This window comes from Carassius carassius, chromosome 25 (assembly GCF_963082965.1).
Source record: "Carassius carassius chromosome 25, fCarCar2.1, whole genome shotgun sequence".
In the NCBI taxonomy this organism is placed as follows: Eukaryota; Metazoa; Chordata; class Actinopteri; order Cypriniformes; family Cyprinidae; genus Carassius; species Carassius carassius.
In genome coordinates, this window is record NC_081779.1 from 10,881,576 (window position 1) to 11,003,471 (window position 121,896).

Consider the following 121,896-nt stretch of genomic DNA (forward strand, 5'->3'; position numbering starts at 1 on the left):
ATCCATAATGTTGCAATCAATTTGGAAACATCTCACACCACAGACGTATATTTAGAGTTCAACAGGAAGTATTATTTTCATTCGTTTGTGTTAAAAAGTGATAATATAGCACTGCAATGTCTTGTTTTTAAAGAAAAAAAAGAAAATAGACTGATCTATCTGTTTATTTACACACACACACACACACACACACACACACACACACACACACACACATATATATATATATAGTGACCTGCACCCTGAATGACCTTGAAGGAATTTGAAAGAAAAAAGGGATTGTGGGGAGTTTTAAAGGGGAAAACAATGTAATCAATTAAATAAAACTTACTACAATTTGTGTGTGTGAGTTGGGTCTCATTTCTTGAACGTTTCTTCCGGGATTTAAAACCGGGACCGCACACATCCCAAGCGAGAATCATGCCCCTAGACCAACGAGACTCTTTGATGGCTTTATGGAACAATTTTGTTTCAGCACAAACCTGCCACATTTAAAGTAGAATCTGTATTTACGTGTATCTATGAGACTCTGAGTGTGCCGTGTGCTTGTTACTGCCACCCAGCGGTCACACACTAAACTGCGACAATTGGAAGCTTTTCTACCACCTCTAGTTATTATATATGATCAGCACAAAGCACAAAACAAATTGTTGCTATAGTACGTTATTTACAATAACACAGGATTTTCCGAAATAATAAGCCTATATATGTTTACTCGTATGATTTGTTCGTAACCATATTATTATTAAATGCAATTCAGACATTTCGATCAAACTTAATTTTCAAATCAGGATGAAATTACTCTGATAAGCTTACATTTCACTTTATTTATAGTTGTCACTTCTAACTGCATCCTTATTTCTCATAGTGTGCATTTGGATCTGTGTGATTCATTAAATTTTTCTTGTTTAAGGAACAAAACATAGGCTAAGCATTCATATTTGTACAGACTATAGATTTGTTTTATAAACATAAATATAAATATAATATAATATAAATTTTATAAACACTTTTTTCTCACTTCCACTGACTTTCATACGTGCAAGCCTAATTTTGTGCTTCTACTTCGTGAAGTTGTATTGATGTCTCTCCTCTGCTCTTCCGTGTTCGTCACTAATCACCAGTGCATGCATGACCCCTATGTCCTACTTCATCCATCCGGATTGGCTCTCACGGAAATGAGAAAAAAGTGTTTATAACATTTTAAATATGGAAAATATTTTTCTTACAAAAACACATGGATTCGCCACAGGAGGCCTGTATTCACCCCCCAGAGCCGTGTGAGGTACTTTTTTTTATCATGGACGGATGCGCTTTATTTGACTATTTTTGGACTGTTGAAAAAAAAACCACCCACATATTGCCAGCTTGGAAAAGCAAGGATCATTTTTTATATAATCCGATTGGATTCCTTTGAAACAAGAAAGTCATACACAACTACAATGCCATGAAGGTGAGAAAAACATGCATTTTTTTGGTTAACTAAAGTTTCTATGCCGCAAACTTTAAATATTTCACATACTTTTGTAACTTCTGTGTTTAATTGATCCTGGTAAATGCTTATCATCACTACACAAACACTACAGCTTTCTTTTTTCATGATGGGGTTTGGCATCATGGCATTATTGTTTCCAAGTGGAACATTAAAGAATGTAACCCACACGTCTCCTGGAAATCCTGTAGAATTCAACCAATCTGATGACGACTTTGACACTCCTGAAATATTTACACTTTTGTGTCCCATATGCATCAGACGTTTAGCCAACGTAGGCATGACGTCTGAGGCTGAGACTATTCTCCCTCTTCCACAATGTTGACAATGTGCCTCTGAAGGAAAGTCATTGTCTTTTTCAGGTGTGGTGGATATGCAATGTTAAATGCAAAATACATTCAGAAGGCTGTTATGAAGGCTTCATCAAGGATGGTGCACTGGCACACATCTATTCCATCTACTTTCTCCACACTGAGCTATCCTCGTATGATTGCCATTTTCCAGTCAGTATCCATCAGTTGTTTGGTTGGAAAGGGTGTAGCAGGGTCCCCCTGCATTAAATAAATTAAGAAAATTCATCAAATGTTATTACAACCTCTTTGGCTCAGAGAGTACTGCTAGATACAATGCAGAATTGCAAAAACAATTAGAAGGCTAATGTATAAGGTTCACAATATATGATGCATTTCATGTTCTTGTATAGACTGATAAATTTTACAATGTTTTCTAAAACCATTTTTTAAAGATTTTTAACAGATGTGCTAAAAGTGTACATAAGGTGTTAATGATTTTTCTTTTTACTATACTCACTCCAGCAGGTGTTTTTAAGTATGGGTATTTTTTTTGAGTACATTTGAGTACATCCTCCACAGACTTCAATGCTTTCTTAACGTCTCCAGGAGAATCTTTGTGCCATGTGGTCTTTGACAGTTTTTTTTCCGATATTCACTTTGTAGCTCATTCACATGGGCCTCAACAGACTTTGAATCCTGCCCCACACAAGTTTCCTTCATCAGAACAACAGAAAAAGATCATGCTTAGACCGTGATAGATCATGACAGCAAAGACAGATATGTGAAACATCTAAACACTTATTGAACAATAAGGTGCTTTATATATATATATATATATATATATATATATATATATATATATATATATATATATATATATATATATATATATATATATATATATATATATATATATATATATATATATATATATATATAAACACCCATTAAACTGCATAAAAATTAAGATGATGGTCCGAGACTGAAAAAGTGGAGTACATACAATAAAGATTTAAATGTCAGTTGTATCTTCCTTACATTGTCCTGCACAAAGTAATTACATTGTAAGGTAACAAATGTAAAAGTGATTAACAGCATTAAGGAACATGTGTCAGGTGTGTTAAATACATTTTCCAGCAAGTAAAGATTACAAGATATTGTTACTACAATACTGTGTGTGATTATGCTGATAGAAATAAATCAATGAATTAAAAACAATATAACTTACATAATCATTTCCTTCCATATTTACATATTTATCAGGAAAGGTTACGTCACAATCAGTGTGTTGGCAACTTGAATATAATCTGGAAATAAAATAAATAAAGGAAATAAATGATTATCATATTGTAACATACCGTAATATATATATTTGTGGTACATAACGCTTAGATAAACGTATGATGAATTACACCAGGTCTTAGCCGCCACCTTCTCTTGTCTATTCTAATAGTAATACATTTGCCTGCAGTGTGAACCAAGCCACAAACTTCAGATAACAGAGATAATAGCGCATGCTCCAACATCACAAGCCAATGATTTTGGTTTCGCTTTCTACAGGATAACACTGCAACCAGAGTTTTTGAAAATCTTCACCCTGGCAGGTGTTTTCAAAAATGTTTTGAAAATTAGACTTTTGTATGGACAGGGCCTTAGTCTGCCTAGAACCAGAATCAACGCCACAATTGATGTTTGATCATTCTAATTTAAAAAATGGCTTAATTGTTATAGAGAAGAAGAAAGTCAACAGTTATGTGGTTTCTAGACCATTTGGGATAATCACATCCTGAGCAAATGGTGACCAATTGTAGAATGGAAGCAGGTGTGGGACACAGAGAACCATCACAAAGGAGCAACTTCATTTACATTAAGGGTAGTAAACTGTAACTCTATAAAAGGTTTGAACTTAGGATGTTCCGAATCCATTGAACCCAAGGTACTACATGTACTTTGTCACTGCTATGCTACAATAAACATCTTCATCCAGATCTTCAACATCCTCATCACTTTTTCTTTCACTCTCTTGACACCAAAACGGCAGTGAGGTAAACTGCAATTCATTGACTGACCGCTATGGACTGGCTCCAAAAGGAAGTCAATCCCATAAACCCCCCATGTCAAAACTTTTCAGCGGATGAAAATATGTTTACAGCCTGGCATACAAAAAGAGATGGCATGGCCACTTAAGTGACAGGTGGATTGCTGCTGCTTTCACTACTGTCAAGCTAGGTGGGTGTGGTTTCAGCAACCAATCAACTCAGCTCAACTCATGCCTCGTCTCTTTGTCCATTTTCGATTATCTGGGAGTGACGCGCTGCCAAGATGGTGACCCGGTGTGTAGTGCAAAAATTTACCCCCTGCCAGATTATGCACCCCTTAGTATTGATAGGTTTAGGAGTAGTTGTGTGTGTGTGTGTGTGTGTGTGTGTGTGTGTGTGTGTGTGTGTGTGTGAATTATTTCTCTAAGTACTTCTCGGAAAAATACCGAAGTCTGGACCGCGGTGACCTCATAGCTGACTACAGTCATGCAGGCTATGTGTTTTCCTCTGTTCTGTAAATGTTTTTACATGTGGAAGATGTGTTGCAAAATCAGATAAAGTATTTCAGATTACTCACTTCTGTTCTATGTTGGCAAATAACACTTTTATTTCATCAAATGTGGTCAAAATTAAACATAATTTTGCAACTGAACTGTCTCAGTTGAAGAAAATATCTGTAACATTTATTTTTCTTATCTGTACAAGCGGTATTGTTTCACCAAAACAGTGACATGCACAAACATTGCTAAATGTTGTAGCATCCTAAACATATTCTCAGAGACTGTTCCATCTAATGCACTGAACTAAAACACAAATTAGCAATGCTTTATACTTTCTATATTTCATGTTTGCTGTATTGATATGAGACATGACAAAAAATGAGGGATGTCAATTTAATGTGTTAATTTGGGGCAACCAATTATGGCAAAATAGCATGTCAAAAATAACTCATTTAACATTCCCTGCCCCAGGGTTCAGAACAGCAATGCTGCAAGACGACGATGTGACTGTGTGATGTTGCCTATTGGAATGCACATGTCCCTAAAATTAAATTGGCGAGGGTACAAAAAAGTCAGTTTTGTTTTATATTTATATATGATATAGGGTGAAGTTAGTTAAAATGTGCTATCAGGTAAAATGTAGCCTCGTATCTCTTAAAATTTGTATAGTCAGTCATAATAACTGATCTTGCATTGTTGCTTCAACACTTGTTGACATGTAAACAAAAAATTTGATTCGTCTGAGTTTCTTAAGGAAGGCAGGGCAGGGTGTTACATTGAGCTTGTCAGTGAAATTGTAAGGTAAGTGAGCCTGACATAGTAAAATTTAATTAATCACCGATAAGGGTACTAAAGCAATAATATGCTTACCAACAAAGCAAGGGTTTACGAAAAATGTTTTGACATCCTCTTTCAAACTTCGGGTTTTTGTGAAAACCATCATTTTAGGTAGAAATGGCTGGTTAAGCTAAAATGGGCTGCAGAAACACACATTTTTACACAGAAATTAAGGGTGAAAATAGGTTTATAGGCCTATATGTTTGCATACAAAATCTATTCTTAAAAAAAAAATAAATACATACACACATACAGTACCAGTTAAAAGTTTTTGAACATTGAGATTTTTAAATTTATTTAATGTTGAAATATTTTTTTGCCATTTAAAATAACTGTTTGCTATTTGAATATATTCTAAAATGTAATTCATTAACACATTCAAACTTGACAACAAAATAAAAAATAATAACCAAGTAAATATTGGAAAACTGGAACTGGAAAACAATAAATAAAATCTGGACCTTATGAAGTATTCATGTTCTAGTCTATGCAGGGGACACTATCATAAAGTTACTTGTTGGGTGCTCCCCTTGGAATCAGTACTTTTAAACTGACAATATATATATATATATATATATATATATATATATATATATATATAGTTTTTTTTATTATTATTATTCCTACATGCTCTAAATAGGCTAAGTACAAATGATTGTTTAAAAAAGGGTGTGAAACCTTAGAAAGGTATGTACACTAAGAAAAAAAAACCTGCTGTGGGCGTTACCCTTTCAATATGTACACTTTTGTTACTAAAATTTACTTTTAAAGTACTAATATGTTACTTTAAGATTCTAATAATATGTAATATTTACGGGTGAATACCAAAGATTAGCTTTTGTATAGTGTACAGCTCCATTTACAGTTTGTGGTTTTGTGCTTTTTTCTGAGAGTGTAGCATACCCTGGTTATACCTTGTGGTGTGAGTGCAGGACCAGAGCATGTAATGTTATTGCCACTATTGCAATCTCTATTGCATGCTGTCAACTAGGGCTGCAACAGCTAATCGATAAAAACTATAATAATCTATAATAAAAATAATCGACAACAAATGTCATTATTGATTAGTCGCGTCTGCCCATCGTGCCCACAGTAAAAAGTAGGAAATGAGACACTGCATCCTCTAGGGGTCGCTATGGGGAACGCCTTGTCGTGACCCGTGTCTGAAGCATATATTGAAAATACAACAATATGTTGGCCGGCGACAGCCCATGATGTCATTACCAGTGCGACTATAGATAAATAGGTGCTGGGAGAACACGTCATTCACTTCTTCATCTGTCTGAATCATGGCAGGAAGCTAGAAGATGCAGTGTCTCATTCCCTACTCAGGGTACCATGGTTCCATTCGTAACCTGAGATGTTCCCTTTCAAGGGAACTTCGTACTGTGTCCTCTAGGGGTCGCTATGGGGAACAGTATACCCACACCGCCATGCTGAGGGGAGTGAAGGCCAGAATTATGGCGAGCACTTAGTACCAACTCTACCATTTCCATGGGAGTTGCCCCTGGGACGTTAGACGGCTGTCTGTGATATTATCCCTTATGGCCAAAGGCCTAGGCTACATACCCAACTTACCTGTAGGGCCTTGGCCCAGGGTAGAGCTCAAGTCTTGGAATCAAGAAAGATTCCTTTAAAGGGATATGGCAAAGAGCTCAAGGCTTGGAATCAAGAAAGATTTTTTTAAAGCATTGGTTCTCAAAGTGCGGCATTGGCCCGCGGAAACATTTCTGGCGGCCCGCGATAACATCTGATAACATTTGTAAAACTGTTAAAACTGTACATTGCTTTGAAAAAAATAATCTCTGTTTAGTGGTGTTTAGCGGCATAGGCATAAGCGGTAATTACAGGTGTGGTCCGACCGATCGCACTTGACCTCACTCCCAGAAGGCCTCAACGGAATGGTTGTCTGTAACGTTAGATGGAGATGATGGAGCGAGAGCCAGGCCCTTCGAGAAAAAAACGTCATGTTAGCGAGGAGAAAAGGCAGTTTCAAGATAAATGGACAAACGATTACTTTGTCGAACCTCACGGGTCGGATAAAGTCGTTTGCCTGATCTGCAAGAAGGTAATTGCAATGCGCAAGGACTTCAATATAAAACGCCATTATGATACCAATCATAAAACCTACGATAAATTCAGTGGCAAGGAGCGCACCACTAAGCTTGAACAACTTAAAAGAGGCTACATTGCACAGCAGTCAGTTTTCACAAATTTGGCTAAAACCGGTGAAGCTGTAACACAGGCTAGCTATATGGTAGCTCAAGACATAGCTAAACGGAGCAAGCCGTTAAGTGACGGAGAATTTGTGCGAGACTGCATGTTGAAAGTAGCCGACATTTTATGTCCATAGCAAAAAACAAAGTTCCGTGACATTAGTTTGTCGAATGACACAGTCACACGACGAATCGAAGATCTGGCCAGTGATCTGAAAGAGCAACTGGAAAAACGTGTGGAGGGGCTAGGAAAGGGAGCTTTTTCCATTGCACTGGATGAAAGCCGGATATTTCCGACACAGCGCAATTGCTGATTTTCATCCGTACAGTCACTGAGAACTTTGACATCGGCGAGGAGCTGCTAAGCGTGGAGAGTATGAAAGACACAACAAAGGGAGTCGACACTTGTGATGCTGTGTGTCGCAGTCTCGATGCATACAAAGTGAACCTAGCATCTATGGTCGGTGTGACAACAGATGGAGCACCAGCAATGGTTGGGAGTAGAGCAGGTGCCGTGTCGCTGCTCTCTGAGAAAGTGGTCAACAACGGAGGTGAGAAACTAGTCAGATACCACTGTATAATACACCAAGAAGCCCTCGCTGCTCAGACGCTTGAAATGAAACATGTCATGGACATAGTTGTAAAGACTGTTAATTTCCTGAAGTCCAGAGGTCTGAATCACCGCCAATTTAAGGCTTTTTTGGCGCAGTCAGAGGCAGATTTTGGGGACGTCATATACTTCACTGCCGTCAGGTGGCTGAGCAGAGGTGCCACACTGAAACATTTTTTTTAACTTGAGAAAAGAAATAAAAGAGTTCATGGAGTCAAAAGGACAATATGTGACAGAGTTAAGTGACACTAAATGGCTATGTGACCTAGCGTTCCTTGCTGACATGAATAATTGTCTCAGCGATCTTAATCTGAAGCTGCAAGGCCATGGGAAGCTCATTTCCACACTATTTGACAACGTCAAAGCTTTCCAGCGAAAACTTGAACTGCTGCAGGGACAGCTCCGAAAGGGAGATCTCACTCATTTTCCTGCCTGTAAGTCGCTCGTAGATAAGTCAGACACAGATGGGAGCCAAGTTTTACGTCAGCTGCGTTCAGAAAAGAACCATAACCTCATAAAAAAACTCCGAGAGGAATTCGACCACCGCTTCTCCGATTTCAGAGACCACGAGAAGGCATTCAACCTTTTCCAAAATCCTTTCTCATGTGTGCCTGAGGACGAGCCAGCAGAAATGCAGTTTGAGCTCATCGACCTGCAGGAGAGCGCAGAGGCCAGAGCAGCATATCGTGACAAGAATGTCATTGAGTTCTACAAAGGACTTTCCCCATCCACATACCCTGCACTTCGCCAGCATGCTGTCAGAATGGTATCTTTATTCGGAAGCACATACATCTGTGAGAAGACCTTCTCCACCATGGCCATCAACAAATCCAAGCTGAGATCCAGGCTGACAGATGCCCATCTACATGCTGTCCTTCGTATCACAACGACGGAGATGGAGCCGGACATCAGAGGAATCGTGGCCAACCGAAAACAGCACCACAAATCCTATTGCAATTTAAAAGGGTATGTTGACCAAGTAATCAATATTCAGTGTGATTTAATGACAAGCTTATTAATAGCCTCGTTTCCATTACCTTCAAATTTTTATCTCATTTCTGGTCATACAGAAAATAATAATACATTATTCGCAACTACTTTTATTTATGTGAACTCATAATAACAATAAAACGTTGTGCTTTTGTCAAATAAAATAAAACAATCAATGTTTAAAAAAGTGGCAAAAAGTCATAAACAGAAATCTGAAAATTCGTCGATATTTACTTTTTTTGCGCAGCAGTTGGTGTTTCAAATTTTGGTGTTCAAAAAGACGTTTTGAGAAGTGTTTCGTTTCAAAAAGACAACAACCGTTCATTTTTCGTTTTTCAATTACGGATTAAAATAGATAATAATAAAGGATCTATTAAATCTTAAATAATAATTAAATCTCTCTCTCTCTCTCTCTCTCAGGTTTTCCTGTGGTGCTTTGGTAGCTGGAACTGCCCCTGAATAAGGCCTATGCTGATAAGAAGCAAGGCACACTGAGACTGTTTGTTCTAAATAAGTTTGTACTTGAAATGGACTGCACACAGGACTGTTATATCCCAAATTTGTCTGTTGAGGGCAGAAAACGCCAGGGATTTTGTTTGAATTGCAATTTTTCAAGATTTTCACAAGTTTTGCCAGGTTAAGCCTCAGTTATAAATTAAAATGTGTTTATTGCAATAAATTTAAACTGTAGAGATGCAACCTGGTCATTAAAATTATTTCAAATGGGATTTTCTCTTCAGTTTTTTTTTCTCTTTCTCCCCCGCCCCTTTGGCGGCCCTCAGTTCAATGTTGGGTTCCTAAATTGGCCCTCACCTATCAAAACTTAGAGAACCCCTGCTTTAAAGGGATATGGCAAAGAGCTCAAGGCTTGGAATCAAGAAAGATTCCTTTAAAGGGATATGGCAAAGAGCCTAGCATTTTATACTAAGTCTACTATTGCTCGCTCTTGCATAAGCTTGCTGAAGGAACTGTCTCAACTGTCTCAACAGGAAATTCCTTGCAGTGCCATGCCGGGCCTGATGATCAAGAAGGCTCCCACAGAAACCTATGATACGACGGCCTGATACTGGAAGCATGAAGCCGGAATCAGTGCTATCATACTGGCTGGACATAATGCCGACGAGTTTTTAGTAAACACTGTGATTGAGGACTGCAAAGAAAACTAACACATAACAACCAGTAATTTAATAAATATATAAGTATATATAGAATGGATCATACTCACCCACCTTGGTTCCCGCGCTGGACCTCCGCTCAACAGGAGACTGTAATTCAGGAAGTTCCCACCTAACCTCGGTTTAGGTGGAGAGCTGGTTGTAATATGGGAATTAGGCAGATGTAAAACCCCCAAAGAGAGCGAGCAGATACTCAAGTATCACTCTGATCCGAAGTGATGACACCTTGTCTGGATCACCTCCCTTTGCTTATCTTCCTTTGACCCGCGATTCCTCCTACACCTGCCCGCAGGTGGGGGAGGAGTGCGAGCCGCAACACTAGCCTTCTGTGCCAGTCTCTGATCCTCAGACCGAGACAGACCAGGACCCCTATGTTGTTCAGGCTCAGACCTGGTTGTTCATGAAGGATTGTAGGCCAGTGAGCTTGCTTTCACTTCACTGAACGTCTTGACCACCGTCTCAATGAAGGTACTGAAAAAATTGTAAATTATATGCACGTCAAAATGCTAAAGGAATCCCTACAACATAATGCCCAAACGATCATACATGATCCTAAGCATAGGCTACACTTTATAGACTTACCACTTTAAGGGTTTGTTCATCAAAAAATGAAAATTATGTCATTAATGACTCACCCTCATGTCGTTCCAAACCTGTGAGACCTTCAGAACACTGTTTAAGATATTTTAGATTTAGTCCGAGAGCTTTCTGTCCCTCCATTGAAAGTGTGTGTACGGCAGGGGTTCTCTAAGTTTTGATAGGTGAGGGCCAATTTAGGAACCCAACATTGAACTGAGGGCTGCCAAAGGGGCGGGGGAGAAAAAGAAAAAAAAACTGAAGAGAAAATCCCATTTGAAATAATTTTAATGACCAGGTTGCATCTCTACAGTTTAAATTTATTGCAATAAACACATTTTAATTTATAACTGAGGCTAAACCTGGCAAAAAATCTTGAAAAATTGCAATTCAAACAAAATCCCTGGCGTTTTCTACCCTCAACAGACAAATTTGGGATATAACAGTCCTGTGTGCAGTCCATTTCAAGTACAAACTTATTTAGAACAAACAGTCTCAGTGTGCCTTGCTTCTTATCAGCATAGGCCTTATTCAGGGGCAGTTCCAGCTACCAAAGCACCACAGGAAAACCTGAGAGAGAGAGAGAGAGAGAGATTTAATTATTATTTAAGATTTAATAGATCCTTTATTATTATCTATTTTAATCTGTAATTGAAAAATGAAAAATGAACGGTTGTTGTCTTTTTGAAACGAAACACTTCTCAAAACGTCTTTTTGAACACCAAAATTTGAAACACCAACTGCTGCGCAAAAAAAGTAAATATCGACGAATTTTCAGATTTCTGTTTATGACTTTTTGCCACTTTTTTAAACATTGATTGTTTTATTTTATTTGACAAAAGCACAACGTTTTATTGTTATTATGAGTTCACATAAATAAAAGTAGTTGCGAATAATGTATTATTATTTTCTGTATGACCAGAAATTAGATAAAAATTTGAAGGTAATGGAAACGAGGCTATTAATAAGCTTGTCATTAAATCACACTGAATATTGATTACTTGGTCAACATACCCTTTTAAATTGCAATAGGATTTGTGGTGCTGTTTTCGGTTGGCCACGATTCCTCTGATGTCCGGCTCCATCTCCGTCGTTGTGATACGAAGGACAGCATGTAGATGGGCATCTGTCAGCCTGGATCTCAGCTTGGATTTGTTGATGGCCATGGTGGAGAAGGTCTTCTCACAGATGTATGTGCTTCCGAATAAAGATACCATTCTGACAGCATGCTGGCGAAGTGCAGGGTATGTGGATGGGGAAAGTCCTTTGTAGAACTCAATGACATTCTTGTCACGATATGCTGCTCTGGCCTCTGCGCTCTCCTGCAGGTCGATGAGCTCAAACTGCATTTCTGCTGGCTCGTCCTCAGGCACACATGAGAAAGGATTTTGGAAAAGGTTGAATGCCTTCTCGTGGTCTCTGAAATCGGAGAAGCGGTGGTCGAATTCCTCTCGGAGTTTTTTTATGAGGTTATGGTTCTTTTCTGAACGCAGCTGACGTAAAACTTGGCTCCCATCTGTGTCTGACTTATCTACGAGCGACTTACAGGCAGGAAAATGAGTGAGATCTCCCTTTCGGAGCTGTCCCTGCAGCAGTTCAAGTTTTCGCTGGAAAGCTTTGACGTTGTCAAATAGTGTGGAAATGAGCTTCTCATGGCCTTGCAGCTTCAGATTAAGATCGCTGAGACAATTATTCATGTCAGCAAGGAACGCTAGGTCACATAGCCATTTAGTGTCACTTAACTCTGTCACATATTGTCCTTTTGACTCCATGAACTCTTTTATTTCTTTTCTCAAGTTAAAAAAACGTTTCAGTGTGGCACCTCTGCTCAGCCACCTGACGGCTGTGAAGTATATGACGTCCCCAAAATCTGCCTCTGACTGCGCCAAAAAAGCCTTAAATTGGCGGTGATTCAGACCTCTGGACTTCAGGAAATTAACGGTCTTTACAACTATGTCCATGACATGTTTCATTTCAAGCGTCTGAGCAGCGAGGGCTTCTTGGTGTATTATACAGTGGTATCTGACTAGTTTCTCACCTCCGTTGTTGACCACTTTCTCAGAGAGCAGCGACACGGCACCTGCTCTACTCCCAACCATTGCCGGTGCTCCATCTGTTGTCACACCGACCATAGATGCTAGGTTCACTTTGTATGCATCGAGACTGCGACACACAGCATCACAAATGTCGACTCCCTTTGTTGTGTCTTTCATACTCTCCACGCTTAGCAGCTCCTCGCCGATGTCAAAGTTCTCAGTGACTGTACGGATGAAAATCAGCAATTGCGCTGTGTCGGAAATATCCGTGCTTTCATCCAGTGCAATGGAAAAAGCTCCCTTTCCTAGCCCCTCCACACGTTTTTCCAGTTGCTCTTTCAGATCACTGGCCAGATCTTCGATTCGTCGTATGACTGTGTCAATCGACAAACTAATGTCACGGAACTTTGTTTTTTGCTCTGGACATAAAATGTCGGCTACTTTCAACATGCAGTCTCGCACAAATTCTCCGTCACTAAACGGCTTGCTCCGTTTAGCTATTTCTTGAGCTACCATATAGCTAGCCTGTGTTACAGCTTCACCGGTTTTAGCCAAATTTGTGAAAACTGACTGCTGTGCAATGTAGCCTCTTTTAAGTTGTTCAAGCTTAGTGGTGCGCTCCTTGCCACTGAATTTATCGTAGGTTTTATGATTGGTATCATAATGGCGTTTTATATTGAAGTCCTTGCGCATTGCAATTACCTTCTTGCAGATCAGGCAAACGACTTTATCCGACCCGTGAGGTTTGACAAAGTAATCGTTTGTCCATTTATCTTGAAACTGCCTTTTCTCCTCGCTAACATGACGTTTTTTTCTCGAAGGGCCTGGCTCTCGCTCCATCATCTCCATCTAACGTTACAGACAACCATTCCGTTGAGGCCTTCTGGGAGTGAGGTCAAGTGCGATCGGTCGGACCACACCTGTAATTACCGCTTATGCCTATAGATGCCGCTAAACACCACTAAACAGAGATTATTTTTTTCAAAGCAATGTACAGTTTTAACAGTTTTACAAATGTTATCAGATGTTATCGCGGGCCGCCAGAAATGTTTCCGCGGGCCGCACTTTGAGAACCAATGGTGTACGGTATACTGTCCATGGTTAGAAAAGTAATAAAAACATCTTCAAAGTAGTCCATGTGACATCAGAGGGTCCGTTAGAATTTTTTGAAGCATCGAAAAATCCATTTTGGTCCAAAAATAGCAAAAACTATGACTTTATTCAGCATTGTCTTCTCTTCTGTGTGTGTTGTGAGCGAGTTCAAAACTGAAACGGCTGAAACGGCTCGTGTCTCCAATAAGCATTAATCCGCAAATGACTTAAGCTGTTAACTTTTTTAATGTGGCTGACACATTAATTTACTCAAACAGTACACTGACTGAACTGCTGTGAAGAGAGAACTGAAGATGAACACTGAGCCGAGCCAGATAACAAACAAAAGATTGACTCATTCTTGAGTCAAGATCCGGTTGCATCGGTTTTCGGATCACCAGTAGTGATGGGAAGTTTGGTTCTTTTCCGGGAACCGGTTCTTCCGGACAGTTTGATTCAATAAACCGGTTGAAGAAAACGTTTCACCGGTTCTTTTGCACTCGATGATTGCTCTTGATTCAAGCCTTCGGTTTACCTGGGCTCATAACATTAGCACAGAATCAGATCACAATCAATTTTAAAAGAATCAGTTCGGTTCAGATGCGCTGTGTGTCAGTCTGCTTCACGTTGAATCACACATGCGCAGTATCGTCAGAAAAAATATCTTAAACTGTGTTCCGAAGATGAACGGAGGTCTTACAGGTTTGGAACGACATAAGGATGAGTCATTAATGACATCATTTTAATTTTTCGATGAACTAACCCTTTAAGAGAAGATGCCTCCCCCATGGAGAGATAGCATGGCAGCTTCTCCTTAACAGGTGGTATTTTCTCATAACCATTCTCTCGCATCCCCTCGATGTTGGCATAACTAGTATGCTGGAATCTGTGGATGCGGATGATAATGATTTTTTATATTTTATTTTAAACTTTTTTTAAGCCAGAGTGCAGCATAAACAAAAAGGAAATTACTGATAGGGAGACATTTCCCGTCAGATCCTTTCCATGTTCTCAGCGCATTCAGCATTCAGCTCCCCCGAGAGCTAAACATGCTCCGCCCAATCGCTAGATTACCACAGAAATCAAGCACGAGCAAAAACTGCTGTATGCATCACTATTCTGGCGAGAGGAAAACGCACTCATGCAAATTTTGCTACAAACTCGGGTAAATGGTGAAATACTCACATCCCCTCAGAGTCTTGCGAATGCACCACAATGAACGCAGCAGAGCGCATCCAACTCCCTCGAGAGCTGAACGCTTGCTCTTCACCACACACACACACGCGCACACACACATCACATCACAGTATGCGAGCCGTGTGACCTGCAGGTATCAGAGCAAAGCTTCTGTTGAGAAACATGTAGGCTACTCCAAAAAATAGCGGATGAAACTGAGTGATCTGCTGTGGGAAAGATGCTTGATCCAAGCTGTCTGAACATGAGAATACTTTATTTTAAACTTTAAACTAATGCATTGTGAGAGAGATGTTTCCTCAGTGCTTAAATAGCATTTTACATAATATAATTTTCTGTAAATGTTTCAGTTTAGCATAATGGCTCATCCTGACAGTCTGCGTTAAACTTCAGACTTCACTGAACAGCACCGGAGTAACACGGCAAAGAGGGATAAAAAAAATTCAGCGCAAAAAAATATTAATTTTCTTGCTAATATCTGTTATTGGACGTTAAATTTAGGTTTAAAAGTCAACATGTACAATTCAAGTAGGCTATTTTATGAAAGTAACTCTGTTAACACTTAGTTTGTGTTTTTCTTTACTATCTTTATCATTATTATTCCATTTTATGGGGAATTAAACAGTCCTTTGTCGATTTGTCTGTTAAAACTGTGTATGGCAGAGTGGGTAAATTCCCTCTCCTGTATTTAGAATGACAGCCTATCAGAGCATGGTACTTTCTGTCATTATTCCCGGGTAGGTTTAGTTTGATGTAATTGTTTGCTTGGAGTAACTTGCATGCTCTCATTCCAGCTGGGTTTGAGTCCATTCATCTTAGAGTAAACTTCTGAGAATTGTGCTGTGAGCAAATGTATAACCTATGTGTTCCTATTGACCAATGGTATGTATAGTTACAATTTTTTTTATTTTATTTTATTTTTTTCCCCTCTTCTCCCCATTCTTGGTTGTAGCTGTCCCAACTAACTCAACACTGTATGTCTTGGGCTGTGTGTTTTACCTGATTATTGTGAACTTAAACGTTTTGTATTCTGACGCCCATGGCTCTTCCCTCCATTGTAACGAATGTGTGTCAGTGTTTAGTTCCCCTCACTTGAAAGTGGTGGCGTAGTCAGCATTAATAAATTGTTGTTTTAGTACTCAGTGTAATTTACTCTGTAGCTACCCTACATGTGCTTTGTTACTCTTTTACACATAGTAGATCATAGAGCTATGTATGTTTTCATAGCATTCAGTTGGCACGTTTGTTTGAAGGACAGCATTGGGCAGAATGTGAAAAAGTGTTTTGTCAATTATAAAAAGAGGCTTTTTATCAGATTAATCGAAAATAATTGTCCAGATAATAGATTATCGTTAGTTGCAGCTCTACTCTCAATCTCAAAAATCGGCTACATGAGTACATTTCCTACAAATACCTCATCTTCATTGTAAATTTCCAAATGGGCCGTTTTGACTCATGAAAACAACATTTAATGCTTTAGCCATTTTTTATTCATGTAGAAAGCAAAGATGGAAGAGCTGTGTTTAGGGTATTATTCTGCAACAAGTAGCCCAACAAAAGCGTAATGGATAACAGTTCAAAATCACCAGTTCTGTATAACCATTGGTCAGTTGCATAAACGGCCATTAAGACTGTGTCTTAAGAACTAGTTGACCAACTAGCATTTAGCAAATTAGATGACAAAATTAAGGCTAGTCTAGGCAGTTTATTCAACCGGCCCCATGTAAAAACATGTTTAGTTACTCAGCATAATGTAAAAATTTTCACTTACAGCACATTTTGTCAAGGCATTAAAAAAAAAACTTTTACTTTAAGTTGCATTGAATCAGCTCTTAAGGATAAAATATGCATTTAAAAAGTAGAAGAATGAAATAAGTGCAATATTAGTATAGTTTAGAAATTATTGTCCCTTTTTTTCCTTCAGGAATGAGGGGACTGAGGTGTAACTTCATCTTGGTGCACTTAATCTGCCAATGAAATCAGAACATCATTAAGGCACATTAATATTGACACATACAGTACACATGCAGAAACAAACCACTTTCTCTCTCTCTCTCTCTCTCTCTCTCTCTCTCTCTCTCTCTCTCTCTTTCTCACCTGCAAACACCTCGACCTCACTCAGAGTGAGGTATTTATTGATCCCAGGTAGATAAAATGTTGACATATCTCCCCTTAACAGTCTTAAAATGTTTCAATTCTATCAACAGCTTCAAACAATATTTATGTGCTACTGACAGCAAATTTCAAGCAATAAAGTACACTCACTTGAAACACAAGAGCACTCTGGTGTCTCCTTTACTGTTTAAAAAAAATAGTTATGCACAAAATGAATAAGCATGTCAACTATTTTTTTGTAAATAAATAAAAAACAAAGTACATGAACACATTTTTATCTCAGAGTCGTTCCCTTACCTGCAAATACATTAACTTCACACAAAGTGAGGTATTTTCCTTGCCCAGGTAGAAAAATGTTGACAAATCTCCCCTTAACAGGCTTAAAATCAAATGTTTTTGTTTCTCCAGATTGGATAAAATCAAAAATTGCAGTCCTGTTAATACACATGGAGAAAGAGAAATGCAGAGCAACATAGCAATCAAAAAAGCATTTAGCAAATTAAATATTTGTGTAAGTATTAAAGAGGGAGAAACCACTTACAGCTCATTGCTGTTGCCATTATTTGCCAGGCTGTTGCCGATGCGGATCTGAGCACCAATTATCCTCTCTGCACAACAGTCTCCTCGATTAGTGATACTAACCCTGATTACCTTGTGCACTTCCTTCAAGGCAAGTCTCCACCAGGGATTGTCCCCTGCAGTGTGCGTGCAGGACCCCAGCATGTAATTTGACTCACTATTCCCATCGACAGCATTTTGAGCAGCTCCTAAAAAAATTGTATGTGGAAGACTGGACAGCTGCAGCTCCAAAAGCGAGATTCTCTGTACAGCGTAAAATAAAGAACATCTTGTGATAAGATATATTCCCATAATGGAACATTATAAGTCATGTGATCTAAATATTGGATTATAGGTTTTGAAATGTTTCAATTCTATGAACAGCTTCAAACACTATTTATGTGCAATGAAGAACACTCACTTGAAACACAAGAGCAATCTGATGTCTCCTTTACTGTTTAAAAAAAATAGTTATGCACAGATTAATAAACACATAAACAATTTTTGTACATAAAAGTACATGAACAGATTTTATCTCAGAGTCGTTCCCTTAGCTGCAAATACATTAACTTCACACAAAGTGAGGTATTTTCCTTGCCCAGGCAGAAAAATGTTGACAAATCTCCCCTTAACAGGCTTAAAATCAAATGTTTTTGTTTCTCCAGACTGGATGAAATCAACAATTGCAGCCCTGTTAATACACACAGATAAAGAGAAATGCAGAGCAACATAGCAATCAAAAAGGCATGTAACAAATTAAATATTTGTGTAAGTATTAAAGAGGGAGAAAACACTTACAGCTGGTTGCTGTTGCCATTATTTGCCAGGCTGTAGCCGATGCGGATCTGAGCACCAATTATCCTCTCTGCACAACAGTCTCCTCGATTAGTGATACTAACCCTAATTACCTTGTGCACTTCCTTCAAGTCAACTTTCCACCAGGGATTGTCCCCTGCAGTGTGCGTGCAGGACCCCAGCATGTAATTTGATTCACTATTGCCATCGACAGCATTTTGAGCAGCTCCTAAATAATTGTATGTGGAAGACTGGACCGCTACAGCTCCAACAGCGAGATTCTCTGTTCAACATAAAGTACATCTTGTGCTTCAACATAATCCCATAATGGGACATTATAAATCATGTAATCGGAATAATGGTTTATAGGTTTTCAAATGTTTAAATTCTATCAAAAGCATCAAACAATATTTATGTGCTACTGACAGCAAATTTCAAGCAATGAAGAACACTCACCCGAAAGACAAAAGCACTCAGATGTCGCCTTCACTGTTGAAAAAAAAATTGTTATGCACAAATTAAGAAGCACATAAACTTTTTTTTTTACATAAACATAAAAAAAAACACTAAATAATTTTATTTCACATTTCTATTAGTCTTAACTTACCTGTCCCAGGAAAAAGTGTGAGCAACAAAATCACCCATTTTTGGTCACCCATCCTCACCTATGATATAATAGAACACATTGATTGTTTATGCCTACAATTGTTTTTTATCTTATCAAATTATTTAAGTCATCACATGTCATAAAGTCGGTGCAGTGTCTTTTTGCTTTGACGCTAAAATACAACAGCTTAACCTGCAAGTGATTAATTTTTTGTGTGTTCCGCTGATGGTGGGAAAAGAGTTACATCATGATCCTTACCTGTCTGTCTTCAGTGTAAATGTGTGTGAACCAGATCAACATGGATGAGTGCATTGATATTTATGTGGGTTGCTCCTTGCCCTTTTATGCATGTGCAAGTGTTTGTGGAAGATGTGTTGCAAAATCAGATAAACTATTTCAAATTACTCTCTGTTCTCTGTTCTCTGTACTCTGTTCTAAATAAGTAAATTACACCCACTTCTGTTTCAAAAAAATGAATGTCAAATTCTCTTTTTTAATTTAGCAAAGAACTTTAAAGGAAATAAGTAAAGTAATTTTAAGCAGTATCAGATCAACAATCTTTCAAGTAACCCACCTATGTTTGTAGTCTGTTTGATGAATATAGCTGCAAGATTTAAGGAAAACCATAAATTAAACAAATGTTACAATTAAATTAGAAAAGTTAGGTAATCTGGTTGCAAGGAACAAGGTACAGAGGTTTGGGATTAAATGCTGGTTTGTAGTTGTTAAACTTGTATTTCCCATGCATTAAAGAAAAATATTTGTTGGAACATTATTTTGTACAATAATGGATACAGGCAATCAGGTTGACATATTTTTCCACTAAGTGCACTCTAAATTTACACTATATAAAACATAACTGAATTGGACAGCAAATGCAGTAACAGCAAAACAGTAATTTTCTTTATTTATCTGAGCTACAGCACATAATGCTGAAGCTCTACCCTGGAGCTGCAGGAAAATATTGAATTTAGTTCACCATAATATTGTCAAGTAACCAATATATATTTATATATACAATACACAGCAACATCCTCAAATCCAACCAGTTTGCATTTACTCAAATATCCTTCCGAGGTGGGTGCTTCAGTTTCAAAAACTAAAGGTTTTGCGTGTAAATTTGAATGTTGTGATTTCTTTTGCAGAGGAGTCAACTACAACACTGACAATTTTAGGCAAGCATTACCTTACATGTGCACTGGGTAAAAACATCAAGATTAAGGATGTCAAAGGATGTTAAAGATTTAAACATGAGTTGGGCTCATATCCTCTCTCCACCATGCAATTTTTTTTGTTCATTTTTCTCTCTCTTAATATTATTTTTATTTTAATGTTTTCATTTAATTTTAGTTTTAAAACAATTGGTAATCTTGTTATGTGCTTTTTCATTTGTAATAGTTTAAATATTTTTACTTTTTACTTTTTTAAATATCAGTTTTAGTAGTTTTAGATTATCAACTTACTTTTTTTCAGTTAGTTGACACAGCAAAGTTTTAGTTTTTCATTTAATATTTATGTTTTACTTTATTTAAGCTTTATTTTGTTTCCCCAAAATGATTTGTAATAGTTTCAGTTAATTATAATAACACTGTTGCATATCCAGCGGGACTGCCAGCCTAAGCAGACCAAGAGGGTTAAATGGATTCATTCCTGCCCCAAATACTTTAATCCAGATGGGAACTCAATGCTCCTTGACATTTGGTCTTGCTGCAAAAAACCATGGCTCCAACACCAAGTGCTTCAATCTGTGACAATATTATTTACAAAAAAATCATTAGCAGACATTAAAAACATCCTTGAATGATTCAGTATTGTTAAAATGTTATTATAATTCCAAACACACACATGTACACCCACAGACCTGTGAAGATATTTCAGGGCATAGGCGTTAGATACATATGCTCCAAAATCATGGCCCAGAAGAATCACATGTTCCAACCCTTCTGCTTTTTTCTCCAGTCCTCCAGGGCTTGTACAAACTTCTCCTCTGCATCCTTGGCATCCCTGCCGAAGGTTGGTCGACTGCTGCATCCAAAACCCAGCATGTCCAGTGCGAAGACGGAAATCAGAGGTGTAAAATACTTGAGTAATTTTACTTGATTACTGTACTTACGGTAAGTATTATTTTGGGGGATTTGTACTTTACTCAACTACAACTTAAACTGACTACTTGTACTTTTACGTGATTACATTTCTTAAGAAAAAGCAGTACTCTTTACTCCTTACAATTTTATTTCATCTTGAAAAGTACATTATATTTTTATTTTATCTTATGCACATTAAATATGGTAAACAGAAACTCAAACGTGCGCCTACGTGAGAACTAATGATCAGTGTTTTCATGCATCAAACGCATTTCTACTTCAGTTATGACTTTCATCAGGTAAATGTCTGGCTTCAAAAGTTCACCATCAAATCGGAGGAAGCATATTGAGGTAGCAAAGTTGCGTTTTCCCGCCCAAAAAAGTTTATTCATTATTTGTTCTGTTTTGATAGAGCCATTAGCTGATTAGCTATGTAATATATTTGCTGAATGCACAAAATTTAATGAAAAATTAAATCAGTGTTGAGAATTTAAATACAATTAATATTTTTGTGGGATTTTTTTTTATTAAATGTTACGTTACAAATCTATATAAAATAGTGTTTAAATAAACATTACATGCTAAAAAAAACCTCTAAATGCCCCAAATAAACATTTAAAAGATTAATTTTCCTTTTAGACAGTGACATTAAATAGACAACACAAATAAAGTGGCCTTTAAAAACGTTTGTATTTTTCTTACATATGAAGTTAAGTTTCACTTAAGAAGACGATGAGGTGAATGTGATTCATCAACAGGGGTTGCATGAGTTACTGTTATATTCTTTTTTTGTATAGTTTTAAAAGTTTCATTTTTGGATGTCCCATACACTTGCATTATATAAAGATATTTTTTTTATTAAACTCTTAGTTTGTGTTCATCTGATAAATGAAAGTCATATAGGATGGCATGAGGGTGAAAATGGTGGAGTTTCCTTTTAATCCCTTTCCCTGTATTTATTATTATTATAATTAAAAAAAAAATGTTTTGGGTGTTCCGCTGAGTTTCATTTTAATTTAACTATATAGATGCTTGACCTGTGCCATTGCATTTTTTTTCATTCTCTCCCTTTAACCATTCTTCTGTATGTCTGTAAGAAAAAAAAGTACTTCTACTTTTAAAATACTTGAGTACACTTTAAAGTTGTACTTTTACTTTACTTTTACTCAAGTATGATTTTGACCAGATAAGATTAGTAAAATTTTCATTGAGTACTTGTGCTTTCACTTGAGTAAAATTTTTGAGTACTTTTTACACCTCTATTGAAAATACAATAGAGATGTTGAATAGTTTGTATAGGGATCTTTTAAGAGTTACCCTTACACGTACACTTACATTTCAGGATTCTGTCTTCTGCTTTTATAAGATGGGAGATTGAGGTGGGACACCAGGATGGCAATCAACTGGAGATCCATTCAGAACTGTGAACCCCCGCCATACAAATATATCTTGTATATCTTTATTTAATAAACACACACATATAGAGATGTATACATGCGCAGCTTACCTCCTTTTGTGTAATTAAGAATAAAGGAACAACATATACTAACACATGTAACATGATCATCTGACATGAAACAGCATCAAAACTGTAACATTATGGAATAAAATGACGGATGAAGAGGTAATAATTAGTCAAGCTTTTAGGTGTTGATCGACTCCATCTAAGTTTTGATTATTCTGAATCCAATTCTTAGTATTTTTTCAGCTTTTTGTTCAAAATGTTATTTCTTTACTTTTTATTAAACTTAACCACATTAAAGTGTTTAAAAAAGAATGCATGAAGCTAAAATATAAATATTTTTTTTGTTTACAAGCAGATACCCTGTTCTTTCTTTGGATGTTTTGTATGTTCAGATATTCATATAACAATATATATACTAATTCAAACCTAAATAGTAGTATACTTAAAGTATGATGTAAAGTTCACTTAAATAAAATTTATGACTATACTTACAGTATAAAACTACTAGTACTTTACTTAGACAATACTTCAAAGAATATTAAACTCTCAGTGTACCTATAAGTTCACTTTTAGAATAATTGCAGTACAAACTACAAACATAGAGGTAAACTAGTTAGCCTATGTACTCAAAGTTTGCTACTGTTAAACTTAAAATAAACTTAAAAGTATACTTTTATATACTAGACAGTTGGCCAATTATTTTTTATACTTAAAATATACTTGAACTAAGTATACTTAGTAAAATAAACTTGAAGTATAATACTTTTTGGTAAGGGTGGTCAGATAATTAACATCTCTGTGTTTTATTGTTTTGTTTTTCTGAATTTAGCAGTGGGAAATAACTCATTCAGGGTTTATATATATATTTATTTTATATATTTATATATATATAATTTATTTATCTATTTTATTGAGAACATAATGTTTTTATCATTTAATAAATTAACAAGGTAGTGTTAATAAATTATTATTTAATATTGCCATTTTTGTGACACTAATGAGCATTTGAAGCATCTGAAAAGGAAGGGCTCGTCCGGGATTTGAACCCGGGACCTCTCGCACCCTAAGCGAGAATCATACCCCTAGACCAACGAGCCTCCTGTACAGATTTCTGGAACAGTTTTGTTTCAGCACAAACCTGCCACGTTTAAAGTAGAATCTGTATTTACGTGTATCTGTGAGTCTGCCTTGCGCTTGTCACTGCCACCCAGCGGTGACACGCTAAACTGTGACAATAGGAAGCGTTACTAGCTATGACCAGTACAAAGCACAAAACAAATTGTGTTGATACAGTGCATTATTTACAAGAACACGGGATTTTCCAAAAGAATAAGCCTTTGTATGTTTACTCGTATGATTTCTTCGTAACCATATTATAAATAATGCAATTCGGATATTTCGATTTTTTTTAACAGTTCGTATCAAACTACTTAAACAATTTGGACCATTCATAAATTACATTCATAATGTACATTCTTAGATAAACTTTAAAAAATAAAAAATAAACTACTACCCCCCACCCGTTTCTAGACGCCGCGCGTGCGCAGTACTCAAACGGGAAGGCTCTTCATTCCAGAGCGGAAGTGCTTTAATTCTTTTCCTACCAGGGTCTGCCATCATGGTGAGTGAGCTCACTTGCGCGGAGTGTAAAATCAAGCAAATCTGGTGGTTTTTTTAAACATCACAGACCAAGGGAACATCGGAAACGTATTTTAATAACACAATGACCTCACACATTATATGACAGTTGTATAAGTTAACCTTTTAGCGCTATCGGTGAGAAAATGAGCTTCAGATATGTCTCGAAACAACGTGGTGGAGAGGGTTAGGCCGGAGTTACCTCAGAATTAGACATATCACATTGTTAACGTGTGTTTCATATGTAATTACCACTAAATTATGTTAACGTTACGAAAACCCGAATATGAATGAGTTTTAAATCTAGAATGCCGTGCAGCGTTCGGTCTCATCCTTCTGAAGGCATGTGTGATAATTTAGCAGGACAGATGTAACTGTATATAAAGCTAGAGACTTCTGGAAAGGGAGAAACTGGCTAAAATATACTTAAACTCAGATATGTGCTCGGGAAACAAATAATTGGATTTGCCCAAAGGAATGCCATTCGTTAACTCTTAATTCGTGCTTTTATTTCTTGCCGTCTTGACTATTGTAATGACTTGTCTTCTTCTTTCAGTCATCGTAATATATCGCGCTTACAATTAGTGCAGAATGCTGTATTTAGATTATTGACACAAAATTTGTCATATTACACGTTTTGGATTCTTTGCATTGGCTACCTGTTTCTTTTATTGACATATAAATCTTTAAAACGGCCTGGCACCTTTGTATTTAGCTGAGCTTCTAAGACCGTATGAAACTGGGAGATAATGAATTGTTGGCAGTTCCAAGAACTAACTTTAGGTATAAAATAAAAGGTGATGGGGCATTTGAAGTGAGGTGCTCCAAAACTATAAAATCCATTGCCAATGGATATTGGATCATCTGAATGTGTGTCTGTTTTTAAATGTCACTTGAAAACATACCTGTATAGATCTGCTTTTAATATTTTGTGATGTTTTCGTGCATTTTTGGGTTTTATCTTTTTTTGCTTTATCATATATTATGTATAGCTCTTCATAAATGTTTCTTTTATGATTGTGTTTTTATATTGTGTAAAGCACTTTGTGCATTGTAGCTTTAAAAGTGCTGTATAAATAAAATGTTGCTTGCTTACTCTTCTTGTATTTTGACTTTCAGGTGTTTAAGCGCTTTGTTGAGATCGGCCGCGTTGCCTTCATTGGTTTCGGTCCTCACGAGGGCAAACTGGTGGCAATTGTAGATGTCATTGACCAAAACAGGGTGAGTTTTGAATACTGCTATACTTTATAATGTGAAGCGTACAACCTTCAATTCACAATAAAAAGTTTCATGAAAGCACGTCATGGTTAAATCACTCATGGCAGATGTGTAGAGTCGTAACTTGAGGTTGTTTTCAATTCTCTGTAGGCACTGGTAGATGGCCCATGCACTGGAGTGAAGAGACAGGCGATGCCTTTCAAGTGCTTGCAGCTCACTGACTATGTCATCAAAGTACCTCACAGGTAAGCTTAAGCGTTTATTTAATTTTTTATGAGTACATGTATTCTGCTAGTCTCATTGTAGTAATATTTGATTATCAGTGGTTCTTGTATATCGCAAAATGTTGCTCTGCTGTCAAATGCCAAATTGATTTCTTGTCTTCTGTAAACTGAGCGCTAACATTTTACACCAATTTTTTAGTTAAAGTAAATAAAGTATTTTAAATGCACTGTCTTTGGTTTTTGTTACTTTTTCCACTTGGAGGTGCCTTTTAGCATAAAGTCGCTTTAAATATATTTGTGCTTCCATATTTGTTTAAAAAAAAAGAAAGATCTGATGCCTTCAGGTCACTTTAATGCCTATGCATTCAACAATCTGTTAGCTAGATGAATCCACATTTTAATTATTTTTTTAATGAAACATTTTTTGTCACTTTTGGTGGTACATTTGGCCTGAGCCCTTGTTAATTTGTGCCTATTTCATCCATCACCTCTGTTTTGGTGTGCTTCAGTGCCCGACAGAAGTACGTGAGGCGAGCCTGGGAAAAGGCAGAGATCAACAAGAAGTGGGAAGAAAGCAGCTGGGCCAAGAAAATTGAGGCCAGAAAGAAGGTATGTTATAAAGCCGGTTGAGATCTCTTACACTCATGCATAGTTGTTAGTTGGGTAAAGATTGTTTGTGTTGTGAATGAAAGGCATCTTTTAGCCTGATCTAGCAATTTTGAGGTTGCATCTTAGGACTTTTGTAGCACGCTTCATAATTTCTTTTTTTCTTACCATGCTAATTTTCTTTTAACAGAGGGCCACAATGTCTGACTTTGATCGCTTCAAGGTGATGAAGGCCAAGAAAATGGTATGTTTTGTTGGACTGTAGTACAAAAATAATTTGTGGTGTGTATGATGCTGCGGTGTCGAAAGAAATTACATATCACCGTTTTTTTTTTCTTTCTCTCTGCAGAGGAACAAGATCATCAAGCATGAGATGAAGAAGCTGCAGAAAGCTGCATCACAAAAGAAAGCATAAACTATCTTAAATAAATGTGTTTGACTTGTAAACTCGTAAATGTGTGTTGTTTTGTCCATTGACTTATGGATGAATTTGAAGCTGGTTCTGTGCTGGTGGGAAAAAGGGAACATTTGTGTACACTTGTGCCTTTTTGGTGAGTTTACACTTTTGTTCTTGATTTCATGTGAAGAAATGGAGAATATGTATGATTGTGCAACATGAATACAGTGGTAACATGCATGCATTAGTTAGGAATGAATACCTTACACTAAGGTCTCAGTTGTTAACATTACTTAATGGATCAGCTAACAATGAACTATTTGTATACAAGTATTAATCTTGATGCTAATAAAATCAGTGTTGGGAAGGTTACTTTGGAAATGTAATAGGTTACAGATTACAAGTTACCCTATTTAAAATGTAATAGTAGTGTAACTTTTTTAATTACTTTAATAAAGTAATGTAACTAATTACTTTTGAGTACATTTTGATTACTTTTATAAATTTCTAATGAATGTTAATTTGCAACTGTTAAACATCTTCAACCATTTTACACCATGCAGGTTTAACCTTAAAGTAGTGCTCAATACTGTCAGACTTTCATCATTCTTCATCACCTGAATTAAGATGATCAGATTTGAACACATCCACCACACAATCAGACTTTAGTACTGCCTTTTACTTAGAGATTGATCTGAAGTTCAATGCAGATTTAAAATCAAAAGAAACAGTTTATAGATACTGTTTTTGAAACCAAATCTTTGCATAACTACCGGCATCTAACTGCTTCTAACAATGGTTTGGGGAAAAATAGTTAATAAAAAAATAAAAGCATATACATCAACTCAAATACGGTTATCTAATAAGCATGTGTCCTATTCTGTGTACTAAACTCCTGAAACATTGGTGTCTTTTTGAAACACTGCTGTCTCTTTGTATATGATATGATGATAGTTTCTCAAAATAAGTAAAAAATGCTCATGAAGTGACTGTTCTAGAGATTAATTTCCATGAGAAATGGGGAAGAAAAAATAGGCTGGGAAATCTCACACTCATACACCCACAACACATTCTGAAACATGGACAACCCTATTTTTTTTTTGGACCTGACATGAAAAAGATTTGAATCCTTAGGTTGGGGGACTTGCAACGTAATTAAGAGTTCTCTCCTGAACTGCACCTTCACTTCCATTATCCATCCATCTCTCTCATGACTTTAATACTGAAGATTTTTATTTGACTTTTACAATGTTTTGTAAGTGCAATTTTGTTTTTTTGGCAAATGAATTACCACTTGTATTTATTTTTACTACAAATTCCATGGTTAAACCACTGTTAGTGCCATACCATGGGCTATATAAATTTTCCTCAGGGTTGTGTTTTTGTATGCACTAGCTCCCCCTAAATCTATGATAAAATATGATGATTTGTCTGCTAACTTACTACTGTAACATTACAAAAGATAATAATGACGTCGTTTATACAGTATTTTGAGTGATTGCGAGCAATGTGCTGCTGCTGCTTGACTAAGTAAACAAAGACAAAACTACATTAGCATATTTACAGATGAAACTGACCTGCACCTGAAACCCTGAACAGAAGTGTCGCTTCTCTGCTCCAGCTGTGCGCTTACACAGTTCAATCCGGTCTCTCTCTCTCGCATTGATTACTCGGAGTCTGATCCAAACCGTTCGGCGGAGGCGCGGAGAGCGCGCGAGCCCACCATTGCCAGTCACGACTAACCGATTCATGATTTATTAGAGATTTAATTATCGAATCGCGGATTCGGATATAATCGCTTTAGTATATTCGGCCTGCAATTATACAATAACAATATAAAAGTAGAAGTCCAAATCGTCTGCCAGGCCACCGGGAATAGTCCCGGTTCTCCCGATGTCCAGTCAGCGCCTGATTTCCACAGACACGCAGAACGTGCAGGATTCATATTCAGTCTTTTTGCGGCTTAATATTCACAGACATCAGTCCATATCGGGTTTTGATTCAAGTGTACTGACCTACTTTTGATTTATTCGTCCAAAATTTGGCATATTGCGTCCGCGTTTGGCTGAATTCCATTTTTATGACTGGATTCTACTAATGTGTTTTCCGCGTCTCGGAGATTATGGGCCATATGTCTTAGTGCAATTTGGGAAAGAAATAAGCTGTATGTGGATGTGTGTAAATATTCAAATGTAATCCTCTTTGTAATCGTTACAATTTTCATAAGTAACTGTAATTTAATTACTCATTTTTTCTTAGTAACTGTAACTGATTACTGTTACATTTATTTTGTAATTAAATTATGTAACGCCGTTACATGTAACTAGTTACTCCCCAACACTGAATAAAATAGATGCTCATGTTAGTTTACAGTGCATTGAGTAATGATAATGTAATTAATGTAAATATAAAAGTTAAGTGAAATATTGTTAGTTCATGAGGCAACCATAAGATGAGTACATTTAAGGATTCATTTAATTATATTAGCTTAACAGTAAATGCTAATGCATCTAAATGTATTAGTTCACTTATCTGTTAACTTTTTCTTTATATATATATATATATATTTTTTTTTATCAAACATTGTCACTTTTGCCCTTGTTAATTTGTGCCTAATTCATATATCAGCTCTGTTTTGGGGTGCTTCAGCACCAATCAGAATTACATGAGGTGCGCCTGGGAAAAGTGCATATTACCAAAAACTGAGAAAACATTTAGTTCTGCAAGTGAATGTCGCTTGAGTCCTTAGCCATCTTCAAGAATCAGCTAAAAACACATCTCTTCCAATTTTATTTGACCCTCTAACTCTAGAACTCTATTCTAATTCTACTCTTAAAACACAACAACACTTGTCCCTTTTATACTTGCGCACTTAATTTTTTGCTTGTTTTCTATAAGCTTTCTAATCTTTTTGTATTCTACCTGTTTTCTTTTCATTTATTATACAATTAAGAAAAGCAAAAAAGACTTGCTCTATTATTTTTCTATTCAATGTTTTTTCTTTTTACTTATATTATTAAAAAAACCCTTGCTTTGTTTACTGCGTTTAAGCTATGACTTGTTATAGCGCTTGTTACATCATTGCTCTTTTGTTGATTTTGATTGCTTTCATTTTCCTCATTTGTAAGTCGCTTTGGATAAAAGCATCTGCTAAATGTAAATGTTACTGTTCATATCAACTTTTTTTTTGTGTTCCAATCTAGGTTAAATTAAGTTCTTTTCATAATTCATAGATGCAATACAACTGTTCATTGTTAATGCATTAAGATTTCTTAATGTTAACCAGTTCTTCTTTATTGTAAAGCATTGCTAAAACAATTAAGTAGTTCATCAGACCAGCATCTTTATAGTATTCAAGCTAATGTCAGCTATATACTTCCATCGCAAAAGTTTCATTCTTTTTATCCTGACTGGATATACAGTAACTGCTTAATCACAATTGTAACTTCGGCTTGAGCATCATGTAAAGCATCTATACACAGGAGAAACAGTTTCAGCTGTTTTACTTTGTTATTGCCACGTATCTTAAACAGACATGACTACAATCAGCTATTTAGTTGCTATATTTTATATATAGTCTATGTCACCTATGAAAGTCTTTAAAATGATCATACTTTGACTTAAGTATCTTGGAACTTTATAGAAACTCACAAAATGGCCTTGACACTTTCACACAATTTAATTAAATTAAACTCCTTATTTTCTGAAAAGAAAACTAATCTGTTAAAATGCTTCCAGTTGTAAGTTTAATAAAAATGATTTATTTTTAGTGTGTGTGTTAATGGGCTCCTAGTTGTAAATGAAAACAATCCTTCTGACTGTTAAAAGGCAAACTTTATTAATATTCACAATTAATGAGATTTAAAATCACTTATGTAACGGTTAAAAATAATGAAGGTTCAAGCTGGGCAGAAATCATGCTACAAAAGCCTAATAAGTCACATCAGTTATTCAGCGACATCCCACAAAAGATTCATTATATAATTCCATCTTTTTTAGTGAACTTCGACGGGAAGTGGGTTTCTGCTTGAAGATGGGGGACCGTAGGAAACGGGTGTCTGTAAATTTGTCTCCACGTCGAAGTTTCCTGACCAATAAAAAGTGTACGAAAACAAAGATAATGCCATAAGCTTGAAAATATTACAATATCAGAAAGAAGAATACCAGGCTCTTTAAACTATTTAAAGTTTCAAAAGAACTTACGTGTTGATTGAGGGCTCCTTGTAGTTGACCGTACTCGTACAGCGGCGCTTACGAGTGGAACTTTGAGGGCTGTTTTGAGCAGACATGGGCTTCTGATAGGCTGCGGGGGAGAGATTTGTCACATCACTCAAACCCAAGCCGAAAAAGGAGCGAACAACCAGCCCACCTGCAAAAACACAAGTGCATGTGTGTGACATTTTCCTTCTACCACTCCTGGAAAAAGGGACCTCAAGAAATGTGACCCCAAGAAATGTGACATTGGTGGAGTGAATACACACATGCAGTGAGAAACGAGATTGATACAAGAGCTCCTCCAGCACATTTCGGTGGTAATGCTCCCAGATCAACAGATGTAACCAATCTAAAGTCAAATAGAAAGACAAGCAACAAGAATAAACTGTAAAGGATTTTACCTTTTCTTCTGCCTCTATTCACCAAAGCCATTTCATTTTCCTGGTTGGGTGAGTTACTAAAGCGCTTTGGAAATTCAAATATTGGGCAGTCGATCATCATAAGCTCTGCCTCTCCACCAGGAGTAATCGGGATCAGAGACTCCACTGAAACAGCAGAAGGTGGCGCTGTGGGAATATATTTGCATTGTTAAAACAAGAGTTTTAGTAGATTTAATAAAGATACATTTAAGACTTTATAAGAACAAGTAAAGAAAATTAAAAAAAAAAAATTTAAGAAATATTTCCATTGTTGAAAGGGGGTTTATAGAGATAAATGTAAGACCAAATAAAGAGAATTTAGGGAATACCTTGAATGGACTACAATATGTCAATATTAGGGATGTAATGATTCACTCGACTCATGATTCGATTCGTCATTTTGATTTCATGATTCGATTTTCTCACAACTTTTTTAACCAAATGAGATTGAAGACATAGGCTAATCCAGTAAATGAAAAGGTGTTGTTTAATTAGGCTCTTTGATAAACTGAAATATAACAAAACGAAATTGAAAATTTTAAACAACCCCCAAATCAAACACGTTACACAAATAAAAGAATTCACTTAATATGAACAACCTAAGGCCTTTTAAAATTAGAGGCAACCAATGGATTTTAATCATAATGCAAACAAAGATGCAGCATGAGTATTTTGTAAGTCATTACAAATATTGTAATATACTGTCATCTCATTTGTAAGTCACTTTGGATAAAAGCATCTGCTAAATGAAATGTAAATGTAGTTTTAAAATCTAAATTAGACTATATTATTTTGAAATTTAAAGCACAACAAAATGGTCTGACTTTAGTTTTGTGAAACTACTATATAAAACATCTGAACGAAACGGCAGACGAGTTGAAAGAGATGCAGATTAACTGTGACAGCAGGTGGCGCTTATAAACAACAATGATACAGTGTTTCTTGGGTTACTGCTGTAAACAAACCAGAACTGTGCTTATGAACACAGCATAATGTGCATTGTTCAGAGGCAAGATGAAAAGAAAATACCACGTAAACATGTAAACAATGTAAGTAAGTTCCTCTAAAAGAAACATTCATATAAACTCCTACTCAAATTGTATCGTGATTTGTTTGTAATCTCAACCGATTTGAATTGTCACATATTTTAATTGATTTTGAACCAGCTCGCGGTTAATCGTTACATCCCTAGCCAATATGGTCTCTAAATGTAAATATATTGTATTAGCAATGCTTCAACATTTGAAAATGCAATTTCCAACAGATCTCCATTACTTTTTCATTCATTTTGCAAAAAACTTTTACTCTGCCTTCTGACCACACTGAAAAAAATGTTCTTCATCAGTATTTTTGTCTTGTTTTCAATTGCAATTCAATTGTCCACAGATTTTAAAATCAAGTTAGGGATGTAACGATTAACCGCGAGCCAGTTAAGAATCGATTCAAATATGTGACGATTCAAATTGGTTGAGATGCTAAACAAATCGCGATTCATTTAGGGGTAGGAGTTTATATGACTGCATGTCTGAGGGGAACTTACCATCTTTAGAAAAGTTTAGATGGTATTTTGTATTTTCATCTTGCCTATAATGCATATTAAAGTTCATAAGTGCAGGGTTGCTTTGTTCACAGCAGAAACCAAGGAAAGGCTTTAAGTGCCACCTGCTGGCAGAGAGTGAATCTGCATCTCGTTTAGCTCTGCCTGTTTCATGCAGATATTTTTATGCATAGTCTCACAAAACTGAAGCCAAACCATTCTGTTTTTGCTTCAAATTTCAAAATTGCATGCATAAATACTTCATGCATACTGAGGAAGATATAAAGATGTGTGTGTGTGTATGTATACATGTATGTATATATATATATATATATATATATATATACACACACACCATTAGATACTATTAAGAATTAAAAATGTAAAAAGAAAAGAAAAGAAAAGAAAAGAAAAAGAAATGAGTGTTTCCACACAAAGTTACCTAGGCAGATCTCTTTGCTTGGTTCTGATTGGCAAGGATTTTCAGGAGGAACACAAACTGTTGAATGTGGGCGCAGAAGACCATTGCTGAGGTGCAGGTCAACTTCCTTAGTTTCAGGGATACCTTTTTCTGTAGAATATTAAATGGATTAAAACAATTTATTTAGACATCAGAAAATGTAAAAGTTTCAACTATTTAAAAAAATACCTTTGTATACTTACCTCTGTGCTGTATTTCAACATTGTCCTGCTTTTGGGAAGTATTTTCTTTACCTCTATTTTCTCTGGCCGCTTGAACAGACCGCCTTTTAGAGCGAGCCCGTCTGGGTGCTGGACTACGAGCTCTTTTGGATCTCCTCTTTGGTACATAAGGGGAATCATCTGCATCCTGTTCATTTTCTGAGAGGCTGTTGTTGGTCTCCATGTCAACAGGACTGGGCAAGACCTTGTCCTCTTTATCCGGAGCAGCAGGTGATGGTTTCTCCACAACTTTGGTTCCTGCCCTGAAAGGCGTTAGATGGACGGCCTCTTCACAGTCAAAATCAAAGGTGTCATTGCCACCCAATGAGGAGTTAAGGCGATCAGCAGGTGGAAGTGCCACTCTTGCATGACTCTGACATCGGTCCCGGCTCTTGGAGCGGGCACGGGGTTTGGGGTTTTCCCATGGTTTCTTCAATGGGACTCGGTCTGGTTTGCGCCCCCGCTCTGGTTTGGGGCGGGGAACAGCTTGGGTAGGTTTCTTCTTTGGTTGTCTAGTAGTCCGCTGGGGGGGCTCAGGCGTCGAGTGCTGAACAGCTGGGAGTTCAGAAATCTCTAGGTTGAACTCACAGTTCGGCCCTGTTTTTTGACCAGCTTGATCCTCATTAAGCTCTTCCTGTTCATTGCACACCTCCTCCAATGGTGTTTTTAGCCCCACCTCTTGTCTGTTATCAATAGTCTCTTCTCTTCTCCTATCCATCATGTCACATTTCTTGACAGTGCCAGAGTCAAAACGTGAGCCTTGTCGCCTCTCAATCTCAGAGTGTCTCTTTCGCCTTGTTCCTACTGTGGGGGGCAATGAAACCAGTCTGTCACTGTAGCAAACCGAAGCAGCCTCTGCAAACAAAGCAGTAAAGAATAAAACTACAAACATATAGACTGTTTATAGTATTCAGCATTTAAGGTGATAACTACATACGGTCCAGTACCTGCAGTAAAAGGCGGTTCTGCTGAGTGATGATCATGGATAGTCTCAACCACAATAACTGGTCTGTGCCACAAATGACAATAACAATATTATTATTGGTATTCATAACTATTTTCAACAGATAGTAAGAAATGTTCTTTGAACAACATATTAGACTGACTCTAAAGACTGGAGTAATGTCTTCTCAGAATACAGCTTCACCACAAATGGTTTTATTCCAGGCCTGTAGTTTTGTGCTGTTGTTAAAACAGCCAACCACACAACACGCTCTTGCCGGCATCACTAGACAGCATACGTACTAAAAAAACGAAATAAAAATAACCTTTCATACAGCTTGAGCTAACATCTGCTACAGCCGCCTATGGGACCAACGCTACTTCTGCTACTTCCTTAGCAGCAAGGCACGCAGTAATAGCGGCGCTGCTTTACTTCCGTGTTTCGCCGGATTTGTCTATAGGCTAATTCAGAAATTTTGTTCTTGAATCAAGTGTTTCGAAGGAATTGCTAATGATCGAATCGATTTGATGACTCACTCACGAAGAGAGCAACACATCTACGGGCACATTGATGTAACTTTGAGAAATCCACTAATAAATAAATAAATGTGTGTGTGTATATATATATATATACATATATACACACAATAACATTTCTATTTACTTCATTCGAGCATGTCAGTCAAGATTAATGCATAATAATGAATTTTTTTTTTTTTACCTCCTAGAACATTTAATCATGGTTCACTTTAAAGCCACTAAAAGCCCAGCAGGAATTCCAGAACACACTGTACATTGCTTCTTTTACGTGCCCCTCTTCAGTACAGAGCTGGCTGTTTGTCACTTAAATACACTCACACAGCTTTAACGTCTCTATCCTCTTTGAATGAACTGAACGTTTATAGAGCAGAATTTGGACTTCGAGAGATGACATACTCCCGGAGAGACTGGTTCAAGCCCCACTACACTTTGTTTGTTCACACTTGCTCCCGATCAGAATTAATTTCCCAAATCCGATTTGAGGCCTGGCACTCTAACTGCTTGGATCAAACTTTTGTATTTGGAAACTGTCCCCTTCACACTGGCTTAGTGGTGGACCCTCCTTGCTTCTTACAGAAGAGTCTTTTAATCTGAACACAAAAACATTTATACACTCCCTAAGAACACACACACACACACACTTGTGCCTTGCTTTCTCACTGCTGGGAGTTGAAGTATTACCTGGTGTACTTTTTTTAATCCCACAAAGCATTGCTTCCTTTTCACACTTTTAGTTCTCCCCCATTATTATCTCCAAGGGTTTTTTTAGTACTAAGAAATGTGAGAGTATTGAAACCCTTTAAATTATTATTGATATGAGCACTTGGATCCACTAAAGCACATAGTCCATCACAGGAGTAAATTACAATTTATAATATATTAGAATACAAAATGATTATTTTAAATTGTACTAAAATTTAAATTGTACAAAATTTCACAATATTGCTGTATTTTCTTTTATCAATAAATCAAGCCTAGGTGAGCATAACAGATTTCTTTTAAAAACATTAAACAAATGTTACTGACCCCAAATGTTATAGTATTTTTTATTAAAAGCTTTAGAGCTACAGATTTGCTTGCTTACTTGGGACTGATGGGCTGCGGTGGACTTGGTGGATTTGTCTCAACAGGAGAAGAAACCTACAAAAACAAGCAAGAAAATGAAACCAGCAGAGCCTTGAATAAATTGAATAACTATATACACTTTATACACATCAGTCTATATGGCCATTCAAAGAAAAATAAGTACATGGATGAAAAATCCTTTATTCCATGTCTCAATCCATGAATACTTTACATATCAGCACCATGTGAAACAAGTACTCAGCATCTGCATGACACCTTGTGTACACCTCTCACCTGGGCACTTTCAGCAGCTCCCCGATCTTTAAGCATCCTCTTCAGCATCAGCAAGTGAAAGATGAGCGCTTGCCTTTCTTTCTTGAGCTGAAGGATGACCCCCTGCGCTTGCCGTACCTTCTCCCTCTCTGTCTGCAGGGCAACTGCAAGAGCTTTGTTATTCACCTGGACGCTCTTCAGCACAAATGGCTTCACTGTAGCTGTGGAAGGATGGAAAAATGAAACAATGTTGAGATTTACAGTCCCTTAATTTTCTTCCAAACCTGTATGACCTTCTGTGCAACACAAAAGGAGATGTTAAGGTTAATGGAAATAAAAAATGCTATTAAAATGAATGGGGACTGAGGCTGTCAGTCCTTATGATTCCAATTTGTTTGTCACAGAAGCAAACCAGTCATATTGGTTTGGAACAACGCGAGGGTGCGTAAATGACACTATTTACTACTGACGGCATCATTAAAGACAAACTGGAAGTTATAAACACAAAGACACATCAAAATGTTACATCTAAAGTCACAAATATAGCAATATATCGGCCACTGGAATGCGACGCAAAGCCAGACCCTCGTTTAATCTTACCTGTGTTTTTGTTTTTCAGCTTTGACAGGCCGCGGCTGGCAGCTAAAGCGTTGGAGAGACGTTTGTTTCTCTTTTCCTTCATTTTGTCCTTGATGTCGTCCAGACTCTGCTGGAAGGACTTCTTCTGCACCACCCGTTCTCGAACCATGGCTGGGATGCGCAGGATCAGTCACACATCCACAACGTCCAATGGAAAGTCTATCAGCTGATTAAGGGTTAACGTTTTTCTCCATTCTACGCCGAGCTTCACCAAAACACAGCGTACGTCTTACCTACTTATTTACAACTATTATAAGATGAACCAGCAGCTACTTCAGGTCAGACAGGGGGCATGTGGCGTATTTTGTGTGAGTTGCTTCTCTGGCGTATCTTCCGTCGGGATCGTTCAGGGATCGTTGATGTTCGAAATCATGCGCTGCGAATTCTGATTGGAGGAACAAACGAAGATTTACGTCACTTCCGCGAGTAGTTCAGACAACGTTCTGTAAATTTCATCGGCAGGCAGTCGACTTCTTAAAATGGAACATCTACAATTTTAACACACGAAATGAATAATTTGCTCAACTGGTAAAAGTTTATTTATAAATGTATGGAAATAATAGTTTAGAAAGGAAATTGCAAATGTTTAATTATGTGTGGAAAATACAATATAGGCTACACAAACAAAAAATCAAAACAAAACAAAATCATACTGTTTAAAACTAAACAAATCTACTGAGACTGAAAATGAATGAGCGTACAAACAAACAAATAAATAGATAAACAAAAAAAGGCAAATCGAAAGTATAGAATACTTGAAACCTTTTCTTTGACAATTTAGTTAATTGTTTTCTGTTTATGTCCTTTGATGATACTATGATGATACAATGAGTACATTGTATAAATACTTTTTATGTATATGCAAATGTTCTTGTTCTACATAAAAGTCTACTTTCTACTGTTCTAAATAAAGTCTACTTCTTAATAAGTTATATGTATATGCAAAAATATGCTATTAGTGTATTTATGTACATTTTTTAAATATAATATTGATATATAGGCCTGAGTGAAGCAGCACATTTTATCTCCTTAATTATACTCCTTTATTTATTTTTAATTATTTATATATAAATTGAACAAGTTAAGATTTGTAAAATGTTGTTCATTTAATATTCTGAATTAACATTTCTCATGGTTTTGTAAGTGTATAAGAAGAGTCTCATGATCATTAGTTCCTCATTCAATTATTTACAAACATGTGAATTGCCAGTAAATACACTTACAGTATGGAAAGGCTGAACTGCTGTCAAACTTCCCTGCTAAACAAATCATAATTTATCCAGAATGAGAAGTACTAGACCCCTTTTCAGACTTCCAGACTTCCAAAATGCTTTAGTCTCTGACACTGTGATGCAACATATTGAAACAATTATTTACTCCTCATTTGTTGTATTGTAACCTGAACCCTTCCCCTCTAATATAAATAGATAATTTATTGAAGTGAATCTGCAAAAACATGCAGCTTCTGTAATTCTACAGGATCACATGACCATCCACATACACAACCTTCTGTATGATTTGCAAAAAACAAACAAACAACAACAACAACAAAAAATCTCAGGATAAATAAAAACGGTCTAGTTAGGTTTATTTCTTTAGATCCAAACAGGACATGTTTCAACAACACACCCCATGGCAGTGTGACGCCATGCATGTTTAATGAAAATTTGAAATTGCGTTTGTTTATATGCAAACCTTTTTATTAGTTGCAAAACATTTCCTCAAGTTGGGGATTAATTTAGAATAATAAGTGTAAGAATAAAAAGTATTCCAGAAGTGACCATTTAATTTGTGAGGATGATTTATGAACAATTTTTTTGTCAGTGCAACAGATCAGCACAAAAAAAAAAAAAAAAAAAACCTTTTAAATCAGGGCATGGGTTGTAAAACCTGAGGGAAAAGTAGTTATGTAGAAAGTAAAAACAGCAAATATCCATTAGACACTCAGAAACAACATGCTGGAAAAAGGGAGGGTTTTCTGCAAATCAATAATAAAAGCATTAAATTGTCTCCCACTGTGCAATGAATGAGAACTAATGAAGGAGGATAAGGGACCAACAAAAGCTTCTGAACAGGGGCGTAGATTACACGGGGGACATGTCCCCCCCACTTTTAATATCATGGAAATACGTCCCCCGTACCTGTCAGTCAAATGTGTTCACATAGAGGTTTTCAAGAGCTGGTGTGAATAAATAAAGATTTAAACTCAAAGAGACAGGATAGTCTGCGCATGACCTGATATTTTATTCAGACCCAGAAGGCGAGATGAACTTCACGTAGCGTTAAACACTCGTGCAGTGTGTGTTTCATTCATCCTCGAAGCCGGAGCGCGCTCTTGCGCAGAAAGTCATAACAGGAAACTCCTAATATGGGCAACAGCGTCCAGCAATCGCTGTATGAAACCGTCTCAGGTTACGAATGTAACCATTTTTCCCTGAGAGGGAACGAGACACTGCGTCCTCTTAGGGGACACTATGGGGAACACCTCGTCGTGACCCGTGTCGGAAGCATACTTTGAAAAACGCCAACGTGTTGGTGACAGCCTCTGACATCACTACCAGCGCGACTATAAAAACGCGCCCGTAGGACCCGTCACTTATCTTCTTCGTGAAGCTTGCGTCCGAAGCATGGCAGGGAGCTAGAGGACGCAGTGTCTCATTCCCTCTCAGGGAACCATGGTTAAATTTGTAACCTGAGACATTCCATGTCAAGGGAACTTCGAACTGCGTCCTCTGAGGGGACACTATGGGGAACAGTATACCCACGCCGCCATGCTGAGGGGAGTGCAGGCCAGAACCATGGCAAACACTAAGTACCAACTCTACCATTTCACCGGGAGTCGCCCCTGGGACGGTTCGACGGCTGTCTATGACATTATCCCTTATGGCCAAAGGCCTAAGCTACATACCCAACTTACCTGTAGGGCCCTGGCCCGGGGTAGAGCTGAAGGCTTGGAATCACAAAAGATTCCTTTAAAGGGATACGGCTAAGAACCTAGCACTTTCTTCTACCAAGTCTTGCCTGTCACTCAGGGGCTACTGCTTGCTTTCGCAAAAACTTGCCGAAAGAGCTGTCCCAACAGTACTCTAGTAGCACCCTGTTCTAGATAGGTATCAGAGGATACCTGGGTGGAGTGGTGCCCAAGATGAACGGGGCTTTAACTGACTCAAGAAAGGGCACGAAGCAGCCGCGCAAAGCCCTCACCATATAGGATTTTAGAAAGAACGCAGAGTACTAGCGTGCGAACTTACCACAGTGTGGATTTTCAGAAAGTGTGCAAAGTCTTCACGTGCACACTTACCATAACATGGATTTAAAAATATTGTTTTAAGGAGGGGCTCTCGTGGAACTCTGATAGAGCAGCTCGTAGATGGAATGGCCTGGGAGCGCTGCCTTTGGAAAAGGGGAGCGCTGCTAAACTACCACTATATGTGGGAGTTCACCTACAGAGAGGCCTAGAGAGGCCTACTACCTTTTACCAGAAAACCACCTTAAGTGGAAACTGAAAGTAATCTGGAACTCAACTCCAGGGAGGCCTGGTGAGGCCTACTACCTGACAACCACAAAACATGGGAGCTCGCTTAGAAAGGGGCCTGGAGGGGCCTACTACCTGAAAAACCATGCTATTTAGTGGAAACGCACAGTATGTGGGAGCTAAACCTCCAGGGAGGCCTGGTGAGGCCTACTACCTGACAACCACAGTATGTGGGAGCTCACCTTCAGAGAGGCCTGGTGAAGCCTACTACCTGATAACCACGATATGTGGGAGTTCACCTACAGAGAGGCCTAGAGAGGCCTACTACCTGTTACCAGATAACCACCTTAAGTGGAAACTGAAAGTAATTTGGAACTCAACTCCAGGGAGGCCTGGTGAGGCCTGCTAGCTGATAACCACAGTACATCCACACAGCCCCTCGTGTTGAGGGAAGCGATGCTTGAGGTGTATAACAAATACACACTGGTTGAATGAAGCCCATGGAACCCAGGGCTAATCATCTTAAGAAAGGGAACGAAGCGGAGCGCGTAACCCCTACCATACAGGATTTCAGAAAGTGCGCAAAATCTTGCGCGCACACTTACCACTTACGTGGATTTCAGAAAGTGCGCAGAATCTTGCGTGCACATTTACCACTTACGTGGATTTCAGATCACATAACACTGTGACCACACTGACCACCATGTGGTTTTGAGAAAGTACACAGGCTTAGCGTGTGTACAGAAAGGTTCCTAAGCATCGCAGAGGCGCTGGATCACACGGGAGAGGCAAGCTCCAACCCTCAAGCGAGGGGAGCATCACCTGAGGCAGTACATACAGAAGACTTCCGTAACTACCACCTCCCTGGATGCGCCAAGCGGCCAGGCGGCCCCTCAGGGTGACCTGGCCGGACATCCATGAAATTCCCTGCAGGGCTGTGCCAGTTCGGACGATCAGCCAGGCTCCTCGGGAGGGGGTGTGGGATGGAAAACCGCAGAGCGCTTGATTCCCACGCGCGGGTCTCACTCTGCGGTGGGTGTCGGGCCCCGGGGGGCCGGAACCCACGCGGCGCAGCCGCCTGCTGAAAGCCTGTGATCTTGGCCACCTAATATCCAGAGCACTGTAAAGGAAACTCACAGAGTTTGTTAGTAGACATATAACCACCAGCAACATAACACCCATAAGCAGATAAAGAAAGGGGTTACATACTCACCCACCCTCCTGTACTGGAGTCCCGCTTACGGGGCACCCTCTTTTGGTCCGGACCGTCAGTAAGGTGTTAACTATGAATATAGAACCACCAAAAACATCATACGTCCAGGATAGGAGACTGTTATGTGAGATACTTTCCACCTAACCTCAATCAGGTGGAGAGCTGGTGGCTACAGGGGAATTAGGCAGGGGAGAATAAAAACAGAAGTTAAAAACATCCAAAGGAAGTGAATAACTCCTAGGTATCGCTCCGATCCGGACAAGGACGCTGCCTCGTCTGAATCACATCCCTCAGACCCTGCTTACCTCTTCGTGACCCGCGATTCCTCTTGCCCCTGCCCTTAGGCGGGGGAGAAGCGAGCCGCGACACTAGCCTTCTGCGCCCATCTTCGATCCTCAGATTGAGATGGGCCAGGACCCCTTTGTTGGGGCTCGGACCTGGACCTTCGTGGAATGAAGGATTTAAAGGCAGCTAATCGCGCCCTTGCCTCCCTGAACTTTCCAACCACCATCTCGACGGAGGTACCGAAAAGCTCAGAAGGTGAGACCGGAGCATCGAGAAGAAACCCCCTTTCTTCCCTCCCGATGTCTGCCAGGTTCACCCACAGATGTCTCTCCGTTACCACCATGGCCGCCATAGACCTAAGGTCTGTGGTGCGGCGCAGCTCGGCTACCTGGTCAGCTGAAAGGCCCTCGCCTGTATCCAGGTCCTTTAGCAGGTCAGCCTGGTAAGCCTGAAGCACTGCCATTGTATGCAACGAGGCCACAGCCTGACCTGCTGCTGCGTATGATTTACCATTTAAGCGGGATGTATCCTGGAGGGGCTTAGATGGCAAAGAGGGAGATTTAAGAGAGGATGTTTCCCCCACAGAGAGATAGCTTGCCAGGGTCTCTTCTACAGGGGGCATCCTCTCATAGCCGTTTTCGTGCATGCCCTCGATATTAGCATAACTCGTATGCTGAAACCGATGGATGCGAGAGGAAAACGGCCTCTTCCATTCCTTTTCGACTTCAGCATGTAAGTCAGGCAAGAATGGAAGGCTCACCTGGGCTGGAGGGCTATGGTCAGACAAATAACGCTCATCAAGGCAAACCTCGCGACGTTACCTTTCTGGCTCGCTTCCATGGCAAGTCTAATTTTGCCGTGGCGCGATCCATAACCTCTAACAGCTCCTCATACGCAGGGCAGGAGGATTGAGAAGGCTCAGCCTCAGCTTCTGGGTAGAACCCAGAACTTCAGTATCAGAATAGGTTAATGACAATGCATCTTCCTCCTGAAGTTCACTCTGGTTTGCCGCCGGAGAGTGTGAAAGGAAAAGTCCCTCTCTACACTCCTCAGTGCGATCCACCTGTGATCCCCACGAGCTCATCCTCCTCCGTGCCTCGGCAACTAAGCCACGGGAACCAGATGGCTGTCCCCCTTTCCTCGAAAAGAGAGACAAACGAGAGCGGAGCTTTTTCACAGAAAAACTCAAGGACATCGCGCGCGTGCTCTTCACCCAAACAAAAGACGCAAAGAGTGTGTGTGTCATCAGGTGTCAAATAACGCTGACATGGATGCACACACTGTTTAAACTCCTTGCTAGTGGATGATAACAATAATAGATCGCTCTTACCGTTTCGGTCGTTTCTCGGATGCACTCTTCAAACAAAACGGTCAATGAAGACGAAGAAGATAAGTGACGGGTCCTACGGGCGCGTATTTATAGTCGCGCTGGTAGTGACGTCAGAGGCTGTCGCCGGCCAACACGTTGGCGTTTTTCAAAGTATGCTTCAGACACAAAGTATGCTTCAGGACGCAGTTCGAAGATCCCTTGACAGGGAACAGTTGTTTTGACAGAAGAACTTATGGAAACACAAAGACATTAATATACGATTGCGACAATATATGGTTTTCAAGTCATCTCCAGCAGGTGATAAATACAGTATATCAACAAAACAGTGGTAATTGATATATATTTATTACAGTATAGAAACTATTCTGCCTTATTATGGGATAAGTGTTTGTAGTATATCTAAAAAAAACATTATTATTTGTTATTGTCCAGCAGTTATAGATTTCTAAGCCAATTAAAAGCTAGAAATTAGAGAATAATTAAAGTTGCCTATAATACCAGTCAAGTCTCTTCTGTTCACCAAGCCTGCATTTATTTGATCCAAAGTACAGCAAAACAGTAAACAGAAATATTTTTACTAGACTATTTAAAATAACTGTTTTCTATGAGAATATATTTCAAAATGTAATTTATTGAGATTTTAAAGCTTGCTAAATAAAAATATTAATTTATTTTCCAATTTTTTTTAATGATATACTGTATAATGTTGCAAAAGCTTTTTATTTCACATAAATGCTGATCTTTGGATCCTTCTATTCATCAAAGAAGGGTGAAAAAAATGTAGTCATGTTTTAAATAATGATAATCAGCAAATCAGCATATTAGAAAGATTTGATTTCTTAAGGATGTGACACTAAAGACTGGAGTAATGATGCTGAAAATTCACCTTTGGTCACAGGAATAAATCACATTTTAAAATATATTCAAATAGAAAATAGTTATTTTAAATAGACACACACACACACACACACACACACACACACACACACACACACACACACACATATATATATATATTTCTGTCCCTGCTTCTGAAGACATTATGAAGATTGAATTATAGTTTTGAGTAAATGTGAGATGGTTTGTCAGGGACTATGATGATGATGATGATGATGATGAAATATTACATATTTAAATGTGGTACTTTTCAGCCATATTTTTTAAAAGGTGGATGAAGGTGGGCACTGCTACAGATCTAAATAACTGATAAGCTACTTAAAAATATTAACTTTGGGTTGAACATGTGAAAAGCGTTCATTTATGTCCACATTTACATTTATTAATTTTCTAGGTCCCTTTATCCAAATTGACTTCTGAAATTCTTTGAACAATAAAGGAAGTGGTTAAAAGTGTTTCTAGCTGTAGGAAAATGTTTGTCCCTGCTGTTGCAATAATTCTACAGCATTAGTCTTAGTTAATGATCAACAGTTATTAATAGATTTTTAAAATGAAATTGCATTATATTTGTTAACATTAGTTAATGCACTGTGAACAGACATGAACAAAGAACAACTCTAGTTTTATTAACCAATGTTGAAACAGATCAGTGTTAGTTTATGTCAGTTTACGTTAGCTAATAATTAATGTTAACAAATGAGACTTTAATGTGTTTCCTTTCCTTTATTTATTTATTTTTTTTTAAAAATGAGTCTATTCAGGACATTTCCTGTAAGCAGAAAGGAAAATTTTCATTCAAATCTGCAACATCTAATTTTGCAGTTCACTTTCATTTTCTTTCCAAAGACACAATGAAGTGATTCTTCAAGTCTAACACGGAGTCATTCAAGGTTGTCATACTATTGCTTAACACAGCATTTTTTCTTCATTTTATTATTTTTCCAATAAGCTGAAAAAATAAGAAGAGAAAGCATGACATAAATTTTGTTTGGATGGATGGATGGATGGATGGAGAGAGATCTTGATCTTGTCACTTCATTACATAGCTGTACAAACTCCTCTTTGTCAAATGCCAAATTTAAAAAATAAAAAAAAATTAAGGAAGGAAGAGGACTCTGTATGTATTTGTCTTGTGAACTAGGGTAACACTGGAAATTGGAAGTTGTTTTTGCTGGGTTGTGTTTGTAATAAAATCCCATTAGAAGTGATACAATATCACAAATCGCAAAAGTTGAAAATAAAAATGAATAGGATTATACTTAATGCACCACATGTGGTCTGTCAAAGCAATCTTATAGCCCACCCAAAAAACAAACAAATAAACAAACAACAACAAAAATAAAGAAGATTATGTGCGGTACAGTTGTACGATTCATGATTCATTTCATGTCTCGTTAAATGCAAATACTTCAACTTTGCAAATTAACTTTGCAACTGATAAGGTAGGTATGCAGGAACCAGACCTCTCAGGAAATTTCCTGCAAGCAAAAAGGGGACATTTTCATTTTAAATTCATTGGTCGGATGCCAATATGTTTGTCACGAACACCAGTAAAACTGCATCTAAACATTATAGCATAAAACATGTTGGAAACAAATATGTATTAAAAATCAGCAACATCTAATATTGCAGTTCACTTTATTTTTCTTTCCAAAGATGATCATCTTATGAGAAATATTTTTAACACACCTCAGTTTAATGTTCTTCTAAGTCTAACACAAAGTGATAATAATGTTTGAGCATTCCAGTCATACCACTGCTACTGTTTGTGTCCTACTTTCATACAGTATCACTGATTTGGACTAGCTTTATCAATCTATATATATATATATTATCTGAATGTTTGTTAGTAGAATAAATAGCTCAACGTCATTTAAACAAGATACATCTACTTGAGAAACAAAACTGCTTAAGATTTGTTGATTAAATTAAGACCTGTTCTTTTTTTTTTTCTTTAAAGTTTGTTAAAATAAGAATTTTACAATGGGAAAAAAATCAACTATATTCACTGCCAAGAACATACACTCTTAAAAATAAAGGTGTTTCACAATGCAATAAAAGAACCTATTTGTCAAAATGGTTCCATAAAGAACCTTTAACATCTGAAGAACTTTTCTGTTTCACAAAATGTTCTGTTTCACAAAATGTTCTTTGTTGGGTTAAAGAAGGTTCTTCAGATTATAAAAATGTAAGGAAAACATGGTTCTTTAAAAAACATTTGACTGAATGGTTCTTTGTGGAACCAAAATGGTTCTTTTGTGGCATCACTTGAAGAACCTTTCGAAGAGTGTTATCTTTATCAATTTTTCTTTATTCGGATAAAAGGATGTTTGTATATTTGCACTGGAAAACAAGACCGTTTTTGGCAACACTTTCTATGAAACCTGCATTTACAATACATTATAAGGGTATTCTTAAGGCATTATAATGAATATATAATGCATTATAAAAAACCTTATAATATGTTGCATCATCTCATAAATGATCACAACATAAAATATAACACATTTGTGCTTATAGCATTTAAGAGTATGATTATTTATAACACACAATGAATACAATATTAAATCCACTTAATTTATAATGGATTGTTTCATATCTTGACATTGTTTATAGTTGAGTGTTTCCTGTGAGGTTAATGTTAATTTTACTGTGAGCTAGATTAAGCTCAGTTGTGATTCCTTCAAATTAAAAAAATACAATGTGTGTGTATGTATATATATATATATATATATATATTAGTGCTGTCAATCGATTAAAAACTTTAACTAGATTAATCACACATTTTTTCTGTGATTAATCGCAATTAATCGCAATAAAAAAGAAATGTTTTTGTACGTTTTTAATATATTTTTTAATGTAATAATTTCACAGTTAATCAAATTAATGTAGAAACAACATAAAGACAGTATATTTTAAATACTTGTTTAAATGGCATCTTTTTATGAATGAAGGCCAGTATTCATGATATTAATACAGCTACTGATTTTTTTAAAAAAAATTTTACATTTATTATTAGGCTTCAAAAATATAACAGTTTTTAATTTAAGTAAACTTAAAACAATGCTAACATAAACCCATAATCAATGTCATGTTTACTCCTGCCCTTCCTGTCTTAACAGTTAGGAAATATACAGAAATTTAATAAAGTTATCAAAGTTATATGCAGTCTGCACTGCATAAACTATAAATTAAATAGTTAATCCTTATTAAAGCTACAAAAGTTATTTAGTCAAGAGCAGCGAGTCATTTTCTCTGTTCCCTTTGTTCTTTAACTTTACTGACAGGAAGCTTTATTGGCTGCTGTCCCTTTAAGAGCAGACAGACACGCGGATCTCACCGTTTATATACTGTCTATGGATCTCGCCTCATTCTCTCACAACTCTTTTTGTTCTTGCTTACAGTTGCTTACAGTCAGAATGTCTGTTGGGGAACCTTCAAAATAAAGTGTTAGTATAGATATTTAGCAGAGGTACTACTAACACTCCAATGACTGATAGATGACATGTATTTGCATAGTTATTTATCAGCAGTTGTCTAAAGGGTACCATCAAAATAACCATACTAATATTAAAATAAAAATAGTTAAAAACAAATGTAAACACATTCATCTGATCTGATATCTGAACATATGGCTGTTTGAGATTTTTTTAAATGTATTATCATTAGCATTAGCATTAGTATTACTTATAAGTGGTCCTTGTCTGCTTTAAGTAAAGTGAAGTTACTTTACTTAAAGCAGACAAAGACCACTTATAAATAAAGTCATTTGGATGATTTCATGAAGACTTTGTATTTGTCAATTTACAGTAAAATCACTTAAGATGTACTAAGTTATTGTGCAGATCTTAATCAATGGCAAGACATGAGACTTATAATGCATTACAACTGTGGGAAATAGAATTAATTGTAACTTACGTGGATGCACATGTTCAATTGTGTGTAATAATAAATAATCATACACTTAAAAGCTATAACCACAAATAAGTAGGTATTATAATACATTAAAACTGTTCTCATGATTATTTATGAGATGATACAACATATTTAATTTTTTAAATAATGTAATATTTATTCATTATAATGCCTTATGAATTCACTTAAAATGTACTATAAGGGCTTCATAGAAATTGATACCGATTTTTTTTCTTTTCTTTTAGAAACAGAAAGACTGTACAAATATCATTTTGTGTGCAATGAGTGAGAGGCCAGCTGATTGGCTGTTTGCCATCCTGTTAGTTGTTGTTATTTACGGGAGAGAGGAGTAGCCTATAAAAGCTTGTTCATAAGGGTTGTTAATCACAAACAAGATCTAAGAACCCACACATTAGCACCTGCACCAGGACCTCTCGTCTTTGATCACATCATGTTCAAGATTTTGGTTTTTGCATTGCCCATGGCAGCTCTGCTGTTATTTACACCTGCACAGGTAATTTATTTAATCTTTTGTCTAGATTAAATAAAAGTGCATTTAAATTAAGGACATTGATCTAAGATCCACATAAATAATGAGTGTAACTGGTTTTAAAATCAAACAGTTTACTATTAATGAAAATGTATGTCAAACAGTGCTTTTTAAATTAAACGAGTAGAGGTTATTTTAAATGATGGCAGTTTTGTTCTTTGTGTGGCTTTTAAAATACTTAATTTGATAATAGTTTAGCAAACACAAAATTAGACAACATTATATTATTGTATATGCATTTAAAAAAAATTATAATTTTTAAGCATTGAAGTGAAAAAAAGCCTGATGTCATATTCAAAGTCTATGATTTGAATATTTGATATTCAAGATCACATAAAGAGGAGGGGATGAATGATGTAACACATGGGTGTGTCTGTGTTCACTGACTGTAGCATCTTGTAATGTGTTTCTATAAGCAAAAATATTTTTAATGGTAATCATCCCATTATTTCACATTTCAGAGCACTGCAGAAGATCCATCTTCAACCTCTGCAACCACAAAAGAAACAACAGCATCAGCAGCAACAGCAACAACAGCTACAGCATCAGCAGCAACAACAGCATCAGCAGCAACAACAGCTACAGCATCAGCAGCAACAACAACAGCATCAGCAGCAACAGCAACAACAGCTACAGCAGCAACAACAGCTACAGCATCAGCAGCAACAACAGCATCAGCAGCAACAGCAACAACAGCTACAGCAGCAACTACAGCTACAGCATCAGCAGCAACAACAACAACAACAACAGCAAAAACAGCAACAACAGCATCAGCAGCAACAGCAACAACAGCTACAGCAGCAACAGCAGCAACTACAGCTACAGCATCAGCAGCAACAGCAACAACAACAGCAGCAACATCAGCAGCAACAACAACAACAACAACAACAGCAAAAACAGCAACAACAGCAGCATCAGCAACAACAACAACAAATGCAACAACAACAATCTCAACTAGTAGTAAGACAACCAAAAATCGAGTTCCCAAACTTAGTGCTTCATTCGGTCTACTGTTTCTGCCAGTGTCCTTGTACCTGTGGTGGCAATGAGCAGCTGGCAATCTCTGGTGGTCTGGAAATATGATGAGTAGCTATCTGAAATCAAGAGCCACTGCAATCAGGAAGAATCATTCAGCTTGTTCATTTCCACTGTTATATATGTATGATAAAACATGGTATTTTCTTTCTTTTATTTTTAACTATGTTTTCACATAAACAATAAAATGAATAAAGAGTTCTTGAAATTCAGAAATATATATATATATATATATATATATATATATATATATATATATATATATATATATATATATATTATTTTATAAGGACATAACATAACTTATTTCAATAAATAAATAAACAACTGTATGTAAACTCTTTTCACATAGATTTATTTTGATTTGATTTTTATATGGTGCTGGTTTCATTCTCAAATCTTCTGCTAAGTGGAGTTATAAACACACGTTAATGACTTGAGTCATATGCTGTAAATCTATTTGTCTCACAAATTGATAAAAACTGTAAGCTTCCATAACAGACATTTTCATGAAAGATGTATTATCTACATAATAGTTCAACTTCCTTGTGGTGAAGGTCAGCATGGTCACAGTACAGATTGGTTGGCAAAGGTAGAATTACATGACATGCTTCAAAAGAACAATTTAATGATACAGCAATTGTTTTTTATGCACAGTAACTATACTATCGGATACCAAAATGGACAGATTTACAGCACAAATGTAATGTTTTATTAAAAGCATTTGTTAAGGAACTTATTAATAAACTGAATGTCTTGGATTTCTTTTCTTTGTTTTTGTTTTACTTGATGAACCAGAAAGTCAGTTTTCAAGACGTTGAAATATATTATTTCCTGTTTGGCACTTCATATAAAAAAAAAAAGAAAAGATAAAATCAAAAAATTAAAATTAAAATTAAAAAAATAAAATATAACATATTATGGACTCTAGCCCTAAAATGGACATATTTCCAGCAAAATGTATAACGTATGTTATGGGACTTATAATGAATGTGTAATATTTAACTTATGTAAGTATGTGTACATTGTATTCATTTTACAGAATAAGTAGATCCCCTTTTATACATGAATTAAAGTATCAGCATATATTTCATAAATTGACTGGTTAAATAGTAAACATATTAATAATGTGTTAAAAGATTTGGTTACATTTTACTTGAATGGTCCACTTAGACATTCTTACGCAGCTACAGTAAATATATAATACATGACATTCAGGCTTTACATGTGAAATAAATAAACAATTATGAATTTCACGTTATAGCATGAAATTTGATTACCATTTTAAGCAATTACTGACAAAAACCTAATATGGTGTTTGTATAACAAAATAAAACATAATAAAGCAAATTTTAAAATGTTCTATGTTCAGAAGCCCTTCAGACATAAGAGTGTACAAAAGCCTGTTGAGGAGCATTCATACACATTAACCTTTATTATAATAAATAAGTCACTCTTCAGATCAATGTGACCTACATTGGCAACAGAGGAAACAATCAGTTTTGATGAGTAAAAAAAAACTGTGAAGAAGAAAAGCAGAAGCTGCTCTAAATCAACTGAACAGCATGTGATGCCAGGTAATATAAATTGTTACAAGTCAGTCAAACTTTCCACATGAGCTGTGAGTTTAATTGATGCATTGATTATACAAGTGTATATCTTTATTGAGAGTATTATAGGATCCAGAGGTCACATAATCCAGAGGAACAAGGAAGCAAAAGGATATTTCCAAGAAATATTATTACACCCTTAAATCTGCTCTTTGTTATAAGGTATAACTGGAAAATAGGGAGGAAAAAATAAAAAAATGGGTTAAATAATGAGAAAATTGGGAAACCACACTAAATAATCTTCTAACACAGTGAATATAAATAAAAAGATATGTTACCATGCAATATGAGAGGGGAATAAGACAATCGTTTGATTTCGGTTTACAGGAAAAGATTAACCAGTAGAAATCCATAAAATAGTAACATCATAAAATCAATAAAATCTGGACACACATCCCAGAACAAAGACAACCTTCATCCTAGGCCAGGGATTGGCTAATCCACACCTGTATACGACCATGAGAACATGACATAATTACAGAACCTTATATAAGAGCGGAGGAAGGACACGGCCTCATTGTGCGCACCTGTTGGCTTGGTCACAGTTTGAAGCAAATTTCATTCTCTGTGGTATCATTTCTGATTACAGTTTTCTCTCCATCATGAAGTTGACCATCATAAGATTCTGCATGTTGGCTTTGCTGGTCTCCCAGGCTCAGGTAAATACATAAACATCTATCAATAACTTGTAACTTATTTTATATTCACACTCCACACAATGCTGATGTCTTACAATATTATCATAAGCTATTGAAATATGTGTGGGCAGGTAGTCTTGAATAGGCTAAGAAGAGGTCAGATTCTGATAAGCTCTTTTCAAAGCTATATGATAATGCAAATATTGAACTTTTTGGGATATAATAATAAAATGTAATATACAGAAAAATATTTTGCATGGTTTCCCAGTATATATATATATATATATATATAAGTCTAAACATCTTAGAAAAAACCTGTTTTCAGATAATCTAACTTGACTTATTTGTATTTCTTGTTTTAAGCAAAAACAAACAAAACATAGTGAGATTTATGGTTGAAATAATGGCGTTAAGTTGATGAAGCAATAAAAAGGCTTCTGTTCTGCTTCTCAAGTAAATGTATAATTTTTCAAATATATTCAGATGTTTTTACTGGATGACAAGAAAAAAAAAAATAAGGAAATGATTTCCCAAGTTATATTTACAACAATTATACTACAATAGGGAGAACAATAATAGGGAAGGGGAAGTTTCACACCAATGAAATCTGAGGAACAAACTCTGCATTGTGTTTCATTTTTAACATCTAATATTGGCAGTGGTTAATAGCTTTTAACTGTTTAATTTAATTAAGCTTTTTAATTGTTTCCTAAAAGACTAACGTGACAACGACTGTGACAACTGACTTGGCAACATCTCATAATACTTCAGTTGCATGGACAAATTCAACAACTGTCAAGATTTCAACTACAACTCAACCAGCTGTTCCAACAATCAATATTACTTTACCAGCAATAACGAGCAAGAATACTCCAGATTCAACTCAAGCCAATGGGACGACTTTGCAGCAAAATGTGACAACTCCATCAGATCAGCCAAACACAATGTCTCCATCTCCAAAGCCTACCATGAGTCAAACAACTGATTTTTCAAGCAGAAAGACCGATACGACCACATTGACAAATTCCTCAACGCCAATGAATGCCACCATGACAACAGTAGGACAGACCACAATTGGGACAACTACGTCGTCCCGTGACTCACTGACAGTAACCATCATCAACTATATTCTACCCGTCCTGCTGTACATGATGTTGAATTGAGCATTATTTGATTCAGTCCTGGATTAAAGCTAATTTGGAATGTTTTGTAAAGTAATGTAGAATAATAGAATATAAGTAATATATAAAAGTACAGACTATATGTATCTAGTGAGCATATAACTGACTATTACATTTATAGTAGCATAAGCCAAAACTGAATAACAGATAATAGTTTTATTGATTGAATGTTTGTTATGATTGCACACACCTGCTTGATACATCACAAATGAGGACTTCCTTAAAAAGCACATAAGATTTCAAATGAAAAATGCATAGTTTAAAATAATGTCTGAAATAAAGAAGAAGAAAAAATGATCTGTTGATTGTATGTGTGTCTTTCATAGTTAAGACTAGTGTAGATTTTCATTTTAATGTGACGGTAATGTATTTACTGTTTAGTAAGTGGGTCTTTTTTGCTAAAATAGTACAAATCAATAATTTCCTTTTACTCAGTTTATGATCTTATGGCATACTGGAAAATCAAATGAGTCAAAGAACAGTCCATCTCCCATCAGTGGTTCAACCGTAACATTATGAAGTGACAAGAATACTTTTTGTGCCCAAAGAAAAAAAAGATAACTACTTTATTCAACTATTTTTCTCCTCGGTGTCTCTCCACATCACTGTAGCACAATTTTAGACAATATCTGCTGAATACAGGCAGCGTACGCTCTTCTGTGTCACCTGTAACACAAGGATGTTTTCTTTCAGATCAAAACGTAAATACACGTAGAAAACATATCCTTGTGGGGCAGCTGACACAGAAGATTGTAAGCTGCCTCTTAAAAAAATGCATTCATTACTTAAAAAAAAAAACTTTCTTATTAATTAATTTAAAAAAAGATCACAGGTCACAGGCTGAAAATTCAGCTTTGATCAAACAAATTATATTTTAAAGTATATTAAAACAGAAAACCATTATTTTAAATTGCAATAATTTCACAATATTACTGTTTTTGTTTTCTCTATTTCTGATCTAAAAATAATAATAATAATAATAATAAAATACAGCCATAATGAGCAGAAGAGAGATCTGTAAAAAAACATTACAAATCTTCCTGATCCCAAAATTTTTAATATCAGTATATGTATATATAATTTACTAATGTATATAACTCCCCTCAAAATATCCCCTCAAACAAAAGTGAAAATTGTAAAATTAAAATTAAAGAGATGTTCACTGAATTAAGGCCTACAACAACTGTTTGTTATGCTTAATCTTAAAAACTCTTATGGGCAATAATATAAATAAATAAACCAGAGATTTAAGGTGAAAGCTATGAAAGACCATTTCTGCCACATAAAAAAGCATGCTTTTGTCAATCATAATTATGATATAGAAGTCAAACTTTTGACATAAAAAGTCATGAAAATTATGAGAAAAAAGTCAACTGACAATAAAAGTTGAAAATTGTATTTAAAAAATGCAAAATTGTATTATTAAAACTCTATTGCCTTCCACGGGGATTTGTAAAGAACAGTACTACAATTCTCAGTAACAAAGTTTTTTTTATTAAAATGAATGGAATGTGCTTTCACTGTGTGCACGTAAATGTAAAAATGCTTATTTGCATCATATACAGCACTTCTTCTAATCTTCTGCACGGCATATAGCCAACAAACCCTGCTGGAGTTCACCTTTGTACTGCTTCTATTGAGAAAACAAGAAAAACAAAAAAACAAACAAAAACATTATTTAGCTGGAATTAACAATGATAGTAAAGCCTGGTTTAAAGATGTGTGTGTGTGGAGACCTGTAAGGCCGTGTACAGAGAAGTCCCCGTTGACTGAAGGTATGCCACTCTAACTCTCAGTAGATCCTCCTCACTGTGAGCCACCATCACACCCTGGACCACCGATGACTGTAGAGTACAGGACACATATGTCAACACATATTTTTAGACAAGGAAAGGAAAGGAAAGGCAAGGCAAGGCAAGGCAATTTCATACACAATGGTAACTCAAAGTGCTTTACAAAAAAGAAAGTAAAACAATCATATAAAATAAAACAAGGAATTTAAAAATTTTGAAAATTATTTAAACATGTATTTAAAATGAATTTAAGATTGTGCAATCATTTTGAGGTAGGCCTACATAATATACAGTGCAATTCATGAAATACAATTCAGACGTAGCGCAGTGCTCATTCAATAAATGCACAGCTAAACAGAAAAAGCAGATTCCCCTTGTTTTGTGTGAACCCTTGGTATTTCTAACTGACTCAATCCTAATGATCTGAGTGGTCTGTTAGGTTTATATTCAGTCCTAGGTTATTGAAATTGTCATTAAAAAAAAAAGTCTGTGGGCCATTGAGCATTATACAGTGTATAAACAAGCAGTGATCTCAGTATTTGTATAAAGTTGTATATTTGTTTTAAAGAACTTCCCGTTTTGTATTTGCATGGATTTAGCAAGTTGTATTTCAGGAAATATTTTTTTCATTGATACATAGCTGCCAATATTTAGCCCATCATATAGGTGGTTTTAGGTTTTATTTTACTCTTTGGCGCCCGAAATGCTGGCAAAAGTTTTAAACTAAATAATTTAGAAATGGCATTAATTAACATATGCCTTTTAGACAACATTTATAAAGATATAGATAGTTCTAAAATAATAAAAAAAAAAAAAAAAAAAAAAAAAACCTTACTTTCATAGTTTGGATCCGTTGTGCCAAGAATAGATATTGGTTATGTATACATTGCACTGAAGAGAAGAAGAAAGAGGTGAACTGCAAATGCTGTGTGGATTTACAATTATTGATCACACACACATTAATACATCCTCAAACAAAAAACAGTTTTACCTAGTGTCTTTAAGCCCTTTTTGAAGTCTCCAGAGAGGACTCCTTTAAAATGTCCCTCTAAAGTGTCCTTCACTGTCTGGCCTATCTCAAACTCCAGTTCTTCCAGCACTGAAGTAGAAATGTTCACACACATTTGAAATATTTGTTGTTTGTTGCTATACAAGAAGGCTTAAATTGTACATATGGTCATGTTTCAAGGATTTGCATGAGTCAAATTTGTCAAAAACGTTACATAAGTAATTACTTGTACCAAGGATACAGGAAACGACAGCCTTTCCAAACACTAGGTCTGCCAATAATGGCAGATATTAATCAGTAATAATGAAATGTTCTGACACATCTCATGCACAACAATTTCAGTAGTATAAGTATAAGCTGTCAAATTTGAAAATACCTTAAAATATAAAATCCCTAGATTAAATTAAATGTTAATTAAATGTTCTTAAGGAACAGTTTCCCACATTTATCTTCTGAATTTCCAACAATTTTGTCCCTGAAATAATAACTAGATCAGAACTCACCAGTTCTAAGATGGTCTGGGTTTCTTGTGGTGAGTAATCTGATCCAAATGTCAGCTGCAGGTTTCTTGTTTTTCAGCTCCTCAGATAAAGACTGTAAAACAAAATGAAAATATACTGATTTCAATCACACAATTCAATCAAGTATATGACATATGCAACTTATCTGAGTGGACTTCTTAGAAATCTTTGAATACCTGTCATCCAATATGGATATCCAAAACAGATATCTGTGATCTAACTGAGCCGAAATATCCACAATCGGAATACTATTTAAGGGGTCAGCTAGAGGTCACTGAACAATCACTGGCCGTTGCAGTGCAACAGATCAAACAGAGCAAAGTCAACATAGGTTTTAATGGTTAAATCTTTATCAGCTACATTTCTTGATATGACATGAAAGCAGTCCTTTGAGAGAGAGAGACAGAAATCTTTTTGAATATATATGGACTCACTGCTATATCCTGGTCAATAATCCCTGGCCCATTCTCTTTCTGATAAAGGAGAGAGAGAGAGAAACAGAGAGATTGAACACGATTACTCGCATAAGAGATACTGACATGGTGGTGACGTATCAACATAATAAAAAAACGGTTTTGATGGTAAATATTAAACTGTGAGATTTAGGACAGGATGAAACACACGTTACCTTCAACAATGCCACAACGAGCTTTGCAAAATCTCCACTGGTTTCACTTATCAAGTCTTTCTCCAAATCCCGCTCATACTCTGTTAAAGTGACAATTTTGAAACATTTAAACACAGACTGATAGAAAATGTATGCAATTTTCACTGTTATATTCAATTCTTATAGCATATATAACGTATGCACTAGCGTTTAAACATTTGGGGGTCAGTAAGCTTTATTTTTTAAACAAATTAACACTTTTATTCAAAAAAGGATGCATTAAATTGATTGAAACATGACAGGAAAGTCTTTTACACTGCTATCTAAAAAGTGAATTTCAAATAAATGCTGTTTTTTATTCATAACAAAAATATATAATAATTATGAACAGACCCCAAACTTTTCCCACAAATGCCAATGTAATTTACAGCATTTTTGTGTTGCCAAACTATTATTATTACTATTATTATTTTTTTTTATCAGTATGCAATGGTTTAATTTAATAAGAGCAGGGTTAAAAGTGAGATGTTCCCAAAAAAAAAAAAAAAAAAAAACCCAAGAGGTTTTTAATTGCATTAATTACATTTAAAGGTTCAACATTGTTACATATTGTAAAATAATTCCTAAAGCACCTTGACTATATGCAGCCCTGATGTCAGAGAGCTGCTGTGGTGTCCTTGTGCACAAAATCTCTAAAAGAGTTTCTTCATCTGTACCAGCCCCCTGAACACACAAAAAAGGAATACAGTCTGAGTGGATGTCGATCTATAGTTAAATGTATGCTGATAATCTCTCTCTCTCTCTCTCTCTCTCTCTCACACACACACACACACACACACACACGTAACTGCATACTGTAAGACTAGCCCTATATAAGGGATTAACGCCAAACCTCCATGGCTTTGCGTAAGCGATGGGCCTCAAACTTCTCTGGTATCATCATCAGTCCAAGTATCAGAGACTGCAGATCACCGGAAAGAACCTTCTTCAGACTTGCGTCTAATTCCTGTAGCACACACATACACACAAACACACATTTGAGATGAGATGATGAGAATTATTCATTGACTTCTATTGATTGAGTTCATTATATTTTATATCCTCTAAAACCTAAGCCAAACCCTCACAAACCTTTCTTTATTTTTAGATGTTAGAAATTGTATTACCCTTGTAGGACATTTAGTCACTATATAATGTATTATATTACTTAGTCACTTCTTATAGTATTTGGCGATTTGTTTCTGACTTGCCTTTTGTGAGAAATTCTTGTAGACCTGGGCAAGAGATCGTCTCTGAGCATTACTGCGATTGGTTAGTATTTTCACAATGGTGCTCACATCTTTAACAAAAAGTTTTGGTAGTTTGAAATGAAAATAATTAAATATGATAGAATACTAGAAGATTGACTTTTACTACCACAATCATGCCTCATGAGCATTGATATAAGTGTACCTTTCTTCTCCAGTGCAGTGTGAAGGACTGTAGCATCTCTCTCGGGACGGAAATTTGGGAAAGGCCGAACAGACCCCAGGGTGCCCCACCACATGGCTGCAGACTGTGGGATGACAAAAATATAGGCAATGTAAAGAGGAAGATGGAGATTGTAAAGAAAGAAAAGAATCCTGATGTAAAAGAAAAATGGTATTGAGAAGATGATTCGAAAAAGAAACAGGAGATTTAGTGACAAACAATGAGTACTACACAAAAAGTGATACAGAGAAGAAGGTACAGATGCAAACATTTTACCGTGAGTGGAGAAGTTTCCTGTGAGTTAGCCTCTGGCTCCATGTCACCCCTTGTCAATGTAAAAAAAAAGTTATGCACAAAAAAATGGTGTGGAAACAATTTTCCACAATTGATTTTAAAGAAATGGCAAGTAAAAACGAATTATACATAATATTTTAAGTAGAAAAAAACTGAAAAGTATTTTGATGTAAAACATAGTCCAATAATCCTTGTTTAATTTACGACTCATTTAATGAGAAATAATTCTTAAAGTGTATATGGGGAAAAAAACAATAAAGAAAACAAAAAAACAAAACAAAAAACAAGCACAAAACCTCAGAAAGACCACTGTTCTTCAAAAATATTGTAAATAAATATTTTTGTTAAGCAAAAATTGTGAAAAATAATAAACAAAGAAATTAACTTCATTCTCACTTAACATAGGGCCTATGTGTTCAAATTAAATTCAAATATGCTTCGAGCTATCCTTCTGACAAAAGGAGTAAAGCAAATGAAAATGAAATTAGTTTAAAAAGTTTTACCTAACTTAAAAAAAAAGATTACTGAGACAGCGATGATTATTTAAGTTGGTTTACCTATGCTGAAGACTCAGAATGAGTGTCTGTGAGATGTCAGTCTCAGGTGAGATCGAGTTTCAGCTTTTTTTAGTAACTCCTGATCTGTCCTCTCTCAAACTTAATAACACAAAATGAAAACCGTACCCCACTCGTCTGCTGCAAGAAGCACAAAATGCCTCAAACTGAAAAACCTATAAATGCCTTAGATCAGATCAGATCAGATATCCCATGGGTGTAACCTTGAGACTTTAAAAAAACTGGAAGACTCAGTTGACCAGATTCCTCCCAAAAACAACATTTCTGAATTAAAGATTGTTCGAAAAAGAATTCTCGAACACATTTTGATGTACATTTATACAGAGTTCAATGTCAGTTATTTGCTACAAGCTGTATAAAACAGGTTGTAATTTGAGAAATGTGTGAACGTGTTGTTAAAGTCAACAAAGAAGTTACTGGAGCTGAACATGCATGTAACTGCATGTGTACATAAACGTGTAAAAATGTTGAAAATATCACGAGAATTTACTTCCACCTGCAAGAGCAACATCATCAGGTGTGGCTTTTGATTTGTAGACCTGAACAAACAAAATGGCACCAGCACACGCATCTGCATACTTGTCATTCATCAGCAGCCGTTATCAGACATCTTTACACACGTAGTAAACACGCCGCTCTTGACCTCACCACTCCAGTCCTGTCACTGTTCGAGTGTCACTGATCGTATCTGATCTCAGGCTAACACAAGTCATCCAGTCTGGCAGCATGTTTCCAAAACCAAGTTAAACTGATTAAAACGAATAAACATACACTGCTGGATATGTATGCCAATACTGTACAAGTTGTTCTTGAAGAACCGTTCTAAATGAACACAAATAGCAAAACATCAATAGCCAACATTTGATGAATTAAGACATGATTTTTTTTTCACAGTTTTATTACAAAATTAAAACCACTCCCTGTTACATAATATTTTTACATTGTACTATGAAAATAACATTTATACATAATAAAGTTTTCCAAATCATGGTGACTTTATATTGACTGACATGAGCACACTTTTTGGTATTTAAAACAACAGGACAGACATAAATCTGGTAGAATTCACTCTGGTAGCATTTGCAATGACTATAAACTAATTGCAGACACTGCTATTAAAGTATACCCAATATGTCAAATAAAAGTTGAGACAAAACAACATAAGCTTGTAAACAAATAAAATGAGCAGAAATGAAAAATCCTTGGAAAGTTGCCGGAAACATATACAATGATGACATTCTCATGTGACGTATAGGGAAACAGAAAAAAAAGTTTCTAAGTGACTTAACCACCAGCACCATCAACAGTTTGTAAATAACCATAGGTAATATGGTTTATTCAAACTATGTGCAAATAAGACACGTCACAGACGAGAGCTTTATGTTTCACAATCCAGAAAACTAGCATGCTGAATGATATTTGACCTCTGCTTCATTTTTTTTTTTAAATGGCAATACATTACCTATGATTCATTTTACCTATTAAATAACAGGAAAAATTTCCCCCACCTAGCATCTTCTGATTGTATGTAAGGATGATTCACTGGTGCCCTCAAAGTGTCATATGTCAGTTCACAGGTAGAGTTTGTATTGTTGGGGCAGGACAGATGGGTGGATTCAAAAGGAGAGGGGGATCAGATAAAGAAGAGAGTGGTGCGATTAAACAAATTCCAGCTCCCACTGTTGACTGGCATGTTCCCCGTTCTCTTCTCGAATCACTAAATGTTGTTTGTCGTATGTCTTACCCCCTGTAAAAAAAAAAGAAAAAAAAAAAGACAAATTAGATTGCATGAAGAACATTTTTAGTGTTGCCAACATCTAGATTTTAGGTAGAAACACATATATTTATAAAGAAATGTAAATATTTTATATTTATAAGACAAAGTATACACTACCATACAAAAATGTAGGGCCGGTAAGAACACAGAAGCTGCATTTATTCATAATATAGATTTATAATAAACAATTCAATTTTTTCAAGAAAAATGTGTTATACTGCAGTATACTTAATAATAATAAATTTAAATATTTCTCGAAGTTTCTTAACCAATCAAGATCAGCAAAGGTTGTTTGATAAATTTGGATGAAGTATGGCACGGCACTGCTTTATTGATGTCAACTACCCTTACTTTTTTTTTAATTCTAAACAAGAATGTAATCTTTAATACATTAATAGGAATAGGAATACAATAATATTTTTCATAATTAATAGTAAATAAATTGCCATTTAATAAATAATAAAATAAATAGGTACAATATACAGTAATAAATCTTGTACTTTGTACAAAAAGCATCAAACTATAGTTTACCTTTGATATCCAGCACCATTCCAGGGAAGGTGACACTGGAAATTGTGCCGCTGACCTGAGCGCTCCACGTCTGCACTGGCACACGTGTTTCTGTCCACAGCACCACCTTAGCACCTGACTCGACATTACCCATCACCTGCAGACTCATGGTTCGAGCCAGCTGACAAAAAGAGAGCATACGTTTAAAAAATCTGAGAAGGGGTGACTTGAAGAAGTTGTAAACAATGAATAACCATACATGCATTATTCATCAACATCATGGTGTGCAAAGCACCTTGTTTTTGATCAGCCCGTCCTGATAAAGCCAAATATCACTCATTCCCTCCACCTGCTCTGTGACGACCACGCGGCCTGTCTTCATGTCCTCAACACCACCCTGCACTGATATGTAGTGGCCCGTCTCTTTATTTTTGATGCGGAACAGTCTTTGTTTCTATAGGGATATAAACAAACAATTAAAAAATGGACATACAAATGATAGGAAATACATAAGAAATACTCTGTGATACTAACTTGTCTGACTGGATACAAGGAGCCGATACAGGACAGAGAGCTGAATTTACTCCAGTTTTGGATTTCAATTGTCTCCAAAAGGTACTGGCGCCCCCTGTAGTTACTATGTTCACATAACACCCAACTGCAAAGAGATTGATGTGGTTTTAACATACATATGTTAAAAATCTCATACAAAATAGACATGAAAGCTCAAATGTACTACTAATAAGCAGCCCTGCAAACCTACCAGCCACTGTTGACCCTAACAGAGAGGAAATGTGGATTAAATCCTTCCTCCCACATGTTGTAAATCTGTGTGCCAATTGTGACCTCCCGACCTTCAAAGCACTCCAGTCCAAAGAGTGAGATTGACGGCACCGAAAATGTCTAAAGGGGGAACAGATAGGCAAACAAAGAGAGCTACATGTAGTTAAATGAATCGTCTACAGATTTCTCAATGGATCATGGCTCAGATCATTTGACCACTTCCTTTTCCAGAAACATATTAAGAAAGCAGAGTTTCTGCTCACCATTGGAATTGCTTTGACCGAGCGAATGCTGTAGTCAGTTGGGACGCCCATGCTGGTCAGGTTGGGATAATCTCCTTCAGACAAAACATACATGTTTCCTGTGAACTTCTCTCCTCCATATAACACCCAACTGAAATGAACAGAGACATACATACTCAGAGTGTCACAATCTGAAGAGACATCTGATCATGAATATAGTGAAAGTAATGCATGTTGAATCTAATGATTACAGTTATATGTGTCTACATGCATTATGGAGCAACTGTATACATGTAAATGTATACATTTTCTCACTAACCTTCCTCCCACCACTCTGCAGGACTTGACACTGAGACTTTCAGGCAAACAGCCCTGGTTCTGATGACACACCCTACATGTGCCCTGGAAATCCAGCTCGGAGTAGAGCAGCACCTGCAGCAAAGGAAAAGAGAGGACAAATGTTTCATTAAATGCAGTGTGTTAATGATAAAGATTTCCTTTACATACTGCTGTTCAAAAGTTTTAACACTTTTAAATACGATTTCTGTTTCAAATAAATGCAGTTCTACACTGTTTCCACAAAAATATTCAGCAGGACAACTGTTCATCATTAATAATTATGTTTCTTGAGCACCAAATCAGCATATTAGAATAATTTGAAAAAAAAATGTGATTACTCCAAGACTGGAGTAATGATGTTGAATGATGCATTCAGCTTTTCCACCAATGGAATAAATTACATTTAGAAAAAAGTTGTAATAATATTTCACAATCTTACTGTTTTTACTGTATTTTTGATCAAAAAAACACAGCCTTAGTGAGCATAAGAGACTCATAAGAGCTTACCTCATTTCTGAAGCTGGGTCCTTCACTAGGTGCCTGAAATACACAAGAACAACCTTATTAATGAAATCAAGCACATAATATAAAAAAAATTAGATTCATAGGGGAATTCATGGCTGTGAAATAATTAATATCAGTGAAATACTTAAATACTATTTCAGCACATTTAACATCTGGTTGAAGTGAATTGCAGATGGTTATGAAATAATACACAAGAATTTACAATGAATTACCAGATAAAAAAGTGATTACGCCTCTCAAAGTTCTCTGATATCTACTCCTTATGCAAAGCATATTCAACCACACACAATTTGAGTGAATAGTCCTCACACAAAGTGTTTGGATTTGATAAATGAATAAAACCTCTGACTTACTGCGAGGATGGGCTGTATGGAGCAGATGCGGTTGTCTACAGAGCCCCAGTCTTCACAGCTGTTGTAGAAGCCTTTTTCCAAGACATATTGGTTACCTGAGAAATCCACATGAGAGTAGGCCACCCATCTGAGGAAAGAAAGAAAAATCAGTTCACATACTTATTAAAACATGGCTCGGTCTACCAGACCGGAATAAGACAATAACTATCAGATAATGTATGCGGAATAGTTTTAGTCACTCAAACATTGCTACATCAAAAGATGGAGGCATCAGAACATACGCTCCACTCAGCACGTGGATAGAGTGGGTGTTGATGCCAAACCCAAACAGCTCCACATCTGGGACAGCTTCTGCCACCTCAAATGTAGGCTCTTCATTCTCCTCTTTATCCTCTTCAGGTATCCCATATAACACCAGCAGGGGCTCAGATAGATCCTACAGGAAGCAGATTTTACAGTCCAAAAACACTTATTGTCACAAATCCAGTCTAACTTCCGTTCACTTACCACCCTGGACTACATTTCCCATCATCCACTGCACTGATTGCACACAGCTGTAACCAATCACATGCTATGGATGATGTGATATGTAGTCCAGTGTAAAGTGGAACAATCTTTGTAGTTTGAGAGTCCATGTAGTGAGAGGGTGTATAGGACAGGATGAGTGAACGGACGTTAGTAGACCGGATTCATGACACTTATAACTTTGAACATTTATTAATTTAGTTTACAATAACTTTTAATGATGAAGTGCACTAAACACCAAAATGTTGTGCAAGCTTAACTTCATTGTCACCAAGACAATAACTTGTGTGTGTGTGTGTGTAAGCAAACATGGCAATAAAGCTCTTTCTAATTCAGAAGTTAATAAATATGTATATTATTTTTTATTTATTGTATTAATGTAATAACATTTTTTATATTTCCATTTCAAAAAATTTACATTTATAAATAGCTAGTCACAGAAATTCTACTAAAAACTTTTAAAATACATATTATATAATTGTTATTATTAGTAGTAGTTATATTTTGTATATTTGTAAAAATATTTTTAGTACATATATTTGAAAGTGGCATGACATTCAGCCAAGTATAGTGACCCATACTCAGAGTTCGTGCTCTGCATTTAACCCATCCAAAGTGCACACACACAGAGCAGTGAACACACACACACACTGTGAACACACACCCGGAGCAGTGGGCAGCCATTTATGCTGCGGTGCCGAGGGAGCAGTTGGGGGTTCGGTGCGTTGCTCAAGGGCACTTAAGTCATGGTATTGAGGGTGGAGAGAGCACTGTACATGCACTCCCCCCACCCACAATTCCTGCCGGCCCGGGACTCGAACTCACAACCCTTCGATTGTGAGTCCGACTCTCTAACCATTAGGCCACGACTCCCCCATTTACATACCTTTATAGTTTTCACTGAAATTCTACTTAAAATATTTTAAAACATGTATTGTTTTACTGATATTATTATTATTAGTAGTAGGATATTAACATAATAATATATATAAAAAATTTCCATAATTTTCAGTATAAATATTTATATGCATTTATAGCTACTCATGGAAATTAATTTAATATATTTAAACATCTATTATATTATTTTTATCATTAATATTATTATTTGTAGTAGTAGCAGTGCTACATTAAAATAATGTTACGATCGGAGACGAGAGATCCAAATGCAGTGTGGGTTTATTTGGGTAATCCAACATGCAGAGGTCAAAACCAAAAATCCATCCAAACAAACAAACAAATAAATAAACAGGAATAGGAACAGGAACGGGAACAGGAACTCGGAAGACGAGGAACTCGGAAGGCGAGGAAACTGGGTGACGGAAAGAAAGGACTCCATGCAGACAAACAGAAAAGGACTGGTTAATATAGGGAGAATAATGACTAACAAGTGAAGACATCTGAGTGCAATTAACAGGAGCGCAATTACTGTGATGAAGGGACAAGGCTTTGTGGGAATTGTAGTGCCTACGGTGAGGTGCCTATGGGGAAGTGAGACCACTAGTGGAAACTCGGGGAAACAGAGACCAGACAGCGTGACATTACCTCCTCCTCCACGGAGCAGCTACCAGATGCTCCACCCGAACCCAAGAAGAGACCAAGGAACACAGAGACCAGGAGGGAGGTGGAGCGGCGGAGGACCAGGGGGAGGGACGGAGGGCCAGGTAAAATGGGGAAACAGAGACAAGAAATGCAGAAAACAAAAACAAGGAGCCCAGGAGGGAGGTGGACCTGCGGAGGATCAGGGGGAGGGACGGAGGGCCAAGTCCATAGAGGGAAACAGAGAGAAAAACAAAGGCTAGGAGCCCAGGAGGGAGGTGGACCGGCGGAGGATCAGGGGGAGGGACGGAGGGCCAGGTCCATAGATGGAAACAGAAAGAAAAACAAAAACAAGGAGCCCAGGAGGGAGGTGGACCGGCAGAGGTTAAGGGGGAGGGATGGAGGGCCAGGTCCATAGATGGAAACAGAGAGAAGAGGAGCAAAAACAAAAAACAAAAACAAAACAACAACAAAACACAAGTCCAGGAAGGACATAACGTTCAGTCCCCAGGGCCGAGCCGGCAGGGCAGGAATCCAGAGAGGAGCAAGGTGGAATTGGAGCCCTGCGGTCGAGATAGAAGCCCACCAGGGTGGCGCAGAAGACCACCCCATCCGTGCGGTCGAAACAGAAGCCCATCAGGGCGGCGCAGAACACCACCACATCCGTGCGGTCGAGACAGAAGCCCACCAGGGTGGCGCAGAAGACCACCACATCCGTGCAGTCGAGACAGAAGCCCACCAGGGCGGCGCTGAAGACCACCACATCCGTGCGGTCGAGGCAGAAACCCACCAAGGCGGCGCAGAAGACCACCACATCCGTGCGGTCGAGACAGAAGCCCACCAGGGCGGCGCAGAAGACCACCACATCCGTGCGGTCAAGACAGAAGCCCACCAGGGCGGCGCAGAAGACCACCATATCTGTGCGGTCGAGGCAGAGGGCCACCCGTGTGGCGCAGAAGACCACCACAGTGGGATCGATGACACAGGAGAGCCAGTCTGGTTAGGCAAGTCTGAAGCAGAGAACATGAACAAGTTAAGGGTGGCCTCCGTGGCCACGACAGGATCAGTCGAGCACTCAGAGAGTTCAGCTGAGACGTGACGAGGCTCTGGAAGTTCAACAGAGACGAGGAGAGGCTCTGGTAATTCAGCAGAGACGTGGAGAGACTCTGGTAGTTCCGCAGAGACTCTGGTAGTTCCGTGATGTTTAGACTGGATTCAGGAAGATCAATGATGACTTGACTCTGCTCATGAAGATCATTCGTGACATGACTCTGCTCATGAAGATCAATGGTGACTTGCAATTGTTCATGAAGATCAATGGTGACTTGCCTTTTCCCATGAAGAACACTGGTGACTGGACCTTGCCCAAGAAGATCATTGGTGACTTGCCCTTGCCCATGAAGATCAATGGTGAGGTGCCTTTGCCCATGAAGAGCACCGGTGATTGACTTTGCCCATGAAGATCACCGGTGACTTGACTTGACTCTGGAGTGTCAACGGTGACTAGGCTTGACTCTGGAGTGTCAACGGTGACTAGGCCTGACTCGACTCTGGAGGGTCAACGGGAACCTGACTCGACTCTGGAGGGTCAACTGTGGCTATCATCCTGTGCAGAGGCGCTGGACAAGCAGCCATCTTGTGCCATGACTCTGGACCGGCGGCCATCTTGGGCAGTGGCGCTGGGCCGGCGGCCATCTTGTGCTGTGGCGCTGGGCTGGCGGCCATCTTGCGCCATGACGCTGGACTGGCGACCACCTTGTGCTGTGGCGCTGGGCCGGTGGCCATCTTGTGCTGTGGCGCTGGGCTGGAGGCCATCTTGTGCAGTGGTGCTGGGCTGGCGGTCCTCCTGTTTGTAGCCCCCGGTCTAGAATCGACCATCCCACCGGGAGAGACAGGTGTGGCTGGGGTATTCCACGGAGACCGATGTTGTAAATAGAATACGAACTCCCAGAAATTATAAGCAAAGGGATGACCGGGCTTTTTCTGTAGCTGGGCCAAGCCTCTGGAACAAGCTACCTGCTGATTTACGTACAATCACTGACTTGGGCCTCTTTAAGGCTAAGCTTAAGACTTATTTATTTAGACTGGCTTTTAATTTATAGCAGTTGTTGTGGTATTTTGTGTTTTCTTTGTGGCATACAATTTTTTTTTTATATATACTTTGTTTTGTGGCATTATATATTTTGTTATTATTTTTATTTTATATTTCCTGAAAAGCACTTTGGTTCACTTTGAGTGTTGTAAAGGGCTGTATAAATAAAGGTTGATTGATTGATTGATTGATAAGCGTCCAACTGCTCCATTTCGATTCGAGGAACCGGGTCATCCAGCCCGGTGTTGAAAGTGTCCTTTAGGGCTGCATCATTATATCCCATCCTCTCAGCTAGGGACCAGAACATTTGTGCCATAGCACCCACCTCATTGCCCTCTTGGCGGAGGGTGGTTAATTTAAAATATTTCACCCTTCGCTCCACCATACTGGCTGGGGAATGGGAATGAAGTCCCACACCGCTGGGTCTCGACATTGATGGAGTCCTTCTGTTACGATCGGAGACCCAGTGAAACGCAGAAGACAAGAGATCCAAACGCAGTGTGGGTTTATTTGGGTAATCCAACTCAGAATCCAACATGCAGAGGTCAAAATCAAAAATCCATCCAAACAAACAAACAAACAAACAGGAATAGGAACAGGAACGGGAACAGGAACGGGAACTTGGAAGAAGAGGAACTCGGAAGGCGAGGAAACTGGGTGACGGAAAGAAAGGACTCCATGCAGACAAACAGAAAAGGACTGGTTAATATAGGGAGAATAATGACTAACAAGTGAAGACACCTGAGTGCAATTAACAGGAGCGCAATTACTGTGATGAAGGGACAAGGCTTTGTGGGAATTGTAGTGCCTACGCTAAGGTGCCTATGGGGAAGTGAGACCACTAGTGGAAACTCAGGGAAACAGAGACCAGACAGCGTAACAAATAATATATTAATCTTTTCAAAATTTGTATTATATTATTGTTATTCCTAATTGTGTTATTATTATTAACACTAGATTTTTTTATATAAATAGCATTTTAATGAAACTAAATGGTATCAAATTTTATCATATACAAAAAATACAAAATATTAAAATCTATTTTGTGTATGTCTTACAGCTTGGATGACTCGGACCGAGCGCAGCTCTGAGTTCACTCCTCCCCACACCCGCCAGTCATGGTACTCTCCCTCTTCTAGAAGATACTGGTGACCCCGGAAACCCTCCTTCTCATAGCCCACCCAGCTACAAAACAGATGGAGTAAGTCAAGCACAAGAAAGAGAGAAATACAACAAAATAAGTCAGATACTGTCCTGCATACTGTGCAGTAAATATTTCAGTTCTTGCACTCTTCCCCACTTCATTCTCAATTACAAATACTTTTAACACTCACCAGCCTCCAATAACCTTAATGGATCCTGCACTGAACATAAACAGTGATTGTTGCTTGTCCACTTTTGACAGGAAATCTCTCATGGTGGTGTAGATTTCTCTGCTTTTGCCAGTGAAATATGGCTTTTCATAGAGCACAATCTGTTAAAAACAAATGATATCAAACATGAATCATCTGTAATCCTATAAACAACACAAATAAAATTACTGCTTAAGTACATGGTAGCTGATGAACTCAACACTTACTTTTGGCTCAAAGAGGTTCTCCACTTTAGGTTCCCCCTACGAAAAACATTTATGTTAATATACATCATTTAATTACTGGTATGCTGTGGAATCATTGATCAAAAAGGACAGTAGACTGAGGAGGAGACACTTACTATTTTAAGCGGATGTAGGGAGCCCACGTAAGGATGTGTGACGCCCCAGGAGGCTGGGGTGGGGAATCCCCCGACTTCAAGCACTCGTGGGACACCCTGAAAAAAGGGCTCTGCAAACACCAACCATCTGGAGGAAATCAAACATGTGATGTTTACAAACAAACTCTATGATCAAGCCCAAATGGAATATATGCAAGCAAAAAAGTATTCTGCAGATTTTCACACAAAATCAACACATTCTCACTCCATTCTCACTTTAAATTGCCAATTTAAAACACAGTATATAACAGGCAGAAACTTCAGTCACAATATATTCAAAATTATTAATATTCCAAATCTTCTGAGGCAAAACAATTGATTTGTGAAAGGAATTGACACAATCACCATCTCCATCTGCTGTAAAGTTCAGATGCTGTGTTGCAGTCTGTGAACAAACTCAAAAATTGCCAACAGAAAAAGCGTTAAGTCAGCTTTGGTTGTGAGATGCCATTGGCTCTTGTGTGTTTTGTGACTGATTGCATTGTGCTAATGTTCAGGAGTATCTTTTTAAATGAGAAGTGAGCGCTTTAAGGGAGTGGGATCATTTTAAGCTATTTAAGCCTTATGATTTACTCTGTTCTCTGCATAAAAAAAGAGAAAGTGACGTGACATACAGCCAAGTATGCTGACCCATACTCAGATTTCATGCTCTGCTTTTAACCCATCCAAAGTGCACACACACAGCAGTGAACAAACACACTGTGAAAAGCCATTTATGCCACGGCACCCAGGGAGCATTTGGGGGTTCAGTGCCTTGCTCAAAGGCACCTCAGTCGTGGCCAGCTGACACTCAAACCCACAACCTTAGGGTTAGGAGACAAACTCTCTTACCACTAGGCCATGAATTCCTCTTTTTTATAACCAGTTTTTGCAATAAATATCTGTGACTATGCTTTTTTTTGCCTGTAACGTGTTTTATAATGTTCAGAAGTGGGTAGATTTAGGGTATGAGTGGGGTTAGGTGCTTCAAAATATCTATAAAAGTATAGATTCATATAAAATGATTTCTTTTTTACAAATGCATGCAAACCATTAAATGTGTCTTGATCTGGCAGATAAGGCAAACAGCTGAAAGCAATGGAGTACCCTGCACATCGAAAAGTGATGCTAAAGGGGTACCCTGAGCATCAAAGGTGATGCCAACGGGTCCTGACCAAGTGTCAATATGTGACGACTTGAGTTTGGAGTGAGAACATGTTGCCAAAATCTTTGTAGAAAATGTCAGGAAGATTTTTGGAATAAGCTGCACTGATCACTCACAGTCCAGCGTTGATGATGATGGAGTTTGCTTTGACTGGGAAGCCAAAAATCCTGGCGTCTTCTGAGGTGTCTCTGAATGTGACCTTCTTGCCTTCTGCATTTTCTTCTGGGAAAAGACTGATTTCAGGAACGCTGTAATCCTACAAAGGTTAAAAAAAAAAAAGTTAAGTTAAACATATTGAGCATTAAGAAAAAGAAAAAAAAAACTTCTGCAAGTGTGAGTTCCTAAAAAGTCAAAATACTGGCACAGTTTTGCTTCAGGACACAAGGTGGCGCACCAATACATCTTCTATTATGGTCTTTGCTTAGTCTTCTAAGGGTTTATATTTTGTTTCTCTTGTGTTATTATTATATTTACGTCTTTTATTATTAGGGCGAGACCCTGTTTTAATTGTTTAGTTGTGCTGATTTTTATATTCTCTAACTATTTTTGAATCTTTGGTCAGCCATGTGGCTGTTTTATATGTGCTTTATAAATAAATTGAAACTTGACTTGAACCTTTTAATAAGATAGCTATGATGTGTGAAACCAAAACATGATCCTATCCATCTGAGACACATTTACAAAACAAATCTAAAACAATGGCGCCTCTTATTATAAGAATGTCTATGATCTTGAATTTCAGCTAACAAAGGGATGAAACTACAGCAAACACAAGTCTGACGTACTCTCACTGCTCGCCGTATTGATCCGATGATGAGCGTCCTCTTTAGCCGAGGCTTGGGCTCATGGTCTTCTTCCCCATGATCCTGCAGTGTTCCATTCTGCTGCTCAAGCACTTCTTCATCTGGTGGTCCAAATGGATTTGTCAGCTCGATGTCCCCCTCATCCAGAGCAAACTTTTCCCCCTTGAATTCTGGCTTCTCATACAACACCCAACTTTGGAAGACAAAAGTGAAGACATAATATGAGGAACAGAACATACAACTTTCTATTCATCACAGAATCCTGAAAAAAAGTGTCAAGGTTCCCCCAAATGATTAAGCAGTACAGCGGTTTTCAACATTGATTGTATTAATAAATATTTCTTGGGCACCAAATCAGCATATTATAATGATTTCTGAAGGATCGTATGGCACCAAAGATTGTAGTAAAGACTGGTAAAAATTTAGCTTTGCCATAATAGAAATTAATTACATTTTAAAATATATTACAATAAAAAATAGATATTTTAAACTGTAATATATCACAAGATATAAAAAAATCTTAGCAACCCACACATACCACAATACAATTTTTTGAAATACATAGCCTAGTTGCTATAACCCTGCTACACTTCTACTTGACGCACACTGATGCAAGGGTTTGACACAAAGTCATTAGAAAAAGCACATGACGTGTATGTTATGACATCTTTGGCAAACTACAGAACAGCTGACTTTGCTCGATCGCTCAGATAAATTACGAGGGCAAACATGAAGTTGCTTACGCATAAACATAAATCAGCCAACTCTCTTTGAGCTGAGGGAGTGACAAAGGTAGATAATACATTTTAGATGTTCCTATTAGTATAAAATGTATAACTCAAAAACAGCAATTAGAAAAAGCTACATTCATGTGTTTCTGCAGTTAATTATATTTTGCAGTGGTTGAGAGATGTTTCATTGCTGGGAGGCAGGGTGAGGCTGCATGTTAAGACTGATGTGGAATGTGTCTGATTCGCCTTCTCTAACCAATCTGACTACACTATTTAGTGTGCATTAATATTTACTCCTAGATTTTTACTGTCCTGTGTCAGTTAATATTTTGCATAATCCTGAACAGCATTATAATTTTACTACACCTATGTTTAATAAACAAGTATGATCTGAACCATTAATGAGTTTTTTTCATGTTAATTACTTAAAGTAATTAATATTAATTTTAGCCAATTGCTCTGTAGTTGCGGGATAATGATATAAAGGAAAAAAACAACTTTGATTAAAAGACAGTAAGACTTTAACAGTGTTACAGAAGATTTCTATTTCAGATAAATGCTGTTCTCCAGAAAAAAAAGGTATCACAATTTCCACAAAAATATTAAGCAGCACAACTGTTTTCAGCACTGATAATAAGAAATGTTTCTTCAGCAACAAATCAGCTTATTAAAATGATTTCTTAAGGATCATGTGAGACTGAAGACTGGAGTAATTGCTGCTGAAAATCAAGCTTTGCCATCACAGAAATAAATTACATTTTGAAATATTTCAAAAACATGAAAAACTGTTGAAAGGTATGTCACCTGCAAACATGCATCTTCAAAACTCAAGTCCTCTTAAGTGCACACTTAAAATGATTTACAAAATATAGATCACAAGTAAGAGAAATTATATGTGTATGTTTATGTCAGCTCAGCAAGGTGGTGCACAGTTTGTGTTTGCCACTCACCCTCCTCTGATCACTCTGATTGAAATAGTGTCTGTAAACTCCCATGATGTGGCATCCACAACATCACCACGCACTTCAATTCTCCCACCGGTCATTCCAGGCTTGTCATAGATTAACATCTAACAGAAAAAAGAAACTGCTTAAAAAGTCCCATCTTTTTTTCTTTTTTTACAAAGACTGCATTTTTTTATATTTAACCAGCTCCACCACTAGGGGCAGCATCTGCGCTAATATTGGACAAGGGACAATCTTCCTTTGTCCTGCACTGACAGTGAAACATGTCCATTTGCACTGTCCTACTTTTGAAGCACATATTTATTGTCTCAAAACCTTAAGGCTGCAATATTACACTGTTGACTATAGTCAATGTCAGAGAAGGAAAGGGCAAGAATATGCAAGAATAAGCTTGACAAGCCAGTTTCGATGACCTTTTCTAAATCTTTTACTTTGCTTCTGATAAAGAACACAGGTATGTCAGCCAAAACTAATTAAGCAGAGATGTATAATGCACAGTTAAATCTATGAATTGTGAAATATATAAAATAAAGGGTTAGTAAATGTCAACAGAGGCAAGTTGAATCATGCGTACTGGAAAAGCGGTATTGTGGTTTAATGTTCCCACCAGACAGCAATCCCGAATGGACGAATGATAATACATGGTATTTTATAATAATATAATAACAATTAAATGTTATATATTATATACTGTATACATTTTAGCAGTTAATTTACCAGAAGGGCTGTATTTTCCTCAAGTGTCCTTCACCGGCGTTCATTTTGACATTACAGAATTTCAGATCTACGAAATCTTACATGAATGTTCTAGAAGCATGTTTCTGCCTCAGAGTTAAAAAAAAATGAATTAAAAATATACTGTAAACAAACAACAACAACAAAAATAAATAGTCACACTCTGAGATATAAAGTCGCCATCAGGACATATAGTCACAGTCACAAAACTTCACAAAATCTAATTTAATTTTCAAACCTCCAAATACAATAAATAAATAAATAATTGATGTGTGTCAGTATTAACAATTCATAACCCATCATTTCTTTTAGAAATCATTTGACAAAGGACATCATGTCATTTTTTATCTCTTTTTATACTGTAATCCTTGACTGTCCAAACGTGTATTTGGCAGATGAAGTGCGTCTAAATCTGCACTGTGCACTGTGTGCTTGTTACACACCCACTAATCTCTCTAATCTGTTCTTTAATACCAGCCTCAGGCTTTCCTCACAAGTGAAAACCAACCACATTCTGTCACTTTTTAACAAAATGAGCACATGCAGCAGAGCGAACATATGCAGGGCTTGGTTTTGCCTCATCAGTTCATTCGATTCATTAAATATCAGTGAGAAAAGAATGGACATTTGTGTCAAATATCTCACCTTCCCAGGCCGAGGATTGAGCTTGCCATGCTCCTTTTCTTTTGTGAGCTAAAGAAAAAAAGAAGAAATATTTAAATGAGATGAAGCCTCATTCAAATAAACGTAAATATAAACAAAACAGTGAGTACCTTCTATTTTAAGAAAGTATTACAATTAAATTATTCAAAGTATGTTTGCACTGGTAGATCAGTAAAATATTATGCTATTATGATAAGATCAGTCAGAAACCACAGAGTTACAACATTTTCAGACATTCCTTTACATAGTGAATTTGAATACACGAATACATGAATTTAGGATAACTAAATGAATAAATCATATTCAGAAGAAGAAACTAATACTGAAACCTAGATCCCTTGGTTAAAATCCCCCAAGTAAATTTTAAGGTTAATTTTTTTTTTTTTTTTTTTATCTACACCCTTGTTACTAATTTTCTCATCTTCCATCCCCTCTGTACTGGTGATGGTGGTAAAGTTTGGCATTTCAGCATACAAACAGATCACTGTTGGTTTTTAATGGAAACACTACACTCCGAAATCTAACCTTTGACAACAGAAGAACAAGTACTTTACACAACACTTGATGTTTCTACCTCTCAAAGTCACATGCAGTAAGGTTTGAGAGGTTCACGGGCTTAATATCAACAAGACTCTTGCAAACAGCACTGGAATGCAGCAAAAACTTACTGAATGCCTGTGTTTAAGACAAGCTGTTTGAAATGTTTATTGTACTTAAGAGATCCTCAGAGAAACTACATACTATACATGGAGGGAAACAAACTGAGAATGACATCTGCAGATCTGCTGTTAGCATCTCTGCTACAAAAAAAAAAAAAAATTCCTCTCTGCTAAAATAAACAGTTGGCTTTTTAAATGGAAATCAAGAGGTGAAAAATAAGGTTTAAGAAGTTCTCGTGTGGATTAATGGCTTTTGATGAATGCAATGTTTTTATATTACATGTCAAGATCTCATTGTTTGTTTGTAAATGGCACATATTTATGTAGGAGGTGATGAAAAGCCCTTCCCAGAATTTGGCGAGTGACTAGGGTTGCCACCCGTCCCTTAGAATACGGAATCGTCCCTTATTTAAAGGTCAAATGATGCATCCCCTATCAAATCCCGTGACGCGATTTGTCCCGTATTTTTCAAAGGCCAACACTTATTTGAATAAACAAATAAGAATTTTGGACTGTTTCTAATACGAATATTATAATTTGTTATTTGTGTATAACAGAAGAAAGAACTTCTTGCAGGTTTAGAACTACCTGGGTAAATTACAACAAAATGTTAATGTTTGGGCAAATCATACCTTTAAAGTGACAGACACATACTTGCTTCTAAAGGTAGAGGCCTATTGATTTTTATAAAAAAAAATTCTTAAATCTCTTAAGTCTCTTAATATAATATTCCATACATTATCAGAGCTTGGTAGACATAATTGTTATATTTTAGACATTATTAGACAAATAAATTAATATATATTATATTATTTAGATGAAAAAGGGACAAATAATTACATAATAATGTAGTCCTATTTTAAGCAAATGAATATAACAAAATAAATAAGAATAAAAAAATCCAAGTAACAGCTGCAGAACAGTTTAACTGACTAATAATAATTAAGAATGGTTGTCCCTTATTATTGGCAACCCTACGAGCGACATGCCTTTACACTTGCAATGAGACATGGAAAGGTTAAAAGAGAGACAACATCACACAAGAGTCCAAGTCAAATTCCTCTGTTTGCATATGGGGATGCTCTTAAAGAAAAGTCAAATACATGAGTTACATAATGCAGATGCTATAAAACTACCACTATAAACCTACCTCTATATGTCACCTAAAATATGTTTTCCAGAACGTCAGAATATTTAAAATATGCATAATGAAAAAGGGTGTGGGATGCAGTCGGTTTCTCCACAGTCGATTTATCAACTCAATGGAACAGTGAATGTGACATCTAGATATTTAGCCAAATTATGCATGACTGCTTAAAATGTACCTACTTTTGTTTTGGGGTGTGTCTTACTTTTAACTTCTCGCCACAACTAAACCTTTAAAAACTGACCTTTAAGAGACCCTTTTGTTGGTGGCTACATCATTAAAGGGGTCATATGATGTGATTTAATCTTTTCCTTTTTCTTTGGAGTGTTACAAGCTCTTGGTGCATAAAGAAGATCTATAAAATTGCAAAGACTAAAGTCTCAAATCCAAAAGATATTCTTTATAAAAGTTCAAACTTGTCCACGCCCTCCTAAAATGGCTTGTTTAAACACACCCCCAAGTCTACGTCACTTTGTGGGAAGATTTGCATAACACCGTCCAGATGTTTACGCAAAGAAAGAAGGCGTAACTTTTGTTCTCGTGTAGTATTGCTGTTGCTGCCATCTTGCGGAGACGCTGTGTTTCATTGTGAAAGCAAAACTATTTTGTTTGGCCTTACAAAAGAGGAAGATTCGTTCGTCATGCCTAGAGCTGATCCGTGCTGGTCGCTGAGGAAATATGCTGTGGGTCGCGGGATCAGCTTTCACCGTGGACGAATCGGAGTCCAGCCCGGTGTCTTGACGTGTGTCCTTCGTCGAATCTACTGACCACGCCATTCTCTAACACACGGCCATTCCTTACTCAAGCCCTCAGTGTGTTACGCATTTTATGGAGGACTGTTTCCTGAACCTGCAGATTAGCCTACAATGGGTCAGTGCTCAAAGGCTGTTCTATAAAGTGAGGCAGTTCCAACTCTGCAAGGACAGTCTGGCACTTCTGACTCACAGACTGTAAGTACATGTTTTATATTTTAAAAAAAAAGAATTTGCCACTGATGATTCAAATGTGAGTTTTGAGCAGTGTAGTGTAGTCCATGCAGACATGGTTTTATGTTTACGCGGCACAAAATGCAACACAACGCGTAAAAACGCAGTATAAGCCAATATAATCAGTAATAATGTCCACACTGGATCAAGGTTATAATCGTTAATGAAAACGAATGAAAAAACGAAAACTAGGTGGGAAAAAACATTGTCGTTAACTGAAGTAAAGATAAAAATGAGACATTACAAAAAAAACGATAACTAACCAAAACTGTAATGTGTGTTTGGCAAAACTAACTAAAATTAAATAAAATGATAGATTAAATGTCCTTAGTTTTCGTCTTTGTCAGTGTCTTTCACAGAGCAAATAACGTTCAGCTGCATTTCCTTTCCCTGGGTCTCTCACTCATGCATCTCTCTCACATACACGCGCGTGCACACACACACACATCCCCTCCCCTCCGTGCACACCGCGTCTCAATGAGAACGAGTGTTCGACATTGAAAGCAAGTTTGCGAAAGGTTGGTATCTCGTGAACACCTTTACACAATCACACATTAAAAAGTGGTATAAAAATATTTTTAATTCTGAATATAATTTTGTCAGTGTTTTTAATGTCGACCCGAGAAGTGATGGAACAAATGCATCATTTGTGATGGTTTTTTTTGGTTTTGTCTGGTCGTCCTGGGAGATGGCATCAAAGTATGTTAAGGGGTGTAACATTTCTGTCACACGCTTGAGGTATTCAGCAAATCACAACACACTGGATAGCTGGCCAATCAGCTAAGACCTCACTTTTCAGAATGATGAGCTCTGTAAAAATCAATGCGTTTCAGAAAGGTGAGGCGTAGAGGAGCAACAATAATGTACATTATGTGGAAAATAATGTGTTTTTGAACCTTAAACCACGTAAACACATTGCATTACACCAAATACACAACATAATGTTCTTTTTAGCAACATCATATGATACCTTTAATATGATAATAAGGTGCTGTTTACACCTAGGATCCAGAAGGAAACTGAAAATCAGTCTATATAGCCTTTGAGGAGGGTCTCCGCAAACTGATATTTGATGAGCATGAAGGTGACATTTCCTCTGTCTTTTCCAACTGATTGGAGCTCCCTCGGACAAACAAACAGAGTTGCTCACTCTCTTACAATGACAGCTGTCAGTGTGAAAACCTTGTCCCTCTATGTTTTTGCACAATTTTGGACATAGAAGGGCCACCATTCAAGTGTTAATTAAATATTCCATTGAGGGATATATACAGCATTTTAAAATAAATATGATGGGTAACTAGAAGCTTGTTTACAGATCACAAAGCAAGCAGGGGAAAGTCTCATATTATGGTCATCATGATCGCGCATGACAACATGCAAGATCAACACTGTTCATGTACCGCAGAGTATGATTAAATTAATGTACATTTAACCAGTTTAATGTGAAGACGCACTAAAACGTAGACCTTCGTTTATGTGCTTTTGATTTACACTGTACACAATGTGAGAACAGTTTGCTATTTAGGTTTGTAATAGCATTGACACATTGACTTTAACGTTAGTTACAGTAGTTTCAGCCAGAGATACGTTGCTGGAACACAAGATGGCATTAAAGTTCTGCTTGAGCAGATGAAAAACTTAATAAGTGTATGACAACCAGAAAATAAACGTTTTTGTCTTCATTGGGATTGGGGTTGAATGCTTAGAGACATTTTGCAGTTTTGTTTGGGTTTAGGAAATATAATAAAATAAGTTCTGTTGCCCATCCTCTCAGGATACCTGGAATAAGTGTTACAAGCACTCCAGGCACATCGGTTTTCCATTTTCGTAGCATAAACACCATCAAACTGATGAAAGCATCAGATCTTCCATTGTTTCTCCATGGCGCTGAAACCTAAAGATGTCCGAGTTCCGCTCCCCGTGCAACTGATACTCGACTCAACTGCATTCGAGGGGAGGGGCTTACCGATAGGTCAACTGGCAAATTTACAGTAAGCCATTGCTAACCCAAAGAAGGGTGTGTATGAGCAGGACATGACCTAGCCTGTCTAGAGAAATTATCACCTCCCCGTGCAACTGATACTCGACTGCCATTGGCTCATCTGCATTCGAGGGGAGGGGCTTACCGATAGATCAACTGGCAAATTTACAGTAAGCCATTGCTAACCCAAAGAAGGCTGTGTCTGAGCAGGACATGACCTAGCCTGTCTAGAGAAATTATCAAAGCTAATTAGAGGAGACAAAGCAAATGCAGTAATATAATAAATAGCGACACATTCCATCAGCCTCTCCTTCTTTCTTTGCCTATTTACAAGAGCCCAAGGGACGACCGGTTCTACTGATACCATTTCTGACCTGTCCTCAGAAAGTGGCAATTCAGCTTGATTATTCCCAGTGTTTTTTTTTCAATGGGAAAAATATGCTGATTTTGTCTTACATGATCATGCACTGAGAAATGCATTCAAAAAGAAACCAGCCTAATTATATAGATTATATGATTACATAAATTTTCATTTTGGTATTATGAACAGATGTAACTTCAAAAAGGGCATTGCTCTATGCATAATTACAGGAAACCAAAGTCTTTAATTGAAACCAGAACTATCATTATTTAGGGGGTTCGCATATTATGATACCATTACTTGTGGGACAGGAAGTAGAATGCTCCTGTAAATGGGTTTATGTGGCATCAAGTGGCAAATAGAAAAAAATATGGATATTTAATTTTAATATAAAGTTGGATGTGGTTTGAACTGTCAGATAACTCAACAACAACTCAACACAGAGCAAGAGCAGTATGACGTGAATGATAGAGGTCAAATTGTGTTTTATAGTGGATGTGCTATCATTTGAAGTCACTCCCTAGTGACAAACCACTTCATATATCTAAATCATAAAAGTCTTTCCCACAGTAACATTAATAGTCCTTTTTCACATGATCAAACTTGTGAGACATTTTAAAGCCTTATATGCTGAACATCAATGTGCTCCAAATAGATAGAATGCCTAGGGAATGAAAGTGAGTATGATTTTAACTGCTGAAGGTTGCACCTAGTAACTATACAAACTAACCAAACTACAGTTTTGGTGAAGCTACTTTGGTTAAAATCTAAATTTGACTTGCAAACTCAGGCTCTGTACAGTAAAGCAGTAATAAAAAAGAAGACTCTACAGAACTGCTCAGTGTCTGTTTTGGAGGACAAGAGGAAATGTGAATATTGCATGAGGACTGCGGTAATGTATACTTCCATCAATCTCTATTGTAAACCTTTCATGGTGAGGTGACATAACACACCTTCTAGCCTTCCATTCACTGAGGTTTAAGGCTGAGGTGCTCAGTCCAGCTCTTGCAGAGTTTAGTTCCAACTCTAATGATACAGACAAAATTCTAACCAGGTCTGTAGGTAAAATGAAGGAGGGTTGGAGCGAAGCTCTGCAAGATATCCAGGTACAGGGCTGAGTAGTCTAGGTTTAGTGCATCCTACACCTGAGCAGGTCTAAAACACAATGCTTGGTGTAAGTGGTTTCATATCAGGTTACACTAACAGGCTGACTAGGACTAGGAAAAACAGAGTAGTGACACAATACAAAAAAACAACACTCTCATTGATTCCATGCCCTCGTTCTCAGAGTGGTAAACTTCACCATGGCACCCTTTTGCTTTGCATTTTAAAAATACTTTAATGTTGTAGTGCCTAAGTGTTTAATGTAAATGAAGATACAGACAATGCCAACATGTATTGTAGCAAAGCAATACTCACATATGCATCAGGGAAGGCTCTGTATTTGAGGAGTACGTTCCGCTCTGGTTCTGGCTTTTGATTCACTTGGAAGCTCTTTGTGTCATTCATTAGAAGACCTCCGTCAAGGCTACTGCTGCGCTGAAGGCTCAAAGGTTGAGAGTTCTTGAGGAGAGTTTCAGAGGTCAGAGAGCGATAAAGTTCTACAGTGGACTTGGGGTCGAAACTGGAGGTATCTTGCGAGTTTTGTTGGACAGATGGAGCCACACTTATTCGAGAAGTTTCAGTGATCCCACTGAGGGAATTTGATGGAGATGTGAGGTATGAGAAGCGCTCTATACGTGAACTGAGCAAGGCATCAGATCCCTTCATGGCAGAGCTTATTCGCTCTTGACTAGGGCTGATTTCAGGGAGAGATGCTGCACGGAAGATGGAGCGGTTTGAGGACTTGCCGTTTTCAATTGGCTGGAAGAAGAAGCTGTTCTCCAGGCGAGATGAGCCTGCATTTGTGTGTCCTTTTTTAGAATTTTCTTCGGTACTCAGATCGTTGAGTGAGCCCCTGCGCATGACGATGCTGTTGAGGGCCGAAGCTCTCAGGGGCAGGGAGAGCCCCCAATTCGGGGTCTCTCCGAGCTGCTGTTCCTTCATCATGGTCAATGGAGAGCGCATGTCCTTGGGGGAACTCCAGTGAAGGCCAATGTCTGGAGGTAAACTAGAAACTCCATTCAACAACTTTGGCTCAGTAATTGATGAGATTGGAGTACGAGGAGAGAGTGGAGTAGGGGATGAGATTGGTGCATCCTCTTCAATAGGTGGCAGTGAAGAGAAGGGAGTGTTGGATGGGGTGCGTTGAAGCCTTTGCCGGACCGGTCGCTCCATGCTCTTGAGAGTGTCTACCAGGTTATCCATTTCTGAGAAAGATGTGGAAGAAAGAGTGTCAGGTTCAGGGCCAGTGGGTGAGGGAATCAGCTCTACTCGCGTAGCTTGGAAAACATCAGGGGAGTAGTCATCTGCCTCCGCGATCATCAAGCGAGAATCGAAATGTGCCTGTGAGTCAAAGACTGTTCTTCTTATCTCCTGCTCTCCCTCTCCCTCTCTCGCTACAGGTAAACTAAGCTCCACCCTGCTCCTCCCACTCTCACTCCTTTGATGAACTTCGCTCTCCACAACTTTCCAGTTACTGTTGCCAAGGCTACCTTTAGTCTCTGAGGAGAAAGTAGTAGGGTGGGTCTCGGGAGAATGAAAATGAGACGTGTAGCTGGGGGAAAGTTGAGAGGAACGCAGGTATGTGCTATCTGTAAATGTGTAGTCTGAACTCTCTGTGAAGCTGGACTGCTTTTCTTCAGAGTTGGAATGGAGACTTTTCCACCTCCTCTCAAGCTCAGGACTGGCTCTGCTTGGTTCTGACTGATCTCTTAGCCTGATGCTGTCCAATGGACTTTCATGGTTACCAAAGTTTCCCTCTTTGTCAGTGCTGACCAGGGACACTTTGCGGACCACCATGGTATCCTCTCTGCCTTCTCGAGAAGATGATGGCCGACTGAGCTTCGTACTTAGCACCGAAACACCAGAGTTCATGTCTGTATCAGGTCCAGTCTCAGTTTCCACTTGGTTTACTGTTTCTGACTTGTCAATCACTGTACTGAGAACAGTGGATGCATGTAAGAACCTAGAACAAAAGGATAAATGTGAAATAGTAAAAAATAAATAAAAAATAAATAAATAAATAAAATCCTTTAATCATCTTTTATAATGATACTCAGCACATATTTCAAAGCTACTGTGTTGCAAGTGAAACATTAAAATGTAATTAGAAGGCACTACAAAGTTGCTGTGACAGTATTTGACTATAATAAAATGAGGTCTATGCCCAATAAATATGGAGAACCTTGTCATCTGTACTTTTTAGACCAAACTCTGTTCATGTGAAAAGGAATTGGACACTTGTTTGATTCATGAATCCCTGAATTAATACATTCATATTTGAAGTAGAAGCATAAAAAAGCACAAATGGCAGCCAGATCATGCAGGGTATAATTGTCCCTTTCTTATATGGGAGTGTATTACAATGTGGGTAGGTAAGTTTCTCGAGAAACAACGTGTTAAAAGGGCAATTCAAAATGAATCACAGCTTTAAAAGCTTTAATCACACGCCATACAATAGTAAAACGATGAGTGGAACTTCAGAATCTATACCATAGTACATTTTACTAATGGAAAAGACTACGTATGCAATCACTTTACAACACTGAGCATGTAACAACAACAGTAAATATAATCAATAAATGTGTAAATGTGTCAATTGCTTCAGTAATCAGGGCATTGCCTTCTGGGTACACAGAAAATGGCATTTGCGATGTTGCCTTTTTCAGCATGATGTATGAAGATAGAGTTCATTACAAACTTAACCGAAAAATAAAAATAATAATAATTAATAAATAAAACATATTGCATTGTGATTTATCACTATCCTCAAAAGCAATGTCTCTTCATCAACTTTGTAGTAATGCATTTTTACCTGACATAGCAAATATTATCAGTTGATTTGGCATTATAATGGCACTATTAAAAACAAGAGAGATATAGTGTATATATTATCTGGCTTTGATTTACAGACACAAGATAGAACTAATTCCCAAAATGTTTGTCTCTGCTAGTTACAGAATACTAGTTAAATATTATCTAAACAGGAAGACCCTTGGCTTGAGATTAACAGACATTCCACACATAATCAGACTGAAAACAGAAAGAGTATAAACTGAATGCTCGCATGTTATATGCTCACATTAATATACACACATCAAATCACACAGGTACACACATTTTAAAATAATAACATTAGTAGGTTTAGTTTACTTTCACTTTATGATAAATATATGTTTAATTTATTTTAAAGAAACAATTACTTATAATTTGACTAAAGGCAAGACACAGAGACAAGATAAAGAGGATGTATCACTTCATATGATGAAGAACAGAGAACAGAGAGAGAGAAAAAAAAACAGAACACTACTATGTCATGTAGTTTATTTTTTCACTACATTTAGCCCTGAGACAATTAAAGGGAGAAGTACAGTATCAAGTTATAGGTTGGCAGAACTAGTCACTCTGGATAATCTACAGTGAATCACACCCCCTGGTGGTAAAGCTGAGCCTCACATTCCATCTTTGGTCCCCTGCAATTTGAAATATAATCAACAGATTTTAATAAAATGTCTTTGAAATTCACACTCACTAGCTGTACTGCACCACTTTTCACACTTGTGTATTATGTTCTTTGCCAACATATTCACACATTAGTTCAGGCGAATTTCCAGAGCATTTTGTCTACATTCTGAGAATTGTTGTGGCTCTGATATTGGGTGGTGGCCAAGCTCTGTTCTGTGGTTATTTGCATGTGTTCACCACACACGCTTCACTGGAGAGATAAAATTACTTAAAACAAAACATTATTGCCTAAATAATAAAAAAGTGTTTTTTCAAGCTGTCCGTTCTAGTTACATTGATTCTCTTACAGCCTTTGCTTTAGAGGTCAGGCGCATTAGGAATGTAGATGTTTGTGTGTTTAGCCAATTCACATGCTATGTGACACACCACAGAGATCTGTAATTGTCCCTGTCAGTTTAGGTGTAGCTTAAAGTCTCCATTTCACTTGAATAGAAATGACATCCATAATTGCTGACTGGTCCCTAACAAGCATTTCTGAGTATTTACACAAACACTCATGACCATTATAGACTGATGGAGATCTGCCTAATGAACTGAAAGATTGTTACAAAGCATGTATGTTTGTTAAAAATCATGATCAATTCAAAGGTGTGTGTTCCAGATATGATACAATACCTCCCCCTATGGGTATCATTCAATTTTAGATCTATCAGAATATTACTTCAAATGCAATACTATAATAATACAATATAATTCTTCAAATCTTGTATATATAGTATAAGCACGACTTGTGCTAAGTGCATGCTAAGGATTAGACTATTTGTCAGCACTCATTCCCAAATGAACATGCATAACACATTTGCTCAAAGGTAAAGTAATATTAACTTCACATCATTTAATTTACATTTCTTGAAAGACAGATTAAAAAATTGCATACGCCCATGTAAGAATAATGTCCATTTTTACAACTTCATGAGCACATTCTACAGACAATCATATTGTTCACAGAAATCTCTGGTTCACTCTGATGGAATGTTCCATAAAGCTTGTCTGAGTCAGTAATCAAAAGAGGGCGGAGCTTAGCGAAGGGTCAACTGTAGTAAATACTTCATCAGACACATTTCTGACAGTTTACTATAGTAATTGTAGGGATTATTTCAGCTTTTTCAGACCAAAATAAAAACATTGGAATTTTCATAAAATTGCCTATATAAACCAGGAAATTAATTTTAAATAAGGGTCATCATTATTATTTTTTCATTTTTTGCTAAATGTCAAAAACCAAAGTTAAATAGCACATTATTACACAATTACACTTCCAGGCAAAAACATTTAACATTCTATTCACAAAATATCTGATGAGACATGTTAGGAGACAGACAGCACTGATAACAAGGTTGAAGCTAAGAATATACAAATAAGAACGAGGCAATGGGGACAAGTCTTTCGTAATGTCTGTCTGTCACATGCATCCCTGCAATCATTCTAGACATCCACATACTAGGCATCACTCAGAACTACAACAAGAAAGTGCACTGATTTTTGCATTGAAGCACATTCCCAGTGTTGTTGTTAAAAATGTACTAGCATCTGTACAAATGGACATCATGTTAGAAACTGCATTTAACTCAAACACATGCATAAAATAAGCTTTGATAAACCAGTCCCTTATTGGGATAAGAATTTCAACCTCACGTACAAAATAATTTGAATTTCATCTTAACTCATCTAAAAGAGACAGAATAATAATTCTGTATATATACTCCATAAAAAACAAAAACAAAAAAAAAAAACAATGAAACTGGCAGGGAGAGAGAAACAGAAGCCAACATAGTTGCTGAACACGTGGAATAAGAAGGGTGCTGTACATAAACACTTTTATGCCCATATCTATCTCCCATAATTTGACTTCATCTCATATATCACTTTAATCATAAAAATGAACAACCATAAACAAAGTCACTTCATATAATAACCCCTTTTTTTTAATATCTTTTTCTATATTTTTCTTCATTTCACTTATGTTCTAGCTTGAGCACACACTCACACTTAAAACCTGGCATGGTGTACAGCAAATATTGATGGCCATCATGAGAAACTGCTGGCGCTGTTCCTCATTCGTAAGCCCCTTTGGATAGTTGCGTCAGCCAAATGAAATAATATATATGTGATGTAAATCACATGCGATCAGAATTGAGGGGTTACATTTTTCTGTTCCCCATGCGAAAAGTGTGTAATTCAAGCAAGATAAGCTGAATTGATTTAGCATCTTCTATTAACCTATTCATGAATGAATGCATGAATAAAATAATTTTTACAAATATATATTTTTTTTATTTATAAACACACACACACACACACACACACACACACACACACACACACACACACACACACACATATATATATATAATTTTAGTTATACATTTATACATAAAAATATATCTAAGTATTCACATCAGGTTTTCAGATCAATACATTATATTTCAAACAGTACACAAATTGCCTGTAAAAAATGTAAAAATCGTGTATCTCACCTTTCATCTTTTATTAAACTTCTTGAAAGTAGCTGATCAGGAACAGCGTTAACTTCTGCTAGATTTTCCTTTTCCCTTTTGTTGTCTGGTGTACTTTCGCTGATTTCTACCCAATTCCTGTGAGTGATATTATCTCTGGCTATCTTTACCTTTGTCACTGTCACCTCTCCCTGTTTGTGGCTTGTGTCTCTGGTGTGTCTGAAGGTCTCCTCTGTGGTGTGTGCAGTGGAGATCTTCTCACTGTTATGTTCTTGACTTTCACTGCCCTGTGATCTTGGGAGAAATGTGGCTACATCCACAGTCTCTTCACCGGTGGTGTGTTCCTCCTCCTCAGCGTAGTGGTTATCAGTGCTTGTTTGGTATTTGCACCTTGCCGTGTCCTCCAGTATTGTTATCTCTCCGCCTGACTGGTGTGGGGCCAAGGGGTGGAGACAAATCTCCAGGTGACTGTGTGTGTCCATGCTTGAATCTGCAAGCGATACCTTCACTGGCTCAGAGAAGGGAGGGGCAGAAGTGCATTCTTCAGGGCTACATTCTTGATTGACTGGTAGGGCTGGTTTCAGTGGAGCAAGATGGTGAATCTGCTGCTCTGCTTGACCTGTCAACACCTCAATGCCTCCAAATACCTCTGCTTCCATTGCACCTTGCGTTGCAGATGCTTCTCTTGTGCTTTGGACCATTTTCAATTCATTTCTCTTTACTTCAACTAACTCATATGTTTCAGAAACCTTGTAAAATAACATTTGCTCTTGTGATAAAACATCCATGATTTGCTCTGATCCGGTGTCTTTTTCTAGATTCGATGGAACTACATACTTCTCATCATAAATGTCCCCTAATTCACTTTGTTCCTCAACTTCTTGGGCATATTTCTCCTTTCTAGACATGTGAAAGTCATTTCCAGTGTCCATACTCTCAGCTGTGGTTTCAGCCTGGCCTTCTATTATCTGCTCTGATTCAGGGTCTTGAACAAATGTAATGTCTTGATTTTCATTATAAATATCATCTAATCTACTTCCTTCCTCCACTTCTGGTCCACTTTTGTTCTTCAGGTCATTTCTAGTAGTCAGAACTGCTGTGGTTTCAACCTGGTCAATCAACTCATGACTTACTTGAGTAGATGCATCCTGAACTTCTTCCTCAGGATCTTCATACTCTTCAAATGTTTTCTGTTGTGTGTCCACATCTGTCTTTGGGGTTTGAGAGCTGAACACCTGGTCTGAAACATCTAAGTGAGGGGGAGGATGAATTATGAAGGCAGGTATGACTTCGGAGGGCAAAGTGCAGGAGATATCACTGTCTGGAAAATCCGAGGAAGTTTCTGAAGAGATGATCGATTTAGCTTGGTAATTCTCCTGACTTATTCGGTGTTGTTCTGATATTTCAGTTAGGGATTCCACATCTGAATAAGACATATTGTTAGAGAGACCTCTCTGGGAATGATCAGGGCTGATAAGGTCTGAGGAACCTGAAAGGTCAAAGGTGACAGTTGACTTGATGGTGTAGGTTCTTGAAACAGCTGACTGAGGTAAAGAGATATTTGACTCATTCTCAAGAAGGACAGGTTCAGCAGGGCTAGGTTCCACTGAACAATAGGAAAAATCATCGTTTGTTTCATAAGAATCCATTGAAATAGTCTCACAATTAATCTTAGGGTGAGTTTCTTTCAGTAATTTTGAATCTAAATTGGAATGTACAGTGATTGTGGGTAAACTTTGAGGTACTGAACTTAAATCACTTTCAGAATCATCAGTGTTGGACAGAGATAAAATTGGCTTTTTATCAGTATCAGCATCCAAACTGTTCTCTTTGGTTATGGAGGAGGATAAAGTGCTAGATACAATCACATCTGGCATAGATGAAACCATATCGGCAATGAAGGGGTCAGTGTTGACGGCATTACCATTGCTGGCAGATGTGTTTCTGTTATTTGCAGCGCTGGTTTGAGAATCTTCTGCCTCAGTTGATATAATGTAATGTGGAAGACTGGAGGAATGTTCTGGAAGGGTATCGGCAGTATATGAGTTTAAGCTGGAACTCTGGGTCACAGTATTGTTTGATGTGGAATCATCAAGGATGGTAGAGGGGGTACTGGGGGGGGGTGGAAGAGTCAAAACTTTGGGGGGTGGAAGGGATGGAACTTTGGGGAATGGAAGGGATGGAACTCTCGTGGATGGAGAGGATAGCAGAGGTTACATCTTTTGATTCTTTACGTTCCAGGTGTGACTCTTTTTGAAAAATAATTTCGTCATTGTTAGGAGTAATGTCTGTGGTGAAGGTGTTGACCTCAACATCTGCTGAAATTCCTGATTCAGGTGTTTCAAAATCAGAGAAAGGCTGATCATCCCTAAAAGAAACACCAATCGGGTTCAGATCAATGTTTGATTTATGGACTATGCATGTGACTGTACTTGCTGCAGTTTCCATATTCAGAGGAGGCCTGAATGAGTCAGTTATTTTAGACTCAGGGTTGGAGTACAGAACAGATTTATCTTCAGATGGGCTATCTGGGGGGGTCTGGTCAGCATCGCTCTCAGACAGTGAAGAGTCAATATATGGTATCGATGTACTGTCCAGATTTGAAGGCACAAAACCTGCATCCTCCTCATTAAGCTTAGACATGTCACTCAGGATATTCTGGGATTGGGATTGGTCAGAAGTACAGGAGGGTTCTGGTGTAGGCACTGCTGTCTTCAAACCAACCTGGTTTTGTTCGGTTTCTTCCTGGATGTCAAATTCTTCCTGTTCACTGATGCGATCCTTGAGCACTGGGGCTTCACTACTGCTTGAAAGTCCCTGGGGTAGATCACTTTTCTTCTTCTTCTTCCAGGATAAGGATACAGCAAAGCCCTTAGATTTACGGAGGTCACTCTCCGAGTAACTGTGCTGCACTTTCTAAAAAAAAGAAAGAAAGGAATATTAAGTCAGAAGTTAAAGTATAGAAGTAAAAAAAAAAAAAGAAAGGAGGTGAAGGGGAGAATGAATTGGAAAAAAGAGGACAAAGATTAAAGATTTACATAAAATTAATAAAGTTATATAATATAAAGATGCGTTCATATTCATCTGTATTTTGTTGATATTTGATATAACAAATATATATACAGTATATACACAAGTCCTCGCATGTTGACTCAAGAAACATTATGTCTCATAATAACCTGCCTGATTGGTATTGTCTAATGAATTCCTTGGGCACGAGAGGTATGAGACGACGATTCAATGGAAAGAGCTTTTGTTACTAAAGTATTCATGAAACACCCTACTGTTTTATTTTCTGAATGTGATTTAACCACTTTCATTAATGACAAACAAGAGCACAGACTACAACAGAGTAGAAGCACAAATAAAACTGTATTTGTTGTTAAACATCAAATTTAATAATAAATGAAACCTGAAACTGCAAATAGCTATAATGGGATTTTTATATAAACAGTAACAAGGAAGATGAAGAAGAATAAAAAATAAGAAAATCATATTAAAAAAATAAATAATCGACAGATTAATAGATGCTCAAAACAGCTGTTAGTTGCATATCTAGTAATTTAGTCACAACTAGGGATGGGACGATAACCGGTTTTATTGATAACCGTGATAAAATGTGCTGAAGGTTAGTAATATCGTTTAAAAATGAATTATCATTAAAACCGTGTTTGATTATCGCGGTTTTAATAACTCACTATTAAATCATGTCCAGCCAGCAACAGTCTGACGCAAGCGCAGCGCACAATGTTTTTTTTGTTTTTTTTCGAGAAGGAATGGCGAAAGTCAGTGACTTTTCTATGCTTTTCTATGCTTCTACACTTTTCATTGTAAGGAAGGAAATGCCACAGAATTTAATCTTTCTTTAAATTAAGTGCATAGAGTTGCTTGTTTTATTAGTTGTTTGTTGATTATTAAATATAAAACTTGCTGAAATGTTTTCAGTGTGAGCATCAACTATTTTTGAACACTTTCATCTCGTTTCAACAAAACCGTGATAATATTGATAATCGTGATAATTTTAGTCACTATAATCGTGATATTAAATTTTCATACCGTCCCATCCCTAGTCACAACCATGTGTTATCACAGTAATTCATATTTATCTCATTGGGAAATTAAATCTTGTTCTGCTGTCTGGTGAAAAATGATAGGTCTGCTGCTAAAGTGAATTCAGTGTTCCATCTGATAACATTAGAGGATGAAATGACATGAAGTGAGATAAAGAGAGATGTGTAACTGTCTGTCAGTCTGGGTGGAGGCCCTTGTATTCCTAGAACTGCGGGTGGTACAGTAGTTCAAAATGGCCATATCTGCAGGTCATCATCAGTCAACCTGTCATATAACTTAACCAATCAATATTGTTGTGAAAGGCACAACTCAGTCTCAGTTTTTTAATATGACACACACACACACACACACACACAAACGCATATATATATACATATATATACATACATATATATATATATATATGCTGAGCATCTTTGATTACGAACACAACACATTTTTGTGATACTGAATCTGATGTAAAACATCTGAAGCCAAACCTTAATTACATGAAAAGCGATATACACTATCCATGAAGCACATCAAGTCAACTTTTATTAACTTACTGAAATCTTTATTTTGAAGTCATTGTGGATTGTTCAGCCAGCCACAATAAACACTCACACATTCATGTACATTCACATGCAAACAGCTCCACCTGCTGGTCAAGTAAAAAAAGGAATTATAACCAAAATATATGAACCTTTGTGCAACCAAAAACAAAACTAAAGTGCCCAGTTCCTGATTTTACTCTGGAAAATAAACACACACACACACACACACACACACACACACACACACACACACATTTTTACAGTTTTTTTTCGATTGCTAAACGACAGTGAGCACAACTGGAGCTACATGTGCAAAACTCTAACTACAGTCTGCACTAGCAACAGTCACCTGAGCTAAACAGTTCACATCACCTGCAAAACTCATTCCAAGCAACACAACTCTTAACACACGGCTCAAAACAGACTCAGTGCAGCCAAACACTACACACAACCCTCACTGAGATAACACACACTGTCACTCAGAACACACTGAGAGGAAAATTAGCAGTTTGCTTCAGTAGTCTGCAGTAATTTACGGAATTACAGTAATGAGAAAAAAAGGTAGAAACTAAAAGTACATACTGTAATTCGAACAAATAATTGTGGGTCTAATCCTGAAATTACAATCAGCAGTGTTTGAAATCTCTTCAGTTTTGAATGTGTTCTTCACAGTTTTGACAGTAGTGTGTTAGCATTTGAACAAAGTGCTGTAAATCCACAGTGTTGTGCAGGTTGTGGTTAAAGTCGTGGGATAAGTGTGTAGAGTTTTGAAAACTGTGTTCAAGCAATGAAAAACGAACTAGAGTTTGGTCCACATGAACTGCTGCTGTGCAGACTGTAGTTAGAGTTTTGCACATGTGACTCCAGTTGTGCCCACTGTCGTTTAGCAATCGAAAAAAACTGTAATGTAAAATAAGAATTTGTTATAAAATTGCTTGGTTTCGATCAGTGTTTTGGAGTATACTAGCTTATAAATGGCCTTAAAGGCTTATAGACAGACTCATGAGTCTTTTAAAAAAACAGGACAGGACAGAAGCAAGAACAAGAAATATATACAGCACCATTCAAAATGAGGCCCCCTCATGTTTTCCACACAACTCAGTGCTCCTAAAATGACATTTAGCAAAATTCGCCTTAATCATCTGTATCCCTCATCATGTCTGTGCATGTCTTCCGTGCAAAAAAAACAAAACAAATATGCATATTATTTTCTGTACTACTGAACACAAGCATGACAGGAGAGACTAAATCATTTTTCATTACATCCTCATCAATAAATAACTGTTTATTTATTCATTCATTTAAATTTAAAAATATGGATGTAAATATATGAGATTGACTGTAGCAATTAACAATTCTGAAACAAGTATAATTGATATTTGGGATCAGTGTGCACTTAAAACCATCCAGTTTCAAGATAGGATTCATCTGCAAATATTTTATGCTAAATTGGTATTAATTTGATAATCAAATTGAAGTTTAAGCAGGAATTGAAAAAGATGGTGCTGTTAGATCATTTACCAGCAGGGGGTAATGGAGACACGCTAACCAGCCAAACCTTGACTCCTTCCTTGGTAATAAATGTATTGTTTATTTTTATTATTTTGTGAATATACTGGACCTTACAGGCTTTGCCTTCATTTTCAAGATCTGTGTTTAAATATTAGTAATATTTTAACTCTTTTTTTTACATTGCAAAATATTACCACCATATACTGAAAGTTTTTGCAAATTAAAGTTTTTTTCGATTGCTAAACGACAGTGAGCACAACTGGAGCAACATGTGCAAAACTCTAACTACAGTCTGCACTAGCAACAGTCACCTGAGCTAAACAGTTCACATCACCTGCAAAACTCATTCCAAGCAACACAACTCTTAACACACGGCTCAAAACAGACTCAGAGCATCCAAACACAACACACAACCCTCGCTGAGATAACACACACTGTCACTCAGAACACACTGAGAGGAAAAACACTAGTATCAAACACCAATACAGAAAATACTCACTTTTCATCTGCACAGTTTGAACAATTTCAGTGACTTCATACAAAGTCATATTTTCTTCAAAGAAAAGAGAGACATTCTTTCACATGATTTATTCAAATTTTTAGAACATAACAATTATTTGAGGTAAATGAAAATTAGCAGTTTGCTTCAATAGTCTGTAGTAATTTACAGTAATGAGAAAAAAAAGGTAGAAACTAAAAGTACATACTGTAATTCAAACAAATAATTGTGGGTCTAATCCTGAAATTACAATCAGCAGTGTTTGAAATCTCTTCTGTTTTGAATGTGTGCTTCACAGTTTTGACAGTAGTGTGTTAGCATTTGAACAAAGTGCTGTAAATCCACAGTGTTGTGCAGGTTGTGGTTAAAGTCGTGGGATAAGTGTGTAGAGTTTTGAAAACTGTGTTCAAGCAATGAAAAACGAACTAGAGTTTGGTCCACATGAACTGCTGCTGTGCAGACTGTAGTTAGAGTTTTGCACATGTGACTCCAGTTGTGCCCACTGTCGTTTAGCAATCGAAAAAAACTGTAACTCTAAAATCAAAAGATAAGTGTTCCTAGGTACTGCATAGCCATACACTTGTATGTATACTGAAGTACAAGTGAGGTACTCTCTGACCTTTGACCTGAAGACAGTGCCAAAGAAAGATGTCTTGCGTTTAGCCCCCCTCTCATCATCCTGAGTTTCACTGTCTCCCAACGTCCCAGCTCCCAACGTCCCAGACTCAGTTCTGTGGAAGACGACATTCAGTTAGAGATCTGGAGATTGAGGATTCGGTTTAAAGTTCAGATAAATGCACAAAGAGCAAACAAAGCAAACTCAAAGTGGCCTTGAGTTTGTTGTGTGGCGCCAACACTCGAGTCAGCCAGCGAAAATGACGAGAATGTGAAACATTCAATCATCAGTCTTTCCTAAGCTCATCCAAATACAATGTGTAAACAGGTTATTGATTCTCTTAAAAAATATATACATTCAGTGGAAACCTGCTGCATGCTTTCAGACAACAAGATGTGGACACACAGTGCTCTCTAAAACAAGTGCACTAATACAAAGACACCCAGTGTGGCCCATTGTACAGCACCACCTAAAATAAGTTAAATGGGTGCAAATCACAGTGAAAACAGTCATGCAGTCAGGAATACAAGCATCAGTGCATCATGACTCTTATTCACTTTCTTAATGAAAACAATGGCCTAACTCAGAAGCTAGATTGTTAACTGTATTTATTGAATACATACAGCGTATTCAATACGCTGTGCGATATGGCCAAAAAAAAAAACTATTGCGATTTCTTTGATCAATTTAGAGATTTCGATTTTAAATCACAATTTTGACACACACAGATATGCTTTACAGTCATAAATGCATTCAGGATTATTTTGAAACATATTTCCATAAGAAAACCAATTAGAGCTTTATCAAAAAGTTGTGAGGTCTCTAGAACAGACATAAGTCAAAATAATCGATATAGTAAAGGTGTAAGAAAATAGACTTATGGCAAAAATTTTATAAATAAATAAATCCAGTGTCCAGGGACTTTTTTCTTTTTGCCATGATTTGGCCAGCATTAAACAGAAAATAGTAAGGTGGAACAGGTGCATCCAAAAGTCCCTGTCATGAAAGAAGCAATCACATTTTTTGAAAGTTAATCATGTCATTCACTTAAACCTATTTTAAACAAAGAGCAACTGTTACTTGAGTAACTTGAATGACTGATGAATTGAAGTAACTTATGCTTTGCGTTATGTGAAAGAATCCTTCAAAAAATATCATGTAGACAGCTGAGACTGATTCTACAGCTTCAAAGTTTTTGCAGTGATGATCTAGGAACCTAAACATAGCATGAGAGCAATCAGAAGGGAGTTGTTTGAGGCCTAAAGATTGCAGGGTCTTTTGTTAAATATCCTGCTTCACATTCCAAACCAACTCTTAAAAACCCTCAGGCACATGACTCTGAACATGTGTTGGTTCAAAGATGCATAAACAAATTAAAGCTGAACCCGAGCGTAATCACTGAAGTGATATTTGTTTAACCTGTAACTGTAAAAATATTTATATTCTTTAAAGGTCTCACCTTTACAGGTTATCACTGTAATGCCAACAGCATCAGGTGAAAACAAGCTGAAACTTTTACTCTTCACTATCTTGGTTTTTTGATCAAGCTTCTCCCCAGAGGGGAGAACAGCAAAAGTATGAGTGTCACTCTGTGTGATGGAAGACATTAAGCAAGCAGTGTAGCCAGTTCCTTTAGGTATAACCATATAATTTGCTGGTAGCACAGAAAACTAACTCAACAGAAAAAAATACTTGTTATCATTAACTTAAATTAGTTAAATTAATTTTCTTTATGTAGTGAGGCAAGAAATAGATTTCAAGTCCTGTGCCTTTCCAGAGCACAGGAAACCAGACAGGTAATTTACATAAAAAAATACAAATAAAATAAAAAATACATTTTTACAACAGCTCTTCTATAATTATTTTCATAAACTTCTATAACATTCTATAACATATGGCCGTAAACATGGGCAGTCAATGTGCAACAAAGGTTTGTGAATTTCACAAACGGTTTTATTCCAGGCCTGTAGTTTGTGCTGTTGTTAAAACAGCCAACCACACAACACGCTCTTCCCGGCATCACTGGACAGCATACTGAAAACTAAAAAAACAAAATAAAAATAACCTTTCATACAGCTTGAGCTAACATCTGCTACAGCCGCCTATGGGACCAACGCTACTTCTGCTACTTCCTTAGCAGCAAGGCACGCAGTAATGGCGGCGCTTATTTATATATATATATATATATATATATATATATATATATATATATATATATATATAAATATATATACACACATATACATCACACACACTTAAGTGTCTAAAGTGTCAATTTTTCAAAACTGAGATTTATACATAATCATAAAAGCTGAATAAATAAGCTTTGCATTGATGTATGGTTTATTAAGATCGGACAAGATTTGGTCGAGATGCAACTATTTGAAAATCTATAGATATAGAATATTAAGAATATCGCCTTTAAAGTCATCCAAATGAAGTCCTTAACAATGCATATTACTAATCAAAAATTACATTTTTATATATTTAAGGTGGAACATTCACAAAATATCTTCATGGAACATGATCTTTACATAATATCCTAATAATTTTTGGCATATAAAAAATCTATAATTTTGACACATTCATTGTATTTTGAGCTATTGCTACAAATATACCCCAACGACTTAAGACTGGTTTTGTGGTCCAGGGTCACATATTGTCGAACAAAATTGCGTGTTATGACAAAGACTCCCAGCAGAGTGTAAATCTTCTCATAGGCCACTCAGAAATGTTTCACTCTGGTTGCAAGCGACATTTGCAGTTGGATTCTCAACTTACAAACACTTTGTGAGACCTTTCTGTTGACCCATATAGCACAGACTACACAATGTTACTATCAAGTCTACTATCCAAGACAATTATAAACTATGTTAAGTCTGTCTACACAAGCAACAGGATTGAGGATTTGAAATGTACGCCTGTCACAGACCTCACTGTTAGTGCACAGTTTGTTTGCCTTTGAGTCACAGTTTATTTGGGAATGGAGACACATGGCGAACAGTGTTTGAATAAGCATCTCAACGTATTGTGCCAAGTAAACACAGGGGACAGATCCTGTCTACAACAGACAGGTTCTGAAGAACAGTCACATGCCAAGGTGTTTTTATAAGATTACAGCAGTTTGCTTACCTGAGGGAGGAGCTTTTGTGGCCGTATAACCTATATAGTCACGTACAAAAGCTGGTTGTTGAGGTTTTAACTAAGGGTTGGGTTGTGTGAATATGCAAATCCAAACATCCAAACAAACATGCTCTTCACACAATATTGGGTCCTTTTGGGTAGGAATTACAGTGACTGATTATTATACATGATTAAACTCAACTCACTCATTAACCTACATTCACAGCTGAAACAAATATCTGGTATCACCATCATTGCAGCCTATAAATCACCAGCGTTCTACCGCCCTTGAAATTACGGAACAATTGTAATGATTATATGAATATGACTATGAGTTACACTTATATGACTGAAAGGGACCATAAAGCAACACTGCAACTACTGACTTCTTTCTAAGCACATTCACCATCTGACTACTGTAGGTGAAGCTGATGAGCATATTCAAACAGAAAGGGGTGGACAGAGCCAAGACTAACACCAAAGTCCACTGCATAACAGGTCTGCAATGTTTTAAGGCACATGCGTACCATTTAATCTCACAGATAAGCATCCCAACAGGACAGGACATTTATCTTGCGACGCAAAAAGCTTATTAAACATTTTTTTACTTAAAGTAAAACAAACCGAGCCACTGAGCTCGTTAAAGCCGCATTTGACAGCCACAGTCTAATAGATTACACCTTTATATTCAATATGAAACTGTTATTAAACAAAAACAGTGCTTGTTATGATGCTGAGGATGTGTAGTTTGAAAATTGTGGCATTTATGTTGGTGCATGGTATCGGTGTTATCTCTTATACTCGTCAGTGCTGTTTGTCTAACTGTTTCTTCTCCTAATCTCATCTATATCGCTATAATTCAAATGGATGCGTTTTGTGGTCTGATCTGCACTGTGTGAACCGGAGCAGACTGTGTGCGTGCGCTGTGGCAGTTCACGTGACAAAAGGCCAAACCAGACCTCTTTTCCAATGGAAAGCATATTTACGCTGTCTGAATCGTTCCATATCCCCTATATCGTGCGCTGCACCATACAGAAAATACTAATTTTGTAAACAAGAAACCGATGGCATCTGAGGATTCAGCATCTAATGGCAGAATGCTTTGGTTTCTAGAGAGCATTTGATTGGACAGAAAGTTTTTTTTCTTTTCCTTTTTTAATTGGACAGACAGTTTGATGAGAATCTGAAGTGCGGGATATTTCATCAAAATTGTTGATCCATATTGTTGTTAGAGACTGTACATTTTGAATGCTTATATCTCCTAAATGCGAATTTGTCATTGTTTTGGAGCACAGTAACTTATAGATAACCTTAAGGCTAACATATTCATATTAAAAACAAAAAACATCAATTTTGACTTCATGGGGATGTTAACTTTGCGGTGTCCATCTCTTTATGATCATCACCCATGCAATGGGTAAAGTTAGACCAGAGCTAGAGATATACATCTATATATCTATTCTGACATTGCTTTTACATAATAGCTGTTTAAACAATTAGTATTGATAAACTTACAGGGGGGTACGATTGTTTTTTTTTTTGGGGGGGGGGGGGGGGGTCAACCCGCAAATATGTGTTTTTTTGGGTGGGGTGGGGTGGGGGGGATTCAACCCGCAAACATGAAAAACAATACGCAGCAACAGTGTTACAGTAGCTCAATTCCGCGGGAAAACCGCCTACCTGGCAACACTGGGAGCGGAGCAGCTGAATCAAATTAAAGCAAACTATACTTTGACTACAGAATATAGCTAGTTTTTAAATACTTACAGAATAAAACGTTGCATTTTATTTATTAACATAATAATTGTCAAAATTTTTACCAATGCTCAGTCTTAGCAGCTACAGTACTGGATTACAAATGTAGTGTGGCTGTCATACAGAACGTTGTCCCAATTAACTCAAGAACATTAAGATAAATATAGGCTTCAAATATAAGTAAAATCACAGTAACAAACATTCATTGGTCTCGTGATTCTTTTATTTTTATTATTATTGTTTTAGCTTGTGGTTTTACATATCGGTTAATTGGATATTGGTTTTAGACTATCTGACACGTAGGCTAGGCTACATGGACAAAAATAAGCATGGATCATTCAGAAGCCTATTAGTTATATCGGCAAACAGAATGAAATGGTTTTACCTTGGAGCCTTTAGGCTCTCCTGTAAACTGTCCGATTTCATTGTCTTCCATTTAATTAATTTGAGAGTTCCTTTGCTGCTGTCATCTTTCTCCACGGACTCTTTGAGATTTGCTTCACTTTTAGAAAACAAATTCCTCAAAGATTTTTTGGTGGAAAAACTCTTTTTCGCCATGGCGAAACTTCTGAACGATCACTGCAGAACCACGCGAATGACTTAATTAAAAGTTGATTACGGTGTCGAGGCACGTTGAGGAACCTACTGCTCTCTAGAACACAGTCAAACCTTACGCTCTCCCACGAACAGATGCTCTGGCTGTACATGTCAAAGATAGTGAGACACCTATCGAGTGTTTCTTGTATAGGCGCGCTCGGACCCAGCGCCTGATGAGTCTCTAGGTTATGAGACACAGCCATAGACTCTACTTTATTAGTGTTAGGGTTATGCTATTACTGACTCACCGTAGTGAATCAAATCTTTTGAATCAGATTAATTCACTAATTTGATCAGCGTCCATTTGTGTAGGTTAGTGTGAGTAGGCTAAATGAATCATTCATTCGACCATTTCCCAAAACAAAGTCCTTTATTAAAATTAGGTTGTACTATATAAATTATAATAAAAAAACATTCTTCCATTCAGTCAACTGATCATGTTGTGGCAACAAATAACAGCCTAAATAAATTAAGTGTTTCAATAAAGTTAATGTATTAATTAATGCCATAATCTCCTGTTCGAAAACGATTCGTTTATAATCATCGTCATCATCATCATCATCATCATCATCATCATCATTATTATTATTATTATTATTATTATTATTATTATTATGCTCTTCGCCAACGATTCATTCGTTTTCATCTGATTTTCAAGATCCATAAATCTGAATAAACCATATGTGTAAAATTCACACATAGGCCGACAGGATCATAGCAAGAGGTCAGTATTGCCAGTGCCTATAGCTACGAAATAGCAAGTTTGGCGTCTGAACAGACGCAATAAAGACAGTAAAGAAGATAATGTATATAAATAGAGGGTTTGGTTCAGTTCAGTGAAGCTCAGATAACCGATCTGTAACATTAGCCTATAATGTCGGTTCACTGTATAAATATTTAGTTATTTCATCACCCTAACGTCTGATTCAAGAGGAGATACTAAATAGGCTACTGGTTATATTCTAGCTTTGTTATATTTTATGTTGGGTAAATTCAGGTAATGTGGGCCGCTTAAGCTTTATTGTACTGTGGGTTTACATTTTCAGAGCATAACAATGGTCTTTAATTTGCCTTCATGGACAGCATTTCTTTAAATCATAAGTTTTTATATGTAATGTACGGTTGCTCACTAAATGTAATTTTATTATTATTATTATTATTATTGCGACAGGTCCTATTTTGTTTGATACTGCAGGGAATAAAATTCAAAGAATAATAAAAGTGCATGATCACAAAAAGTTTAGTTGTCTGCTATATAGTTCTACGTAGGCAATGACTCAAACGTGGACAGCAGCAGTACCTTTTTTAAGCAACACTTTGAAAAACAAGTGTGTTGTGGCCATATTTGAAAATACAACAGAAATAGGCCTAATTATTCAAACAAATATAACCGCACCTATTACTGGTAGCCTACTTGTGCTTCTTTTACCACAAGACGTAATGACATTTATTGGTCAGTAGATGGCGCCACTGAACAATCTTTTTTTTTTTGCATGGCCATATGCACAATTGTAGAGGTATTATATATATATATATATATATATATATAAATATATATATGTGTATATATATATATATATATATATATATATATATATATATATATATATATATATATATATATATTATTTGTAGTCTTATTTTTTTTATGAAACAAATTTCAATCAATCTCAAGCGCTGAATAGTGACAGATGATATTTGATCAGGTTGCCAGACATTTGTACAAAATAAATAAGGTTAAAATGTAAGGTTATTTTGAATCAAACATGCGACGTAATGAGGTCATGTGAAGTTCAATGCCGTTTGAAACATTTATCGTTGCATACTATGTGCTTGCTACATTAAAATAATCATCCTGTGCAATGTAGCCTTCTGTAGGCCTGGGTGTTCAACGCAACACAACTAAAACCATATTACATAGCGATACCATCCTCTGACCTGTAGTTGGCGCTAATTCACCAAAAATGGGAAAGCCTTGTAGTTACAGTTTTTCTCAATTGCTTTGGCTCAGTTTTCAAATGATTTTTTTATTTCCCAAAACATTAAGTTCAGATCTCTGAAAAATTCGCTTCTTTTTCACATCAGATTGGAATGTCTTATTGATTTGAGCAAAGTGCAAATGCTTTGGCACATGTGTGCAAAGAGTACATACAACTGTCTGCAGTTTGGACAACAAATAATTGCATATGGCTTGTTGATCAAAACTGATGACTCGATTCTCACTTACACTGTCAAACACTTGAGAACTTCTCAGACATTTTTTATTGTGTAAGCCAACACATTCAAAACGATCTATTCAATTATCATAATTAGTATACATGAATGTATATTCTAAAATATATCTGACATTGACATTATTTGTAATGTCTGCTAAATTGGCACATGACCTCTAATTGCATTGGCAATCTAATTGCAAATTACCTCTAATATGAATCAACCATTTAACCATTTAACCAATCAACTTTGGGAGTATATATACTGTATATATGTATATATACAGTATATGTAGATTGCCCACAGCACAATCACTGCTGTAGAAGAATGGAGGACGTTCACAACCCTGAACTGCAGCAACATGCTCGTGGAAGAGCAATTGGAAGGCGTGTAAGAATACGTGGTGGTGGTAGAGGAAGAAATAATCGAGGAAGAGGTGGAAATAGAAGAGTCAGAGTCTCTGATGAAATCAGAGCCACACTTGTGGATCATGTCATAAATCATGGTTTTACAATGGAAGAGGCTGGTCGAAGAGTACAGCCTAATGTAAACAGGTCCACAGTGTCATCAATTGTGCAAACCTTTCGTAGGGAAAACAGGTAAATATGTTTTTTTTTTGTTTTACAGTATGTAAAGTATTTTTACAGTATAAACAACAATATTGTAAAGGTAAATGCAAGTCTATTTGTTTATTCTATAGAACTGCACGACAACCTCGCGCTGTTGGCAGAGCAGCAGTATTTAACCAACTGCAAGAACAAGAAATTTGCAACATGGTCATAGCCAACAATTCCATCAGGCTAAGAGAGATCCAAAGTGCAATCATAAATGAAAATTTCTTTGCAAATATAAATTCTGTCAGCATTTCCACCATAGACAGTTTTAAAAAGACATCAGATGACTATGAAACAGCTCTATAAGGTGCCATTTGAGAGGAACCGTGAAAGAGTCAAGGCGTTGAGAGTCAATGTTCATAGACTTTTTTTTCTACATACTATTGACTTTTTATCAACAAATATGAGATTTTTGTTTAAACCCTTAATTTTCATGGTTGACTGTTGTGGTGAAAAAACAACTAAACATTTTGACCAGTGTGGGTCACACAATGACAAAAATACTTTAGATTTTGGTGGCCATGGCCAAATTATTGATACAATAACTAGGTTTTGAAGCATGAATTAAATGTTTTGAGTGAGTAACTACATTTTGCAGACATGCTATAAAGTTTTGAAGTTCCTGCAAACAGTTGTGACATTTGCACTCATAGTTTAGAGAATGTTAAGACTGTTTCGAAAAATGTGCCAAAGCAATTGAGAAAAACTGTAAAGGTGCTCTAAGTGATGTCACATTTTTTTAGGCCAAAACATTTTTTGTCACATCCAGCAAACATCTCCTCACTATCCGCTAGCTGCTTGTCCCCTGAACACACTGTAAAAAAAAACGGGGTCTCTCTAGACACCACAGGCTCCACAAACAACAAGAAAAACTAACTGGGCTCACCCGCACCACAAAACATAACAAACTGTTCCAGCCAATAACCGACAAGAAAGATTTGGGGGTGGGGTTTGGGGGGTTAGTGCACGGATGAGGAGGAGGAAGGGTCTATCTAGCCTCCGTTTTGTTTGACAACAATTTGAACGTCAACAAGAAGTTACAACTCCCGGCATCGCTTAGAGCACCTTTAAAGCTCTGAACTGAATTTGTAGTTTTTCAACGATCTACGCTGTCAAGTGGATTTCTTAAGAAACCAATCCTGGACCAGAAAAAATATCATCAATCATTGATATTATATTCATGTATCAAACAGGAACAACTAGCGTATAGCCTTATTATATAATATGCATGTATAATTATACAACATACAATGCATATAATTTGGAAGGGATTATACAAGCAGCAGTCAAGGACAATAATCTTACTCACACCTATGGTTACTCATATGTACTCAAACACAGAGTTGGTGTGGTACTTTTTCAGCAGTTATAGACTGAATTCAGGCTCTGGTTTCAGGTGTAACTGAAACACATTCTATAGTACTGACAGGGCTTGTTTGCAGAATAACGCCTATCGATATGAACCACAAAAGAAGAACATTTAAACAACAATAATGTTGAAAACATTTACTAATTAAATGATAATATCTGCAAGTGCACCTGAATTTGGTATTGCTCTGACTAGCAATACCAAGACAGAGGGGAAATCAAAGCAATGCCTCTCATGCCAGATCAAAGTTGGCCGAGTTCAACTTTCTTATTTGATATTACATTCATTTGATAAGGATTGTAATATCAAGGAAGGAAGTTGCTCTAAATTAACTTTGTTTTGGCACAAGAGGTGCTGCTTTGAGTCTGAATGTATTATTTTAGGCTGACACTTTTCCTCTACGGCACTTACTTGTATTATAAGTACTGTAAGTCTGTCTAAAATGCTAAAAGTAGAAATAAACACTTGATGTGTTTAAATATGAGTCGTGTTTTTCCGTAGACCATATGCTGTAGTTCACTCCATCATCATCTGCTCACTTGAAACTCTCATGACTTTGAGATATGATGGAAAATGCCCTGCTCTTTTCCATTTAATAAAGTGCACTGTGATCACTGGCTGTTAAACTCAATAACAAAAAACAAAACACAAGTTACTTTTTAAATAATATAATTTAAAAAAATAAATACATGCATACATAAATTTCTATTTTCTAAAACATTTTAGCACATAGGTAAAACTATCTTGTGAGCCAGGACTACCACTGGCATCCCTTAATTAACAGGTGCATGATGCCCCGAAACAGAAATGGAAAACTGAAATTTGAAAATGGCTTGTTTGTTACTGTCATACTTGCAATCAGTTACTTTAAATTTCTTGCCCTCTTCAAAAGAGCAGGCTACTTCCTATTTTGCTGTTGTGCCACACAGATTTCAGTCAAAAAAGCCCATGTTTTCTCCAAGATCTATTAAAAAATCAATTCTAGATAGTAAATGACACGACCAACATGACATGACTGTTGTGCCAGTTAGTCATGAGAATTTGATTGGCAAAAGGAGTGTATGACCATTTGTACAAGTCGGTGACTAATCCGATGTGAGAAAAACAGAAAGATATTGCACATTTGACACATAAGGGCATGTCCAGACCTTTAAAAATATAAAGATCAAATAACAAATGTCATGCAGGCATGCTAATTGTTTCATGGTCCATTATTTAAAAAATCCTGGTCACACCAAAGATCACTTTATTACCGTCATAATTTCTAATGATGAAGGCGGCTGCATTAAAAGTGTACACAGATGCACAGATACACAGAAATGTTTGTTATGTGGAAGTCTTGTTACAAGGTAAAACTCTTTCTCTGGAAAAGTAGGAGGGGCATATGTGAATCTTTGTAGTGGTTTGTGTATACCTGGTCTGGGAGTCATATTCACTCTTCAAAGGATCAGATGTTTTGGCCACTGTGAATTAAATTTATGCTAGTTTTAATGTGATACAGCAATCAGAAGGTGCTGCCGATCATTTGCCAATTGCAATACTTCAATAAAAAAAACTTAGAAAAAAAAAACTTTAGACTATATTTAAATAATAAATAAAATAAATATAAATAAAATAATATACAAATGTTAATGGGATAAATTTATATTAAGAAAATGTGCTTTATTGTTCTATAAAATGCAAGTTGCTTATTTACTTTTACATAGTGGCAAAGAAAATTGTGAAAGTACTGTACAAGTACTTTGATGTTTTGCATGCTGTGGAAGAAAAGAAACAAACAAAACAACAACAAAAAAAAACACATTTGTAGTTGTAGAGGTGAGGCATCAAACTGAAATACACCAGGATGCACGGCACAAAAATTCTTGATTCCAGTTGTACAAAGCTGATCAGATTACACAGAAGGAAACAAATTCTTGTGCTACCTAAAAGAAAAAGAAAGTAGAAAGGTCAGTTATGCTGATTACCTGTCAGTCATTCCACCCTTTTAATGTTGCCGTAAACAAAACAGGTTAGGCAGTCCATGCACAGTTATCTGGAAGTAAACCTGAGGTCTTTTTGGTGCAAATTAGGTGTGAAACATTTCTAGTTCAAAGATTTTTGTTGAAATCCATGACAAGGAACGTGCGACCATATGAAATATTTACAGTGAAATTCTGGTTTTATCTCAGCATCTCAGTTGATATAATTAGAATTAAGGCACATTGTCTAATGTGTCATCAACTTTTTACTGTGCAACTGCGTGCATTTTTGGAATTCACTTGTGACTTTTAATCATGCTTGGGTTTTTGAGTCAGAACTGGAGAAGAAAAAGCGAAAATGCATTGAAGCATTGAACTGGCTGTTGACTATAATAGATTGCATGCGATATTTACATGTTAATTCAGTCTCTCCTGCCCTTTTGACACTCACCCACACATGTATTAGTAATGTGATCTGCTAGTTTCTGTCTTTTTTATATTTCGTCTTAACAAAAAGGGGAAGGGGGTTGCACTGGAGGTATTTAAATGTGTAGAATAGGATGGTATCAGATATTTGATGTGTAAAGTGAAACTATATTTAAATACACAAAAAAGGGGATCCGTTTCCAGGTATGAAAATGTGCAAATATTACTTGAAGTCAAATCAAATACTGTCTAAAAGAAAGTTGGAAGTATTTTAGAAAAAAATCAGTTTGTTAACATGTTAATTATACAAACTGAAATGTTATTAAAGAAAGAAAGAAAGAAAATAACATTAACCTAGATTAATAAATACTTTAAAAGTTTGGTTCATTGTTAGTTAATGATAGCCAAAGCATTTACTAATATTTACATAAAAAAAATTATTCTTATTGTAAAATGTTACCAAGTAATGTAATTATATTTCCACTAGATTGCTCTTAAAAGGCGCAGAAGGATGTAAGATCTGACAGAGCAGGATTTCTGTCGCCTTGGACCTGTGTGATAAATAATCATTGAATGTTGCTTGTCCGGACCTCTTGGGTTCGCTGGAAAAGATAGTGCAAGTTGATCTTTCAATTCTCTTGTAATCATGTGACACTTCAAAGTGATTCATGGATAAGACAAGAAAGAAGTCAAATGGAAAGCAGCCAGTCTGGCCAATAGCCCAGGAATGTTGTAATTTTGACTTTCTGTAAAAAACATTAATATACATTAATATAGCATAATGACCATGAAACATCAAACGAATGTGTAAAATCAGTTTTTAACACAATATTATTTATTTTTTTTAAGGTGAACAGATGCTTGAAAGCTTGTAGGTCGACTACGAACCAGTAATCTTTGATGCACCTTTTTAAAATGATGATTGTCCCAATTGAAACAGTTTTAAAACTTTTTTTCCCCCACGTCAGGAATCATACATCACATTTCTTTACCTAATAAGCACCAAAATGTTTTATTTGATGTAGGATTAAAGCCATGTTAACATTAATTACATGGAAAAAACTGATTTATTTAAAGGTTTCATAATATACCTGGAATATTCCCTTAAAAAAAAAAAAAAGATAGGATATAGGATAGGATTTGCTTTAAACCCAGTTCCACTTAGAAATTGCTAGGAAATTTCACAAATATTTAAAAAGAAACTGCACATAAAACATTGATTTAAATTTGAAGTTTTTAAGCAGAAAGACTGAAATAGTGTAAAATGTTGTCTAATAATCTCTGTTACTTTACAGTGTACTCAATACACTTAACAACTAATTCTTGAACAAAATTAATATACATTTTGCATGCCATTATGGTTATGTACATTTTTGAGATAACAATGCAAGGTTTTATGCATTTAAACTACTTTTTGTCCCAGTGCTGTGCTGGCCACTGTTGACAGGAACTAAGCTTCTGGGTTTCAGAGAATGACTTACTAGCAATTACTGAACGCATGAAGTTTTAAGTCTGTGCAGGAAGGCAATGCAAGTACTCTGAACATGTCACACACACACCCACACACACACACACACGCACGCACGCACACACACACACACACACACACACACACACACACACACACACACACACACACACACACACACACACACACACACACACACACTCACTCCTCATGTCATTTACAGCAAGTCAAGTTCCACTCTTTCTTTCTCTGTGGTGTGTTTTCACATCTTCTCTCTGTTTCTTTCTCCTTTCTGCCATAAAAGGGCCTCTTGCAACTTCTCCTAAGAAGTATTCAAAGTGGTGGTTTGACATGCTGTCAATGACAGATGTAGTTTCTCTCACTTGTTGTCTGTCATTCTCTCACACATACCCTGCTGAGGTGTGTTTGTTCTGGTCTGAGGTGTGTGTGGCGGGGGACTCTCCCTTCATGTGTGCACCCTTGAGGGGAGAAGGGGGGAGGCTGTGACAAAAGGAAACAGATAAGCGTTGTACTCGGAGAGGACAGAGAAGATGTGAGGCATTACTTACTGTAACTACTTGGTCTTCCGTTCCTGACATTTATGTTGATCATACCACAGTTTTACCTGCTGATAGATACTAGAAGAGCAGTTTAGTAAAAGTACAGGTCAGCATTTGTGTGGGAATGGTGACTGAGCATGACAAACTGCCAGATAAGTTACTCAAATCAGTGCTTTGCTTCATATTAACCTCCAGTTTCACAAATAGTAGAACTATGTTCATTTTACATAGCTATATAACTGAAAGCTCTTCTGAACACAACTGTATTTTTAAGGTTAGTTCAACAAAATTTTGTTTTATTGGAGCGGGGTGATTTAGGTGTTTCAGAAAGTCAAAATTGAACTTGAACTGATGTCAAAGTTTCTTCAGCAATTAAACATGACTTATTGTCATCTTTTATTATATAATAGCTCAGAGGAGTTCATTGGAAACCAAAACTACGTTTTTACTGTAAATTCCACTATAAGTAAAAGTAGGTAAAGGTTGAAGGTGTTTTTTTTTCATGTCAAAATGAAAAACAGCGTTGCATGTGATGATGGGCATTTTTGATCAGTCCTAGTTGATGAGCAACAATTTCAGTTCCTCTACTTTCTAGAAATACGACGCACATAGATCAACTTGTGTGGGACTTTCAAACTAATAACCCTGATGGGTGTTGTATGAGTGTGTGGGTGTGAAAACTTGATTCTACTGACAATGTAAAGTCATTAACAGCATAAGACAGAACGACTGAGGTCTTAGACAAGTAATGTTTAATGTGCTACATTATAAAAGTTTGTCAAAAATAGGATCTCACATATAAAGTATCAACATCTTTTGGACTGAGTCAAAAAATATACTAGGATAACAAAAAGAGACACTAAAAGTCACTGTACAAAAGTCACTAAGTAATGGAACCGTCTTGTTTCTAAACCCAGCTGTAGCTAACAATTTAAATATCCTGCACTTGGATCTAGTTCCTGCTTTTTCCAGTGCTGATATCAAATAAATAAAAAAAGCATAAAATATGAACCTGACAATTTAACGTTTTAGTATGAGGTACTGTTGTGTCTGTAGTTCTGTAGTCTATAAAAAAAGTATTGCAACTTCATGATTGGCAAATTCAGTTCCAGCTACATTGATTTGATCATTTTTCATAGTGCTAACAATACTTGTTTGGATTAAAGAGACAACAGTAAACATTGGTAGACACAACTAAGTAACAATATAACTAAGAAAACAAAGAATTTTTCTCTTGATTTAAATATTACATTAAAGTGAGGTTTGTTCTCTTTCCAATGTCAAAAGGGTTCAGGATCTGTTTGTTGTAGAGAAAACCAAAAATTTTCTTCTGCCATATTATCATTACAAGCTACAGTGAATCATCACTTGAAAAGATACCAACAGTACATTTTTATATATTTTCACAAAGGTATCACCAGGTAAAATCATACACACATACTCAGACTGTACACATTCACATCCACAATAAATGGAATGGACGGGAAAATCCAGTCCTTTTGGAACTGTCACATAGTGTCCATAGTGGGATTAACATATTATTCCTGAGAATCCCAGTATTTTTTTTTTCAAGAATTAAAGAAGTTTAAAGAAAACATAAAAAAGAGAAGGACACATATAAACAAGTATTAAAACATTTGATACAGTGCTCAAATACGAAAAAAACAAAACGAAAACAATAAGTTAAGACAAACTCACACAAATAGACTTTCACATCAGTTTGGAAACCAGATGAATTATGAGGACATTATAATCACATCTTAATTATATAATAGGTCAGAGGGTAGAAGTGCAATCACTTGACATAATCTTCAAGTCTTTGGAAACACTATTTGTTTGGTGCGGCTTTCATTGGCTTGGTTTAGGCATCTTCTCTTGGATTTATCCCTCAAACTACCAGGGGAAGAGAGGATTTTTGGTGTCAAATAGGGAATACTCTGTGCATAGATAGCAAATTTTGGAGTTTTTGGAAGACCTGAGCAAGCTATATGTCATCCTTTGAACATTTTCTCTCATCTACTCAGTCTTTATAGAGGGCCGGTGGTTGAAGTGTACCACGCTGGCTCTCTCTTGGTAATGACCCATGGCGGTTACCTTATGAGGTACTACAGCAAAAGCCTTGAGGAATCCAATGTCCTCCTTCCCTTCACCGCTCTCCAAACTTCTAGCCAACCATTCTTCCAAGGCAGCATCAACCTGAGCCTCTCCAGAACTCTCAGGAAGAGCCTCGGCCTCCTGACTGGCATCAAAGCGCTCTACCATCTCTGCTGCTTGCCTCAGCTCTGGGATTTCAGGACGGACGGCGGGGCAGAAGCCGGAACGCTGATGGAGGTTCAGTGAGAAGTGATGGATGAAGCCTCTAGTGCAGGCTTGGCAGGAGTGGGGCCGGTCACGAGAGCTGTGCAGCCGACGGTGGAGTTTGAGGTGAATGTACTGGGTAAACTTCACCCCACACAGTTTACACTGATATGGCTTCTCCCCGGAGTGCAGGCGTAGATGGGTTTTCAGGTTGCTGGTGCTGCTGAAGCGTTTGTGGCACACCTGTAGACATTCAAAGAGAACATTAAAAGATTCTGTAATTCAAAAGCAAACAAGAGGCAGCAGATAAGAACAGAAGGCAACTTCTCTGCTGCCTTAAATAATTGCCTTGTTGTTGCTTTGGTATGTAGACAGCAAGCCAGATGTGTTTTTTTTCACTAAAGGACTGTATTTATTTTCAATGCTCAAGATGAATGAGTAGCACATGCTGACGCCACTGTCACACCCACTCTAGTTACTGTACAACAAAGCATTTCTCTTAAAGGAAACAGGACTGACAAGGTAAAGGTTCTGTCAGAGATAAGCAATGTTGTGTGTGTGTGTGTCATCTGATGCCCTTTATCTCGATTTTCTTTCACAGCATACTGTATACACTCACCTGGCACTCATGTGGTTTCTCGCCTGTGTGGACCAAGTGATGTTTCTGTAGGTGGGCGAGTTGGGTGAAACTCTTTTTGCACAAGTTGCACTGGAATGGCCTCTCTCCACTGTGGACCCTCAAGTGCACCTTTAAAATGAATATACAATCTTTAGTTTTACTCAGTTCCATATCTTTCAAAAACAAGATTCTAAATCAAGCACAATCTACTCACTTTGAGGTTGGACAGTTGACTGAAGGTCTTGAGACAGACATTGCATTCATACTTGATTTTGCCATTTTGCTTCTTGAGTGGGTATGGGAGAGACTTGTACCCAGGTGCTGGAGGAGAGCACGAGGATGAAGGTGACATGCTGAGGTTGATGGCCTCTTCACATTCAGAGAGTGGCTTCTGGAACGTTTGCTGAGGCGATTGCTTTGGCTGTGGGGAGAGTTCTGGTGTTGCAGGGGCTCCTCGTAGTGGAGTATTTGGGATTCTTTCCTTCAGACCTCCATGAAGAGAGGCAGGATAGGGCAGTGTAGCTGGTAACAGACCTGGTTGGGGTACGGAAGGGTAGGGCAAGCCATCACTACCCAGGAATCTATTGTACCGAAGACCCCCTTTTGAGGGCAGCATAGAGGGGAAGGGAGGGGAGTATGGAGGCAATAGTAGACGTGAATAATGAGGACTGTATGGTGGCAATAAGGGATATGGAGCTTGCAAAGGTCTAGGTGAGGGCAATGAAGGGTATGAGATCAGACCTTCTCGATGACCATAGAGGCCGTGCAAGTGGAGTGGAAGGTCTTGCGGTGGGGACAGGGTGGGATATGGGTGAATGCTTATGTTCATTTCTTTCTGGTTGGGATGTGGAGAATCGACAGGCTGTGGCGAAACAGTGTTGTGGACCTTTTTGCTGAAATCCACGACCTGTTCATCCGGTGTGTCAGGTGGCGTGTCCCTCTCAATAACCTCTACATCAATCTTTTCATCCACCTCATCTTCCTGTCCCTCACTTTGAAGTTTGCGTGGACTCTGGGGCTGTTTAGGGTAGTAGGTGTACTGAGGTAGGGGCTGCTTCTGATACTCAAAATCAGGTATGTACTCTGGAGAATGAGAGAGAGAAAAAAGGTCACACAGTGCAAAGTGTAGAGTGAATGCTGACAGACAGCAGAGGTGAGAATCCAAGTATGAAACTGGAGTGTGTGAAATCTTGAAACTCAACACATTTCACATTGAACAAATTTCCGTCGCTGAAATTGACCAAGCAAGGTCAGAGTCTTCGCAGAGCAAAATCGGTCACCCGTCAGGCAACGCCTCTATGCCTGTATATGATACACCTACTCATAACCATCCTCCTCATATGCTCACTTATGGTAAATGGCAGCGCTTTCAGTTTAAGGCTGACAGGCAGAAGATATCTGACTGGTTTCTTTTTGACAAAGAGATAGTACTGCTTTCACGTAGCACCTAGATTACAACTGTGTGGGTGTTCGCAGTGTGGGTGTGTGTATGTTTGTGAGGTGCAGGGGCATATGTATGTATCGGAAGAAAGGAGCCTTGTGTGACATCGATAGTTCTCACATTTAGAAACTACTCTGATTCACTATAACAGCAGATGTCCTCAACCATGGGAAAAATCCTACAACACCACTTTAGCATCAACTGTTACTTACTGTTACAAAGGAAATCGAGATAAGGTCAAATTATTACTGTCCTTTCACTCTAGAGATTGTAAAAACAAAGCCATAACAGCTAGCTTCTTTCAGTAACCTTTGTGGTGACTCAGACAAAACATGCTAAATCATGGAGAGTAGTACAAGGCTCAACTGTGTCTCACAGCAATGGGAAGATTACACAAACACATTATAACCCTTGTGGTCAAAGCTTGGTTCCTCAAACCTGATGTAAACCAATCTGGTGCAACATTTACAGGCATCATCTAGGCATTTCCTAACTACCGAGAGGAAAGTGAAAATGGATATCTGAAACTCTGAAGAGCACAACATAAAAATGCAAGTTATTAATGTGTTTACAAATTCTAAAATCTAAACAATGGAGGAACACAGATAAACAGAAGCAACAGAAATTTGCCATGTTTTATGTTAGACTAAGTATCAGCTGATGTGTTCTAAGAAATTAATCTATATTTATGTCGAAGTCCATAAAAAAAATAAAATGATGTAATATAACGCTTTCTAAAACTGAATATACAGATTTCTTTAAACCTCACACAGGAAGTAAAACATATTAAAGTAGACTGAATGATATATAAAAAAAAAAAAAAGCGGCTCTGAAAAAGGCACTTTCACAGTGCCTGACTTTCTAAAGAGGCATATTTTATAATCAGGAGTAATTGTTCAGTGAAAGCGTCACCAGTGAGATGAGCATTTCGTGTCAACATGACTCAGGTAATGGTCCTTAACAACAGCACGTAAAATGAACACATAGACATACATACATTCCGAGGAGTGAATAAGACAGGAAATAGCACAGTGCCAATGTGAGATTGAATCAGTGTGACATAGGGAGTATCGCATGAAATCTCCTTAGACAGAAAATCCAGAGGGTCCATCGTTTTGTCATAAACATACTGTACAAACGCTTACTCACTCTTACGGATCATACACGTTCATAAGTTTCATTTACAGTCACTTTCATTGCTTACCACCTCTAGAGTTTCAAATGACATTTAAAGAATCACAACTAATTTGCATATTGTATGTGTGTGTGTGAGTCTGAAGTTTTATATTATATATTAGAGCAATTTTATGTTACATAAAATTTATCAACGAATAAAAGCCTGGTACCACCTTAACTGTGTGATGAACATTGGTATTGGTGGCATAATATCATAATGGTCAAACCTACAGGTATATAAGACACTGCCGCAATAAAAAAAGTTAAAATAAACACCCTCCCTGCATATCAACATAAATAATGTACACAGAAAAACTGAGGGTGCACATTAATTGCTGATCTCTTAGAATAAAGAAATAAAAAAGGTCACCTGATTCAGAAATAGAGGAAAAGACGGAGACCAGGCACAGTATAAACATTATCTTGGGTGAGTGCACAGGAGGGGCATCAAAGATAGCTGAGGTGACTAATAATTCCATAGTTTCAAGGAAGCCAGAGAGAAAGCAATAAAGATATAAAATGGAATGGAAAATAAGTCAAAGGAAAAAACTATGTATATAAAAACCAACATTTTATCCAGTTTTTCCCTCTTTAGTGCCAAATAATGTGGGATAGTTCCAAAGCCCATGACTCACTTGGCTTCAGACTGTCTGGTTGCTCTTGCTGGCTGCTCAATCTCTGGGAGAACTCCGGACTGTACCACACCAACAGCTCCTGCTTGGGCTCCACGGGCTGAATGGTGTAGAAGAAGATTTCCTGGCCGTTTTGACAGGCCACCAGGTTCTGTTCGGCCAGCGATCGTGCCGGGTTGACGTACCGCATCCAGTTGCTGCGGTGGACATCATAGCCATCAATGAAGTGGTGTAGGTGTCCACCACTGTAGATCTGGATGGAGAGAAAGGAAATCACGTTAATGCTTCATGCAAGTCTGCAATATCAACAATGCTATCATAAGTAATCATTACAATTTTAAAAACTGATCTTCTAAAAAATCCAAATGAACACATTATACAAACAACACATAATACATTGATTTCAATGACAATCTGTAAATATGTTTACAAATTTTTTTTAAAAGTTGTTACAAATGATTCTTCACCTCTGCCATGAACAGAATGCTCTTCAAACAGCGGTTTATATCAACTCCTCTGTGTCTTCTAACCTGTGAAAATGTGTGTGTGTGGCTTGTCCCGCAGAAGATGAAGTGACTAACTTTGTGTGTCAATGATGTCAGGCTCTTTATAAAGCGCTGGGAGTCACAACGATCTACACATGCTGCCAGTCACACGCACTTCTCCTCCCCTTTCTCCACCCAATTTTATTCTAATTTGTATGTGGGGGAATTCACTGTTGAGACTTGCCAGGGCATGTTAACTCCCCTATCGCAGACACTCCTTTAACCAGTTACACCCTTGAAGACTCATAAACACAAACACACTTTCACCCACACGAACAGCCTGCTCTTCACATCCGTCCACCTGCCTTCAGTCACGTGATATGCTGCATCATTTCATCGTTTTATGGCAACAGGAAGTCAGTATGGATTTAAAGGAAACGTAGAAAGGAAAGGACACACGCACGCTGGCACACACACACACACACACACACACACACACACACACACACACACACACACACACACACACACACACACACACACACACACACACAAACGTTTGTTTTTGTGAAAAGTGGGGACATCCCATAGGCGTAATGGTTTTTATACTGTAAAAACTGTATATTCTATCGCCATTCACCAACCATACAGTACACCTAACCCTAACCCTCACAGGAAACTTTCTGCATTTTTACTTTCTCAAAAAAAAAACCTCATTCTGTATGATTTATAAGCGTTTTGAAAAATGGGGACATGGGTTATGTCCTCATAAGTCACCCTCTCCTTGTAATAGCTGTGTCATACCCATGTCATTATACACAGTTGTGTCCTGATATGTCACAAAAACAAGAGCACTCAAAAACACACACACACTCATGCATGCATACATGTATGTCCCTGCACACGCACAGCCACACATATAAAAACAAGCAAAGATACAAAGACACAGATAAATCTAGTGCCCTTTGCAGGGAAATAAAGAGAATGAAGTTCACTTGGATGCTGATATGACAACAGAAAAGTAAGGACTGAAAAGAAAGTGATTGAGTGTGTGTGTGTGTGTGTGTGTGTGTGTGTGTGTGTGTGTGTGTGAGTGTGTGTGTGTGTGTGTGTGTGTGTGTATGTGTGTGTGTGCATCTGCCACTCTTTCTCTGTGCAGAAATCCTGACTTCTCTAAAACCTGGCCACAAACCAAAACTTGCGCTATCCTTTGCGTTTTTGTCAAATGGTTTCGAAATAGCTATACTTGGTAACTTCTGCTGAGTATACCATTGTATGAGAACAAAGCAGGAATCTACAACAAACAGGATAAGATCTCTCAGAGCTTCCTCTGTGTTTTCCAAGTGAGCCCTTGAGTGTTCAGCAAACTAAGCCTAATAGGAATAACTACTCTCAGTGCATGTGTGCATCAGAACTTAAGCGAGTATTGAGTGCTGAAAAAGCCAAGGCATATATGGATGTATTTGATCATGAATTAATATGCTTCCGGCTCCTTTCAGCTAAAATTCTCTGGAAAGTCAGTCATGACCGGTTTGGCAGCTTTTCGCTCAGTAGAATCCCTGAAAGATTAGATCAACAATGAAGTCACTTACCCTCCAAAAATATTTCCTGTTGGTCTGAAGAGGCACATTTTCTTTGGTGTAAATGACTCCTTGAAGAGGTCCGAATCGTGTACCTTGAGGTATGTACTCTTTGCTGAAAACTCCAGTCACCTGCAAGAATGAAGAGTTGCACTTGTGAACCAACTTAGTCAGGGGAGGAATGAAAATAAATGATTATTGATCTGTTCACTTTATACAGGAAACTGCATTGCATGATTTCAATTAGGTGTGCTTGTTTGCTGAGTGTCACAAGTGACCTAAGGTAGCACACTATCCTCGCAGGTTGAGTTAATAAGTAAATAAATAGACTTATACTTTCCCTGCTCTACTTGGACCCTGACCTAAAAACATTCAGCTGTCCTCAATAACACCCCTTTGACCTTGCTGGCAAATGTTGAGTAGTATTGACAAACAATCCTGTCTGAGGGCCTTAAAAGACAAAAAAAGGAAAGCAGAGGGAAAACAGAATACAGAATGGAGCAGGTGGTCCACTCTCAATGCTCTGTAGAAACCAGGAACTAGGCCTGTAAATAGGTCACACTGTGGTGTGGGGGTCAGTGGCCCCCTTTTTACCATCAAGTCACTCCTGCACTTCTTTAACTCTTATGATAAGTTTAAATGCAACAATTTTAGATTAAAAGTCCAATTAAAGCATAGTTATGACAGATTAAAGAAAATTGAGTCATGCAATAGGAAGGAATTATCGATTACAAGGAGCACCAACAGGATGCATGGGTTGGGGGCACAGTTATTGGCTGGAGACGAGAGCTGTGGCGACAGTAGAATTGTGCATCATTAGTGTTGCGTGACTAATTGGTCAGTCTTTAGTGATTAACTGCTCAGAGAGGGTTTAGGGAGTAAGAGGAAGGGGGTAGGGGGGTGAGTGTCAGGCCAACGGCACCACGCCATCCAAACACACATGCTGAAGCACTCAACCCTCCATCCAAACATTACCCTCCCACCTCATCCCACCCCAAGCTGTCCAAGGATCCTCAGTCCAAACGAAAGTTAATCAGTCAAGCTTAACCTACTTCCTTTGGCTGAGATTCTGCAAGTGTGTGCGTTTGCGTGTTTGTGTCCTCCCAGACCCTGTCACAGATCACCCCATCTGCCACGTGCCCCCCTTAGTTAGGCACACTTCTCAAGCTAAGGGTCAGGGAGCATTGTTTATACACCCCCTTTGATGCATGACTGTGTAAATGTGCCTTTGCCAATTAACACCTTCTAAAAAAGTCTATCTTGTTAGTTCCAATTTAGTTTTCAGTTGTAAAAAAAACATTTCAAGAACAGTATCATAATGCTTATTGTATCAGCATCTGGTAGCAGTGCTGCTAGCTGTTAAAATCAAACAGCAGTCAAGAGATAACAGTCACTTTCTGTTCTCCCCCACAAAATATGCAGTCGTAATGCACTAATGACAGGTTAAAGCAGCAAAACACAGACTTTCATACTGACAAAAAGTTGGAACGTGTGCGAATGCATCACAGAAACCATTTAGGGTATGACTAGCAGCCTGGTCACCATGAGACTAGCCATCTGACATCCCTAAAGTCTGTCATCTCTTACTTCCAATAAAAATGTGTTGTCGGGTACTGAGGAACTCCGGGAACTGAAAAACTAAATGTGGGTTTTCCTGTCCATTGCTAACGCCATTGACCACGTAAGAGCAATGATTTTGACAGAATCAGCAGACACAAGAGGAATAGCTTGCACAGTAATGGGAAGTGTGTAATGGCTCTCGAAGTATTTGTAAATTTAAACTAGTGTGAATTCTGCAGTAAGTAAAAGTATTTTTAATGTGTCTGACAGCTATTATAGTTGTGCCTCAATGTATCATGACAGGAAATATATTGTTGTATGGTTATGTTTATGTTTATCTCCATGCTTAAAAAAGGAGTGTCAGCGTGGGAAAAGATGAGAGTGACAATATAAACCAGACATAAAAGAGTTGTTGAAAGAAAAGGGGAAGAGAAAGACAATTTAGTGCAGGCCAAATGAGAATAAAAAAGAATAAACTACACACACACACACACACTCACACGCACACACACACACACACACACACACACACACACACACACACACACACACACACACACACATATATATATATATATATATATATATGTATATATATATATATATATATATATATATATATATATATATATATATATATATATATGTATATATATATATGTATATATATATATGTATATGTATATATATATATATATATATATATATATATGTATATATATATATATATATATATGTATATATATATATATATATATATATATATATATATATATATATATATATATATATATATATAGTATATATATATATATATATATATATATATATATATATATATTCACTGTATGGAGTAGCAGCATGAAAAGTATAAAAAAAACTCTCCTTCATGTTTGACAGAAGAAAGAAAATCAGGCTTAAAATGACGTGGGTAAGTAACAGAATTTAAATATCTGGCTAATCTTGAGGTCTTAACACAAGCTGAAAAATGTTCACACATTTTTCTGTCTTAGACCAGCAATTATTTTTTTAGATAGACCAGTGTATGTACATGTGTGCATATGCATCCTCCATGAGCTGATAACCACAATTTCACACCTTCAAAAAGAGCAGGGGCAATAGAAAGAGGAACTGACTTTCACCTGCAAAGGAGGGAAATTGGATCATGCAAAAGACAAACAGAGCACCAACAAAATGCATGAAGACGCAAAATAAGAAAAGAAAAAAAAACGGCAAAGTTTCGAAGAATGACACAGATGTCAATAAAACAAGACAGAGATAGAGATAAGGACAACAATCGAAAAACAGAAATAGAGAGTTTTTGTTAAATTTCATTGACAGCACTGCAATAATTTTATATTAATACTAAATTAATAATGTTTGTTAAATACGCCACAGTTAAAGTTAAATAAGTAAGAAACAGTCACAAAATAAACCCAGCAAAATGTTTAGGTATCATCCTGAAGGGGTTTATTGTGATAATGACCGGTTAAAATAACTGGTTATGAAAAATAAGTCTGATATTTTTTATGAAAGATATATTAATTTGAGTTAATAAAAAGGTTTAAATAAAAGTATCGTGTAGTAGACTGGATTCCAGAGACAATGCACAATGAAATACACAGTCATTCAATGGCAAAATGCCTCCACTGACCAATCAGTATCAAATATTACAGAAAGCAATGTAATATAACCTTATACTGACACGCAAGCCAACAAAAACAAATGGATAGCCAATAGAAGCGTTCCACCATGTAAAAGCTCATTGAAAGCAGAGTGAGTGTGTGAATGTCAGGTAGAAAAAGAGTTAATGTGATTAAGCTGTTACCTCATAGGTCCTCTACCTGCCTGATCCCTGACCTGCCAATGGCTGTCATCGTCACACTGACCTACTGAACCACACCTCACAGGGCCCTCATACTGTGTGAAATGATGTCAAGACGTATCTGATACTTTGAATTGGACAATTCCGTTTCATGGAACTTTATTTTTATACATCTAAAGGGTTATGGCTGAATGGTTAGGGATCTAGGCTCAGACAGAGGTGAACTTAAGGAACTGAAACAATATCAATTCAGTAGCACCTATGCACTGAAGCGGTTTTGATAGTATGTGCTCCAGGAAACAATATAAAGTGAAAGCAGTGTTGCACAAGCTGCTTTAGTCAACAAGTGTCTATTAAATGACAAATAATATGCCTGCTGACATAAGGGAATTGGGAATGTAGTGTACACAGCTAAAGCTGCAGACTGTTGTACCTGGTTGTCAGCGCTGTACTGGAAGGTGAGGTTCCGTGGAATGGAGGTCATGGCTTTAGGAATGCTGAAGCTGGGTTCGGATGCCTGGTCGTGGACGATGTAGGTGCAGCTTAGTGCAAAGTCCACCTCCCTCCACTCACTCATGTCCTCTAAAGATGCCTCTAACTTCATTTTCTCTTTTTCCCTTTTCAGTTGCTTCTCTGTGGTATCTTGCGTGTAGATTTGCTTGTATATCCTCTTTTGGTTTGTGTTGCTTTGGTTCTCTGTTGGAGATGTCCTCCTTTTGCTTTATTTGTTAGTTAAAGATCTAAAGAAAACACAGAAGATGTATTTACATATACACATTTCCTTTCGGGTGTCCAGTGAATCGCGATACACACCTTACATTATACAATGTAATAGTATGATGCCAAATGTGATAACCCTGACTTTTATGAGAAATGTACTGTATTCTTTTATGAGCATAGTCACAACTAGTCACGACATATAACATTAAGGTCACACGCTACTGTGTCTATAGGCTAGAACTAGAAGTATTTTTTACGCTTTTCACGGCTAATTATTTCATATTCATTGATCTCACTTTGACTAAATCAGATTTTTTTTTTTTTTACTTTGTTCAGAAGTCAATTGTTCTACTTTGTGAAAGAAAGTTGGGACCAATCAACAATCAGCTACCCCAATCAACAACAATGACAAAGACCTGAAGATCACAATATGCTTTCTATGAAATAAATAGATACAAAGATATATATTCCAAACTCACTTCACATTCATTCAGCTGTTGTATCCTCAATATCTTTGGTTAGGTCATCTCTGCTTTGCTGTTGCCCAGTCACTCAGTCATCTTGTTTGATTTCTCTCCAGTTTCCACAAATTCCCAAGAACCTTCCAACAGCAATTCCCTTCTGATATTTCAAAATCTCTTGTCCGTTTCCTACTGTTACTTAGACTGTCCACACTGAGCTGTGCCAGACTTTTGAGTTACAAAGACTAACCAATCAGCATCTGGCTTTAATCATGTGATCACCAGGATAAGTCAAAGGCGATCCAATTGGGACACTGGAAGTGTTTCGGACACAGCAACACAAATGTACAAATCAACACCTTCAGCAGACAAAGGATTGTCTTGGACAATCTGAATGGAGTTGGACAATTGAGTAATAACAGATGGTTGGATCACTGAAAACACACCAATGGACTTTTGCCTGGATGGGCTCTTAATGAGCAATCTGGTCCCAACCCAATTAAACCCCCCTCCCTTTAAACACACACACATGCTACAAGCACCTCTGTGACCTAGATCTAGACCTGGCCTGGTGTGTGATACTCTGTTGTGGCCAGTAGTGGAAGAGACAGAGACAGGAACAAA

General features: G+C 37.2%; 7 protein-coding genes, 1 long non-coding RNA gene and 1 other non-coding gene across 11 annotated transcripts; 2 read left to right on the forward strand and 7 right to left on the reverse strand.

Annotated features, from left to right (window-relative positions):
- Positions 1–16,517: 16,517 nt before the first annotated feature.
- Positions 16,518–18,255, reverse strand: LOC132104171 (fucolectin-4-like). The gene is made up of 5 exons (XM_059509440.1): positions 18,145–18,255; positions 17,707–17,987; positions 17,463–17,599; positions 17,316–17,348; positions 16,518–17,017 (listed from the first exon to the last, which is right to left on the reverse strand). The coding sequence occupies exons 2-5, from the start codon at positions 17,886–17,888 to the stop codon at positions 17,013–17,015; spliced, it is 357 nt and encodes a 118-aa protein (XP_059365423.1). The 5' UTR covers positions 17,889–17,987; positions 18,145–18,255; the 3' UTR covers positions 16,518–17,012.
- Positions 18,255–19,223, reverse strand: LOC132104871 (fucolectin-3-like). Its single transcript, XM_059510394.1, has 4 exons — positions 19,126–19,223; positions 18,975–19,007; positions 18,522–18,801; positions 18,255–18,414 (listed from the first exon to the last, which is right to left on the reverse strand). Exons 1-4 carry the CDS (start codon positions 19,175–19,177, stop codon positions 18,255–18,257), a joined length of 525 nt encoding a protein of 174 aa, XP_059366377.1. The 5' UTR covers positions 19,178–19,223.
- Positions 19,224–23,699: 4,476 nt separating this feature from the next.
- trnap-agg (transfer RNA proline (anticodon AGG)) lies at positions 23,700–23,771 on the reverse strand. The gene has a single exon. It is a non-coding gene; the product is annotated as a tRNA-Pro (tRNA).
- Positions 23,772–24,242: 471 nt separating this feature from the next.
- LOC132104687 (large ribosomal subunit protein eL14-like) lies at positions 24,243–26,807 on the forward strand. The gene is made up of 6 exons (XM_059510251.1): positions 24,243–24,295; positions 25,432–25,533; positions 25,681–25,775; positions 26,264–26,363; positions 26,551–26,604; positions 26,710–26,807. The coding sequence occupies exons 1-6, from the start codon at positions 24,293–24,295 to the stop codon at positions 26,773–26,775; spliced, it is 420 nt and encodes a 139-aa protein (XP_059366234.1). The 5' UTR covers positions 24,243–24,292; the 3' UTR covers positions 26,776–26,807.
- A 3,762-nt stretch (positions 26,808–30,569) lies between these two features.
- LOC132104173 (shugoshin 1-like) lies at positions 30,570–37,490 on the reverse strand. 2 transcript variants are annotated; one of them, XM_059509442.1, is made up of 9 exons: positions 37,030–37,490; positions 36,451–36,650; positions 36,176–36,231; positions 34,557–34,618; positions 33,592–34,464; positions 33,371–33,499; positions 31,374–31,538; positions 30,961–31,060; positions 30,570–30,844 (listed from the first exon to the last, which is right to left on the reverse strand). In XM_059509442.1, exons 1-9 carry the CDS (start codon positions 37,175–37,177, stop codon positions 30,709–30,711), a joined length of 1,869 nt encoding a protein of 622 aa, XP_059365425.1. In that variant the 5' UTR covers positions 37,178–37,490; the 3' UTR covers positions 30,570–30,708. The 2 variants fall into 2 exon arrangements, with proteins under 2 accessions (XP_059365425.1, XP_059365424.1); XM_059509441.1 differs by having other exon boundaries at positions 30,961–31,126; positions 37,030–37,489.
- Positions 37,491–51,836: 14,346 nt separating this feature from the next.
- On the forward strand, positions 51,837–53,494 carry LOC132104688 (uncharacterized). The gene is made up of 2 exons (XR_009423572.1): positions 51,837–52,037; positions 52,733–53,494. It is a non-coding gene; the product is annotated as an uncharacterized LOC132104688 (long non-coding RNA).
- Positions 53,495–54,677: 1,183 nt separating this feature from the next.
- LOC132104689 (annexin A2-like) lies at positions 54,678–59,488 on the reverse strand. Its single transcript, XM_059510252.1, has 13 exons — positions 59,449–59,488; positions 58,874–58,922; positions 58,580–58,682; positions 58,378–58,466; positions 58,020–58,133; positions 57,760–57,850; positions 57,149–57,228; positions 56,955–56,993; positions 56,503–56,593; positions 55,982–56,089; positions 55,826–55,881; positions 54,934–55,041; positions 54,678–54,830 (listed from the first exon to the last, which is right to left on the reverse strand). Exons 2-13 carry the CDS (start codon positions 58,913–58,915, stop codon positions 54,771–54,773), a joined length of 981 nt encoding a protein of 326 aa, XP_059366235.1. The 5' UTR covers positions 58,916–58,922; positions 59,449–59,488; the 3' UTR covers positions 54,678–54,770.
- Positions 59,489–60,346: 858 nt separating this feature from the next.
- Positions 60,347–99,952, reverse strand: crybg2 (crystallin beta-gamma domain containing 2). Its single transcript, XM_059509443.1, has 22 exons — positions 99,652–99,952; positions 94,392–94,503; positions 87,179–90,073; positions 81,495–83,142; positions 74,924–74,971; positions 73,529–73,647; positions 71,830–72,040; positions 71,161–71,300; positions 69,862–69,988; positions 69,728–69,763; positions 69,483–69,622; positions 69,207–69,333; positions 64,277–64,431; positions 63,996–64,122; positions 63,625–63,657; positions 63,098–63,210; positions 62,800–62,929; positions 62,517–62,656; positions 62,288–62,411; positions 62,049–62,207; positions 61,775–61,934; positions 60,347–61,213 (listed from the first exon to the last, which is right to left on the reverse strand). Exons 3-22 carry the CDS (start codon positions 89,044–89,046, stop codon positions 61,125–61,127), a joined length of 5,694 nt encoding a protein of 1,897 aa, XP_059365426.1. The 5' UTR covers positions 89,047–90,073; positions 94,392–94,503; positions 99,652–99,952; the 3' UTR covers positions 60,347–61,124.
- A 9,935-nt stretch (positions 99,953–109,887) lies between these two features.
- On the reverse strand, positions 109,888–121,635 carry LOC132104175 (PR domain zinc finger protein 1-like). Of its 2 annotated transcripts, XM_059509445.1 has the most exons (7): positions 121,291–121,635; positions 120,525–120,831; positions 116,719–116,838; positions 114,645–114,894; positions 111,607–112,475; positions 111,393–111,521; positions 109,888–111,016 (listed from the first exon to the last, which is right to left on the reverse strand). In XM_059509445.1, exons 2-7 carry the CDS (start codon positions 120,693–120,695, stop codon positions 110,492–110,494), a joined length of 2,064 nt encoding a protein of 687 aa, XP_059365428.1. In that variant the 5' UTR covers positions 120,696–120,831; positions 121,291–121,635; the 3' UTR covers positions 109,888–110,491. The 2 variants fall into 2 exon arrangements, with proteins under 2 accessions (XP_059365428.1, XP_059365429.1); XM_059509446.1 differs by lacking the exons at positions 116,719–116,838; positions 120,525–120,831; positions 121,291–121,635 and adding an exon at positions 115,109–115,571.
- Positions 121,636–121,896: the final 261 nt, after the last annotated feature.

What these genes read in the sequence shown, in the direction of transcription:
- LOC132104173 (XM_059509441.1), bottom strand. Translation starts at nt 37,177, where the DNA reads ATGGTTCGAGAACGGGTGGTGCAGAAGAAGTCCTTCCAGCAGAGTCTG. An exon ending in AGAACCGCCTTTTACTGCAG is followed by an intron (nt 34,465 to 34,556) that starts GTACTGGACCGT and finishes CTTTGTTTGCAG; the next exon opens with AGGCTGCTTCGGTTTGCTAC. An exon ending in AAGGAGCCCTCAATCAACAC is followed by an intron (nt 30,845 to 30,960) that starts GTAAGTTCTTTT and finishes TTTATTGGTCAG; the next exon opens with GAAACTTCGACGTGGAGACA.
- LOC132104171 (XM_059509440.1), bottom strand. Translation starts at nt 17,888, where the DNA reads ATGCTGGGGTCCTGCACGCACACTGCAGGGGACAATCCCTGGTGGAGA. An exon ending in AATGGCAACAGCAATGAGCT is followed by an intron (nt 17,600 to 17,706) that starts GTAAGTGGTTTC and finishes GTGTATTAACAG; the next exon opens with GACTGCAATTTTTGATTTTA. An exon ending in TGAAGTTAATGTATTTGCAG is followed by an intron (nt 17,349 to 17,462) that starts GTAAGGGAACGA and finishes TTTTTTAAACAG; the next exon opens with TAAAGGAGACACCAGAGTGC.
- LOC132104175 (XM_059509445.1), bottom strand. Translation starts at nt 120,695, where the DNA reads ATGAAGTTAGAGGCATCTTTAGAGGACATGAGTGAGTGGAGGGAGGTG. An exon ending in AGTACAGCGCTGACAACCAG is followed by an intron (nt 116,839 to 120,524) that starts GTACAACAGTCT and finishes TCATTCTTGCAG; the next exon opens with GTGACTGGAGTTTTCAGCAA. An exon ending in AGAAACCACATGAGTGCCAG is followed by an intron (nt 111,017 to 111,392) that starts GTGAGTGTATAC and finishes GAATGTCTACAG; the next exon opens with GTGTGCCACAAACGCTTCAG.
- LOC132104871 (XM_059510394.1), bottom strand. Translation starts at nt 19,177, where the DNA reads ATGGGTGACCAAAAATGGGTGATTTTGTTGCTCACACTTTTTCCTGGG. An exon ending in TGAGTGCTTTTGTCTTTCGG is followed by an intron (nt 18,802 to 18,974) that starts GTGAGTGTTCTT and finishes TATGTTGAACAG; the next exon opens with AGAATCTCGCTGTTGGAGCT. An exon ending in AATGGCAACAGCAACCAGCT is followed by an intron (nt 18,415 to 18,521) that starts GTAAGTGTTTTC and finishes GTGTATTAACAG; the next exon opens with GGCTGCAATTGTTGATTTCA.
- LOC132104689 (XM_059510252.1), bottom strand. Translation starts at nt 58,915, where the DNA reads ATGGAGCCAGAGGCTAACTCACAGGAAACTTCTCCACTCACG. An exon ending in AGGAAACTTCTCCACTCACG is followed by an intron (nt 58,683 to 58,873) that starts GTAAAATGTTTG and finishes GTCATCCCACAG; the next exon opens with TCTGCAGCCATGTGGTGGGG. An exon ending in CCCAGACCATCTTAGAACTG is followed by an intron (nt 56,090 to 56,502) that starts GTGAGTTCTGAT and finishes TTTCTACTTCAG; the next exon opens with TGCTGGAAGAACTGGAGTTT.
- crybg2 (XM_059509443.1), bottom strand. Translation starts at nt 89,046, where the DNA reads ATGGTTTCATCTATGCCAGATGTGATTGTATCTAGCACTTTATCCTCC. An exon ending in AGTTTAATAAAAGATGAAAG is followed by an intron (nt 83,143 to 87,178) that starts GTGAGATACACG and finishes CTTTTGTTCTAG; the next exon opens with GTTCTTACATGCATCCACTG. An exon ending in CAATACGGCGAGCAGTGAGA is followed by an intron (nt 71,301 to 71,829) that starts GTACGTCAGACT and finishes TAACCTTTGTAG; the next exon opens with GATTACAGCGTTCCTGAAAT.
- LOC132104687 (XM_059510251.1), top strand. An exon ending in ATGTCATTGACCAAAACAGG is followed by an intron (nt 25,534 to 25,680) that starts GTGAGTTTTGAA and finishes AATTCTCTGTAG; the next exon opens with GCACTGGTAGATGGCCCATG. An exon ending in GTCATCAAAGTACCTCACAG is followed by an intron (nt 25,776 to 26,263) that starts GTAAGCTTAAGC and finishes GGTGTGCTTCAG; the next exon opens with TGCCCGACAGAAGTACGTGA.